Source organism: Salvelinus namaycush, chromosome 14 (genome assembly GCF_016432855.1).
Source record: "Salvelinus namaycush isolate Seneca chromosome 14, SaNama_1.0, whole genome shotgun sequence".
Lineage (NCBI taxonomy): Eukaryota > Metazoa > Chordata > Actinopteri > Salmoniformes > Salmonidae > Salvelinus > Salvelinus namaycush.
The window spans coordinates 12,850,239-12,994,417 of NC_052320.1; the positions used below are offsets into that span (position 1 = coordinate 12,850,239).

The 144,179-nt window shown below is 42.0% G+C and overlaps 4 protein-coding genes across 5 annotated transcripts; 1 reads left to right on the forward strand and 3 right to left on the reverse strand.

Annotated features, from left to right (window-relative positions):
* The first annotated feature begins 4,089 nt into the window (after positions 1–4,089).
* LOC120059160 (tumor necrosis factor receptor superfamily member 5-like) lies at positions 4,090–10,559 on the forward strand. Its single transcript, XM_039008000.1, has 9 exons — positions 4,090–4,231; positions 4,764–4,842; positions 5,007–5,132; positions 5,232–5,378; positions 5,579–5,672; positions 9,006–9,064; positions 9,469–9,567; positions 9,652–9,683; positions 9,792–10,559. Exons 1-9 carry the CDS (start codon positions 4,172–4,174, stop codon positions 10,170–10,172), a joined length of 1,077 nt encoding a protein of 358 aa, XP_038863928.1. The 5' UTR covers positions 4,090–4,171; the 3' UTR covers positions 10,173–10,559.
* A 6,981-nt stretch (positions 10,560–17,540) lies between these two features.
* Positions 17,541–19,012, reverse strand: LOC120059617 (iroquois-class homeodomain protein irx-3-like). The gene is made up of 2 exons (XM_039008744.1): positions 18,923–19,012; positions 17,541–18,579 (listed from the first exon to the last, which is right to left on the reverse strand). Exons 1-2 carry the CDS (start codon positions 19,010–19,012, stop codon positions 17,806–17,808), a joined length of 864 nt encoding a protein of 287 aa, XP_038864672.1. The 3' UTR covers positions 17,541–17,805.
* A 12,902-nt stretch (positions 19,013–31,914) lies between these two features.
* Positions 31,915–57,316, reverse strand: LOC120059161 (ankyrin repeat domain-containing protein SOWAHB-like). Its single transcript, XM_039008001.1, has 11 exons — positions 57,047–57,316; positions 54,663–54,724; positions 54,016–54,294; positions 47,052–47,150; positions 44,379–44,438; positions 43,979–44,080; positions 42,758–42,772; positions 40,012–40,098; positions 38,047–38,119; positions 32,941–33,042; positions 31,915–32,543 (listed from the first exon to the last, which is right to left on the reverse strand). The coding sequence occupies exons 1-11, from the start codon at positions 57,168–57,170 to the stop codon at positions 32,356–32,358; spliced, it is 1,191 nt and encodes a 396-aa protein (XP_038863929.1). The 5' UTR covers positions 57,171–57,316; the 3' UTR covers positions 31,915–32,355.
* A 7,575-nt stretch (positions 57,317–64,891) lies between these two features.
* On the reverse strand, positions 64,892–115,442 carry LOC120059162 (pleckstrin homology domain-containing family G member 5-like). Of its 2 annotated transcripts, XM_039008002.1 has the most exons (17): positions 115,364–115,442; positions 93,006–93,147; positions 92,095–92,194; positions 91,490–91,550; positions 90,990–91,081; positions 90,555–90,691; positions 88,333–88,526; positions 77,474–77,665; positions 76,218–76,388; positions 75,066–75,161; positions 74,595–74,906; positions 73,961–74,248; positions 73,653–73,772; positions 73,238–73,370; positions 70,847–71,114; positions 69,583–70,674; positions 64,892–67,212 (listed from the first exon to the last, which is right to left on the reverse strand). In XM_039008002.1, exons 2-17 carry the CDS (start codon positions 93,046–93,048, stop codon positions 67,203–67,205), a joined length of 3,309 nt encoding a protein of 1,102 aa, XP_038863930.1. In that variant the 5' UTR covers positions 93,049–93,147; positions 115,364–115,442; the 3' UTR covers positions 64,892–67,202. The 2 variants fall into 2 exon arrangements, with proteins under 2 accessions (XP_038863930.1, XP_038863931.1); XM_039008003.1 differs by lacking the exons at positions 88,333–88,526; positions 90,555–90,691; positions 90,990–91,081; ... (2 more) ...; positions 93,006–93,147; positions 115,364–115,442 and adding an exon at positions 79,756–80,265.
* Between the last annotated feature and the right edge of the window lie 28,737 nt (positions 115,443–144,179).

Sequence of the window (144,179 nt, forward strand, 5' to 3'; positions counted from 1 at the left end):
CCATCACTTCATGTTTCAGCATGATAATACACAGCCTCATGTCGCAAGGATCTGTACACAATTCCTGGAAGCTGAACATTTCCCAGTTCTTCTATGGCCTGCATACTCACCATGTCACCCATTGAGCATGTTTGGGATGCTCTGGGTCGATGTGTACAACACTGTGTTCCAGTTCCCACCAATATCCAGTAACTTCGCACAGCCTTTGAAAAGGAGTGGGATAACACTCCACAATCAACAGCCTGATCAATTCTATGCGAAGGAGATGTCACACTGCATGAGGCAAATGGTGGTCACACCACATACTGACTGGTTTTCCGATACACACCCCCACCTTTTTTGTATATATCAGTGACCAACAGATGCATATCTGTATTCCCAGTCGTGAAATTCATAGATTAGAGCTCAAATAATTTCTTTCTATTACGACACAGGGCGAGACTCAAATGCAGACACATGAGGCAGATAGTTTGAGTCTCTGATATGTATTAATAGGGCAAGAGGCAGGTTGAGGACAGGCAGAAGTTCGCAAACCAGGTCAGAGTCAGATGGGTACAGGACGGCAGGCAGGCTCGAGGTCAGGGCAGGAAGAAGGGTGTGGCAGGCGGGCTCAGGGCAGGCAGAAAAGGTCAGAACCGGGAGGACTAGAAAACAGGGACTAGAAAAACACGCTGGTAGGCTTGACGAGACAAGACGAACTGGCAACAGACAAATAGAAACCACTGGTATAAATACACAGGGGATAATGGAACAAATGGGAGACACCTGGTGGGGGGTGGAGACAAGCACAAGACAGGTGAAACAGATCAGGGTGTGACAATTTCAATTGACTGATTTCCTTATATGAACTGTAACTGTATGTAAACTGTAAGTAAAATCTTTGAAGTTGTTGTATGTTGCGTTTATATTTTTGAACAAAAGACTCGGGAAGGAAGTACATTTTCTTAGAATTATAACATTGCTCTGTGCTTCTCCGAGCATGCACTTTGTATAGCCTATATATAGCCTATAGGTTATTGATTTGATTGAGACAACACTAAATAGCCTACAGATGCAGTTGATATTGCACACCAAGCGGAGAATCAGAGATGAGTGGCAGCATCGGGCACACATCGATATATAGCCTAATAAGCAACTTTTTGGGGGGAGAGTGAACAGTTGTTTTTATTGGGTTACAATAGCAATACAATCATCAAAAAACATTATACTTTCCCTCGTTTTTTTAACAAACACACCCTCCCCACCTACCCATCCCAAACATACCCTTGGCGGCCCCACCCTATCCCCAAACTAATATTGAAATGTCAGAAACTACAAATTACATAGCATTCCCCTGGCCTATTTAAAAAAAAATACTAAACCCTCCCCCTGACTGAAATTTAAAAAGCATGACCCTCCCCCATTTTCCTCCAGATCCCCATTCTGTAAATTTTGAACCATCCCTTATCAAAAACTACAGATTTAAAACTTCTTCAGGTTTGGTGGGTCCCCTGTGGGACGGTTGAGCTAAAGTAGGCTAATGCGATTAACATGAGGTTGTAAGTAACAAGAACACTTCCCAGGACGTAGACATATCTGATATTGGCAGAAAGCTTAAATTCTTGTTAATCTAACTGCACTGTCCAATTTACAGTAGCTATTACAGTGAAATAATACCATGCTTGAGGAGAGTGCACAGTTTGAACATGAAAATTTATTAATGAACAAATTTGGCACATTTGGGCAGTCTTGATACAACATTTTGAACAGAAATACAATGGTTCATTGGATCAGACTAAAACATTGCACATACACTGCTGTCATCTAGTGGCCAATATCTAAATTGCACCTGGGCTGGAATAATACATTATGGCCTTTCTCTTGCATTTCTAAGATGGTACAAAAAAATACAAAAAAACGTTGTATTATCCTTTACCAGATCTAATGTGATATATTCTCCTACATTCCTTTCACATTTCCACAAACTTCAAAGTGTTTCCTTTCAAATGGTACCAAGAAAATGCATATCCTTGTTTCAGGGCCTGAGCTACAGGCAGTTAGATTTGGGTATATCATTTTTGGCGAAAATTGGAGAAAAAAAGCGGCCAATCCTTAAGTGATCCCTTCGTGCGCCAATCCCGTTAACGGGATTGATTTGACAACACCCAGTGAAATAGCAGCGCCAAATTCAAAAACAGAAATACTCATAATAATAATTCATAAATCATACAAGTGTTATACACCGGTTTAAAGACGAACTTCTTGTTAATCCAGCCACAGTGTCAGATTTCAAAAAGGCTTTACGGCGAAAGCAAACCATGCTATTCTCTGAGGACAGCACCCCATCAAACATACACATGAAAATCATAATTCAACCCGCCAGGCACAACACAAAAGTCAGAAATAACATAAAATTCATGACTTACCTTTGAAGATCTCCTTCTGTTGGCACCTCAATATGTCCATTAAACATCACAAATGGTCCTTTTGTTCGATTAATTCTGTAGTTATATTCCCAAAATGTCAATTTATTTGGCGAGTTTGATTCTGAAAATAAACCGGTTCCAACTCGCGCAACATGACTACAAAGTATTGAATGAGTTACCTGTAAACTTGATCCAGACATTTCAAACACATGTCAAAAAATACAACTTTAGGTCTTTTTTTACGTAAATAATCAATAAAATTTAAGACGGGATAAACTGCGTTCAATAGCGGATCAAAAACAAAGTGGAGCGAGCTTTCAGATCACGCGCCTCTAACAAACAGTACACTTCACTCGACCCTCGTTCTGAACTGCCATACTTCTTCATTGCTCAAAGGAAAAACATCAACCAATTTCTAAAGACTGTTGACATCCAGTGGAAGCGATAGGAACTGCAAGCAAGTGCCTTAGAAATCTAGATTCCCATTGAAAACCATTGAAAAGAGAGTGACCTCAACAACAAAAAAATTCTGGATGGTTTGTCCTCGGGGGTTTCGCCTGCCAAATAAGTTATGTTATACTCACAGACATCATTCAAACAGTTTTAGAAACTTCAGAGTGTTTTCTATCCATATCTACTAATAATATGCATATCCTAGCTTCTGGGCCTGAGTAGCAGGCTGTTTACTTTGGGCACACTTTTCATCCAGACGTGAAAAAAGGTCCCCCTTAGCCTTAAGAAGTTTTAAGAGGTTTTAAGCAAACAAATAAAGGCAAGCAATTACATAGGACAAACATAGGTACAAGTGAAGAATTTAAGAATTGAAATGTTCACAACTATTGACTGATAGGGAGGCGCAGTACATCCACACTCATCACAACTCTCATCACCATTGAGATGGAGTTAAGTTTAACTCAACTTGATTGAGGCCTGGTTATTTTGAGAGCTGTGTTTCCGTTCTTAGTTATCATCCTGTTTGTTGTTTTGCTTTACAGTTTGTCAACTACTCTCAAGTAAACGCCTCATCCTGATTCCTGGGGATTGTACCGCTACAATATTGTTTGCTACTTACTGAAACCTCCATGGAAAGCGGCTCCCTCACTCCGACTCACTGGCGGGGGATTTCCTGCACAAGGGGGGGAACTTCCCCATCTAGTGGAGTGGACACAACTCAGAGCGCACTAACACTCACGATCTCGCACCTCTGGCAGTCAGCAATGGTAGGCCTACCTCCTGTCCATTATAGAAGAGTTCAATGTTGGAAATCACCAATAATCCAGATTCCACGAAATGTTAAATCAACTCAACTGGGCGGTGGTGTCCTAACTGCACCTACGATGGCCTGGCCTCACGGTCACCTGCATCCCACTGCTGACACCAGTGTAGCAAATGTGGGGAGCGAATGACACTTCCTAATGTGTGTTCTAAATGCAAGCACAAACCACACTCAAATAAAGAAGCTGCTGCTTACTAAACCTACATATAAATTGTCTGTAGACCGGTATGATAAGTAATCCAAGATAACGATGGCATTGTTCACAAAAATCTTCGTAGGCCTACTTGATGGTTTGGGAATAATCGTGCATTCCACATAATCTTGAGTTCCAACATTTTTGTCATTTTTAGGAAACGGTCACACGTGTTTTGGGAATTTCCCTCTCTCAGTTATTTATGCTCAGAGCCCAGCCCACCGCTCAGCTGTTATCGACTGACTTGCTTGTACAGTAGCTGAGGAGTGAATACCTAGAATCTGAGAAGTTGCAAATATGTTGGGTTGTTTCAAGACGAAAAGGATCGAAATGGTTACGCTTTTATTTATGCTGGCGGTAAGTAGGTTTTAGTCTATTATTATGTGTAAATAAAGACATGCCTTCTGCATTCCCGGGAGCAATAGCGCCCAACCGTTTTCTGTACGCATACAATAGGCTACACTTTAAATGTATTTATGTGACCCTATATTGAGGATGAGTGTTAGGCTTCTTTTGTAACACAAAGTGATTGACTAAATGTGTACATTTTTATGCGTTTCTAACCAAGGTTGCTAAATGCACAGAAAGCTCATTCAACACACTTTTACTTTCGATTAAGAACACCATTGTCATAGTTAAAGCTGTAATACCTACATTTCATGTTATTTTACTAGCTCGCATCTCATTTGAAACGTTCATGCTGCTATGCTCAGTACTAGAAAAGTAAAGTGAATGGTGGTCTAGTCTAGTCCAGACTCTAGAGCGTGAATCTAGGTACTTTCCACCGCTCCTGTGGTTGAGACAGTTGAGCGTTTGTGACTTTCGACAGTTGACCTGAGGTTTCTAAGACATCATAATAGGGATTTTTTAATATAGATTTTGTTTACAGGTTTTCCCCGCAGTTTACTCCTGTGATCCAGCAACACAGTATGATAATAATGGGGAGTGTTGTAATAAGTGTGGGCCAGGTAAGGAAGAGAACGTTCATTATAGCCTATATATACTCCCACTACCTCTTACATTTTTTTTTGTCAAACAGAGTCTGGAGTGAACCGTTGTAGAATGTACACTTAATTAGGCTATAAGAGGTATGTACAGTATTTATTATGATAAAAATACATTATTTTAATAGGCACAAGGATGTCATCCGACCATAGTGGTTGTTTTGATCCACACTGCATGCCCTGCCAAGAGGATGAATACCAGGAAGCATTTACAGAGAAGATCATCTGCGAAGTGCAACCATACTGTGACCAAAGTGAGACTTGTTATAACGTTTACATATTCAAGGACATTACTGTTGATCTGACTCATCTGCTTGTAATAACACTAGACTTGTATCTCCTTCCTGCCACAGATACAAACTTTGAGGGCAGTACCAATAGGAGCAAAACAAGCCTCAGCCAATGCATATGTAAGGCAGGACACCACTGTTCGAGTAAAGAGTGCCTGACATGTGTACCACACACTAAATGTGGACCAGGACAAGAGATACTTTCCACCGGTAGAAAACACGTCTTTATCACACTATCAGCAACGATTGAATTCTAGACTAGTGAGCCTGCTATATATTCAAACATGGACTTTATTGTTCTGTTTCTATTTTATTTTATTACATGGTTTGAGCTGCTAGAGTTAGGCTACCTGAATTGTGTCATTTGTGAGCGTGTGGTCACTATAGCCGTATGCTGTATATTTTCTCAGGTGACCACATCCGGGACACGGTGTGTCAGGCCTGTCCTGCAAACACCTTCTCCAGTGACAGCTCAGCAGAGAGCAAGTGCAAGCAATGGACAGTGTAAGTACTGAGTTCAATCCTTTTACTAACAACTGTGATGTGTTAAATAATAACAATAGATCTGTTAGTAATACAGTACTAGTCAAAAGTTTGGACACACCTACTCATTCAAGGGTTTTTCTTTATTTTTTACTATTTTCTACATTGTAGAATAATAGTGAAGACATCAAAACTATGGAATAACACATATGGAATCATGTAATAACCAAAAAAGTGTTAAACAAATCAAAATATTTTATTATGGAGATTCTTCAAAGTAGCCACCCTTTGCCTTGATGACAGCTTTGCACACTCTTTGCATTCTTCATGAGGTAGTCACCTGGAATCCATTTCAATTAACAGGTGTGCCTTGTTAAAAGTTCATTTGTGGAATTTCTTTCCTTCTTAATGCATTTGAGACAATCAGTTGTGTTGTGACAAGGTAGGGTTGGTATACCGAAGATAGCCCTATTTGGTAAAATACCAAGTCCAAATTATGGCAAAAACAGCTCAAATAAGCAAAGAGAAACAACAGTCCATTATTACTTTAAGACATGAAAGTCAGTCAATCCGGAACATTTCAAGAACTTTGAAAGTGTCTTCAAGTGCAGTCACAAAAACCATCAAACGCCATGATGAAACTGGCTCTCATGAGGACCGCCACAAGAAAGGAAGACCCAGAGTTACCTCTGCTGCAGAGGATTAGTTCATTAGAGTTAACTGCACTTCAGATTGCAGCCCAAATAACTGCTTTACAGAGCACAAGTAACAGACATATCAACATCAACTGTTCAGAGGAGACTGCGTGAATCAGGGCTTCATGGTCGAATTGCTGCAAAGAAACAACTACTAAAGGACACCAATAAGAAGAAGAGACTTGCTTGGGCAAAGAAACACGAGCATTGGACATTAGACCGGTGGAAATCTGTCCTTTAGTCTGACGAGTCCAAATTTGAGATTTTTGGTTCCAACCACCATGTCTTTGTGAGACACAGAGTAGGTGAACGGATGATCTCCGCATGTGTGGTTCCCACCGTGAAGCATGGAGGAGGAGGTGTGATGCTGTGGGGGTGCTTTTCTGGTGTGATTTATTTAGAATTCAAGGCACACTTAACCAGCATGGCTACCACAGTTCTGCAGCGATACGCCATCCCATCTGGTTTTCGCTTAGTGGGACTATCATTTGTTTTCAACAGGACAATGACCCAAAACACACCTCCAGGCTGTGTACGGGTTATTTGACCAAGAAGGAGAGTGATGGAGTGCTCCATCAGATGACCTGGCCTCCACAATCACCCAACTTCAACCCAAATGAGATGGTTGGATCGTAGAGTGAAGGAAAAGCAGCCAATAGGTGCTCAGAATATGTGGGAACTCCTTTAAGACTGTTGGAAAAGCATTCTTCATGAAACTGGTTGAGAGAATGCCTAGTGTGCAAAGCTGTCATCAAGGCAAAGGGTGGCTACTTTGAAGAATCACCAATATAAAAAATATTTTGATTTGTTTAACACTTTTTTTGGTTACTACGTGATTCCATATGTGTTCTTTCAAAGTTTTCATGTCTTCACTATTATTCTACAATGTAGAAAATAGTAAAAATAAAGAAAAACCCTTGAATGAGTAGGTATGTCCAAACTTTTGACTGGTACTGTATATAACATGTAAACTCAGCAAAAAAAAGAAACATCCCCTTTTCAGGACCCTGTCTTTCAAAGATAATTCGTAAAAATCCAAATAACTTCACAGATCTTCATTGTAAAAGGGTTTAAACACTGTTTCCCATGCTTGTTCAATGAATCATAAACAATTAATGAACATGCACATGTGGAACGGTCGTTAAGACACTAACAGTTTACAGGTAATTAAGGTCACAGTTATGAAAACTTAGGACATTAAATAGGCCTTCCTAGTACCTCTGAAAAACACCAAAAGAAAGATGCCCAGGGTTCCTGCTCATCTGCATGAACGTGCCTTAGGCATGCTGCAAGGAGTCATGAGGACTGCAGATGTGGCCAGGGCAATAAATTGCCATGTCCGTACTGTGAGACACCTAAGACAGCGCTACAGGGAGACAGGACGGACAGCTGTTTGTCCCCGTAGTGGCAGACCACATGTAACAACACCTACACAGGTTCGGTACATCCGAACATCACACCTGCGGGACAGGTACAGAATGGTAACAACAACTGCTTGAGTTACACCAGGAATGCACAATCCCGCCATCAGTAATCAGGCTGTCCGCAATAGGCTGAGAGAGGATGGACTGAGGGATTGTAGGCCTGTTGTAAGGCAGGTCCTCACCGGCAAGATCACCGGCAAGATCACCGACAAGATCGTCGCCTATGGGCACAAACTCACCGTCGCTGGACCAGACAGAACTGGCAAAAAGTGCCCTTCACTGACGAGTCGCGGTTTTGTCTCACCAGGGGTGATGGTCGGATTCGCGTTTATCGTCGAAGGAATGAGCGCTACACCGAGGCATGTAATGAGCGGGATCGATTTGGAGGTGGAGGGTCTGTCATGGTCTGGGGCGGTGTGTCACAGCATCATCGGACTGAGCTTGTTGTCATTTCAGGCAATCTCAACGCTGTGTGTTACAGGGAAGACATCCTCCTCCCTCATGTGGTATCCTTTCTACAGGCTCATCCTGACATGACCCTCCAGCATAACAATGCTACCAGCCATACTGCTCATACTGTGTGTGATTTCCTGCAAGACAGGAATGTCAGTGTTCTACCATGGCCAGCGAAGAGCCCGGATCTCAATCCCATTGAGCACGTCTGGGACCTGTTGGATCGGAGGGTGAGGGCTAGGGCCATTCCCCCCAAAAATGTCCGGGAACTTGCAGGTGCCTTGGTGGAAGAGTGGGGTAACATCTCACAGCAAGAACTGGCAAATCTGGTGCAATCCATGAGGAGGAGATGCACTGCAGTACTTAATGCAGCTGGTGGCCACACCAGATACTGACTGTTACTTTTGATTTTGACCCCCCTTTGTTCAGGGACACATTATTACATTTCTGTTAGTCACATGTCTGTGAAACTTGTTCAGTTTATGTCTCAGTTGTTGAATCGTGTTATGTTCATACAAATATTTACACATGTTAATTTTGCTGAAAATAAACGCAGTTGACAGTGAGAGGACGTTTCTTTCTTTGCTGAGTTTATGTAGCATGTATTTTATCATACTGCAGTTGTAACTGTTAGTCACAATCAATGTAATTATATTTGATTAGTTGGTTGAACAACTTAACAATTGCTTGATTTATTGCTTGATTATTTTTCCACATATTTGACCAATGTTGTTCATAAACTGCACTGTATACTCAAAAACATTCCCCATAAAAAAATTCAGTTGTGACAAAGGATCCAGAGCTGAAGCCAATGGGACATCCACCTCTGACATTGTCTGTGGTAAGTACAGGGTCCACACGATGAACGCAACACAATTTACACAAACATTACAACATTTTCCTTCAACCATAATAAATTGGTGAACAATAGAATGTATTCCGTTATCGTCAGTTGACCATCACTTTTTCACAGTAACTCATTCTCCTGAACTGTGCAACATGGTTGTAGGGGACTTTTTTTATCTGGGTGTTAAAATCACATCACTGAAACCAAAACTTGTGGAGGGGCTATGTGGAGGAATTTTCTCAGTATTACAGTATTCTATAGTAGGGCAGCTTACTGTAGTAGCCTGTCCTATATACGTCTGTCAAAACTAGTGTAAGTAACACATAAGCCGCAGGCATATTGTTGATTGACAATAGTTGGTTATATTGTTTGTGATGTTCTTTTGATTTATTTTACAGTGTCAGTACCCACATTCTCTGGAAGAATAGCAGGATATTCCCTTGTGGGTGTTGCATTGGTCACGAGTGTTGTGGGCATTATCCTGTGGAAATATAAAGGTATATAACACTCCTTTTATGATGTTATTTGAGTGAAAACTTTACGTAGGATTTTTTAAATAATAATATTTTATTGTGTACTAGGTAAACATGGAGAGGCCTACAAGAAAGGAAAGGTATGTTATTTTTCTGACATTTCAATCAGCCATGACAGTAATACTGTTATACTTTAGTATTTAGACAAACTAATGCACATATGGCAGACATTGTGTCTTTCGCCATAGGAACCCTGTGTGGAGTGTCTAGCGTGTGAGAGGAGACCTACAGAAGACAGAAACAATGAAGGGAGAAACTCAGAAGGACCTGAAGAGGAAAGGGAACAACTCAAACCTATGATCCAAAATGGAAAGCCACTATCACCACCATCACCAATATCACAACCATCACCAGGTACTCAAACACCAGTGGAGAATGATGTTAACGACTCTCAAGCCGAGTCTTCTGCCAAAGCTGAAGAGATGACAGAAAATGGACATGTGGTGGCGCAGGAGCAGGGTAAACAACACGATACTTATTTGTCTGATTCACAAATGGTATCACATAACCACTCGGCTTCACCCAGTGCCGAACACAATATACTACGGTCAGGTTGTGCATTACCATGAAATATTCATGAAATATTGCTGAATATTCTGTACATTGTAAACTGTTGTAAAAAGTATTGGTTGTTACTGTATTATGTTATAGAACGTTTTCATAAGCATACTAGAATATGCCTTTATTATGTTTTTATGTTGTAATTTCTCTCCTTTGCACTAAACTATCGAAAATAAATGCCACTGCCCACTGGGCGCACACTGGTTAAATAAACGTTGTTTCCACATCATTTCAATGAAATTACATTGAACCAACATGGAATAGACGTGGAATTGATATCTGTGCCCAGTGGGTGTGTTGGTGAAATGACCAAATCACCCTCTAGTGGCCTCATGGGTGGAATGTTATTAATATTTTTCATAATTAATCAACATAAAAAATAAAAAATTGCTGACGAAAATCCAGTGTTTCTATGTTAAATGGTTTTGTTATATTTCAGTCTTCTGTGATATATATAAAGTGTAATATTGGGATGCAACTCAAAACGGAATACATTTCAACTCTATATCCAACCTGATCTCATAGTTTCAAGTCGGGATTTGACGTAATGTGGATGAACGTCTAATTTTGACCCATTAATTCCACATGGTTACAGAGTTCAATCCACGTGGTTACAGGGTTTAAACAGAAACAACTCAAAGGGTTAAGCTTAGGTATTAATTACGAGTGGTTAAGGATAGGGCTATGGTTTGGGGAAATCCGCTGTTTACATTTGGTATGTACAGTGGCTTGCGAAAGTATTTACCCTCCTTGGCATTTTTCATATTTTGTTGCCTTACAACCTGGAATTAAAATAGATTTTTTGGGGGTTTGTATAATTTGATTTACACAACATGCCTACAACTTTGAAGATGCAAAATATTTTTTCTTGTGAAACAAACAAGAAATAAGACAATTTTTTTTTTAACTTGAGCGTGCATAACTATCCACCCCCCCCCCCCCCCCCCACCCCACCCCACCCCCCAAAAAAAGACAATACCTTGTAGAGCCACCTTTTGCAGCAATGACAGCTGCTAGTATCTTGGGGTATGTCTCTATAAGCTTGGCACATCTAGCCACTGGGATTTTTGCCCATTCTTCAAGGCAAAACTGCTCCAGCTCCTTCAAGTTGGATGGGTTCCGCTGGTGTACAGCAATCTTTAAAACCTCTACTTCCTCAGAATCCCGGGTCCGGGAGCACCCCCACCAGTAAAAAAGCTGACTAGCATAGGCTAGCATAGCGTCACAAGTAAATAGTAGCATCTAAATATCATTAAATCACAAGTCCAAGACACCAGATGAAAGATAAACATCTTGGTAATCAAGCCATCATTTCTAATTTTTAAAATGTTTTACAGGGAAGACACAATATGTAAATCTATTAGCTAACCACGTTAGCAAAAGACTCCACTTTTATTACTCCATCAGTTTTTGACTCCATCAGTAGCTATCACAAATTCGGCCAAATAAAGATATAAATAGCCACTAACCAAGAAACAACCTCATCAGATGACAGTCTGATAACATATTTATTGTATAGCATATGTTTTGTTAGAAAAATGTGCATATTTCAGGTATAAATCATAGTTTACCATTGCAGCCACCATCACAAATCGACTAGAATAACTACAGAGAGCAACGTGTATTACATAATTACTCATCATAAAACATTTCTTAAAAATACACAGCGTACAGCAATGGAAAGACACAGATCTTGTGAATCCAGACAATATTTCAGATTTTCTAAATGTTTTACAGCGAAAACACAATATAGCGTTATATTAGCTTAGCACAGTAGCAAACCAAACAACAGCATTGATTCCAGCCAAACATAGCGATAACGTATTCACCACCAAAATATATTAATTTTCACTAACCTTCTCAGAATTCTTCAGATGACAGTCCTGTAACATCATATTACACAATGCATATAGAGTTTGTTCGAAAATGTGCATATTTAGCAGCACAAATCGTGCTTATACAATGAGAAAAGTTGCCAAGCTCCCCAGAAAATTGCGGGCGCCATCTTGGAGAGTCACCTAGTCTAATCAATAAATAATCATAAACTTGACTAAAAAATACAGGGTGGACAGCAATTGAAAGACAAATTAGTTCTTAATGCAATCGCTGAATTACATTTTTAAAATTAACCTTACTGCGCAATACTGGGTGCAATACAGGGTGCGATAGCGCAAGGCTACACGGAAAATAATGGCGTCTTATGCATTTTACTTTTTCAACAGAACAACGAATTATCAGCATAAATAGTACTTACTATTAGCTGAACTCCCATCAGAATCTTGGGAAAGGTGTCCGTTGGCCAAAAGAATCGTTGCTGGGTTGGAGAATGTTTCCTTCGACGTTGCAATTAGCAGTACACAATGGCATTCGAGAGAGAGATACCCAACTCAATACAACGTCAGAAAATGAAATGCCCGAAAATCGCAATATACTGACATAAACTGATATAAATCGGTTTAAAATAACAAGATTATGATGTCTTTAAAGCCTATATCGAATAAAAACAGAGCCGGATATATCTAGTTTCTAAAACCAGAGCTTCTAAAAAGACATTCCAAGACCCTTTCTGCGTCAGCGCGAAGGTCCAAAAGGGTGGACACCTCGATTCCAATCAATTTATCAACTTTCTGAACTACGTAGAGACTCCATTTCAACTCTCCCTATTCGCTAACAACCAGGGGAAGGCGTATGCAGTGCATCTCAACCAATAGAAGACAGTCAGGGTTATCTACAGGTCTGGGAACAGCAAGCAGATTTCACCATTTTCAAATCCTCATAGGAGAATTGCTCTAAGTCGAGTTCTGTTTCACTTACAGACATAATTCAAACGGTTTTAGAAACTAGAGAGTGTTTTCTATCCAATAGTAATAATAATATGCATATTGTACGAGCAAGAATTGAGTACGAGGCAGTTTAATTTGGATACGAATTTGTGCTATGTCGAAATGGCACCCCCCTAGTGGCAAGAAGTTAATACAGCAATCTTTCTTCTACCACAGATTCTCAATTGGATTGAGGTCTGGGCATTGACTATGCCAAGACATTTAAATGTTTCCCCTTAAACCACTCAAGTGTTGCTTTAGCAGTATGCTTAGGGTCACCGTCCTGCTGGAAGGTGAACCTCTGTCCCAGTCTCAAATCTCTGGAAGACTGAAACAAGTTTCCCTCAATAATTTCCCTGTATTTTGCACCATCCATCATTCCTTCAATTCTGACCAGTTTCCCAGTCCCTGCCAATGAAAAACATCCCCATAGCATGATGCTGCGACCACCATGCTTCACTGTGGGGATGGTGTTCTCGGGGTGATGAGAGGTGTTGGGTTTGTGCCAGACATAGCGTTTTTCTTGATGGCCAAAAAGCTCAATTTTAGTCTCATCTGACCAGAGTACCTTCTTCCATATGTTTGGGGAGTCTTCAGCATGCCTTTTGGCGAACACCAAATGTGTTTGCTTATTTTTTTCTTTAAGCAATGGCTTTTTTCTGGACACTCTTCCATAAAGCCCAGCTCTGTGGAATGTACGGCTTAAACCTCACTAGGGTAGGGGGCACTATTTTCACCTCCGGATGAAAAGCGTGCCCAAAGTAAACTGCCTGCTACTCAGGCCCAGAAGCTAGGATATGCATATAATTAGATATATAATTAGTAGATCTGGATAGAAAACACTCCAAAGTTTCTAAAACTGTTAAAATAATGTCTGTGAGTATAACAGAACTGAAATGGCAGGCGAAAACCTGAGAAAAATCCATCCAGATAGTGTTTTTTTTATGTTTGTAGTTTTCCATTGACTGCCTATACAGAGTCCATTGACTTAGGACTCAAATTGCACTTCCTATGGCTTACACTAGATGTCAACAGTCTTTAGAAATTGTTTCAGGCTTGTATTCTGAAAAGTGAGGGAGTAAGACCACTCTGAATGAGTGGACACTGCAGTGTCCCAGAGGTTTTTCATGCGTGTGACCGAGAGTGCGCCTTTCATGTTTTCCTATTATATTGACAAATCTTTTGTCCGGTTGAAATATTATTGATTATTATGACAAAAACAACCCGAGGATTGATTATAAACATCGTTTGACAGGTTTCTACGAACTTTACTGATACTTTTCGGATTTTTCGTCTGCCTGTTGTGACTGCCTTTGAGCCTGTGGATTACTGAACAAAACGTGCGAACAAAACTGAGTTTTAAGGATATAAAGATGGACTTTATCGAACAAAAATTATATTTATTGAGTAAATGGGAGTCTTGTGAGTGCAACCATATGAAGATCATCAAAGGTAAGTGATTAATTCTATCGCTATTTCTGACTTGTGTAACTCCTCTCCTTGGCTGGTAACTGTTTGTAATGATTTGTCTGCTGGGCGCTGTTCTCAGATAATCGCATGGTATTCTTTCGCCGTAAAGCCTTTTTGAAATCTGACACCGTGGTTGGATTAACAAGAAATTCATCTTTAAACCGATGTATAACACTTGTATGTTTTATGAATTTTTATAATGAGTATTTCTGTTTTTGAATTTGGCGCTATGCAATTCCACTGGATGTTGGCCAGTTGGGACGCTACTGTTCCACACCCCCTAGAGAGGTTTTAAAGTGGTCCTATGGACAGATACTCCAATCTCCACTGTGGAGCTTTGCAACTCCTTCAGGGTTATCTTTGGTCTCTTTGTTGCCTCTCTGTTGAATGCCCCCCTTGCCTGGACCATGAGTTTTGGTGGGCAGCCCTCTCTTGGCAGGTCTCCTATGGCTCCCATATTCTTTGCATTTTTTAATAATGGGTTTAATGGTGCTCTGTGGGATGTTCAACGTTTCTGATATTTTTGTATAACCCAACCCTGATCTGTACTTCTCCACAACTTTGTCCCTGACCTGTTTGGAGAGCTCCTTTGTCTTCATGGTGCCGCTTGCTTGGTGGTGCCCCTTGCTTAGTGGTGTTGCAGACTCTGGGGCCTTTCAGAACAGGTGTATATATACTGAGATCATGTGACAGATCATGTGACACTTAGATTGCACACAGGTGGACTTTATTTAACTAATTGTGACGTATGAAGGTAATTGGTTGCACCAGATCTTATTTAGGGACTTCATAGCAAAGGGGGTGAATACATATGCATGCACAATTTTTCCATTTTTTATTTTGAATAATCTTTTTAAGCAAGTTATTTTTTTAATTTCACTTCACCAATTTAGAATATTTTGTGTATGTCCATTACATGAAATCCAAATAAAAATCTATTTAAATTGCAGGTTGTAAGGCAACAAAATAGGAAAAACGCCAAGGGGGGTGAATACTTTTGCAAGGCACTGTACATGGGACAATATGTACAAATTCTAATAGCTCCAAATTTCAATGAATTAAAAACCTCAATCCAACTATACATTTTGAAGTTCATATACAAATATTGAAAGCATTTATTGAGATCTAAAAAGTGTGCAACATGAAAATATTGTCTCATTTCCATTGTGTAATTTATTGACAGTCCCTCACTAGCCCCAGAGATAGGCTATCCAAAGTCAAACCAATTTTGTCAAGGTGGCACACCAGTCAGCTGAAGGTAATTGGCGAAATAATTTGGCTAACTCTTCCCATCTGCAAACACAAGAGACACTCACATCAAACCACACCACAAAACCAACTCAGGTTTGAATTCAGTCATGGCCGCTAGCATTTCTTAATGAACCAAATCTAAAGTGAGGCCAAATCAGAAAGTATAGTCACCCTTTAAAGACGATGCAAATTGACATTTATTTTGTTTATTTAACTAGGCAAGTCAGTTAAGAACAAACTCTTATTTACAATGACGGCCTTCCCCAGCCGAAACCTCCGCTAACCCGGACGATGCTGGGCCAATTGTGCGCCGCCCTATGGGACTCCAGATCACAGCCGGTTGTGATACTGCACGCGATTGAACCAGGGTCTGTAGGTATGACTCTTGCACTGAAATGCAGTGCCTTAGACCGCTTGCGCCACTCAGGAGCCAAATGCAAACTGCCTGTTTTGTTTTTGCATTAAACATTTTATCATTCAAAATCAATAAACATTTTTTGGGGGTCAATTTTCAAGTTAAATTTATAAAGTACAGATCTAATATTGTAGGAGCATACAGTACCCAACCTTTTATCTTACAGTTTTATATTTTGGTGTCAGAGGCATATACTCAGATTTTCCACAAGGAGGAGGTAGTACTTCACTAGAACAGAGCCCTATAGATGGCTCTGACTAGAACCTTGAGGTTTCAGCATCAGTCAGGGGGTGGACTTCAGCCTCTGTCATACTTTTGTGAGAATGTCATGATCTTGGGAGGTCATAATGGTAGGCTACTCATAGACATTAGCTTGACCTTTTAGATGCTGTAAAAAGTATATTCATGTCACAATTAAAACTAGAAATTAAAATGTCCCATGATTTTAAAGAGTGTGCTTGGATTAATGTAATGAGATCAAATTAAATATGTCCACTAGTTTGTGGCAGATTGGGTCCTGTTCTGTCTGGGATTACACCTCATTTGGGTCACCTGTGAAAAGGGCACTACTCAACCCTCTGTGTGTGTGTCTCGGGGTGGTGTGAAGGGGCTTCTTTCCTCTTAGGGGTTTTCTCATTATCCCTGGATTAGTGGAGATACAGCCCTTTGAATTGACATGGAAAACTGGGTGATTCTATGTGATTAGCAAGGGACAGGATCTCCAGTCTTTCACCTCCAACTCATCTGAATCTCCTTTACCCATCAGACACTGTAGATACTGTATGCTCTCCTGTTGTTTGTGTATGTTAGTTCCTCTCCTACACATAACCACGCCACACACACAATCTCTCTCTACCTGTGGAGGTTTGGAGATGCAGAACACTTAACCGGTTTCCATTTATACTCCCCATAAAGATAATATAGATTTGTATTACATTATGCATATTTTATACTCATTTAAAGTTCTGCTGTATTATATTGAACAGGCATGCAGTTTCTTTTTTTGGCCAATGTGGTCAGTTGCCTAAGGTAGGCCATTGGTGTAGGCCATTATCATCCTGCATGGACCAACAATGAGTTAACCTAATACATGAATTTTAACAGATCTAGGTTTGATATGAAAATTCTATAATGTTTTATCAATTAAATTATAACCCATTTTTTGTAGATGGTTATTATTCAACAAGAGTCAGCTTGCTTAAACTTCCTAACATTAGATATATTGGCAATATGCATGGATACATGCGTCTGAAACTATAATAAACTACACGAGAATGTAAAATAATGTAACATTTCATAAGTCGAAATCAGACTGTGACTTTACCAGACCTTTCCCAACCCAAATAGCCTGCTGTAAGAACTGATCCTTGAAAATAGTGGAACACACACGAAAATTGTATTTTATATTTTGAGGGATTTTATTTTACCAAAATATTTTTTTGTGATAAGAATTTACAGATTGTTCATCGAAAATATATATACACATATGTACACAAAACATAACATGTTCTGTAAGAGTCGTTGGTCTTACAAGTAGCCTAACAAACATATACCTAGCATTTTCCTAGCAAATTAGTCCACGTTTAAACGTCAAAAAGTAGACCCACGCCATGGAATTTGGTATTTTAAAGTGCATAAGATGTAAAAATGTGTCCTTCACTGTTTTAAATAGTAAATGCTCTGTTATAGAATATCGTGAGCAGGGTATACGGGAATGTACAGTCCGTTCCTTGATGCCCATTCTGCCCAGAATTTGCCAACTTGTGTTCCAGGATGACAAGCAGTGTACTGCGGCTTTTTCCCCGTTTCCGATGTCGCCGTTTCTGCCAAAGACCATATTTTGGGTTTTTGACACTCAACGTTATCTTTACTTTCCAGATTAGCTGGAAATGATTTGCGTTCTGTGTCATTCTTTACCACATTTTCCGCGTGCGCCGCGAGCCTACCAGCTCTATTGTCGTCGTTTGACTGTTTCACAAGGCGCTCATCCACCGGCTCTGTCGTTGAGTTGGATACTCTATGTCCAATATCCTCATTGTCATCTACGGTTGGAGGATCTATCTCATCTTCGTCGTCCAAACGGATTTTCTGCAGAGAGCCCTCGCCCTCCTCCTCGTCGCTCTCGCCCTCCTCGTCAGATTTCCCCTTGGACGCCCAGTTTACCCTATTATCCTTCTTCAGTCGTCGCCTGGCGTTGGCAAACCAAGTGGAAACCTGCGTGAGGCTCATCTTGGTTACAATAGCAAGCATGATCTTCTCACCCTTCGTGGGATACGGGTTCTTAAGATGCTCGTTCAACCAGGCCTTGAGCGCGCTGGTGCTTTCCCGGGTAGCCACCTTGGCGACTCTGATCAGGTCATCGGTTGCTCCTGGTCGGTATTGCGGGTAGAATGGACCTCCTCGGCCGAGGAGCGCTTGATGATATGGAGAGACAGCTTTCAGGTCGAAAGAGTTGTTCTGAAAACACAAGAGAACGTGATTAGTTTATGTTTAAATTCGTGCGTAACTGACCACATTGATTTGTTAAGTGTGTAATTACGCATTACATTTAATTGGTATTAAAAAGGTCTGTAGAATGCTTTCTTTTTCCGATATTGATAAATGATGAATACATTTAGATTATTAGCTGGAAATGTTATTGATTAGGTATACAATAGAGAAAACATATTGTCAAATAATTTACCATGTTCGCAATGTATCTGTGGTGTGGATAGGGGATTAATTTGTATCCTTGTAGTCCGGAATATGCCAAAGGTACCCCAGCCATCGCAGCAAGATAAGGGGCTTGTTGCTGTTGTACCCCAGCTGGACCTCCCAAAAACGGTATCTGATATCCAGGGGGCATGTTGATATTTCTCTCAAAGAAGTTGCCTGTTTGTGACGCAGGCATCCTTACGTCCTGACTATCAGAGCTTGAATGACAGTAATGTGCACCCTCAACAGCTCTAAATATACCCCTATCCAGTCATGGGCGGTTCTTAACCGCGGTGATTGACAGTTACGTTCAAAATTCCTCGCTTTCACTCGCACCAAATCCCATCAAAGGAGAACAACGGTGTTCCTTTTAACGGTTTCTTAAAGGCGCTAAATAGCCTGTCTATAACGTATCTCAAACCAATCATTTCTATGGTGAGAGACGAATAATGAAATTTCATTTGAATTTCACAGTTTTGTTCTGATGCGGAGGATACTAGAAACTAGAATCTCTCATAATTCACTATTTGTTGTCACAATACGATCTATAATGTTAGGTTCTGTATAGATCCTTAACTATTAATTTATTGTAGGCCACCAGTTTTATCAATGCCATCAGCCGTCCTCATACATATTTTTTCAGTTACAAATATGCCAAAAAGTAAATTAATTTATTTTAAAAATCTAACTGAATTAAGTGCATTTCAGGCCAAAAATAAAGTGCATTTCCAAAATAAAAAATTATATAGGAAAGAGAAACTGTTGTAAACGTACCATTCATTGTAAATATAGCATATTACATGTTAATATCGATAGTTTCCCATCGAATTTGACATTATGTTTGTGCAACACTCACTGTAGGATAATAAAATGACTTGAATAGGATTAACACCAGGCAGACCCTATGTCTCTTGTCTGACGATCAGACTTCTGTTTGAAATTGAAGTCTGAACATGTAGCTGTGAATTGAATTAGCCAATTGAATTAGCCTAATGACGTTAACACATTCCCAGGCTTCTTTCCATGACCATTGACTGAAACTGTGATGTCTTCAATATAGTTTTATTTAGATTTGTCCGAGGTTTCATCTAATATTTTCCGATTGAATTAGGCTATTGGTTTCTGTATCCTACATTTCCCTCAACGGAAACAAAAACATGTAGGCGTTATGCTGATATTTATTATTAATTTAACATCGAAAAAAATCTAACATATTTTGTAAGATACCAATTTACTATTCCTATTTAATTAACAACTGTGGGGTGGTTATGTTTTGTGTGTCATTGGGGCAATGGGTTACCTTACTTAGGCTGGCGATACCCCAGAACTATTTTGTTAATTTATTGTGATTGAACAATAACAGACTTCCCTTTACATGTCGGATGGTTTTGTTGTGGCTTCAGCATATCGTTTCAATGGGGCTAATTAAAAGCTGTTAAGTAAAACAGGTGTTACTAATGTATATGATAAATATGAGATAACAAATGGTAATGTAGGGAGCTTGAAGGATTGTTAAAGATACGATAAAAAAATTACAATTCTTATTCCACTGCCCTTTCATCTTCTCCAAAGGGACATTGGTTGAAGTAGTTTTTACTTTACGATGCTCGTATTATGTGGTGGTTTGGTTGCAACCTTTTGAGCGTAGCTACTGCTAAGTAGGTCTCTCCACCTAATTTCTAAAAGGGTGAATTGTTAAAGTATTAAAAAAATAGGAGGAAAAGTGTAGCCATGCATAAAAGTCTCAAATAAATGAACAATCCATAGACTAACTACATATCCTATGATTTCTTTATTTATCGAAATAATTTAATTAACGTAAGATCAATTTGAAACAGAAGACTGTTGACCGGCATCTGCTATTAGCAGAATGCACTTCACTCATCATCTTGATTTACATTTTCACATTATGCTGAACGTTGTGGATATCCAATATTTCACAGATTTTGTTATAAAAATGTTTTTTTATTTGTGTGTGTGGTGGGGGTGGTGAGAAAATATGTATAACTGGTACAAAGGGTTGACTGGAGAGCAAAGAGTCAGAGGCTTAGCTAATGTCATCTGTACATCTCAGGAGACAAACAGCTCAGGGCAGTGGCTTTTGTCTGACTTGTAGACTCTCCTTTCAAATATTTTCCTCTTTTGCAGCTACAATGCAGGTTTTGGTCTCCTTCTGACAGGTTGGATAGGTATTGTTTGCTCTCAGGATGTCCCTCGATTGCGCAGAAAAGTGTCCAAATGGAGGAGGATTGTCCTCAGTTCCCTGTGAGATACAGTATACAAGATAAGAGTAATGATAGTCTACTGTGAGTGTTAAATGGCCAGCACATGCAACTTTTGGCTGGTTACAAGATCAGGTGAATGGAAATGTTTCAACCTCTGTCCTCTGTTTCAACCCCCTTTAAGACAAGACAAGTACCTTAGTCCATCAGAGATGGATTGAGGGTTCCCCTCTAGTCGACTGGAAGCCTCAATGATGCCTTTCATTTCCTATTCTCATACATATATATATAACTATGTCACTACAGTTAACAGTGGGTCTAAACCGTGGGCCTGATTGAAACCAGTAGAAGAGCCATGCAGGACAACAGTACGAGCCCCCTTTCTCTATTGGAACTCTCAATGATGCCTTTAATATCCCATTCTCATACATAAAGTATCCTATATCTGTGTTCAGGGTGGCAGGTATCCTAGCTGTTAAGAGCATTGGGCCAGTAACTGAAAGGTCGCTGGTTCGAATCCCCGAGCCGACAATGTGAAAAATTGGTCGATGTGCCCGTGAGCAAGGCACTTAACCCTAATTGCACCTGACAGTTGCTCTGGATAAGAGCGTCTGCTAAATAACTGAAATGTAAATGTCCTCCTCTAGGGCGGGCCTCTGATTGAGGAGAAGATCCAGGACCATGACAACAGTGCGAGTCCTGATCAGCTGGTAACAACAATGGTCTTAGGTGTGAGTTCAATTTCTGGCTATCACCTCCTGCTGAGTTGACCCAACAAAAGGCCTACAGATATAGGATCTTAATTTGACCAGTTACTCGCAACTGGAAATGTGGATTATAATTAATGGACATTTTTGTAAGGGAAATTTCCTGCAACAACAGGGTGATCAAATTAAGATCCTATATCTCTGTAAGTTTGTCAACACAACAAAAGCTTGAAGGGAATCCACAGAGTATTCAACAACTAGTCCTTGTTACTCTAAAAAAAAAAAAATCCAGATACCTGTACTTCTTATAATGGAGAGGGAAAGTGGTAAGTAGAAGGTAAATCTGGATATTTGTCATTAAGAGGGAATGGAATACAATTATAAAATGCTTGCTATTTGAATATAATTCACCCAAATGGAGAATTAATCACTACTGATATAATCTAATCATAGGAGGCAAGAGACACTTCCACTTCAAATCTGACTCAATGAAGTCAATGTATGAACATGCCCATTCCAGGTCCATTCCATTTCCAGGAAATTAAGTGAATGTCAACCTATGACATGAAAAAAAACTAATATAACAATACATTCTCTTCTAGTTGATAAAGAATCACAACAATTGTTACCAGAAATCTTAAATCAAAATGTTGAAACTAATTGTTATTTTGGTGTGAAAAATCAAAAAGCACCAGTACAAATTGACAACAAACACATAACAACCCCCCCCCCCCCCAATGACATTCTATTCTAAGCCAAGCGTGAAAGTTATCAAGCTCTCCCACCCACTCCCAGCTATCAACCCCCCCTGACCCTCATCCCTCCTAACTCTTTGTCCTTACTCTTATCAGCTCTACTCCATCATTATTTTAATAGAGAAGTGGCGCTGAAACCGCTTGCAACTCTAAGTATGTCTTTGTTAGTATCTTGGTGGTGGACCGGTGTCCCGCCCCTCTGTTCCCTCCTGGGTGTGCACTGATTGACGGCCTTCTGCTGGGTGAGTGACAGGCCACATTTGTTAGGCTGTGACGGACAGGCCGAAGGCTGGGGGACTGAATGACTGCTGGTGGTGCTGGTTGGGCCCTCTGCTGCATTGGACGTTGGGGCCCTCTGGCCTGCTCCACCACCACCACCCCTTGGGGGCCTTAGTTGGCCCCCAGGACCCCCAGCTTGCCCAGCCTGTCTGTCCAGCAAGGGTAGTTCTCCGGCGGGCTTGCTGTACCCGAGCAGCTCGTTAGCTGTAAGCCTCTCCTCCTCAGTGACAGAATCTTGACTAGAACCAAAACATTTGATCATATTACTCCAGTGCTAGAGACTGCTGCCCTACGTACATTTACATTTACATTTAAGTCATTTAGCAGACGCTCTTATCCAGAGCGACTTACAAATTGGTGCATTCACCTTATGATATCCAGTGGAACAACCACTTTACAATAGTGCATCTAACTCTTTTAAGGGGGGGGAGGGGGGGGTTAGAAGGATTACTTTATCCTATCCTAGGTATTCCTTAAAGAGGTGGGGTTTCAGGTGTCTCGTACATACGTACATAGAGTCATTGAACACTGGTCATTTTAATAACGTTTACAGACTGTTTTACCCACTTTCCAGGTGTATATATATACTGTTTTCTAATCATGGCTCACCCTATATCACTACTGCTGTACACACCTTTTCTATTCATATACTGTCCATACTGAATGATGGCACTGCATTGGATAGCAGCCATTTTACAGGCTACTGAACAAATGTGTTTTTTACGATGATAAAACACAAATACATAATGTCTCTGCCATCATTTCCAGTGACAAAAAACGTTTCCATACATTGTCAAGACCGGTCGGCAGCCTCGTGTAACATTTGGGCGGGGGGGGGGGGGGGGTTCTCTTTGTTATCAACAGATGGTTTGTGATCTCTAATGTTAAGGAAGTCTGGAGTTCTCGCCTGAGCTAGAAAACCTCATTATAAACTGCAGACCATACTATTTACCAAGAGAGTTTTCATCTATATTTTTCATAGAATTCTATTTACCACCCCAAACTAATGCTGGCACTAAGACCGCACTTAATGAGCTGTATAGGGCCATAAGCAAACAAGAAAATGCACAGCCAGAGGCGGCGCTTCCGTGGACGGTGATTTTAATGCAAGGAAACTGAAATCCGTTTTACCACATTTTTACCAGAATGTCACCTGAGCAACTAAAGGCGACAAAATTATAGATCACCTTCACTCCATACACAGAAATGCATACAAGGCTCTCCCTCACCCCCCCCTTTGGCAAATCTTACCATAACTCTATCCTCCTGATTCCTGCTGACAAGCAAAAACTAAAACAGGAAGTACTCAATACAGAAGTAAAGTGGATGTTAAGCTACAGGACTATTTTGCTAGCACAGACTGAAATATGTTCCGAGATTCATCCGATAACATTGAGGTGTTTACCACATCAGTCACCAGCTTCATTAATAAGTGCATCAACGACGTCGTCCCCACAGTGACCATACGTACATATTGTAACGGCTTTCGTTGGTGGAAGGAGAGGAGGACCAAGGTGCAGCGTGGTACGTGTTAATTTTAATAAACAAAATAAACTGAACACTGAATTTACAAAAAATAATAAAGAGCGAGAACGAAAACGAAACAGTTCTGCAAGCAATACGCACAAACAGAAAACAATCACCCACAACACACAATGGAAAACAGGCTACCTAAGTATAGCTCCCAATCAGAGGCAGCTGTCTTTCGTTGTCTCTGACAACCACACCAGGCCAAACACAGAAATAGACAACCTAGACATACAACATAGAATGCCCACCCACATCACACCCTGACCAAACAAAACATAGAAGCATACAAAGCAATCTATGGTCAGGGCGTGACACATATCCCAGCCAGAAGCCATGGATTACAGGCAACAGCCACACTGAGCTAAAGGCTAGAGCTTCCACTTCCAAGGAGTGGGTTTCTAATCCGGACGCATATACGACTTCAAACGAGCCATCAAACAGCCAAAGCTTCAATACAGGACTAAGATTGAATCCTGCTACTCCGGCTCTTTCGCTCGTCAGATGTGGCAGGGCTTGCAAACTATCGCGGATTACAAAGGGAAACCCTGCCACGAACTGCCCAGTGACGCAAGCCTATCAGACAAGCTAAAATTCTTCTATGCTCGCTCGAGGCAAGCAACACTGAACCATGCATTAGAGCACCAGCTATTCTGGATGACTGTGTGATCTCGCTCTCCATAGCCGATGTGAGTAAGACCATTAAACAGGTTCACAAGGCCACAGGGCCAGATGGATTACCAGGACGCGTACACAGAGCATGCGCTGACCAGCTGGCAAGTGTCTTCACTGACATTTTCAAGCACTCCCTGACCCAGTCTGTAATACCTACATGTTTCAAGCAAACCACCATAGTCCCTTTGCCTAGGTAACCTGTCTAAATAACTATCGCCCTGTAGCACTCACATCTGTAGCCATGAAATGCTTTGAAAGGCTGGTCATGGCTCATATCAACTCCATCAGTCCAGACACCCTGGACCCACTCCAATTTGCATACCGCCCCAACGCATCAAAAGATGATACAATCTCTATTGCACTCCAAACTGTCCTGTCCCACCTGGACAAGAGGAACACCTATGTGAGAATGCTGTTCATCGACTACAGCTCAGTGTTCACACAGCTAACCAAGTCTGGAACCAACAGGACCCTAAGGACCCTGAATAGGACCCTGAATAGCTTCTACCCCCAAGCCATAAGACTGCTAAATAATTCCACATTTTGTTGTGTTACAGCCTGAATTCAAAATTGATTATTTTATTTGACCCATCTACACACAATACCCCATAATGACAAAGTGAAAACATGTTTTTAGAAATTTTAGCAAATTGAATGAAAATGAAATACAGAAATATCTTATTTACATAGGTATTCACACCCCTTTGCTATGGCACTCCAAATTGAGCTCAGGTTCATCCAATTTCCTTTGATAATCCTTGAGACGTCACTACAACTTGGAGTCATTCTGTGGCCAATTCAATTGTTTGGACATGACTCAGAAAGAAACACACCTGTCTATATAAGGTCCCATAGTTGACAGTGCATGTCAGAGCAGAAACTATACCATGAAGTCCAATAAACTTTTTCCAAGAGCAAAGTGGTCTCCATCGTTGGGAAATTGAAAAAATATGGAACTACCCAGACACTGTCCAACCAAACTGAGCCACCGGGCAAGAAGGACCTTGGATGAGAAGGTGACCAAGAACCTAGTGACCACTCTGACAGAACTACAGAGTTCCTTGGCTGAGTTGGGAGAACATGCCAGAAGGACAAGTCTCTACAGCACTTCACCAATCTGGGCTTTATGGGAGAGTGGTCAGATGGAAGCCACTCTTGAGAAAAAATCTCATGACAGCACGCCTGGAGTTTGCAAAAAGGCACGTGAAAGACTATGAGATTCTGTGGTCTGATGAGACAAAAATGTTACTCTTTGGCCTGAATGCAAAGCGCTATGTCTGGAGAAAACACCATCCCTACGGTGAAGCATGGAGGTGGTAGCATCATGCTATGGGGATGCTTTTCAGCGGCACGGACTAGGAGACTGGTAAGGATAGAGGGTACAGTGAATGGGGCAGCAGGGTAGCCTAGTGGTTAGAGCGTTGGGCTAGTAACCGAAAGGTTGCAAGTTCAAATCTCCGAGCTGACAAGGTACAAATCTGTCGTTCTGCCCCTGAACAAGGCAGGGGTTCCTAGGCCGTCATTGAAAGAATTTGTTCTTAACTGACTTGCCTAGTTAAATAAAGGTCAAATAAAATGGAGTCAAATACAGGCAAATTCTTGATGAGAACCTCCTTTAGAGTGCAAACAACCTTAGACTGGGGGCATAGATTTACATTCCAACAGGACAATGACCCCAAGCATACATCCAAAGCAATGCTGGAATGGCTTCAGAACAATAATGTGAAAGTCCTTGAGTGACCCAGTCAAAGCCCAGACTTGTATCCCATTGACAATCTGTGTAAAGACTTGAAGATTGCTGTTCACAGCTTCCCCATCTAACTTAACAGAACTTGAGAAAATCCCCAAATCCAGATGAGCAAAGCTGATACAGACATACCAAAGATGACTCAAAGTGTTGACTACTTATGTAAATTAGATATTTCTGGATTTCATTTTCCTTTTTTCTCCCCAATTTCGTGGTATTATTATCATTAGCAAATAACCATCCACAATATGAGAAAGAATTAATTGCTAACATACACTAATATTTGTAGCAAATCATTTCACTGCTACTCGATGTGCATGGGCATGAAACGCTACATTTAAACCATAGTGGAATATGTTTCATTCATTGTAATATGTATAATGTTGCTCAAAATAATGTAAGATTGTTTTGTTAAAGCGTTAGGAAATGGAGGAAGCGGAAGAAACAACTCTTCAAAATGTAACAAACGGAAGTTCATGCAGCTACAGATTTTTTTTACTATTCCCTCACAGCCAGCATAATGAGCTTGTAAAGCATTTGTGACGTGACATCTACATTTCGGCCGATTTGTTAAACAAAGGCTACAAGGAAGCCGGGGGCACTGGTTCTGTGTTTCAACCCCTTGATAACAATAGCAAGCAGGCGCTGGTGGGAGGCAGTGCTCTCATGGAAATGAGCAACCAAACCAACAATGTAGCTCCTAATCTCTTCAGAGAGGGGAATCGGTTACACAGCAGTATGCACCCCTGAAAGCTTTTCATTAGAAACAGTGTGCTATTGAAACACTAACCCTAAGCCCCTCCCCACGCTTACGAGCACACGCACACACGCACACACATACCCCTAGTGTGTAGCCACAGGGTCTCCTCATACATGGGCCAGATACAAGGTATCCCCTACAACAGAAGGGTAGATGTAAGTGGAGTAAGGGGTAGTTATAGCCGGGCTAGGTGGTGGTATGGGGGGCTAGGCAGTGGGTGGTATCGGGGGGGTGGGGTATGTGGGCAGGGGGTTGGTATGGGGTGCCTAGGCCTCAATGCATGGGATTAGAGTTAATGTGCCCTCCCTGGGTTATAATCTCTTCAGAGGGGGACTTTGTTTGAGGGCTTGAGGGCAGTAAGATAAGTATCTATTACAGAAACTCCCCTCTTATCCCACCCCTCAACAACCTCCCCCTCTTCAGAATTGAAGCACAAAACACTTGCCTCTGTGCCTCCATGTCTTCTGATACCCCAAACCCCAAAAGCAAGTGCTGCTGCCCTTTTCGACTAATCTGGAATTAAGGGCTAAAGCCTTATGGAGAGTAACCAGGACCGATATTTACTCCATCTGTAGGCTGCAAAGTGAGGAGGTTGATGTAGATCAAAGGAGGCTTAGAAAACAAGTGAGGATATTACCATTAAAAAAAAAGAGTTCTCACAAGTTTAATTTCTTGTGTTTGGGGAGGAGGAGTCATAATGTGAGAGAGGAACTATGGGGTCCAAAGCTGAGGATTTAATTAAGTGTAATCTTGTTATATTACCCCTATGTATAAGGAAAATATTTTATTATGCATTGAGTAATCTTAAGACCATCCCAACAGCTGATATAAGTACCCATTTAAGAACCAAGTTAACTTGGTAAAACTCACCCTACTGTTGCTGTCAAAAAGATAAAAAAGTGAAGATACAACATTTGTAGCACAAAATGGCAGTTTAATATCAAAATATTTACTAAAATATAAATAATGTGCAAAACAAAACAAGCTTGATCAGAGGCATGTTCAGACTGAGAGAATACTGACAACTTGAGAAAAAACACACGATGCAAAGTCATGGCACATCAATTAACTCTTGTTTCAACATCTTATAAAACAGCCACTTCATTGTGAACTGATTATTCTATGCCAATAATCTGTTATTGTTTTGTCCTTCAATAGAAATACAATGTAAATACTGAGGGTAAACTTATACAAAACAACATCCCTTATTAACCAACTGACAACAACGGAATGCAATTAACATATAAACATGGCACTTCAAATCTGGAATGTCAAATCAGCCCTCGCAACGAGAAATAATGTTTGCATTCCACCTGCTTGTTAAATTTGTTCGCTTTCATAATTAAACATGGTGTGAGAAAAAGGCAAGCAAAATTCAAATACAGACTAAATTGAAAGAACAAGACAAAAATGAATGCAGCATGCAAAATAGCTCCATATGTAAAGTTTTTGTAACATTTTGTCTCTCAAGAATAAAATGAGACTTTTTAAATTGAATAAAATGACAATCAAATAATGTTTGGACATTGATTGTATTGTAGCAAAGTGATAAACAACAACAACAAAAAACAGGTCAATAGTTAGAGCTCTCTACACCATAAAAGCATACATACAGTGCAGAAAGTATTCAGACCACTTGACTTTTTCACATTTTGTTACATTACAGCCTTATTCTAAAATTGATTAAATAAATAAAAATCCTCAGCAATCTACACATAATATCCCATAATGACAAAGCGAAAACAGGTTTTTAGAATGTTTGACAAAAGAAAAAAAAAAAAAAGTATTTACAGTTGAAGTCTGAAGTTTACATACACTTAGGTTGGAGTCATTAAAACTCGTTTTTCAACCACTCCACAAATTTCTTGTTAACAAACTATAGTTTTGGCAAGTCGGTTAGGACATCTACTTTGTGCATGACAAGTAATTTTTCCAACAATTGTTTACAGACAGATTATTTCACTTATAATTCACTGTATCACAATTCCAGTGGGTCAGAAGTTTACATACACTAAGTTGACTGTGCCATCAAACAGCTTGGAAAATTCCAGAAAATTATGTCATAGCCTATCAGAAGCTTCTAAAGCTAACTGACATAATTTGAGTCAATTGGAGGTGTACCTGTGGATGTATTTTAAGGCCTACCTTCAAATTCAGTGCCTCTTTGCTTGACATCATGGGAAAATCAAAAGAAATCAGCCAAGACCTCAGAAGAAAATTGTAGACCCACACAAGTCTGGTTCATCCTTGGGAGAAATTTCCAAACGCCTGAAGGTACCATGTTCATCTGTACAAACAATAGTACGCAAGTATAAACACCATGGGACCACACAGCAGTCATACCGCTCAGGAAGGAGATGTGTTCTGTCTCCTAGAGATGAACGTACTTTGGTGCGAAAAGTGCAAATCAATCCCAGAAAAACAGCAAAGGACCTTGTGAAGATGCTGGAGGAAACAGGTACAAAAGTATATTTATCCACAGTAAAACGAGTCCTACATCTACATAATCTGAGAGGCCGCTCAGTAAGGAAGAAAGCACTGCTCCAAAACAGTTTGCAACTGCACATGGAGACAAAGATCTTACTTTTTGAAGTAATTTTCTCTGGTCTGATGATACAAAAATAGAACTGTTTGACCATAATGACCATTGTTATGTTTGGTGGAAAAAGGGGGGCGCTTGCAAGCCGAAGAACACCATCCCAACCATGAAACACGAGGGTGGCAGCATCATGTTGTGGGGGTGCTTTGCTGCAGGAGGGACTGGTGCACTTCACAAAATAGATCGCATCATGAGGCAGGAAAATTATGTGGATATATTGAAGCAAAATCTCAAGACATCAGTCAGGAAGTTAAAGCTTGATCGCAAATGGGTCTTCCAATGGACAATGACCCCAAGCATACTTCCAAAGTTGTGGCAAAATGGCTTAAGGACCTCAAAGTCAAGGTATTGGAGTGGCCATCACAAAGCCCTGACCTCAATACTAAAGAACATTTGTAGGCAGAACTGAAAAAGCGTGTGTGAGCAAGGAGGCCTACAAACCTGACTCCGTTAGACCAGCTCTGTCAGGAGGAATGGGCCAAAATTCACCCAACTTATTATGGGAAGCTTGTGGAAGGCTACCCGAAAGGTTTGACCCAAGTTAAACAATTTAAAGGCAATGCTACCAAATACTAATTGAGTGTATGTAAACTTCTGACCCACTGGGAATTCGATGAAATAAATAAATGCTGAAATAAATCACTCTCTACACTATTATTCTGACATTTCACATTCTTAAAATAAAGTGGTGATCCTAACTGACCTAAGACAAGGAATTTTTACTAGGATTAAATGTCAGGAAATGTGAAAAACTGAGATTAAATGTATTTGGCTAAGGTGTATGTAAACTTCCGACTTCAACTGTACATAAGTATTCAGCCCCTTTGCTATGAGACTCGAAATTTAGTTCAGGTGCATCCTGTTTCCATTGATCATCCTTGAGATGTTTCTACAACTTGATTGTAGTCCACCTTTGGTAAATTCAATTGATTGGACATGATTTGGAAAGGCACACACTTGGTCCCACAGTTGACAGTGCCTGTCAGAGCAAGAACCAAGCCATGAGGTCGAAGGAATTGTCCGTAGAGCTCAGAGACAGGATTGTGTCGAGGCACAGATTTGGGGAAGTGTACCAACAAAAGTCTGCAGCATTGAAGGTCCCCAAGAACACAGTGGCTTCCATCATTCTTAAATGGAAGATGTTTGGAACCACCAAGACTCTTCCTAGAGCTGGTCAGGGAGGTGACCAAGAACCTGATGGTCAATCTGACAGAGCTTCAGAGTTCCTCTGTGAAGAATCTTCCAGAAGGATAACCATCTCTGCAGCACTCCACCAATCAGGCCTTCATGGTAGAGTTGCCGGATGGAAGCCACTCCTCAGTAAAAGGCACATGACAGCCCACTATGAGTTTGCCAAAAGGCACCTAAATACTCTCAGACCATGAGAAACAAGATTCTCTGGTCTGATGAAACCAAGATTGAACTCTTTAGCCTGAATGCCAAACGTCACATCTGGAGGAAACCTGGCAACATCCCTACGGTGAAGCATGGTGGTGGCAGCATCCTGCTGTGGGGATGTTTTTCAGCGGTAGGGACTAGGAGACTAGTCAGGATTAAGGCAAAGATGAACGGAGCAAAGTACAGAGAGATCCTTGATGAAAACCTGTTCCAAAGCGCTCAGTACCTCAGACTGGGGCGAAGGTTCACCTTCCAACAGGACAATGACCGCAAGCACACAGCCAAGTCAACATAGGAGTGGCTTCAGGACAAGTCTCTGAATGTCTTTGAGTGGCCCAGCCAGAGCTCAGACTTGAACCCGATCAAACATCTCTGGAGAGACCTGAAAATTGCTGTGCAGCAACGCTCCCAGTCCAACCTGACAGAGCTTGAGAGAATCTGCAGAGAAGAATGGGAGAAACACCCCAAATACAGGTGTGCCAAACTTGTAGCGTCATCCCCAAGAATAATCGATGCTAGAGGTGCTTCAACAAAGTACTGAGGAAAGGGTCTCAATACTTATGTAAATGTGATATTTCCATTTAAAAATAATAATAAATTAGCAACATTTCTAAAAACCTGTTTTTGCTTTGTCATTATGGTGTATTGTGTGTAGATGATTAGGGGGAAAATCTATTTAATAATTTTTAGAATAAGGCTGTAATGTAACAAAATGTGGAAAAAGTCAAGGGGTCTGAATACTTTCCGAAGGCACGAGACATACAAGCATACATACCATAAAAGCATACATTCAAATTCAAATAAACATACACTGACTGAACATGTACTTATGTCATCATTGCATGTTGGGGCATTTGGTTACCTACTTTCTCAGCGTGAGAATTTCCTGGGTCTGAATGCGGGGACGATGAGTTGATGGGGTGCTAGTGCCACCTTTTCCTCCTCTACAGGGGCTAGCTCCTCCGCTGAGCCCCACTTCTTCTTGGACTGGAACAACGAGGTCAACTTCCTGTTCCTGCTGCGGTCTCTGGCCTGGGCCACATGGAACTCAGGGAATTCTGATGTAACAAAATACGGACCACCATAGCTGTATAATACAAAAAGTGCTATCTATAACCTAAATGGGGTTTTCAGCTGTCCCCATAGGAGAACCCTTTGGAGAATCATTTTTGCTTCCAGGTAGAACTTTTTTCAGTTCCATGTAGAACCCTCAGTGAAAAGGGTTTTACATGGAACCCAAAAGGGTTCTCCTATGGGGACAGCCGAATAACCCTTTTAGGTTATAGACAGCAACTTATTTTCTAAGAGTGATTGTAAGGCTGAAACCTAACTGTAAGAGTGACCTTTTCGTGCTCTGTTCAGATCTTAAGAAAGCCACACACACTGTTCATTTCTGCATTTAGACAACATTTCAGAGACATTGGAGTCAAAAAGAAGAGAGTAAGAAACACTCACGTATCTCCTCTGGAGCTGCTCTGTCATCCTCTGTAGGCTCCCTGATGTTCAGGTACTGGCATGCAAGATGGCCACTGTAGTCCCGGAGGTTCTCCTTCGCATCTGAGAGAAGAGGAAAGACATGTCAAACATTGACTCAGAAATGTCTTTGGGGGGGAAAAAAGGCAATCGATGGCAGATCGATAATAGCTGACCTGTTGCATTGATACCCCATTGTCTCACGTCAGATGGCGTCACTCCTATACAACACTCGTCCCTCAACCAATCTATATTGTAGGACGTGGAACTCATCTCTAAAAATCATGATTATGCTCATCCGCCTAACACTAGTTACTAATTCTGAAAATCACTCCGCTCTCAGTAGCTATGACGCACTGGCTACTATGACAAACCATGCTCGATCAGCTGAGCAAACTTGCTCCAGCTAGCAGTCTAGTGCAAGCTTGTTTGAATGGCCATATGGTAGCTAGTTTGTCAGCTTGTTGATGAAGTTGTACTGCACCAAAGTTATGTAACTGTTCTCAGAAATCACCATGTATCTCACTCTGACAGCTGGCACTATGTCTCGCAACTTTATAACATTTGTCCAACGCGATAAATCGCAGAGAGCAGTCAGCTGTCCTGTAGAACTCAGCGCATTAATCATGGGAAAACAGGTTTATCATGAAAACAAATGTATCCATTAGCTAGTACTTCACTAAACTAGCTAGCTAGCGGAAGTACTCCACGTTTAGTGTGTTAACGGGCGTTGTTAGCATCCCTGCCATCCATTTTATACGGATTGATTGGTATCATGGCGCAGGAGAAGATGGCTGATGTTTAACGTGCTCCTAACCAACTGTGTTTTTTTGTTAGTTTTTTTGCGTTGTTTGTAACAGTTTTTTTTTTTTACATATTCTGTACATAATGTTGCTGCTACCATCTCTTATGACCGAAAATAACTTCTGGTCATCAGAACAGCGATTACTCACCACTAACTGGCAGAAGCTTTTTCTTCCTTTAAAACTTCTTATGGCTGAGATCCCGTTAACGGGATCGACTTGACAACAGCCAGTGAAAGTACAGGGCGCCAAATTCAAACAACAGAAATCTCATAATTAAAATTCCTCAAACATACAAGTATTTTACATCATTTTAAAGATAAACTTGTTGTAAATCCAGCCAGTGTCCGATTTCAAAAAGGCTTTACGACGAAAGCACACCAAACGATTATGTTAGGTCAGTACCTAGTCACAGAAAAACACAGCCATTTTTCCAGCCAAAGAGAGGAGTCACAAAAAGCAGAAATAGAGATAAAATGAATCACTAACCTTTGATGATATTCATCAGATGACACTCATAGGACTTCATGTGACACAATACATGTATGTTTTGTTCGATAAAGTTCATATTTATATCCAAAAATCTTAGTTTACATTGGCGCGTTATGTTCAGTAATGTTTTGCATCCAAAACATCCGGTGATTTTGCAGAGAGCCACATCAATTGACAGAAATACTCATAATAAACATTGATAAAAGATACAAGTATTATACATGGAACTTTAGATAAACCTCTCCTTAATGCAACCGCTGTGTCAGATTTCAAAAGAAATTTACGGAAAAAGCACACCATGCTATAATCTGAGTACAGCGCTCAGAGCCCAAACAAGCCATACAGATATCCGCCATGTTGTGGAGTCAACAGAAGCCAGGAATAGTATTATAAATATTCAGTTACCTTTGATGATCTTCATCAGAATGCACTCCCAGGAATCCCAGTTCCACAATAAATGTTTGTTTTGTTCGATAACGTCCATCATTTATGTCCAAATACCTCCTTTTTGTTCGCACGTTTAGTACAGTAATCCAAATGCGCAGGCACTAGGTCCAGACAAAGTCAAAAAAATTCCATTACAGTTCGTAGAAACATGTCAAACGATGTATAGAATCAACCTTTAGGATGCTTTTAACATAAATCTTCAATAATGTTTCAACCTGAGAATTCCTTTGTCTTCAGAAATGCGATGGAACGCAGGTCGCTCTCACGGGAGAGCGCATGGTCAGCTCATGCCAGGCACCTGACTCAAAGAGCTCTCATTCCCTCACTATTCACAGTAGAAGCCTCAAACAAGGTTCTAAAGACTGTTGACATCTAGTGGAAGCGTTAGGAAGTGCAATATGACCCCAAAGACACTGTATATTCGATAGGCAAACCTACAAACCTCAGATTTCCCACTTCCTGGTTGGATTTTTTCTCAGGTTTTTGCCTGCCATATGAGTTCTATTATACTCACAGACATCATTCAAACAGTTTAAGAAACTTCAGAGTGTTTTCTATCCAAATTGACTAATAATATGCATATCTTATTTACTCTGGGCACCTTATTCATCCAAGCTACTCAATACTGCCCCCAGCCATAAGAAGTTAACGAGTCCGATGAGCCCGACATGAAGGACATATTGCTTTCCCAGGAACAGGCCCAAATACCCGTCATTTTCGTGAAGAGAAGACGAAAAAAAAGAGGACGGAGGTCGGGCTGCCTTCTGAGAATTTGTAGGCGATCGCATAAACCCTCACTGCCTTCCGTTCTACTAGCTAACATGCAATCATTGGAAAATAAATCGATGACCTACGAGGAATATTAAACTTCCCACGGGACATTAAAAACTGTAATATCTTATGCTTCACAGAGTCGTGGCTGAACGACGACATTATCAACATACAGCTGGCTAGTTATACGCTGTACCGGCAGGATAGAACAGCGGCGTCTGGTAAGACAAGGTGGGACAGACTATGTACAGTTGAAGTTGGAAGTTTACATACACCATAGCCAAATACATTTAAACTCAGTTTTTCACAATTCCTGACATTTAATCTTAGTAAAAATTCCCTGTCTCTGGTCAGTTAGGATCACCACTTTATTTTAAGAATCTGAAATGTCAGAATAATAGTAGAGAGAATTATTTATTTCAGCTTTTATTTCTTTCATCACATTCCCAGTGGGTCAGAAGTTTACATACACTCAATTAGTATTTGGTAGCATTGCCTTTAAATTGTTTAACTTGGGTCAAACCTTTCGGGTAGCCTTCCACAAGCTTCCCATAATAAGTTGGGTGAATTTTGGCCCATTCCTCCTGACAGAGCTGGTGTAACTGAGTCAGGTTTGTAGGCCTCCTTGCTCGCACACTCTTTTCAGTTCTGCCCACAAATTTTCTTTAGTATTGAGGTCAGGGCTATGTGATGGCCACTCCAATACCTTGACTTTGTTGTCCTTAAGCCATTTTGCCACAACTTTGGAAGTATGCTTGGGGTCATTGTCCATTTGGAAGACCCATTGGTGACCAAGCTTTAACTTCCTGACTGATGTCTTGAGATGTTGCTTCAATATATCCACATAATTTTCCTGCCTCATAATGCGATCTATTTTGTGAAGTGCACCAGTCCCTCCTGCAGCAAAGCACCCCCACAACATGATGTTGCCACTCCTGTGCTTCACGGTTGGGATGGTGTTCTTCGGCTTGCAAGCCTCCCCCTTTTTCCTCCAAACATAACGATGGTCATTATGGCCAAACAGTTCTATTTTTGTTTCATCAGACCAGAGGACAATTCTCCAAAAAGTATGATCTTTGTCCCCATGTGCAGTTGCAAACCGTAGTCTGGCTTTTTTATGGCGGTTTTGGAGCAGTGGCTTCTTCCTTGCTGAGCGGCCTTGCTGAGCGGACATAACATAAGGTTATGTCGATATAGGACTCGTTTTACTGTGGATATAGATACTTTTGTACCTGTTTCCTCCAGCATCTGAACAAGGTCATTTGTTGTTGTCCTGGGATTGATTTGCACTTTTCGCATCTTCCTGGACTACAGGAAAAGTAGGACCGAGCACGCCCCATTCTCATTGACGGGGCTGTAGTGGGGCAGGTTGAGAGCTTCAAGTTCCTTGGTGTCCACATCAACAACAAACTAACATGGTCCAAGCACAACCTATTCCCCCTCAGGAGACTAAAAAGACTTGGCATGGGTCGTCAGATCCTCAAAAGGTTCTACAGCTGCACCATCGAGAGCATCCTGACTGGTTGCATCACTGCCTTCTATGGGAACTGCTCGGCCTCTTACCGCAGGGCACTACAGAGGGTAGTGCGTACGGCACAATACATCAGTGGGGCAAAGCTTCCTGCCATCCAGGACCTCTATACCAGGCGGTGTCAGGGTAAGGCCCTAAATATTGTCAAAGACTCCAGCCACCCTAGTCATAGACTGTTCTCTCCGCTACTGCACAGCAAACGGTACCGAAGCGCCAAGTCTAGATCCAAGAAGCTTCTAAACAGTTTCTACCCCCAAGCCATAAGACTCCTGAACATCTAATCAAATGGCTACCCAGACAATTTGCATTGCCCCCCCCCCACCCATGCCGCTGCTACTCTCTGTTATTATCTATGTATAGTCACTTTAATAACTCTACGTACATGTATATATCACCTCAATTACCTTGACTAACTGGTACCCCCGCACATTGACTCTGTACTGGTACCCCCTGTATATAGTCTCGCTATTGTTATTTTACTGCTGCTCCTTAATTACGTGTTCCTTTTATTTCTTATTCTTATTCATATTTTTTTAACTACATTGTTGTTTAGGGGCTTATAAGTAAGCATTTCACTGTAAGGTCTACAGCTGTTGTATTTGGTGCATGTGCCTAATACAATTTGATTTGATTTGAGACTTGCGAGCTAACTAATACAATTTTCGTGCACATTTCAAATTTAATAAAAACTGACTCTACAACCACAAAACATCTTAACTAGATGTAGAATTAGGTAGTGAAGACTTGCTCATGAAAAAAAACATCAATATTAGCTACAGGTTTATAATTTTGGGTCAGATTAACTGACTCTTTTGAGGATGAAAGGGGGCTCAGTGGATGAAGTCACCTTGGTACATTTCTTTGAATGTGAGGACAGCATATTGTAGCCAAATTTCTTTTTAGCTATTCCATGAGTGTTTGCGAGTTATCAGACAGATCAGTGCAGACAGCCGTCGCGGTATCTGACGTGAGACAATTATTGATACCCTTCATTCCACACCCCAAAGATAAAAAGCAAGTGAGTTAACTTTCCCTGTCATTTACCATATTTTCCAATGAGCAGCTCCAAAATGTTTCGATGGCCATGCAATGCTGCAATATGCAGGGGTGTATAGCCCTGCAAAACAAAATGGGCAAAATCATGCAAATGTGTCTATACTGTATGTTCCCCACCAAAAACATTGGGGGAAAATGCAAATGGGATAACACAGCTATTTGAACATAACCTCTGATGTCTACTGTGTTCAGGGTTCAACCATGGAAAAATGTACAAGGCGTTTTAATACCTACCCCCTAGAGTTTCCCATGGCCCCAACACAGCCAATGAAAACATGAAAGGAGAGAATATACAAATTACCAGAGGTTATGGCAACAAAACCTGTGTGTGTGTGTGTGTGTGTGTGTGTGTGTGTGTGTGTGTGTGTGTGTGTGTGTGTGTGTGTGTGTGTGTGTGTGTGTGTGTGTGTGTGTGTGGTGTGTGTGTGTGTGTGTGTGTGACTACTGTAATGCATTCGCAAAGCGGTATCTTCACAGGAACCATTATGATGCAGCATTACATCTAACCCGGCTGCAACCCAGAGGCTGCCTGGCCAGCCTCCAAATAGTGTATACAGACAACAACATACAGTACCTATTTAACCAGATCACTTCCTGTGTATGATACACTTAGATGAAAGAGTTACTCACATGCTGAAAGAAAATAAAAGCAGGAGTAATGTTATTACCTGTACAGTAAGACAATATTTTGTAACAGACCATTCCAAATTCTGATACAGAAGAATGGGAGAAACTCCCCAAATGCAGGTGTGCCAAACAGGAGTCAATCCACAAAACAATAACCTGTCCCGGGGCTGCAGTTGAAAATGAGCCGGCTTGCTATTTTACTGAAATTTTGATTAATGTGCACTGTTGTAAAAATACAAATGAACTCAAACTCAAGTCCCTTTTGAGTAGTGCAACAACTTTTTATTTAACTTAGTTTTAAGATTTTGTCATGAAGAGCACATGTTCAACTTAATAAAAAAACATATTTCCCCATGCCTATTAATTACCGAATAAAATAACAGGGATGACAAGTTCATCTTAAATCAGCCATGTCTTGTGACAGGGGGAATGGAAGCTTGTTGTGTGCAACACAACAGGAATTAAATGCATTCTTCACAAAAAATATTGAAATTGTTGATTTCTAGCCTGTCTATATATGGGTAACATGGTTGACATGTTATGCTCGACCCACTCAGTTTTCCACCACAAAACACCAGCAAATTGCCAAAAAGAATAGAATCAGCTCACCTGATTTTACACTATTATTTGACTATTAGATGTTCAATGTTTCTTTTGAAAATAAAATCTCTCTTAAAACGAGAGTTCAGTTCACATAACAGGGTTGACCTTAAAATGAGGGCCATCATTATTATTTATTTATTTTTTATTAATATTAACATGAAATAAATAACAATCTTCAGAAATTACTTTGTCACAGCAACAAAATAACTAGGGCTTTACAATTATATTGAACACTTGCAGAAATGTTGGGATTAAGTGGGTTAAAATCTTCCTATAAGTCACAGAGGGTGCACAGAAGAACATTTCAAAATGCACATTTTGGCACTTTAGCAAGCCTTTATTCATATAGAAAATCTGATTTATTGAATTCTCCATGTGGTCTGTATTTATGGGCACTTAATTTAATATAACAGGCTTTTAAAATTAAATATTGGTGCACAATGTCTACTTAAAATATCAAAGGGACGCAAAAGGAACTCACTTCGTGGAACGACCCATGGTGTACCTCCTATATATATATATATATATTTTTTTTTTTAAACCTTTATTTAACTAGGCAAGTCAGTTAAGAACAAATTCTTATTTTCAATGATGGCCTAGGAACAACGGGTTAACTGCCTTGTTCAGGGGCAGAACGACAGATTTTTACCTTGTCGGCTCGGGATTCGATCCTGTAACCTTACTAGTCCAACGCTCTAACCACTAGGCTACAAGCATACTCACAGATTTAGTGTTGATGTCAGCCCCTGCATTGGCCATCATGGTAGCCATGTCCTCTTTGCCATGTTTGGCTGCCCAGTGTAGAGCTGTCTGTGGCCAAAACAAGGAGGGAGATGTAAGCCATTTACAAAATACAGACGAATTCCCTATACTGTACATAACAAAAGCACTTTACTACAACACTGACAACACTGACACAGGAGTTGCCATTTTATTTTTAAGTATACACAGATACTTGTATTGTATTGGCATATACACAAATACTTGTAGATACATGTACATTCCCAGTGGTGGTTATTTAGTAGATAGTAATTAGCATAGCGTCATTACTCCTCTAACAAGGAGTTTAAACAGAGTGAATCAGATCAGGCTGAGAGCTCTGATAGGCTGGCTGAGGCAGTGGCCCAGCTGTGCACAGGAGGAGTAGAGAGATGGAGGGAGAGTTGGTGGGATGGTTTCCTGCCATCTGACTGAGCCTAATTACAAAACAACACTGCACTGTGCGCACAACAGGGGTGCCCAGCCGCCTGTCATGGGGGGAAGATTGATGATGTTGGTGTGACCCGCAGAGGGGAGAGAGGGAGAGAGGGGAGACCCACCCAAGCATCGCCCCACTGTCAGCACGCAGCCGTCAGAAGAACAGCACTGGGGCCCCTCCGTGCTGTGGGCCTACCACACACGCTCAGAGACAACACGCACACACATACAAACTCAAAGACCCACACACAACTCTCACATACAACATGCACACATAGACATGCACACACACAAAAAACAACACACGCACACACATGAAAACTCCCATGCACACCACATCCACCTGTCTGACAGTGCTGCTGTTGTGATCAACTGTGTTACTCTTGTCAATGGGTCTCTGAGCACTGAGCACTTCAGGCTGTGTAATAACAGGCTATTCAGCAGGTGAAAACATGGGCTGCTACAGATGTCAGCCTGTTAACGACAACCTGTGTGTCTGAGTCTGACTCCAGACATGGAACAGGGAAAACAAAAGTAGGTTTCCTATGTCAATCAAAATATGTCAATCAATCATCTCCTTTAGTTTGTTAGAAAGTATGAGCTTACAATCTGTGATTATTATTCATGCTTGTTTATGGCCATAATGGTTATTCTTTGTCTCCTGCATTGTGCACTATATACCACAACCTCAGTGAACTATACCAAAACCTCAATATCAGTTCTCATAGAAGCATGGGGGAAGATATACCTCTAGATGTCAAAAACAGGTTTGGGAGACAGATTGTGATAGATGAAGTCTGGTTCTGAGTATCTCTATCTCTGTTGTCTGCCCTGTCACACGTTGAAGACGGATTGGTCGGATGGGTCGTTTGAGTGGCTGCTCGGCGGGTCCCCTAGTGGGCAGGAGTGATGGACGAGGTCGGACAGGATGTGGCCTCAACCCCTCCACGTGCCTCTCGTTCCTGTCCTAGCCCGGTGGGGCCACCCCCCGCATGCCTGCCTGCTTGACTGATGACCAACTTTTTTTGTGTGTGTGTGTGAGTGTGTGTGAGTGTGTGTGTGTGTGTGTGTGTGTGTGTGTGTGTGTGTGTGTGTGTGTGTGTGTGTGTGTGTGTGTGTGTGTGTGTGTGTGTGTGTGTGTGTGTGTGTGTGTGTGTGTGTGTGTGTGTGTGTGTGTCATATATCCATTGTGGAGGTAAGTAAGTAGTGGCCAAAGGGCCGAGGGTTGGTCAACTGGAGACACATCTGACAAAATGTGTGACACCTTGCTGTTCATAGTAAGACCACTGAGGAGTGATTGGAGAATAATATACTTACAAACTACAGGACAGGGTAAAAGGAAGTACATCCCAGTCCAACATGGCAGGAGGGGGGAGACCATGTCACATGTCGATGAAGTAAAAGAGAGAGATGGAGATCATGAAGGAATATGATACAGGTGTAGGATCTTAATTTGACATACAGTGAGCCCCAAAATAATTGGGACAGTGACAATTTTTGTTTTGGCTCTACTCCAGCACATTGGTTTGAAATGATACAATGATTATTAGGTTAAAGTGCAGACTGTCAGATTTAATTTGATGGTATTTTCATGATTTGTGGGTTAACCGTTTAGAAATGACTTTTTGTACATAGTCCCCCCATTTTAGGGTACCAAAAGTATTGGACAAAATGTACTTAAAAAGTTAAATATTTGGTCCTATTTTCAATGATTACATCAAGTTGAATGTTGGATGCATTTGCTGTTTGTCTTGGTTGTGTTTCAGATTATTTTGTGCCCAATAGAAATTAATGGTAAATAATGTATTTTGTCATTGTCACTGTCCCAATACTTCGGAGGCTATTAGTTAGCTAAAAGTAGGTAACATGAAAAGTGCAATACTGTCAAATCAAAATCAAATTTTATTGGTCCATATTTGTACACATATTTTTCAGATGTTATCGCAGCTGCAGCAAAACGCTTATGTTTCTGTTAATATTACCATGTGTTAGTGTGGGTTTTCAGTGAATTTATATAAATCACAAATCTCATCTGCACTTCCTGCGGTGCTAGAAAATTCTTACCAACAAAAGAGTGATCAAATGAAGATCATACATCTATATGTTAGATGTGGTTAACATATGTTGGTCTTTGAATAAGCAAGTCTTAGTTAATGACAGTTGAGGGGGAGAGTAAGGCTACACAATGCATCTGCTATTGTGAAAGTCAAAGTTTATGAATGGTCTAATCTTTGTAGGTTACAGAGTCAGTTACAACCTCAGACCAAGGAACAAATGGCACCCAGACCTCCTCAAACTCAGGCCCTAGTTAAGGGTGACTTCACCGCCGAAGGGTGGTGGTTCGGTGGGCATCAAAGCCGTCCGAGGGAGATTTAGCATCTTCCCGAGGACACAACCAAAATTGTTCTTCAATTAATCCCAGCCTGCTCTATAACTTTTAGATTATCTTTAAGTGGTTGAAGTCTTTGTGGAGCATTAAGAGTCTCTCTCTAATCCCTCCCTCCCATCTCCCTGCACTTCAATGGCGACCCTTGTATCTTTTCCGGGTGGGTATGGTGATGGCAGGGGCTTAGGGTTAGGTCTTAGAAGGTGGTCTGAAACAGGACAGTGTGAGAACCCCAACAGAGGGGAGGGACAACAAACATAAACCCAAATCTCTTGAGCGCACAGGGAGACCAATAAAGGGATTTGGGTTGTCGGGCGGGGCGAGGCGGGGGGTTCAGGAGTTAAAAAGCTATCTTTCATAATCCTTTTGATAGTGGCACCGCAGGAAATGCATGATCTGATGTTTTTACATCACAGGGTTTTTAAAATACAATTAAGTAAAACAAAAACTATGGAATGTTGACTATTTGCAATTAGTTCATATGGAATTGGGAGTTAGGAGCAGGTTTTACACTGCTTTTTACCTGTTGATAATGATGAGCAACGAAAATATGAGCAATCATGACCAAATGTTAATACACGTAATATAGGCTATTGTTGTTAGGCACTTTTAAGTGGTCAAGAATTCAGAGACAGAACATATAAAGACTGCCCATTCAGTGGGATATCAATAGTCAGTCTACTTACCCCCTGAGAGAGACAGTCATGGTCACAGGAAGGAACAACATAGCAGATTCCAATCAGAAAAGAAACAATATTAGTCAAACTAACTACAAAGTTCATGCAGGTCATAACATACACTCTTCTATGTAGACCGCTCATGCACATGAAGTATACATATTTATTATATTCAAAAGCTTGGAGAAAGTATACTCACCGAGGTGAAGTCCTTTTAAAGCCAAATGAAGGAAAGAAGGAAAAAACTCAGTATCAGTGTGGTGCTCTGACAGAGTTAAACATCTTAGAATACTTTTACCTGCATCCCATTAAAACATGGCTACTTATTAATCCACAACATTTATATTGCAATGGCATACAGAATGATGAGGGTGACTTATAACACATTTTTAAGGGCAACGTTGGGGTGGGGCATGTGGGGGGGGGTTACCTTCTTGTTGGCCAGGGAGGGCTCCTGTTGTAGCAGCTGGGCGAGGTCAGAGAGACGGCCACACGCAGCAGAGTAGATCCATTCCTTCTCCACAGGGTCCAGCTGTAGGACAGGGAGTGGATGAGCTAAGTAAATGGCCAGCACAGACATCACAGTACTGTATACATTAACGTGTAGTATGAATATATGATTGTATACATTTACATTTTAGTAATTTAGCAGACGCGCATATTCAAAGCGATTTAAAGGAGCAACTAGGGTTAAATGCCTTGCTTAAGGACACATCGGCAGATTTGTCAACTAGTCGGCTTGGGAATTCGAAGCAGTGATGCTCTTAACCGCTAGGCTACCTGCCGCCTCTGTATATTAATGCTACCTGTATATTAATGAGGAAACTCACAGCCACTGGGGTGGAGCCCATACTGCCCGTACACTCCTCTTCCTGCTCTTCGGACTCTGACTGAGAGACATACACGAATCAGAGAATGGTTTATTTCAATTTAATAAAGAAAGTATCAATGGCAGCTAATGCTGACTTTTTTTTGACACAATTCACAATAGTCATAAATACACAATAAAACAATCAATACAATAAAATCCACGACTTTAAAATACATATTTCTGAAAAAACATCAGTGCTGGGTTAAGGTACATACATATAGGTCACATTTAGGCAAAAGTGTCAGTCCATAGATCAATGGTTGAGCAGACTTATTATGAAGGGTACTGCACTATTTTGGTAGCGCTTACTTCAAGTAAATTATCATGGAATATGATGAGTATGAGCCTAATAATTCACACTTGTGCGCACACACACACACACACACACACACACACACACACACACACACACACACACACACACACACACACACACATCATTATTACAATCACACTGTTTGTATTTATCACCTTAAACTTCAGAGATCAAAAGGGATGAAGTGATGCAAAAAGAGACAGACATACAAACAGACAGGATGGCAAATGGAGCCACAGAGCAAACACAGTTTTTCACACCAAGGGTACAATGTAATAATAACTGTGAACACACACCGTTGTACAGAGGGTCAAAAATGCTCAGAAAATAAAGCACAGAATTCTCGGAATGCACAAGTGTCATTCTGGCTGATTAATGTGGGGAGAAAATTGCCGTTTTCTTTATGTTTTGTTTTGTCAAGCTCTTGATTGCTAATTGTTCTCAGATCATACAGAGAGTTGGTGTAAAACACACAACTCTTTCATGTCGCTGTCATACATGCCTTGTGTAACAAGAAAAGTGGAGGCCTATTTATTCAACCAATTCCACACTGGCACATGTCCACTTTTTTCTCTGCTGGAAAGAAAAATTACGGGGGAAGAAAAATACACTATATATACAAAAGTATGTGGACACCTCTTCAAATTAGTGGATTCGGCTATTTCAGCCACACCCGTTGGTGGCAGGTGTATAAAATCGAGCACACAGCCATGCAATCTCCATAGACATACATTGGCAGTAGAATGGCCTTACTGAAGAGCTCAGTGACTTTCAATGTGGCAGAGTCATAGGATGCCACCTTTCCAACTTGCAACTGAAAGGTTGCAAGATCAAATCGCCGAGCTGACAAGGTAAAAATCGGTCGTTCCACCCCTGAACAAGGCAGTTAAGCCACTGCTCCTAGGCCGTCATTGAAAATAAGAATTTGTTCTTAACTGACTTGCCTAGTTAAATAAAGGTCAAATAAAAATGTAAAATAAAAAGCTCACCGCCATTGGACTCATTGGAAACGCGTTTTCTGGAGTGATGAATCACGCCTTACCATCTGTCAGTCCGACGGACTAATGGTTTGGCGGATGCCAGGAGAACGCTACCTGCCCCGATGCATAGTGCCAACTGTAAAGTTTGGTGGAGGAGAAATAATGGTCTGGGGCTGTTTTTCATGGTTCGGATAGGCCCATTAGTTCCACTAAAGGGAAATCTTAACGCTACAGCATACAATGACATTCTAGACGATTCTGTGCTTCCAACTTTGTGGCAACAGTTTGGGGAAGGCCCTTTCCTGTTTCAGCATGACAATACCCCCGTGTACAAAGCGAGGTGCATACAGAAATTGTTAGACGAGATCGGTGTGGAAGAACTTGACTGGCCTGCAAAGAGCCCTGACCTCAACCCCATCAAACACCTTTGGAATGAATTGGAATTCCTACTGCGAGCCAGGCCTAATAGCCCAACATCAGTGCCCAACCTCACTAAAGCGCTTGTGGCTGAATGGAGCAAGTCCCCGCAACAATGTTTCAACATCTATTGGAAAGCCTTCTAGGAAGAGTGGAGACTGTTATAGCAGCAAAGGGGGGACCAACTCCATATTACTGCCCATGATTTTGGAATAAGATGTTCGACGGGCAGGTGTCCACATACTTTTGGTCATGTAGTCTATTTGTTGGACAGAATTTTTTTATCGTTGAGTTCTGAATTATTACAATAATAAGAGCTCTGAGCACTTTTCTTCTCCCTGTCATGGAATTCCATTCCCTTTGTCTAGGTTCAGAACGAGGGATTAGAACACTGTTCAGAACCAGGGATTAGAATAAAGTTAAGAACAAGGGATTAGAACACAGTTTAGAACCAGGGATTGGAACACCGTTTAGAACCAGGGATTAGAACAACTTTCAGAGCCCGAGATTAGAACACCAAGCTCTTCAAGAGCAAATGAGAGTAGTATAAACAGAGTGCAAAGAGGAAGTTCAACCTGCCACAGTTTAACAGTATTTTTACACAGGGGAATATTTGCTGACAACTGGTTCTTTCCACAGACCTGTTAAAATCCAACAGAGTGAAATATGATGAAGTAACATCAGGGGAAAAATCGATCTCAAAAGTATTTTCCTGATTCCTGGAGCTGCTCTCCTCACCTCCCACTGACATTTTGAGAGGGATGTGAGGAGAGCATTGGAAGACATCTTCTCCTCAGAACTTCTCTAACGCTCTCTCCGCTTCTCTCCAATTTTATGAGGAGACGAGGCGAGGAGAGGGGATGCAAGGAATTGAGGAAAGACCTTTTGAGATTTAATCCTGCTGTCACTAGCCTCTCACCTTTGACCCTGAGTCTCTGTCTAGCTCATTCTCCCCGTTGCTGTGCACAAGGGGTTCCTCCGAAACAGACGGTGAGGGTTTTCTCTCAGTGTGCTGATCCTGGAGGCACAGCGACATAACATACAGAATGACGCCATTTCTCCATTCTCCATTTAATACGAACATTCTCAATTTACCCCTGGTTACTGTAGCTCTGCCAAAGTTCTAGCCACATTATACTGCATGTGCAGTGCACAGGGTATAAAATGTGCTCTGTTAACGGCTTGTTGAGGTGATCAGCTACAATTCACACTTTATGCAGAAACTACTTGTGTTGTGCTGTTGACCTTTTCCTGCCTTCAACAACAGTGTGAGTAGATACCGTTTGAGCTTGAACGCTTCATACATACTTCTGTGGACAATGACACTATCGGCTTAACATACAGTACCAGCCAAGTTGGGACACACACACTCATTCAAGGGTTTTTCTTTATTTTTACTATTTTCTATATTGTAGAATAATAGTGAAGACATCAAAACTATGAAATAACACATATGGAATCATGTAGTAACCAAAAAAGTGTTAACTTCTTATGGCTGCAGAGGCAGTATTGAGTAGCTTGGATGAAAGGTGCACAGAGGTGCCCATAGTAAACTGCCTGCTCCTCAGTCCCAGTTGCTAATATATGCATATTATTATTCGTATTGGATAGAAAACACTCTGAAGTTTCTAAAACTGTTTGAATGATGTCTGTGAGTATAACAGAACTCATATGGCAGGCAAAAACCTGAGAAAAAATCCAAACAGGAAGTGGGAATTCTGAGGTTGGTAGATTTTCAACACAGCCCCTATTGAACAAATAGTGGGATATGGATGAGTTTGCACTTCCTACGGCTTCCACTAGATGTCAACAGTCTGTAGAACCTTGTCTGATGCCTCTACTGTGAAGTGGGGCCCGAAGGAGAGAGGAAATAGTCAGGTCTACCATGACCGTACCATGCTCTGACCATGCGCGTTCACATGAGAGGGAGCTCTGTTCCATCGCATATCTGAAGTCAATGTAATTCTCCGGTTGGAACGTTACTGAAGAATTATGTTAAAAACATTCTAAAGATTGATTCAATACATCGTTTGACATGTTTCTACTGACTGTTACGGAACTTTTTGACATTTCGTCAGCTTTTAGTGAACGCGCTTTCTGACTTTGGATTTGTTTACCAAACACGCTAACAAAAATAGCTATTTGGACATAAATGATGGACATTACCGAACAAAACGAACATTTCTTGTGGAAGTGGGAGTCCTGGGAGTGCATTCCGACGAAGATCAGCAAAGGTAAGTGAAGATTTATAATGCTTTTTATGAGTTTTGTTGACTGCACAATTTGGCGGGTAACTGTATGGCTTCCTTTTGTGGCTGAACGCTGTTCTCAGATTATTGAATATTGTGCTTTTGCTGTAAAGATTTTTGAAATCTGACACAGCGGTTGCATTAAGAACAAGTGTATCTTTAATTCTATGTAAAACATGTATCTTTCATCAAAGTTTATGATGAGTATTTATGTTATTTGACGTGGCTCTGCAATTTCTCTGGATATTTTGGAGGCATTTCTGAACATGGCGCCAATGTAAACTGAGGTTTTTGGATATAAATATGAGCTTTATCGAACAAAACATATATGTATTGTGTAACATGAAGTCCTATGATTGTCATCTGATGAAGATCATCAAAGGTTAGTGATTCATTTTATCTCTATTTTTGCTTTTTGTGACTCCTGTCTTTAGCTGGAAAATGACTGTGTTTTTCTGCGATTTTGCAGTGACCTAACATAATCGTTTGTGGTGCTTTCGCTGTAAAGCCTATTTGAAATCGGACACTTTGGTGGGATTAACAACAAGATTACCTTTAAAATGGTATAAAATACATGTATGTTTGAGGAATTTTAATTATGAGATTTCTGTTGTTTAAATTTGGTGCCCAGCACTTTCACTGGCTGTCGTCATATCATCCCGTTAACGGGATTGCAGCCATAAGAAGTTTTAAACAAATGAAAATATATTTTACATTTGAAATTCTTCAAAGTAGCCACCCTTTCGCAGTGGTCTAAGGCACTGCATCGCAGTGCTAACTGCGCCACCAGAGTCTCTGGGTTCGCGCCCAGGCTCTGTCGCAGCCGGCCGCGACCGGGAGGCCCGTGGGGCGACGCACAATTGGCATAGCGTCGTCCGGGTTAGGGAGGGTTTGGCCGGTAGGGATATCCTTGTCTCATCGCGCTCCAGCGACTCCTGTGGCGGGCCGGGCGCAGTGCGCGCTAACCAAGGGGGCCAGGTACACGGTGTTTCCTCCGACACATTGGTGCGGCTGGCTTCCGGGTTGGAGGCGCGCTGTGTTAAGAAGCAGTGCGGCTTGGTTGGGTTGTGCTTCGGAGGACGCATGGCTTTCGACCTTCGTCTCTCCCGAGCCCGTACGGGAGTTGTAGCGATGAGACAAGATAGTAATTACTAGCGATTGGATACCACAAAAATTGGGGAGAAAATGGGATAAAAATGTATTAAAAAAATAATAATAATTAAAAAAAATAAGTAGCCACCCTTTGCCTTGATGACAAATTTGCACACGCTTGGCATTCTCTCATCCAGCTTCACCTGGAATGCTTTTCCAACAGTCTTAAAGGAGTTCCCACATATGCTGAGTACTTGTTGGCCGTTTTTCCTTCTCTACGGTCCAACTCATCCCAAACCATCTCAATTGGGTTGAGGTCAGCTGATTGTAGCCTAAATAGCCCTTACACAGCCTGGAGGTGTGTTGGGTCATTGTCCGGTTGAAAAACAAATGATAGTCTCACTAAGCGCAAACCAGATGGGATGGCGTATCGCTGCAGAATACTGTGGTAGCCATGCTGGTTAAGTGTGCCTTGAATTCTAAATAAATCACAGACAGTGTCACAGACAGCACCCTCACACCATCACACCTCCTCCTCCATGCTTCATGATGGGAAACACACATGTGGAGATCATCCATTCATCTACTCTGTCTCACAGAGACATGGTGGTTGTAATCAAAAATCTACAATTTCGGACTCATCAGGACAGATTTCCACTGGTCTAATGTCCATTGCTCGTGTTTCTTGGCCCAAGCAAGTCTCTTCTTATAATTGGTGTCCTTTAGTAGTGGTTTCTTTTCAGCAATTCCGCAATGAAGGCCTGATTCACGTAGTCTGCTCTGAACAGGGAAAGGGAAAGGGGATACCTAATCAGTAGTACAACTGAATGCATTCAACTGAAATGTGTCTTCCGCATTTAACCCTTCTGAATCAGAGAGGTGCGGAGGGATGCCTTAATCGACATCCACGTCTTATGTGCCCGGGGAACAGTGGGTTAACTGTGTTTTTCCTATTTTGTTGCCTTACAACCTGAAATTTAAATGGATTTCTATTTGGATTTCATGTAATAGACATACAAAAAGAGTCCAAATTGGTGAAGTGAAATGATTAAAAAAAAAAAAAACAGAAAAGAGGTGCGTGCATATGCATTCTCCCCCTTTGCTATGAAGCCCCTAAATAAGACCTGGAGCAACCAATTACCTTCAGAAGTCACATAATTAGTTAAATGGTCAGGGACAAAGTTGTGGAGAAGTACAGATCAGGGTTGGGTTATAAAAAAATATCCAAAACTTTGAACATCCCACAGAGCACCATTAAATCAAATTTTTTTTTAAATAGAAAGAATATGGCACCACAACAAACCTGCCCACCAAAACTCACGGACCAGGCAAGGGGGGCATTAATCAGAGAGGCAACAAAGATAACCCTGAAGAAGTTGCAAAGCTCCACAACGGAGATTGGAGTATCTGTCCATAGGGACACTTTAACCCATACACTCCACAGAGCTGGGCTTCAGGGAAGAGTGGACAGAAAAAAGCCATTGCTTTAAAAAAAAGCAAACATGTTTGGTGTTCGCCAAAAGGCATGTGGGAGACTCCCCAAACATATGGAAGAAGGTACTCTGGTCAGATGAGACTAAAATGGAGGTTTTTGGCCATCAAGGAAAACGCAATGTCTGGCGCAAACCCAACACCTCTCATCACCCTGAGAATATCATCCCCACAGTGAAGCATGGTGGTGGCAGCATCATGCTGTGGGGATGTTTTTCATCGGCAGGGACTGGGAAACTGGTCAGAATTGAAGGATGGTGCAAAATACAGGGAAATTCTTGAGGGAAACCTGTTTCAGTCTTCCATAGATTTGAGACTGGGACGGAGGTTCACCTTCCAGCAGGACAATGACCCTAAGCATACTGCTAAAGCAACACTCAAGTGGTTTAAGGGGAAACATTTAAATGTCTTGGAATGGCCTAGTCAAAGCCCAGAGCTCAATCCAATTGAGAATCTGTGGTATGACTTAAAGATTGCTGTACACCAGCGGAACCCATCCTACTTGAAGGAGCTGGAGCAGTTTTGCCTTGAAGAATGGGCAAATCCCAGGGGCTAGATGTGCCAAGCTTACAGAGACATACCCCAAGAGACTTGCAGCTGTAATTGCTGCAAAAGGTGGCTCTACAAAGTATTGACTTTGGGGGGTGAATAGTTATGCACGCTCAGTTTTCTGTTTTTTTGTGTTATTTCTTGTCTGTTTCACTTTTTATTTTATTTTGCATCTTCATAGTGCTAGGCATGTTGTGTAAATCAAATGATACAAATCCCCCAAAAATCTATTTTAATTCCAGGTTGTAAGGCAACAAAATAGGAAAAATGCCAAGAGGGGTGAATACTTTCGCAAGCCACTGTAACTCTACTGAACTTATCCTCTGCAGCAGAGGTAACTCTGGGTCTTCCTTTCCTGTGGCGGTCCTCATTAGAGCCAATTTCATCATAGCGATTGATGGTTTTCTGCACTTTCATGTCTTAAAGTAATGATGGACTGTCGTTTCTCTTTGCTTATTTGAGCTGTTCTTGCCAAAATATGGACTTGGTCTTTTACCAAATAGGGCTATCTTCTGTATACCAACCCTACCTTGTCACAACACAACTGATTGGCTCAAACGCAGGAAAGAGGAAAGAAATTCCACAAATTAACTTTTAACAAGGCACACCTGTTAATTGAAATGCATTCCAGGTGACTATATCATGAAGCTGGATGAGAGAATGCCATGAGTGTGCAAAGCTGTCATTAAGGCAAATGGTGGCTACTTTGAAGAATTTAAAATATGAAATATATTTTGATATGTTTAACACTTTTTTGGTTACTACATGATTCCATATGTGTTATTTCATAGTTTTGATGACTTCACTATTATTATACAACGTAGAAAATAGTCAAAATAAAGAAAAACCCCGGAATGAGTATGTGTGTCCAAACCTTTTTACTGGTACTGAATAATCTCTTTGAATGCTAGGATTGTAGACACACTACACACTACTACTAAGATTGTTTTCCATGAACAATATGTAAAATCACTTCAGCCAGATTATCGTGTAAATTGAAGAGCTGAATAATGGGTTTTATTGAGGTCAAATATCATTGTGCAAATTACCCTTACATTTATCACAGGGGCGGTCACTGGGCTGGTCCATTTTTAGCCCAGTGGGCCTGTCTAACTTGTGTTTTTAGCATTAAATGATAATTATCTGACAAATAAGAGGGGCCTCAACGGGGGGGCATGAGGGAAAAAAATGTGTGGGGGCCTCAAGGGAAAGAATGGGCTGGTGTGTTAGAAATGCCAGTTCAGTTGCCATTTCTGGTTCCAGTCCACCCCAGATTTATCAGGAAATACAATTACAATTTTGCAGCTCAAACATAATGGGAATGACAAGCTAAATTTGGTTCTGAACAGCTACACCCTTTGAGTAAAAGATACAGCCACTGGAACAAGTTGTTTGACTTTCTCATCATTAAACCCGTCTGTGCTTCAACTCTTATGCCCAGAATGAGGTCTGATGCCAGAATGAGAGAGCAGTCATACTTAACTCAATTCCATAGGAAATGGATGAGACTGATAGTAGTGGCAAGTCTTGTTTTCATACAGACTTATTCCTCTCTAATGCTGTCATGGCATTTATATTTTATCAAATGTGCAGATGTAACAGATGTAAAATGGCTAGCTAGTTAGCGGTGGTGCGCGCTAATAGCCTTTCAATCGGTGACGTCACTTGCTCTGAGACCTTGAAGTAGTGCTTCCCCTTGCTCTGCAAAGGCCGCGGCTTTTGTGGAGCGATGGGTAACGATGCTTCGTAGGTGACTGTTGTTGATGTGTGCAGAGGGTCCCTGGTTCGCGCCCGGGTCGGGGCGCGGGGACGGACTAAAGTTAAAACTGTTACATTGATGATGGACCCGGATCACTGGTTGCTGCGGGAAAAAGGAGGAGGTCGAAAGGGGGGTGAATGTAACCGATGTGAAATGGCTAGCTAGTTAGCGGTGGTGCGCGCTAATAGCCTTTCAAACGGTGACGTCACTTGCTTTGAGACCTTGAAGTAGTGGTTCCCCTTGCTCTGCAAGGGCCGCGGCTTTTGTGGAGCGATGGGTAACGATGCTTCGTGGGTGACTGTTGTCTGTGTGCAGAGGGTCCCTGGTTCGAGCCCGGGGCGAGGGGACGGACGTAAAGTTACACTTTTACATTGATGCTGTTGACCCGGATCACTGGTTGCTGCGGAAAAGGAGGAGGTCGAAAGGGGGGTGAGTGTAACGGATGTGAAATGGCTAGCTAGTTAGCGGTGGTGCGCGCTAATAGCCTTTCAATCGGTGACGTCACTTGCTCTGAGACCTTGAAGTAGTGGTTCCCCTTGCTCCGCAAGGGCCGCGCCCTTTGTGGAGCGATGGGTAACGATGCTTCGGGTGAATGTTGTTGATGTGTGCAGAGGGTCCCTGGTTCGCGCCCGGGTCGGGGCGAGGGGACGGACTAAAGTTACACTGTTACACAGACTTGAGCAGACTACAGGGCACACACAAGTATCAAGGACAGAGTCTAGTGAGCCAACATAGAGACTGACCTCTTGCATGTGCTCCTGCTCGGGTGCCTCTGTGACAGTAATGCTGGGGCCTCTTCCACACCACGTCACCTGGGAAGGCTTCCTCTCCTCTGCCCTGGCCGGTTCAGGCTGGAGGTCTGGTTCCATCTGGGCACTGGAGAGAGACGAGACCCCTGACCCATCCCACTGGGCTGAGGCCGATGGCCTGGCAGGGCTGGCCTGTCTGTCTGTCCCAGGCTCTGTCTCACTGTCCTGCTTCTGCTGCCGGTATCTCTTCTTCAGAACTAGGTACTTCTCACCCTGATGGGGACAGACAGCAGACCGGCAGGAGATGAGGAGGGTAAAGGCCTACTGTATGTGAGAGGTCAACTTTGACCTAAAAGTAAAGTAATTATTGTAAGTTGCCCTTTCTAATTACTATGTAACTGAATGGTAATAACAACACTGTATATAACCAATAACACAACAAACTACATAGTAAACAGACCCAACAAAGAAATGCCATATCCTTTTTTAGTTTCATACAATTTAACTACCATGGCTGACTCAATATTGTGGAAAGGGAACTTGATTTGAGTGTGGGGCATTAAAGAAATATGCACACTGATTTTATCACAGCTTTTCACGGCACACAATCCACAAATGGTCAAAAGCTCTACTTCACTTACATTCTCTGATTTCACAACAGCAATCCTGTCGATGGTCTGTTTGAACTCCTCTCTGTATTTGGCTGGGGAAAAGAAACAATGTTGGCATATCCACTTTCAAAAACATGATATCACTTTTTGTTCTCTCCCAAAACCTCAGACTTTCATTCTCTGAGGGATTTAGAGAAAACATGTCAAAGGATGACGAGGAAAACAAATATAATTTGGTCTAACAATACTTTATAACAAGTGTAGTAATAGATTTCTTATGGAATAATAACCACTAATAGGATCAAGTGTTATCTTATGATTGATTAGATTTATCTGAAACGGAATGTTCTATTTACTCTAAATAAGGCTGTTGCATCACTCTGGCATTCCAAGATGTAGACCTTTTGAACCAGAAGAATGCGTGATGGCTATTTGAGATTATTGTGTGGCCTGTGAAGGCTGGTGGTTGATCTCCCCCTCCCTGTTATTTCACCATATTCCCCCTGCCTGCAGAGACCAGGCCTCTGTCCCAAATGACACCCTATTGCCAATTTAGTGCACTACTTATGACCAGGGCCCATAGAGCTCTGGGCAAAAGTAGTGCCCTATATAAGGAATAGGGTGCAATTTGGGGTGAACTCCAGGGGCTGCAGGAGTGAGGGGCTGTCATTCTTCCTTCCTCTGCAGGCCAAGCACTGCTCCAGTTGCAAAACAATCATCTCAGAACAAAGTCACTGACTGGGAAAAGGGACAGAGGGGAAACCAGACCTCTCGCTGCCAACATGAGAGGCAGGCAAAAAAAAAAAAAAAACTCTACTCACGCATCATCTCCAAAAATCCCAACCCCAACCTATCTGTCTATTTCTGCAGTATTAAAGCTTTCCTATGGGAACCCAAACCAACTGCAGATGGATGGCTATTACAATAGTTAACTATTTAACTCCTTCTCTCACAGATACAACTGAGTTTGTGAAATTATATTCAGACTTGATGCTGACAGACGTTGGTTTATATAGGGTACTGTTTCTGAGAATTGATCCATTACTCCAGCGGCCAGACCACTTAATTAACATAGACCATCCTAGTTCAACATACAAAATACTAATGGCAGAAGCCCTGTGTTTGAAAGAATGCTTAGGTATGAAAGAATATATACAGCTGGACAATTGACCTCTTTCCTTTTTCCTGACAGCAGGGTAAGGAAATAACATTTCAGAATGAGACAGTAGTTCACAACTTCACATCCACAAAAACAGGAAATCCAGAGGAAGTGGCCACTTACATCACATCAACAAAATAATTCCTGACTTAGTAATATAGGGGTGACACAGTTTACATGTGCAGTTATTCATTAGCATGAAGTAGACAGATAACCATAGCAACTGGACAGACACAGCAATGTTAGATATCACGTTCCCACAATGTCCCCATTTTGTTCCATCGTAATAAAAGAGCACTCCATTAGAGATCTAGCTGTGCTGTTATGTGGCATAATTTATTGCATTATGATTAAAACACTATTATGGTGCAATAGTGCCCATTAAAGAAGGGAACACATGTTGTTATAACAGACTTTAAGTACTGTATGTACTGAAAATCATTTCCATAATTGGACACTCCAGCCATGTCAGATGGCACAGTAAAGCAGCTTTCGTTGGAAACCTCTGTCAACCACTGTACCACTGAGATAGCATCTGGACAGTACAAGCCGTACAACTGTAATACAAGGTCACATTAGATAATCATTTATCTAGAGCCGGTCAAACATGTTAAGGCCTAGTTATTTTATCCAGTACCAAGCAGGGAAAATGCTGTGGTGTAGTGCATGGGAAATGATTGGTAAAGCATAAGAACATATTTTTATATCAGTCTCGGGTTTAAGGATAATGCTGTCTTGGGTTCATGATTCAGGGGCTGGTATCAATTACAGAAAGGCAGCATCATAATCACACTGTTTATCAGGGTGAAGCATTGTTGTAAGGTCACAAAACAGAATACCACAGTCCAATGGTGAAAATTATTCGTTGGAGTGGTCTGGATCTGAGGCTTGGGTAGCGGGCACTGGAGAATTCATGCAGCTATAACTGGTCTCAAAGGAAATGACAGAATTCCTGGTGTAATTGTATCTGTTTAAAGGACCTTTAATGTAAAGCAGATGTTACGTTTAAGCTAACCGACTGGGGATTGGAAACAACGAGAAACAAATGGGTTTACGGGAAAACTATATATGAAATTGGAAACCGTTGAATATGATCATATCATGAAAGCTACATGACAGATGTCGCACGAGGCGAGACATGGTACGGTCAGTGACATCGCTAAAAGCCATCCATCACTGAACACATGAAACTGTTGCTGTTGAGGTTAAATCCTTTCTCAATTCTACATTTTAGACACAATGTACAGCTACTTACCACGCAGCTCCATGTCCTTGTGACCAATAAAAGGCTTGTATGTTTTCATTAAATCTGAATTTTTTACTTTCCCTCCGGCTGAGTAGAAATAATCCAACAACGATTCTTCACTTACATCACCCATTATCGATATATCTATGCTCGTGTTCTATGATAAAATCAGGTTTCTTTCTGAATTCCTATGGTCTTGCTGCTATGACATTGTAGCGTATCCTGGCTAATTTGAGAGAAAAAAATGTGTATAGTACATCCAACTTTACTCCACCGAACTCCACCCAAACCCAACCACTCAATGCGCCTCCTCCGGTTAACTCTTTCAGGACTGAAACAAAGCTGAGAGGGAGACAGCAAGGGTTTTTGACAGCATGTTACAACTTTAGTACAGTGGCATAGATATTTGTTCAAACAACTCCTAGGCTTCTCTTACAATGTCAAAGTCTTTGGCATAGCACTGAGCAACCCATCCTTTCTCAATGCATTATTAGCCTAGTCTATAGTATCGTTATTTTATAACCTTTGAGTCAGCATCTTCCACAAAGTCTAGGACCTAGGGGCCTATGTTTGCCTTCAATGCTTGTAATTATACTGCCTTTTAGAGAGATGCTTCATCTATGATATGACTTTAAGGTTTAGAATAAAACATTTTCCTTTGAATTTTTATGATTTTTAAAACTTTTTTTATTAGGTTTAGATTAAAACATTTTCCTTAGAATTTCGTGACAAAAGTCACCATTAGAATAATACAACTCATGCAGTAGGACTAGTTGGGTTCACATAGGTGAAAGCATCTCTCCGGTGTGTAACCATATGCCACAGCAAGATGGACCATGGTGCTCAGACAGAGCCCCATTATAGTTGATGTCTAGTGTCAGTTAAGGTATTATCCTACACCACAATGTCAGATTAATTGTGTCAATGCGTTCTGAATATTAAATGTGTTCGATTTACCTCGGTAATCTCACTTGCTCTCTCTCGTTTTCCACTTGTAGCTAGATACTCTTTAAATGAGTTTCCATTTAATTAAGAAATATGCTTGTGATTTCAATTTCATATGTTTTATCATCCTAAAAATTACAATGTTGAGATGACAATAAGCTTCTTATGAGCTGATACAATTACAGTGTGGAGTAGGCCCTAGTAATCTTGCAGTTCATACAAAAAAATGAGACCTTATGCGTTGCCATTTTTGAAAACATCCTAACTTTTACTATGAGGATAAAGAATGATGATCCGCTGACATATGCCATGTCTGTGTGTTGTAAAATGCCAGACAGAAGCTGAGAATTTGAAAGTAGATCTATCACAGTAATGAAGACACAAATCCTAATATATAAAGCAGGTAGGATTTGTCTGTAGAGGTGTGAAGTTGACATATGTCCATGGGGAAACAATTTGAATACAACTACTTTATAGAAATCACGGTAAATAATAACATTTCCAAAATGTTACTTTTGAAAATAACTGCTCTTCGTCTAACTTCCTTGGTCTAACCTCCTGGATGTGATTGAGATGTGTAACAACAACGATTCCACCACGAACACACAGGGTGACCCATGACCTGATTATTGGGCACCTGTCTGCTTAAACCCTCAGGGGCCCAGAGTCTGCCTTGGGGCCTTGAGGGGCCAGATGTTCTGAGAGCTGTGGCCCTCTCAGTCTCCAACAATATGAAGGTCAATTAGTCTTTAACTAATGGCAACGCGTGACATGGACTGGTGGTGTCCTGGCTCTGATATAGGGCAGATGTTCACTATGACTAGCATGGTGATCTACTCTATATGGTTGCCACTTGTCCGTGGGCCTCTTCACAGCACAGACCTTGTGAACACGCTTTAGTTATCTGTTCTTTTTTACCCCTCTGTAAAAACACATCCTAAATCCAATCACCTAGCTCTTCTAAAGGGGATGATGTTGATTAATGGGAATCTGTGGTGGCAGTAGCAAGCGGACGACCCATAACATAAGCCCCTGCTGTCAGTACATCCAGCCAGCCAGCCGGCCGGCCAGCCATGGGCCCATTTAGGCTCCAAGCTACAGAGGAAACAAGTTGAGGAGAGCGGGAAGGAGGGAGAGCTTAGATTAGAGAGGGAATTGTTTAGACAAACAATGGTGTCTACCTGATTTTAATCCCAGCTCCAAAAGAGCACAGGGATTGGCAGACTTTAATAAATGAAAGTGCTCTCCATAATCGGGATTTGCACAAAGTGCCCCTTTGTGTTAATCTGACATTTTTTACAGCATGCTTTTTGACATCTGTCACAGGGAGGAGTGTTAACCCTCACATTCCCCAGCTGCTTGGAACAAAACAGAACAACCAGGATGATACTACTATATATTTAAAATGGATCTCATCATAGACAATACATCCACAATCCCATATACAGCACGTAATTACTGCCACCATAAGAGTTCGAGGGAGTATCCCAATGTTGAAAAAACAAAGCAAAAGTGGGAGAGCATAACAATGCCTCATGTCATACTTTTTTTACATACACTAATTTCTGGACAAACCAATTTTTCTGCAACAGTAACATCAAATAATCTGACCTGATAACCTGGTTTAAAAACTGTTTCTTTAAACACTTTCTAAGCAATGTCTTTCACCTTTCCGACTATAATTGTGAGGACGTGCACACCGCACTGCAGTGTCCAGTGAGAGTACATTCTGTGTACCACACACGTTCCATATTAGGAAAGGCTAATATAGCGGAGGTTGTGTAATTACTTTGTGGTTCAAAACGAAAGCTGCATTTCAATAATTAAAGTCCAGGGTATCAGCGCTAAAGCACAATAAAATTGTTTTAAAATCAAGGATTACAACATTAAATCCTACAGGGCCAGATGTGAGCAAGGGAGGAGACACCGCCCACCGAACGACCGGATTCTGGATCAGATTAAGACTAGAGACTATCCCAGAGGGGCCATGCTGTCTTTTCCATGTGGATTAGGGGCTTGTGTGGAATAAACATGCTGTAATGCACCGATTAGCTGATATAATCAACTGTAAATACACCTTGTCCAGCGCACACTACAGCCAGGGCAAGGTAGGACAGCACAGGACCAGCAATCCCTGTAAGTGGATATGTATGTGTGTGTGTGTGTGCTTGAGTGTGTGCACGCTTACGTGCATGCATGTTCCTGCCATGCCTCTGGAAGATCTGCCACACACTTGTGGACCGTGAACATCCCACTATTCAAAGATTCCGCATGAAAACAACGTGTCTTGTTATGGGAATATGTGGATGCAGCAGTGAAAGGAAATGTTTAATTTGCTGAGGAGTAGTACTGAGGAAAAGGAAGGATAGGTTAGTCAGCCAGAAATATATGGTATGATCCCATCATGCATCATGAGTTCATACAGATGTAGGATCTTAATTTGATCATCCTGTTGCAGGAGAACTTTCCTGCAATGTATTAGATGTTTGTAATTTCCACTTTGAAATTTCTGACTTGATTTTCCCTTATGAAAAATCCCCATAATAATTCACATTGACTGTTGCTGCAGGTTAATTTTCCTGCTGTAGCAAACTGGCTCAAATTAAAACCCTACATCTGTACTGATTCAGCAGGAACTGTCTCTGTAAAGGAATATAAAATATGATCTTGATTAATAAATAACCCAACACTAGCTTTGTCCCCGATCTGTTTGTGCTTTTCCCTACACCATTGTCATTGTCAAGCATGACAATTCCACATACAGTAAGTTGTTGGCAAGACAGCAGAAACAGACAGGCACCCAGGCTAAAACCACAAATCCCAAACTTTCTTCAACCCGTCACACTGTCCACTTGTAAAAAAAAAACCCAGCAACATCAGCCAAACTCTGAAAATACATTAGGAAGCTTTCTGATTGTCATATTGCACATAATAATACTTATTTTTTTATTTAACTAGGCAAATCAGTTAAGAACATATTATAATTTACAATGACGGCCTACCCCGGCCAAACCCCCGACGACGCTGGGCCAATTGTGCGCCGCTTAATAAGAGGATCCAGAGTTTGTAGTAAATGGTACACCTACCTCAACAGAAGAGGTATTGTGCTATACACAATCAACTCAATTGAAACATGTATGTAGAGATGTAAACATAAGGATCCATCAATTTTAGTCGTTGCTAAAGAGTATAAATATCTTGCTTCTCCCTGGAACTGATATTGGTGAAATACAATGATGAAACACCAAAGATTTGTAACGCCATCTGCTGGCAGTTTATAAGAACACTAATGTGATGTTAATCGCTAGTCCAGTAACGTTACTAGGCTGATTGGACTCCATTTCAGACACAGACCACTCAGTACTGTTAAATAAGAACATAAAAAATCCCTTCTCAAAGCCAGTCAGTGAATCCTCAAACCATGCAACTTTGCTGTTAAAGAGATTCATCCAAATTACCAAATTACATTGGTTCCCTTACAAATTCCATTCAAGTCATGGGACCGATATTAGCATTTTAGCGCATTATGTTCAAAACATCTGTGACTTTGTTGAGCTTCACAATTTTTTTTAGATACTTTCGGATGATTTGGACATGCACGAAAAATGCTAATATCGGTCCCATGCTAAAACGTTAGCATTTGGAAACTGTGCCAGGGAAACTAAACCAAACCATGGATTGCTGTCATACCTTGTCCATAGACTGCTTACAGTGTGAGGAAATCAATGTAATTTTGTAAATTGGGTACCCAACAGTCAGGTCACTACTCTTTAAAAATGTAAATGTAGAATGTGATATCCATTGTGTACTCCACTGCACACACTATTTAGTCCAATACAAAATGTTCAATGGCCTGTTCAACCAGCTACCATCTATATTGAACAAAAATATAAATGCAAAATATAAAGTGTTGGTCTCATGTTTCATGAGCTGAAATAAAAGATCACAGATTTTTGTTCCATATGAACAAAAACCTTATTTCTCTCAAAATGTGTGCACAAATGTGTTTACATCACTGTTAGTATGCATTTCTCCTTTGCAAAAATAAGTTTCCTCCAACGTTACTTTAGAGAATTTAGCAGTACGTCAAACCGACCTCACATCCGCAGACCATGTGTAACCACGCCAGCCCAGGACCCCCACATCCGGCTTCTTCACCTGTGGAACTGTGGCTTTGCACAACCGAAGAATTTCTGCACAACTGTCAGAAACCATCTCAAGGAAGCTCATCTGCGTCCTCGTTGCCCTCACCAGGGTCTTGACCGGACTGTATTTCAGCATCGTAACCAACTTCAGTGGGCAAATGCTCACCTTCGATGGCCACTAGCACGCTGGAGAAGTGTGCTCTTCACGGATTAATCCAGGTTTCAACTGTGCCGGGCTGATGGCAGACAGCGTGTAGGACATCATGTGGGCGAGCGGTTTGCTGATGTCAACGTGTGAACAGAGTGCTCTATAGTGGTGGTGTGGTTATGCTATGGGCAGGCATGAGCCACGGACAACCAACACAATCACATTTTATCAATGGCAATTTGAATGCAGAGAGATACCGTGACGAGATCCTGAGGCCAAATGTTGTGCCATTAATCCACTGCCATCCCCTCATGTTTCAGCATGATAATTTAATTAAAATGTTTTAATTTTACCTTTATTAAACTAGGAAAGTCAGTTAAGAACAAGTTCTTATTTTCAATGAAGGCCTAGGAACAGTGGGTTAACTGCCTTGTTCAGGGGCAGAACGACAGATTTTTACCTTGTCAGCTCGGGGATTCGATCTTGCAACCTTTCGGTTACTAGTCCAACGCTCTAACCACTAGGCTATCTGCTGCCCCTAATAATGCACTGCCCCATGTCACAGGGATCTGTACACAATTCCTGGAAGCTGAAAATGTCCCAGTTCTTCAATGGCCTGCATAGTCACCAGACATGTCACCCATTGAGCATGTATGGGATGCTCTGGATTGACGTGTAAGACAGCGTGTTCCAGTTCTTCCCAACATCCAGCAACTTTGCACAGCCATTGAAGGGGAGTGGGACAACATTCCACAGGCCACAATCAACAGTCTGATCAACTCTATGCGAATGAGAGGAGTCGCGCTGCATGAGGCAAATACCAGATAATGACTGGTTTTCTGATCAACGCCCCTACCTTTTTTTAAGGTACAATATCTGTGACCAACAGAGGCATCTCTGTATTCACAGCCATGTGAAATCCATAGATTAAGGCCTAATGAATGTATTTCAATTGACTGATTTCCTTATATGAACTGTAACTATGTAAAATCTTTAAAATTGTTGCATGTTGCGTTTGTATTTTTGTTCACGGTAGAAGGCGGAGACAGTACAAGTGCATCAAAGCTGGGACCGTGAGACAGCTTCTATCTCCAGGTCATCAGACTGATAAATAGTAACCACAAGCAAGCCTGCACCAGGATCCTGCCCTGAACAGTGAAGGTTACTAGCCGGCTACCACCCGGTACTTTACCCTGCACCTTAGAGACTGCTGCCCTATTGTACCTTCAGAAAGTATTCATACGCTTTACTTTTTGTGTTTCAGTCTAGATTCAAAATGGATGTTCTCCCACCCATCTTCACACAATACCCCATAATGTCAACGTGAAAACATGGTTTTTGAAATCTTTGGAAAATGAAACAAAGAAATATCTAATATACATGTATTCACACCCGAGTCAATACTTTGTAGAAGAAACCGCCCCACAGCATGATGCTGCCACCACCATGCGTCACTGTATGGATGGCACCAGGTTTCCTCCAGATGTGATGCTTGGCATTCAGGCCAATGAGTTCAATCTTGTTTTAATCAAACCAGAGAATCTTGTTTCTGATGGTCTGAGAGTCTTTAGGTCCCTTTTGGCAAACTCCAAGCAGGCTGTCATGTGCTTTTTACTGAGGAGTGGCTTCCATCTGGCCACTATCATAAAGGCCTGATTGGTGGAGTGCTGCAGAGATGGTTGTCCTTCTGGAAGTTTCTCCCATCTCCACAGAGGAATTATGGAGCTCTGTCAGAGTGACTATCGGGTTATGGTAGAGTGGCCAGACAGAAGCCACTACTCAGTAAGTCACGACAACCCGCTTGGAGTTCGCCAAAAGGCACCTAAAGCACTCTCCGACCATAAGAAACAAGATTCTATGGTCTGATAAAACCAAGATTGAACTCTGACCTGAATGCCAAGCGTCACGTCTGGAGGAAACCTGGGCGCATCCCTACGGTGAAGCAGGGTGGTGGAAGCATCATACTGTGGGGATGTTATTCAGCAGCAGGGACATGGGAGATTAGTCAGGCTCAAGGGAAAGATGAACGCAGCAAAGTACAGAGAGATCCTTGATGAAGTCCCGAGCTCTCTGGAGCAGGTTCTTAGACTAGGTGACGGTTCACCTTTCAACAGGACACCGACCCTAAGCACACAGCCAAGACATCGCAGGAGTGGCTTCGGGACAAGTCTCAATGTCCTTGAGTTGCCCAGCCAGAGCCCGGACTTGAACTCGATCAAACATTTCTGGAGAGACCTGGAAATAGCTGTGCAGCAACACTTCCCATCCAACCTGACAGAGCTTGAGAGGTTCTGCAGAGAAGAACTCGAGAAACTCCCCAAATACAGCTGTGCCAAGCTTGTAGCGTAATACCCAAGAAGACTTGTGGCTGTAATCGCTGTCAAAGGTGCTTCAACAAAGTACTGAGTAAAGGTTCTGAACACTTTTTTATTTTTAATAAATTAGCAATAATTTCTATAAACCTGTTTTTGCTTGTCATCATGGGGTACTGTGTGTAGATTGATGAGGGAATTTTAAAAAACATTTTTAGAATAAGGCTGTAACCTAACAAAATGTGGATAAAGTCAAGGGGTCTGAATACTTTCAGAATGCACAATGTATATATTTATTCTGGACTCTGACATTGCTCGTTCTGATATTTCTTAATTCCTGTATTTTTGGGATGTGTGTGTATTGTTTTGTATTACTGCACCGTTGGAGCCAGAAAGATAAGCATTTGCCTGCACCTGCAACAACATCTGCAAAATATGTGTACTTGACCAATAAAATTTGAAAATATTTTTTTATTTGGTAAGACACTTTAGAGACATTCCTGAAAGGGAAAACAAATGGTTTTGGTTCATAGCAGATTCATCATTCCTGATAAGAAAAACAAGAAACGAAATATTAAGACTACAGACAAAATGTACAAGTCATAAAATATATATATATATATATATATATATATATATATATATATATATAAACATAGCAAGCTTAATAAATAATTACAAATAAACAAAAACTAGAAGTAAACAAATGTTAAACTATTTAGTTTGGGAAACATTTGACAAGGAGGGTTTTTCGACAACTCATTAAATCCTCAATAAGAACAAGCTGAATGTCAGTTAGACTATGTTAGTCTACTATGGTGGTCAACGCTCCTGTCAAATCACTTCTCCTATTAGTGTGGACAGAAAACCATTCAAAGAAAACAACTCATTCACAAATAATATGCAACCCCAAACCATTGTTTTCAGTTTCTAAGTTACTGTACATTAAATAAACACAAAATATACAATGTCTCAAAAAGTGCTCCAAGCTCATCATGACATGGAATACTTTTTAGCGTAGACTGCTCTTTTACAATCCCCACATTCTACCTGCTGCATTTGTGTTTGTTCTAATGTAGGCTGCAGGTTGTGCGTGCATGCTCACATCGTTCTACATTGGTGCAGTAATGTTTCCTCAAAACAACTCCATTCCACCCAATCACCAAGGGTTCATCTGAGAATGGAAAACCAGATCATCATCATCATCTCATAGTTAAATCATACAACAACTAATCATTGAAAAAATGGCTGCAGCAGCCCAGTAGAAAATACAAAGCCCAGAGAATACTCCATGTCTTAAACGCAGCCACTTTGAAAATGTAATAGTTGTCTGTGTACATTTGAAAACACACAGCAGTTGATAACATACAGTAATACATTGTGTTCTGTTTGTTATGGTTTTGAACACTTGTAAGTTAACCTTTACTTTGAAATCTACTGGCTAGTCAGGTCTTTACATCTTTGGGTATGTTGGCATTACTCAGAGGATGGAAATCATGAAGGAAATATTTTTGGTTCAGTCAGGAGTTTAGGACAATGTATCATTCAGACACACCCATAACACACCCAAACACACACACACACACACACACACACACACACACACACACACACACACACACACACACACACACACACACACAAACACACACAAACAGCAAATTCAAAGTGTGCACTGTGAATGTAAAGTAATTCCCTTTGTGATTCTTCTATTTAACACAAAGATACCATTGTGCAACATGTATTGTTTAGTCAAAGCGAACCAGGAGTAGTACAAATACCATGACATCCTAAATGCTGCAATTCATCAACCACATTCTAGAGAACCGGTATTTTCAACCACATTCTAGAGAGCCGGTATTTTCAACCACATTCTAGAGAGCCGGTATTTTCAACCACATTCTAGAGAGCCGGTATTTTCAACCACATTCTAGAGAGCCGGTATTTTCAACCACATTCTAGAGAGTCGGTATTTTCAACCACACTCTAGAGCCGGTATTTTCAACCACATTCTAGAGAGCCGGTATTTTCAACCACACTCTAGAGCCGGTATTTTCAACCACATTCTAGAGAGTCGGTATTTTCAACCACATTCTAGAGAGCAGGTATATTTCGGGAACTGTGCACTTTTTTTTCATAACTTAAGAGTTAAGAGTTTTTGGGCCACCCAAGCCTTTCCTACATCTTCTCTGATCCAGTCCAGTCCATAGCAGAGAGAAGCAGGTAGATCTATGCCTGGACGACCCCTCTTACAGTCTCCTTCTTTTGGGTAGGTCGGTAGAATGTTACCCCACACCAGTAACTGTCCAGTCCACCCAAAGGTCCCAGCCTCAGCTCCCCTCAACGCTATGTCCGTTCGGTTCAAAGTGCAAGCATTTAAATGTCTCTCTGCCTTTCCCCTCGCAATAAACTGAAACCAAATGCAACAGCGAATAATATTCTTATTGTCAGATAGCAAAACCTTGCAGCAGACACTGTCCAACAGGCAATGTAAAGGGAAAGGCATCAGAGAGTGCATTTGTGTCAAGGAATTCAGTCCCCTCCATGCAGACACCACCAAGTGTGGTTCCTCTTCATGCTCAGGTGTCACTAGTTGGTTGGTTGTCTGCTAGTGGTTACACCTCCCTAGAAACACAAAAACCCACGACAGAGGTTGATTACCACAAGGCCTTCGATATTGAACACAGTAAAACAGATCAAAATAAAGTTTATTAGCTGCGTAAATAGTTCAGCAAGTGTTATAGCGGGTGCAGCAAAATGCTTATGTTACTAGCTCCTAGCAATACAGATAGTATCCTAAAACACAACTTTTTATTTTAACTTTGGCTCAAAGAGTTCCTCTGGTGCTTGTAATTTGGTAGTGATTTTAGCGCAAATAATCATAGCTTGAATTGTGTTAACTTGGCAGAGACTTCAAATAATCAAATACACTGCTCAAAAAAATAAAGGGAACACTAAAATAACACATCCTAGATCTGAATGAATGAAATATTCTTATTAAATACTTTTTTCTTTACATAGTTGAATGTGCTGACAACAAAATCACACAAAAATTATCAATGGAAATCAAATTTATCAACCCATGGAGGTCTGGATTTGGAGTCACACTCAAAATTAAAGTGGAAAACCACACTACAGGCTGATCCAACTTTGATGTAATGTCCTTAAAACAAGTCAAAATGAGGCTCAGTAGTGTGTGTGGCCTCCACGTGCCTGTATGACCTCCCTACAACGCCTGGGCATGCTCCTGATGAGGACTAAAGCATCCACCAACTCCTGGACAGTCTGTGGTGCAACGTGGCGTTGGTGGATGGAGCGAGACATGATGTCCCAGATGTGCTCAATTGGATTCAGGTCTGGGGAACGGGCATCAATGCCTTCCTCTTGCAGGAACTGCTGACACACTCCAGCCACATGAGGTCTAGCATTGTCTTGCATTAGGAGGAACCCAGGGCCAACCGCACCAGCATATGGTCTCACAAGGGGTCTGAGGATCTCATCTCGGTACCTAATGGCAGTCAGGCTACCTCTGGCGAGCACATGGAGGGCTGTGCGGCCCCCCAAAGAAATGCCACCCCACACCATGACTGACCCACCGCCAAACAGGTCATGCTGGAGGATGTTGCAGGCAGCAGAACGTTCTCCACGGCGTCTCCAGACTCTGTCACGTCTGTCACATGTGCTCATGTGCTCAGTGTGAACCTGCTTTCATCTGTGAAGAGCACAGGGCGCCAGTGGCGAATTTGCCAATCTTGGTGTTCTCTGGCAAATGCCAAACGTCCTGCACGGTGTTGGGCTGTAAGCACAACCCCCACCTGTGGACGTCGGGCCCTCATACCACCCTCATGGAGTCTGCTTCTGACCGTTTGAGCAGAAACATGCACATTTGTGGCCTGCTGGAGGTCATTTTGCAGGGCTCTGGCAGTGCACCTCCTTGCACAAAGGCGGAGGTAGCGGTCCTGCTGCTGGGTTGTTGCCCTCCTACGGCCTCCTCCACGTCTCCTGATGTACTGGCCTGTCTCCTGGTAGAGCCTCCATGCTCTGGACACTACGCTGACAGACACAGCAAACCTTCTTGCCACAGCTCGCATTGATGTGCCATCCTGGATGAGCTGCACTACCTGAGCCACTTGTGTGGGTTGTAGACTCCGTCTCATGCTACCACTAGAGTGAAAGCACCGCCAGCATTCAAAAGTGACCAAAACATCAGCCATGAAGCATAGGAACTGAGAAGTGGTCTGTGGTCACCACCTGCAGAACCACTTCTTTATTGGGGGTGTCTTGCTAATTGCCTATAATTTCCACCTGTTGTTTACAACAGCATGTGAAATTTATTGTCAATCAGTGTTGCTTCCTAAGTGGACAGTTTGATTTCACAGAAGTGTGATTGACTTGGAGTTACATTGTGTTGTTTAAGTGTTCCCTTTATTTTTTTGAGCAGTGTACTATAGGCCTACATTTAGAATGACACATGGAAGCCCAAAGACTGGAGTTTATCACAGAGCACTACACTTTACAACGGGCGGGTTCAGTACACATCACTGCATTCTGTATCAGAAAGTAGGATGGCCCTCTTTGAAGTCTTGTAGATTGATGCGTTGCTCTCATTGTTTATAAAGCTATTTTACAAAAACTCCCTCTCTACCTAACATAACTAACCTTTAGACGTACAAGCTACTAACTCTGAAAATTCCTTCGGTTTCTATAGAGTCAGGTAAATCAGCTTTAAAATGTGATGATTTGGTGCCACTAAGTCATTTCAGATGACTGATTGAGGACCTTTTTAATGACGAATGTGATTGTTGTCTATCGTTGTGTTTTGGATCTCTTGAGTTTCATATTGTATTGATCTGTATATTATTTTGCATTACAGGGCTCATCTGTGAAAGAGACTTTGGTCTCAGCATGACTCCCTGTTAATAAAAAGGTTAAATAGAAAAGAGCACATCCAGGTATATAGAGATGATACCCAGTATAAAGTGAGCTGTGACTTACGATGCGGTGAGCGTAGAGTTGAGCACTAAGGTGGTGCGTATCCTATAGAGCTGGGCTAGGGTCAGCTTCTTGTGCTGCTGGTCCGGGGACTTTCTGCTTTTGGCCAATGACTGCTCCTCTGGGCCACCGGTTGTCAACGACTTACTGCACTTCCCTTCCTGTCCTCCAGATGGCGCCACCGCCGAGCCACTACTGTTGGCCAGGCTCCTGCTGCCTTCGCAGGCCTCAGCTGCACCCAGAGCCCTCTTGCGGGCCTCTGCCCTCCTCAAGGTGTCACATAGCTTACTAGAGGGCATGCTCAGGGTGAGGAAGTCATCTTCAGTCTGTTCTGAGTCTAGGTCAATCTGAAACAGCCCTGTGAGGTCACGGGCTCGACCAAGTTCTGATAGGCTCTTACTATGGGCCAGGCATTCCGCCTGTTCTCTCCTGCGTTCTGATTGGTCCTGGGCTGTAGGGCTGCGGGTGTGTATCTGGGAGACAGAGACATTGTCGTGGAAAAGCTGTAGGAGGTTGTCCTCTGAGCGGGACTTGATGTTTAGGCTCTGGAAGCAGTGGAGGCGTGCCGTCACCGGGGGGCGTCGCCGAGGCTTCAGAGACTGAACCACTGACAGCTGGGAACAAACAGAGGTTGAATCGTCCTCCTCTCCTCCTTCCTCTACCAGTTCCATTTCCACCTTCTTGTCCAACTTCACACCCACCTCGTGGCTCTCTACCTCTCCCTCCTCTTCGGTCTCCTCTCCATCGCTCTGGCCTGGCCGTGTCTGCAGGTCCAGCTCTCTCAGGAGGGACTCTGGGGAGAGGGTACCGTAGGCACTGTCCATGGACAGAGAGCGACACTGAGGTTCCAGCTGACCCTCCCCTCCCTCCAGACCCCCCTCCTGCTCTTGCTCAGGGTTCCGGTCTGGGTCCAGGGGGCTAGCAGGGTGGCAGTGCAGGGGCTCAGGCCCAGTAGGTGGGGTAACTATGCATGAGTCTGGGCTTTTCTCTAAAGGTCCGCCTGTGTCTGTGTGTGGGGCGGAGGGGTCTGGGTGCCCTCCTAAGTCTTCTCCTATGTCCATGACTGACAGGGTCTCTGTGGAGCCGTCCGAATGACTGGAAGAGAAAAAGAACTAAAAGGTTAGAATGATGAGAATAATTATAACATTAACAATAATGTATAACGTTGACATTAAATAATCTCTGCACAGAACTGATGACCATCTACACAGTGTCCTTCTAGTAGTGCTTCACTCTTCTGTAGCTAAGTAGTGGTTTGGGTTTGTACCTTGGTCCCTGCTCGTCTTTGTGCCTTGTGCCGGGAGAGCTGGCGGTGGAGTTGCTACTCTCGTCTACCTCCTCCTCCTCTCCATGTAGCCGGTGCTGTAAGGTGGTCTGCTGCCTGAGAACCTCCTCAGTCCGCAGTCTCTCGAGCTGGTTCTGGACGTTGCAGATGGCATCTACCCAGCTTCGCCCCTGGGTGGCGCTGTTAGCCTGGAATGTGTAGGCTGCCACGGCACTCTTGAACTCATTGAGGTAGATGATAATTAAGGACCCTACAGGAAGAGAGAACAGAGAATCCACCTTATATTTATTGAGTAAATAGAGCTATTTTGGGTTGAATTGCAGGTGTTCAAATCAGAAGGTAGGGATGGACATGAGTGATCCAGTACTTGAACGGACGTCAAAGCTCAATTTTTAACAAGAGAAAACTACTTGGTGGACAGTGATGTGGCTGCCCGAACAGGCAAATTAAATGCTGTCTTGAAGACAACGTTAATTTGCTTTGACTGTAGTGTTCCATTTGTACATGGGTTTATAAAAAAAAATTGTGTCCCGCAAATGTACAAGCATCACACAGTCCTTCCCACAAATACCCTTTCCCCTCCTTGTCTCATTCACTCAATTGCGAAGACAACGTTAATTTGCTTTGACTGTAGTGTTCCATTTGTACATGGGTTTATAAAAAAAAATTGTGTCCCGCAAATGTACAAGCATCACACAGTCCTTCCCACAAATACCCTTTCCCCTCCTTGTCTCATTCACTCAATTGCCTTTCGACCACTCCCTTCACACACACGTGCTGAGTGCTTCCGTTAGGCATACAGAAATAAATGCCTATAAAAACATATCTAACTAATGGGATACACAAGCTACAATTTGTGGCCTGTTTTGCATGTTAGTTTGGCATTAATACGTGTCACATAACCGTTTTCAAACAATGTAATCAAAAACAAATCTAGTTAATAAAGCTGCATACAAGCATGGTTTCTTTTTTGCTTTCTTGAGTAAGGCAGCTCCAAAATGCAGGTGTTCAGCCTAGCTCAGTGCTTTCTGTGGTGGTGGGGCAGCCAGGGGAAAATACAGAGAGTAGGGGTTAGTAATGTTCTCTAGTTGTGCCGTGATTGGCTCAGTGTTCTGTCACTCATGGGGCCACTACGTCACTGCAAAATCTAAAGTGAGAGGCACCGTTTGTCACGGTTATAGTGCAAAACATGTCTTGTTGTGGCTTTGCTGGCATGCCTAAAAAAAAAAATGGAGTTTTCCCCACCTAGATTTACATGCTAAAATTGGCACTGTACATTCCTTGCCAAATGACGACAGTTTTATCACAAATTCTAAATGGACTGGTTGATTTAAGTAGGAAAATATGTGTCCAACAACGAGCTGCCGTTCTGGAATAATTGCGTCCAGTCTGTTTTCCGCCTAGGCTAATTTGCAAATTGCTAGAGCAATTTAGATTTGGTTAGCCTAGGCTATAACCACCCAAAAACATAGATGGGTTCCACACTGAAAATATGTAAAAACATTTGTTTGATAATGACAAAGAACATATTTTCAGCAGAATCATTAAGCATATGCCTACTCACCAACAGATGTCATGGCTGTAATTCCTCCCTATGTTCAATGTGGAATTGTTAATACATTTGAAAATTCCAAATTCCAACTAAATCGAACGTCTTTATATCTAAAAAGACAACAGGTTTTGGTTTGTAACCCTGAAATGTTTTCCTTTCAACTCGCCAATTAGATCCCGTTTCAAATGATCACTCTGAGAAGAACTGTTCCAGACTCGAGATGATCATCACTTCAGACTGGAAACGTTATTCATTTAATTCTGTTATATCACATCCTCTTTTTTTTACTATAAAATAGGCTGGGGAAATAAGAGTGTCTTATCTGCTAAATTAACATAACAAGGCTATGACATTGCAGTCATAGGCTTCTACAAGCACCACTGCTGAGGTTACTGGCTTTTTGAAGAATTTGTTCCATAATATAACCAGTTGATATTATGCTTTCAATACATTTATCTTAAATGGCACTTGCTTATTTTTATTGAATGAATATACAGTATATGGGGAAACTTAGCAATTAGGATTTGTTATCTGTAACGGTTATGATAAATTAGGCATTGTTGCACACTAATGGCATAGGCCTATAGATAAATGCGCACATATGTTTTTCCAGTGCAGGCATTGTGGAGTTCTCTAAAAACAATCATGAGCATACTTGAACGGCCCAAAATATTTAAATTGGTAGGGATCTGTGCTTGAACGTTTATGACTTTTCCATTGGTTCCATTGCCCCAGACATCAAGCACAGCTAAAGAATTTGAAAGAAAGCAAATACTTTGAATACAGGTCTGGTTCAAATGTAGTTGATTGCCGGCACTCACCAGGGTCCTTGAGTTCCTTGCAGACAACATTGTGGATGAGGAGTGGCTGTCTGATCACCTTGACCTTCTCAACCCTCTTCACTGGCTTGGTGATGAGCAGCAGGTCCGTGAAGAGGAAGCAGTAGACGTCCATCTGAGGAGGGACGGATGGGGAAATACTTCCAGCTCAATTTCAGGTCAATCATCCTCCTTCATTCACCAATCATACAATAACTAGGCTAAATCAAATAATTTGCTCCCCAATCACCCTGGTCATTGAAATATTCTACCACAACTTAAAATACAGTGTTGGGTAGTTCTCAGCCTGCAACAGTTATGAGTTAAAAGCAGTTAAGCAGTTATAACCAGTTAGGATGAGTTAAAAGCAGTTCTAATGTGTTAAAAGCAATTATAAGCAGCCCAGCCAGTCTCTTACCCTGCTATCTTTGCCCTCTTTCATGCGCAGTGCCCCCTCTAGATGGAGCTGTCTGGTCTCCTCTGGTGATGTGCCTCTCATAGGAGCCATCAGGTCAAAGCAGTTAAACTCACGCAGGATCTGAGGAGAGAGAGAAGGGTTATACACCAAGCAGAAATACAAGCCTCTTGTAGCAAAATGCAGCACAACTTCAACCTGGACTAAAATTCACATTCAATAGAGATTCTCAATTGAACGTGCTTTTAGTCTAGCAGTAGACTTGCAGCATTATACTCAGGAAACCAGCCCTGAGTACAGTGTGTGCTCACCTTCTCCACCTCCTCGCTGCTCCCCTCCACTGCTTCGTAGGAGTCAATGCGTCCAGAGATGGTGGCTAGCTTTTGCCGCTCCTCCCGCTGACGCATCTGAGAGTCCACACTGTTGATGAAGCCCTCCACACACGCCACCATGCTGCTGACGGCGTCGCGGGATGATGAGTCGTCAGTCTTCTTGAGGACAGCCTTCAGCAGTAGGGGGTACTTGGTGAGTCTCTGGTGGGGCTTGGCCAGCATGTCAGCCAGCTTCAGCCGGTTACACTGCTTATGAGTCTCAGCCCACTGTGTGTGTGTGTGTGTGTGTGTGTGTGTGTGTGTGTGTGTGTGTGTGTGTGTGTGTGTGTGTGTGTGTGTGTGTGTGTGTGAAATAGAAAGAGAGCGAGAGAGAGAGACACACACCAGGCATTAGATCAAGAGTTGAAGCTTAAAGAAATTGTGGCTAGGAACTTACTGAACAGTACTGAAAAGTGGCAGGTAGAATGTACTACTGGTGTTTGAAATTGGTTGACTGTGCTGTGTTAGTGAGATACATGTTGAGAGGAGCAAATAGTCTTTGGTAGGCAGTTGTTTAACTTTACACTGTCACTATAAACAGAGAGATAGGGAAGACCGACAGACTGCAACTCACCGTGACATAGATCCTGAAAAGCTCGTTGTCCCTGTGTAGTGATCTCATGTACTCCAGGCTGGCCTCTTCCTCCATGCAGTAACGGATATAGGGCTTGAAACGGGAGCCAAAGGTCCTGAAGCCATGGTGGAGGTCAACAGGGTTGAGAAGGGTCCTGGCCTGCCGAGCAATCTCCAGGGCGGGCAGCATCACCTGGCTCCAAAGGGCAGTGTGTAGACGCACGATGTCCTGGATGTTACTGAAGAGACGCATTGGCTCCACCTCTGTCAGCAGACCACTCTCCTGCAGGTTCAACAGCCCACACAGGAACAACTACAGGAAGAGAGGAGGAAAGTTGTCAGTATGGGACATCTAGATAAAGCACTCATATGCCTAACAAATAGGACATCTAATTGAGATGAACTCAAGTGATTACTTAGGACCTGATATAGAGTGTGGGAATATAGACAATCTTGTCTAAAGTGTACTTACATCAGTGATGACTCGTAGTTTCTTGATGTAGGTGGCCTCAGTGTGCAGAAGCTCCCAGATAGCCTCTTGCTGATGGAACTGGCGTCTGGTCAAAGTCTAGAAACACACACACATTAGATAATGGCCTCATATGTTTGTGAACCAGGTCAATTCAATTTAAATTCCATTTAATTCAGAAAATAAACCCAATTCCACATTTTCCTAATTGAAAAGCATTGGAATTTGTGTACTTCACAAATTGACTGGCATTGAAATGGAAGTGACCCTAACTCTGATGTGAACACAACACATTCACTTTGCTTAATGAAAACTACAACTCCCTTCAGCCCAGTTTCACACAAAGTTCTTGACTTGATTTCTCTCGTGAATTATTTGATTTCTCTGAAGAAACGGTGCGTTGGGCTCACAAAAAAAACGAACTAAATGGAATTCAAGTAATTGAAACGACATCCGTCAATTAGTTGTTTAACAACCAGGAAAAAAGCTCCATTCTGATGAATCGCTCAGCACTGTTGTCCTGTGTTGTGGCTGTCTATTGGTATGTCTGTATGTATACGGTCAGTTTATTATTATTGACAAACAATAAAAAGTGTGACATTTGAAATGAAATAGGTTTGTTAGTATGGGTTATTGTTAATGGGACAATTGATGGCTACACCAATCAAAGTAGTAGTAATTTAAAAGATAGGTAAAAAAAAAAGAACTGTAGTGCACATCAATGTTATAAACTTATCATTCAATTAATCGTGAGGGAAATAATTCAGTTAATTCAGCACGATATGTATTTTTTTCTATATCATCCAGCTCATGACATAACAGCTTTACTGTTACAAGTTTGCCCACAAACAAGAGTATGTAAAAATTATACCATTCTAGAAAGCGCTAAAACACTGATTAAATTGGTGTGACTGACTAATAATCCATAAATTTTATTTTTGATGTCTTCACTCTTATTCTACAATGTATAAAATATTTTACTATTTTCTACATTGTATAATAAGAGTGAAGACATCAAAAATAAAATAAAGAAAACCCCTTGAATGAGTAGGTGTCTCCAAACTTTTGACTGGTACAAGCATGTGTAGTTGTGTCAGTGGAGTGTGTTTTGGTCAGTGCCTGTATTCATGTGTGTGCGTGTTCTTGTTACCATACCTCAGGGTTGTCCAGTAGCTGCGTCCAGCTCTCCTCCAGGGCAAAGCTTGTCTCCTCTTCTTCCTCTTCCCAGGAGTCCTGGTGGAAGGACAGCTGAGGAGGAACCTTGGGAAGGCCAAAAAGAGTGTACGACTGCAGCTTATTCTGGAGCTGCTCCATGCGGTCCACCTCCTGATAGAATGGATGCAAACAGATGTAAACAAACAGAGCCTGGACAATATTATTCTTCCTGCTTCACTAGAAAGTCATTCACATGTAGAGCACATTTAGATTAAATCAGTATTACTATAGGAAGGGGAGAGGCAGGAACAGTGCATTTTCCTGTCCTTTACAATATTAAAATAGAGCTTATTACACTCCTAAAGCAAAATGTAAACAGGCTTGAAATCCTGCATTAGCATAACCCTCCCGAGTCCACTGAATTCTTAAATCTGTTAACAGCTATTCAGCCGATTGTCCTGCCAGGACACAGACCAGCCTCATGTACTTATGAAAATGAGCTCTGTGCATTGAGATCAGTTGGACAATAGAGGAGGTGGGTGGAGGGGGAAGGAGGCTAGTGGAGTGGGAAGGAGGGGGTGTGCCAACTGTGCTTAAGGGACCTGTCCCCTGAAGGGGGTACAGGATGCCCTGATTCACCCCTGCTTTGTGGAGGAGAGGGGCCAGGTCTCTGATCCGCCCCTACCCTACACTGCCCTGACAAGATGAATAGAGATGATCTGGTAGCTGACAGGTGAGTGACAGACACCGTCTCCCTCTGACATCTGCTACAGTGCAGGATATGACCTCAGGGGAGTGGAGACAATGTACGTGTGTGTGGGGGGGGGGGGGGGAGGGGGGTGTCTGTGTGCGTCAGCGTGTGTGTGACTGTGTGCTTTGTTAGGCAATAAAGGCTAATGATTATTGCCATTTCAGATCCTTGTGTCTTATTGTATTATTATCATCCTCATCATCATGGTAGGGACCTGAATAGAATTTTGTCTAACATGGAACACCTTTGTTAAACCTTCGTTCTTCCAGGCCACTTCCACCACAGCTACTAAGCATATTTATAAGGAAAGTTGCTGTGCGAGCCAACTCGGAGGCTTTGGAGAGAAGGGAAGTGATCTCACTGGGAGCTGAGTGGAAATGGCCTTCGACCCCTGCACCACACACACACACGATTGCGCACACACTAACCCCCCCACCACCAAGCCCCTCCCTCTACTAGTGGCTGGGTTCCCCCCTGATGGCCCAAACCAGGCCTTTCCCATCACCTTTCCAAAAGCTCCTGCTACAGCGTTGGAGCTGAAGAAGCCAGAGAAGCGGCTGGCTGCACGGTTCTTCCAGCTGTCCGGTCCAGGTCCTACGCCTGGCAGAGAGCCGCTCAGCCCGGCCAAGGAGTCCGGAGACGGGATGCTGGCGTCCCCAAGGAACTCTGTCATGTTTTTCCTGCGACGCGCCTGACCCTGCAAGAACCAGGAGAGAGAGGAGAGACCAGTGTTCATATGGAGTCACCACCAAAGGGAGACAGAAACAGACAGAGGTAATAAAAGGTAAATAAGATTGAAAGCGTTTAGGTGAGGACATCACTTGGAACTAACAGTGAGTCGTCAGGCAGAGATATGGAAAGAGACGCGACAGAAGTTGAAAAAGATCAGAAATACACAGAGGAGAATAAACAGGCAATCAAAGGGGATTTTTGAAGTGAGGGATGACATCGTCATCAGGAGAGCTGTTAAAGCCATCCTAACTGCCGTTCAGACAACATACAGGATGAGAGGAAAGGAATGCCACTTCCTGAGACGGAACACTCCTTAAATCACAGAGGGAACATGGCAGGACGGACAGACAGACAGGTCGGCTAGAGTCACTCCACTCCATCGTTTCATTACTATCGTTACCCTGTCATCAAGCAAGCCCTGCTGCCGCCCTGTGAGTCTTAAAGACAAGCAATCTCAATCCACTCTACGAGCACCGGCCGCCGTGCAAACCAAACAAACATGGGCCTTCTCAGGCCTCAGTATCTGAGGAAGCAGTTGTTTTTGCCATCAGAGAGAGACAGTGTGACAGTGCAGAGTAATGTGCTAGTGGGGACTAGGGAGTCGCTGGGCCATTGACCCCTGTTTAGGTCATTACACAGAAGAGCAGCGTTTCCCAAACTCTGTCCTCGGGACCCCAAGGGGGTGCAATTTTGTTTTTTCCCCCTAGCACTATAGTAGTGCTATGGTAAAACCCAAAATGTGCAGCCTTTGGGCCCCCCCACCCTTGACCTTGCGTGCAAACCATTTTAGTAGCCCCCCTTGTGACAGCAAAGAGAAAAAAATATGTTTTAGAGTTAATTTCCTGCAATTCTACACATTTTGCCATGGGGCGGTGAGAAACATGATCAGTTTTACAACTGATGGGCCCCACCCCATTGATCATCAGTAAGCATGGTCGGTAATTCGACCATGCTTACTACAAGTTTAAATAGCCGGCTGCTAGACTAACTTACCAATCTAAAATAATTTAGCTGACATGGGCTAATTAAGTGACTGCTGATGCACAACCCAACTACTATTCTAACTCTCATTAGTAAGTTGAGACCCCGGCTGAGTTCCCTCACGGGCCTACAGGATAAGACCCACAGTGAGAATGTACACACAAGAGGTCGGTAAGCATTGAGCAATGGTCTCTAAACAAACTGTCAGACAGAGAGAAGCAATAGTAAACCACTCCCTCTCTCTCTCCGCAGACACAAACATGCCCATCTATAAACAATACTGTTCCAAATGTATTACCTTTCGGGATTCTTTAAAAGCTTTCATGCAGAAGGAAACATTTAGACCAATCGTTGTACTAGAGTACAATCTTTTCCTTCTGTCCAAAGAAATATTACTTCACTCCATATGGTGGATAGTTTTCCTCCTTTGTTTTAGTATTCAAGTGGGATGAAAATCAAAGGGGAAAGGACCAAATATCCCAAGCTAAATTTCCCATCCACTATATTTAGATATAATCGCTTCAGTGGGGCAAACAGCGAGGCCCCTCATCCAGCTCTGACCAGGGGGATCTCGGGCCAAGAGGACAAGGACACAGGTGCAGGAAGTGGAGAGAGAGAGACAGAGAGAGAGACAGAGAAAGAGAGAGAGAGAGAGAAGACACACACGACTCTCTGCCATTGACAGCAGCTCATTGGGCTGGACTAGAGGGGCTGAATTCCGATTACCTTGGCTCAGGAATGCTCTGGCAACAGATACACAGAGCATGGTAGGGGCGAAAAATGTGACTCTGATTTAGTGACATGGGTTTTAGAGTAGTATGACAACGAACATTTAACCAAAACTAAAACCTAACATAGTATCAGTCATTTGCAGAACATTACAAAACAAATCAAAGTCCTGGCACTATCCCAACCAACCCAAATACAAGTAGCCTAATGCCTCTACTGCCTTCAAGACTTACTGTCTAAACTGGGATGTAAAACTCTCTCTTACACTGCAGATTGATCACCCAGATATAGTAGGGGAAAGGCTCCCCAAAGCTTCACACACAATGGAAGCAGTAGAGTACTCACCATTAAAGCCAGCGGCATGTCAAAGATCTGAAAAACCATCCTAATCCTTCTGTTAGTTAGATTTTGCAGCCCATACTGGACCCAGCTGCTGTGTTCTCTCAAGTTCAACCTCTCCTTCTCTTACGCATACATTCACAATACACTCGTGCCAGAGCCCTCAGACTAAGAGAGGAAAGCCCCGAAGAGCGACAGCTGGAACAATGAAAGGTTGTTCCTCAAAAAAAGTGCTTCTGAAGTCCAGTTATGACCTGAGATAAGAGGTCTTGCTCAAGTTGAAAGAGTCCAGCTTTGTATGTCTGATAGAGAAGTTATTGTATCCTTCTTATCTCCATGAATACACCATGAGCACCACCCCAGGTCTCGTCTTTGAACTCTGTCTCTGTGTACTCCGTGGTAGTCCTGCCTGTCCCGCTGTCCTAACTCAGAGGTGAAGCCTGCTGTGCTGATTGAGTCTGCTGCCTGCCTAGAATTTCACACAGCCACTGTCCTGGAGTCATAGCAACCTGGAGGATCCTGTCTGCCCCATTGTGTTGAGGAGGAAAGGAAGACGAGGCGGGGCTACAGGAAAAGTGAGTGAGTGTCTGTGTGTGATCTGCATAGAAAGGGGTGTGGCCAGAGCAACAGCTTGCAGGGCTCCAACAGAAAAGAGCAGGCATCCTGGTGCTGCAGAGGACATGCCAACTGTTCATAGTAACTCACCCTTTGTTTAGTCGCTGCCTCTGACGTCCACTTTCCTTGTTCTGACTGTTCTGAATCCCCCACAGACACACACCCCCTCTCCCTTCACTGCTTTTCCCTTTTCTTTTAAACCACTGAATCTCTTTCCAAACTGACTGACAGCTTTATGTCATTTAAAATCTGGCATGCCTCCAATTCCGCTCCCTGATTGTAAATGAAACTGATACTCTTAACACAGAACATACATGTATTCAGGCTGTCACTAATGTGACGCCTATACCAGGCATATAGAAACATACTTACAAGGACAGTTGTGCCTCTTGGGAGCAAAGCTAATTGTCACGTATAGACAAATTGATTTTGGAATGTCTCCAGGAGGAGAAAAATAGGCATTGAGTGAGCTAACAAAAGCAAATATTACTGGTGAGAACGTCAGTTAGGCCTTTACCGCAGTGACACAACCACAAAGTGTTGCTCTATTGTGGTTTGAACCCAAGTTGCCCAACCCATTAGGCCTATGTTTTCTCAATCAATTCTGTTTTTTGTTTGCTTGTGGACACAAAACTTTCCACAAAGCTTTCCTGGTTGACTGTAACAAGGTAAGAAATGACCAGTACTGACCTGTTTTAACACATTTCTTTAGTATGCTTAGATATTCCTCACAGATATGACTAAGCAAACACCCCTTTCCACAAGACGTGGCAGCACAACTACACACCATCAAATTCAGGTCATATCTAATCAACTGGGGTTAATGTACTTATTTTAGCATTGATCTCATATATTTCTCAATGGGCTATTTTAATGACATATTTGTAATGATACTCTACTTATAAAAACAGCAGATATTACAGAAGTCTGTTCAAAAGAGCAGCATTCAACACCTAACTAACCAGCCCACTCTAACCTATGATGTTTAGTTAAAACCATTTGACCTACTTTTCTGTGCAGCCCTGTATATCTGACCAGCCCTCTCTAAACTTTATTGAGTTTCACCTGGCCTCTGTGCAGACCTATCTGTCACCTTCCATTAATAACAGAAAGGACCCTGACCTACAACACCATTGACAGGTCTGGGAACTAGGGAAATTGGTGGCCCTGAGTAGTTGTCAGTCACGGTCAGCTCCAAGCAGGTTAATGACATAAAGTCTCATGTCCAGTTGGCTCCTTCCTCATCTTATCACAGCCCTTTGTGGTTTTAACCTTGGTTTGAAAAAAAAAACCCAGAGAGGCCTGAATGGAGGAAAGTATTGAAAGTAGCTAAGCGGTAATTCCGTAGCAGCAACCCCCCCCGCACCACACTACTGGCCTATCAGTTCTGTTGTTATTCACCGATAAGAGGACCCTTGATCGGGCTGTCTGATCAACGATGCAAAAAGTGTGACGTTAACCTTCCTGGCCACCCACTGTGACACACGCACTCAAAGACAGGAAAAAAGGCAATCACACACACGCAAACACACGTATGTGCACCGACACACAAGACCATGTCACGTTCCATTGGCTGGGAATACAGTGCAAACCCCCATCATGGTCAACATATCACAGGGCCAGTGGCCTTGCTCAAAAACCTGCTCCTAATTCTACAGCCAGTTAGCGCCATGGTGAAACAAAGAACCACTGAGATAGAGGGAAGAAGATGAATCGTCCATTAACACAATAGGATAGTCCTTATCCCCTGCTAACCCAGATATCACTGGTTAATGGTCAGCATGGGATTCATTTACATTTTAGTAATTTAGCAGACGCTCTTATCCAGAGCAACTTACAGGTGCAATTAGGGTTAAGTGCCTTGTTCAAGGGCACAGAGAGAGTTTTCACCTAGTTGGCTCAGGGATTCGAGCCAGAGACCTTTCGGTTACTGGCCCAACGCTCTTAACTGCTAGGCTACCTGGCACTGGATCCCAAACGTGCCATCACAAGAGGCCCACCAGCATGACTGGCTTCTCCACTGTTTCCACTACACACACACTACCTGGCTGGGGTTTTCCACCATGCACAGGACCAAGAGATAAATAAATCAGATAATCTCCACCATGGCTAAGGTTACAGATTGAGAATCCTGCAATCATTGCCTAGGCATTACATTCAAGATGGCATACATTACAATGGCATTTCCTTATCTAATATCAACTTAAATACTGCAGCCACAGAGGAACAGAGACCCAGTGGTTCTGTCTGTTTCACCTGACATTGTGTTGTTGTTGGGCTCTGGAGGGGGGCTGATTCAGGAATACACTCCACATGCAGTAGGTCCCAGCTACGCCAGGACGAGAGGCGATTAAACCGCACCATTCTCAATCCTCACTTAAGAATAGATGCAAAACCAGTCATACAAAAGTAAAAATGACGAATTTAAATTAGGAAGATCCTAAATCCAAAAGTCTATGAGATCCGAAAAACATAACAGCTAGAAAAAAGAGGAAGAACCCAACCAAAGTCCACAGAGACAGGGAGTGCAAAGCACAGTGAAGTACTGAGGTGGAGGAGAGTTGTAGCTGCTTCTTCTGTCTGTCACCAGAGCAGTAATGCCTGACAATCACACTGGGATCATAAAAATGCTGTGTGTCCTCCCTTCTCTCCTCAAGCCTCCACACCTAAACACACTTTACTGTCTCAGTCTAACACATTGAAACACACAACTACCTCTCCTGCAGCAGTTCAACTGGCTCCCAGCCACGCCTAGTCACACCTGAGCTCCGAACCCTGATAGGCCGTAAACAGCAGACATTTGTGCCCACCTGGGCCTGCATACTCAACCACACAACAGTAGGCCTATTTTAAACATAAACACCACCAAGTACACACAAAAATCCCCTTTCATGCTGGATAAACAAACCGTTTTCGAGAAACACACTTGATTAAAATAAAGGTTAAATAATAAATAAATATGTCAGGTAGGGATAGATGGATAAACAGCATGCGGTTCAACAGAATATGGTTCAGCATTGCAATATTTAAATGACACTGCTGTATAGTAATTGGTTGAATCACCAATGTACACCAAATCTACACTACAGCCTGTATATTTAATTATTTAACTAGGCAAGTCAGTTAAGAACAAATTCTTATTTACAAATGACGGCCTACACCGGCCAAACTCGAACGACGCTGGGCCAATTGTGCGCCTTCCTATGGGACTCCCAATCACGGCCGGTTGTGATACAGTCTGAATTCTAACCAGGTTGTCTGTAGTGACGCCTCTAGCACTGAGATGCAGTGTCTTAGACCACTGCGCCACTTGGGATCCAAGACCAATGAAATATAAATCTAACAAAATGTAGCATTTTCATAGTGGAGTTGTCTAGCAAAGTATAACAATTTCAATTTGTACTTCTATTGTTGCGAGGCAGTCTGTATTTCATCTTAACTAACCTGAGATGTGTGAATGGCTAGTCGTTTCAATAAATAGGCACGTGAGTGCAGGTCAAACGTAATCAAGCAAGTAAAATGCATGTGACTACTCCCCATTCTCCATTGTCATTCAAATGACTATTGCACAAATTGCTGATTGTCCTCATTGTGTATTTCACTCAGAGATTTGATGGCCTTAAATGAATGATCTGTTAGTTTTGTTAACCCCGGCTAAGCAGAACAATTACAACTGTAGTCTAGGGGAAAGACATGCATGTGAACACTGTGCTTAGCGGGGGGAAAGACAGCATTTAAACAAGGAAAAATAAATGACGAAAAACTGTTTTTCACATAACCTACTTCCTGCTACCATTACCAAAGAATTAATAAACAGGACACTAACGTAAGCTACCAGTTTATATAACCAAACGCACATTATAACTACATAGGCTTAATGCATGTATAACTACATTTGAGTCATTTAGCAGACGCTCTTATCCAGAGCGACTTGGAAGCAATTAGGAATAAGTGCCTTGCTCTTGGGCACATCAACAGATTTTTCACCTAGTCGGCTTGGGGAGCGTCTGCTAAACGAGCATCTGCTAAACAACTCAAATGTAAAATGAGTCTGCTAAACGACTCAAATGTAAAATGTAAATGGAGTGCTCATGTGTCACATCTATGTCACATCCTCTAAAAGAAGAGGGTATAGTTCCTTGAACCATCCAGGCTATTCAATAGCTCTAATAATCTCGCCATCAGTCTTCCTGTTTACCTACCTGTCCTTACACAACGGTCTTCCCCCTCCCTCCCAACACTCAAGTTCCACAGATGCCAGCAGATAACTCTAGGCTAGACCATCATAAGACCATCTACTATAAACCTGGGTGAAACACAAGCCCTGGTTGACTTGGTGCGTGTATAGAGTTTCTACTGGTTATATCATGGTGAGCCCATGTTAGCACGTAGTCTACAGAGTGACCGACTGACGGGAATGGGGGTAATCTGAGACTGTTAGATAAGTGAGTCCTCTCACGGAATAAGACAGACAAGAACGGACATGTGGGAGGATGTGGAGGATTTCCTTGAGTCTTCTTCTTAAGTCTTCTTCTTCCCTAAATTACATTTCCATCTGTGCTCTACTGTACTGCTCTTCTCTTTTAAAAAATGTGTGCACCATTGCATTTCACAACAGTCATTGGTAGAGGGGTTTGTTATATCACATTTTTATTCACCTAATAAAATACTTATGGGATACAGATATTATTTTGGGGAGAATTTTTGAATAATAATCTTTCTAACCCGAGGTCCGATCAGTTCACAGGGACAAGGCGTTGAAATTATTCTGTCTAGCTGTCAAATGCTGTTTCATTCTGACCAGGTGAATCTTTGGCTATCCTGGTAATGTGCTTGGACAATGTTGTGTTGTTTTCCATGGCAACCAAACGGTGCATATTACACAAAGGCCTTCTAAAAGGTTCAAAGATCACTTTTATAGATGTGATCTAGCTATTGTAAATCACATGATCCCCATCTGTCTACAGCATTCTGTTTGAAGTACTCATTGTAAACCATGTGACTCGAGGCCAACTGTTTCGATTCTCGACAAATGGGATTATTCAAAAGTTACACACTGTAGGCCTACACAGTGACTAGCCAATCCCAAAGCCAGTACATGAAAGCCCAACTATTGGACACGCTTAATTACGCATGTAGTAATTTAGCCTTTGGTCAAACTCTTACCAACATTTTTATCTGAGCGTAACCCCTTAAACTTGACCTGTTGGAATGTAGCAGAAACATCCCTGAAGTTATTAATTACACTTTGGATAGTGTATCAATACACCCAGTCACTACAAAGATACAGGTGTCCTTCCAAACTCAGTTGCCGAAGAGGAAGGAAACCGCTCAGGGATTTCACCATGAGGCCAATGATGACTTTAAAACAGTTACAGAGTTTAATGGCTGTGATAGGATAAATAACATTGAAGCTACTCCACAATACTATATTTCAAAGTCCTATTCTTGAAGACCAAGGGGTATTAAATTAATTGGAATGACTAGACATCTGACAGACTCAGTTTTGGTTTTATGTCAAGATAACCTAATTATATTATATGAAGTATACGCTTCCATAACCAACCCATGAAGTAAAATGCAACATTCATGGCCAGCTATGTAAACTAACATTGATTTATCCTGCTATAGATGTCTTCAATTGGTAATATTCATTTTTGTCTTCTAATGCCTCTTGAGAAGGTTGCGTTTATTTGGATGAGTCTTGTTCTTGAGGCAGAACTGAGAAATTTCTGCTAGATGGGCCAGCTGCAAAGTCAAAATTGGCACCATTGTAAAAATGTATATTTGCATTAATTCAAGGTTAGGTTTAGGCATTAAGGTTGACTGTGGCTGTGCCAGCTAGTGACCACTCAGCAGAGCTGCCTCCAGAACAAGTAATCAGACTACATTACTAAGTGTGTGTGTTTGCAGGTGTGAAGAGTTAGCCAAATTACTTAGCTTCAGCTGTCTGGTGTGCAACTGTGGGAAAGTTGGTTTGACTTTGGATAACCTAGGGACCGTCAATAAATTACATAATGTAAATGAGACAATATTTTCATGTTGCACACCTTTTAGTTCTCATTAAATGCTTTCAATATTTTTTAAAGGAATTTATAAAATGTATAGTTGGTTTGAGGTTAAGTCCTTGAAATTTAGAGCTATTGGAATTTTAACATTGTCCCATGTACATTGTGTAATTTATTGGGGCAGTTCTTTAAAGTGTGTACCTTTACTTTGCTCTTTATCGCCTCCTTGAGGGCATAATGAGAATGGCTGCTCTCTGTGTATGAATATAAACAGTGTCCAAGTTTGAGTGAGCTGATACAGGCTTTTTTTCTTTCTTTTTTCTGAAGGGGTTTTGTATATCATGCATTTACTGCATTTACTGCTTGTCTTTGACTGAATGAGACTCCTCAAACTAAACAAAGACAGGATTGGAGAGGAACAGTACGACCAAACTCCTGACTAAATCAGACAGACATGTTTAATGTCCAAGGCTGATGACTTACCGACCCGCAAACAGACAGACACTGAAATCCCTAAATTACAGCAACCTCAGGTATCCTCCCAGGCTCTACCCCGTTGCCTAGCACAGCAGCACGGCCGCAATGACGTCACACGTTTTCAGTGCATGCAATGCTACCCTGTCTCACCTGAGTGTGTGAGTACTGAGTGGGTCTAGACTTGCCTGCAGGGATCTCCACAGTTCACACCCATTGACTTGTTTTTCAATCTGTAAGCGGAGAGGGCTAGTCCACACAAGACAGTTACCAATCTTTCAAAGCAATGTGCACAGGCAGCGAAAGAGTATGGCACAAAAAAAGCATGCTGTTTTCATACTGAAAGTAGTCGCTCATGACAGACTTAACACAAATTGACTTGCTGGCACGCCAAACTTTTTTCTAGGTTCCGAGATTATACTGAGAAGGCAAATGGACAATCTCACAATCTTTTTTTCTTCCAGCAAAGTTGACTAAATTACATCTCAGAATGTAGGTTTTAGTCAGTCGGAGAATAACTGCAGTCCAGAATGAGACAGACACTAAACCTTATGATTCTAGCCTCTCTCACGGTCTATTAACACAGGGTGAAGCAGGGTGCCAGTTCCCCCTGGTCCAGCAGACTCCTTCTCTCAGCACCTCTCCTCCAGGCCAAAGTGAACCCTACCTGGTTCTCCCTGTCAGCCAGAATAAGCAGCTAATGGCAGTGCCTCTTCTTGTAGGTCACCAGCCTACCCAGCAGGGCTTGAAGGCCATAGAGGTGGCTGGCACAGCACAAGGGATATGAGGAAAGCAGAGTTTTTGTGTTCCGATGGGATGAAAGATAGCAAGGTAATGAAAAATGAGGTTATGATAATGACTGGATTATCATCCACTTCATAAAATGATCCACTTCATAAAGGCATCATGTGATAAAGGGTTAGATTATGGAAAGAGGTAGAAAGTGGCATCTAAAGTTAAGATATTTAAGAGATGAGGGGGTAGTTAGGAGAATTAATGTAACAGGTTAGGATAATTAGGTTAAGGCTCTGAAAAGGGTTAGCAAAAATGCACTCCTAACCTGCTACAAAAAGACACAACCGGTAGTAACTGTACTCCATCTAGTCACAACCAGTAGTAGGTGTGTATAAGTCAGATAGGATGTAAAGTTTAAGTGTGCTTATACTGAGCTCCTGTAGTGGTAACATCTGTCACCTGTTCACATCCTGGACAACGAACTAAAGTGACCTAAAATAAATCACTCAGCTTTTTTTTTTTTTTTGAGTGCTCCAACTCCTTGAATTAGTCATTTTGGAAGTTTTTCTTGGTAAGCCCTTCTCATGATTTTTGTCATTGTTGTTGAGCACCCCTCCTTTCCTTCATTTGTTCAAGGCCCACCTGAACTCTGTGTGTATACTGTATGTGTGATACTGTATATGGACCCATGTTGTGTGTGAGAGAGAGAGATTTGATGTACATCGGTTGTAGTGTGTGAGTGAATACATACTTTAGTAGAGGCTGCACTGACCAGTAGGTCAACGTTGCTCTCCTTGCGTCCCAGAGAGCCGTGCTCCACCCTCTCGCTGCTCACAGTGAGGATGTAGGGGCTCTGACCCCCAGAGGAGGGTTTCATGTTGGGCAGACTGAGTGAGCGCAGGTCCTTCACTCCCTGCTCCACCTTCAGCTCATCACCTGGCCGCGCTGAGGAGGAACCAACATGGAGGGTTAGCTTAGTGTGTTATAATTCTCTTATTGAAGATAGGTAGGTGTAATAGAGAAGTGCATCAACATTTATTTATTTCAGGACTAGCTTCCTGTTTAAGTTCTCTCTCCTCAGGCACCAAAACAGGATCTCTAGTGGACAGTCTTAAATCCCTTTTAAACATTAGATTGTGAAAATATTATACTACAAGGCTAGCTTTTAAGATTGGGTTAATAGCTGCAGATTGCATTGGATAAGTTGCTAACCTGGAGGGAAGGAACATTGGGCCAGTAACCGAAAGGTTGCTGGATAGAATCCCCGAGCTGACAACGTAAAAATCTGTTGTTTTGCCCGAGCAAGGCAGTTAACCCACTGTTCCCCAGGTACCAATGACGTGGATGTCGATTAAGACAGCCCCCCGCACCTCTCTGATTCAGAAGGGTTGGGTTAAATGTGGAATTACACAATTCAGTTGAATACATTCGGTTGTACAACTGACTAGACCTTCCAGTCTAGACTATCAGGGAGACCGGTGAGGTGACGAGGGTGGAGATTTGAAAGAATAGCAGAACACCTAACGTTATGATGCAAACCTTATTTATCCTAGCACAGGACATCTAAATGAATGGGCTGCCATCTATAGAAAGGGTTGGTTGTTTAGCAACAAAACCGATGCGTGCGCAACTATGGGGCGAACAGACTCGGTGGCTTAGATTGTTAACATGTAAAATATATTTTATCTCCAAAGTTTATTGAAAACATAAATAAAGTTGCAAAATGAGCACTTGTTGTCTTTCAAATACATTGTAACAGCTGGTTAGCTAGCTAGTGAATTTAGCCATATTAGCATAGATGTGACATCAGTTAAAACACACCGAAACAAGACATTAAGAACAAGATAGAACTAACTGAAACAAGCCACTTACGATTCTCCACATAGCAGCTTCATGTCATTGTTGCTAGCTATCTGGCCATCCAGAATCACAACACACGGCCATCTGGCCCATTGAAGCGTGCGTGTTGTTTTTCGCGACGTTCTCAGCGAACCCGTGTATGGGTCTTTGATCCAAAGGCTGCTGCTACAGATATAGGCCTTTTCTCAATTGGATTTGCTCAACTCCTGTGTCCTCTCTCACCTCCTTTTGAAAAAGGGCAAAGGTAAATCAAGGAGAGGCGTCGTGGAGAGGGAAAGTGAACGAAAAGGTGATTGTATGAAATCAGACTCCTTTTCTACTCGTGCCTTACCAGGCAAATAACGTTTACAGGGGTTGATCCCAAAACAAATGTGTAAAGTGATGAAAACAAATGAAGTTAGTTGTGCAAGACATTTTATATATGAAACGATAAGTAGTATATTGTTTTTAAATGTGTGCATGCTTTTCTCCTCTGACAAAGCAAAAGCTGATTCAAAGGGGGTGTGGCAGATTTCAATACTCTTCCGCGAGGGACTCAGATAAGACACACATGACTATCCTCAATGAAAGTAGGCTGTCGAGAAGGGGAGAACACTCTTCCGTTCGCCTTTTAACGAATTGACTTCTCCTCGACCACTAAACCCCTTATGGGTTTGAGGGTCAGGGAGGAGAGAGGACAGAGGAGAGAGGCTGGAGGTCAGACTTTTTCCTAAATGAGAAAAGGCCATAGTCTCCTGCAGGGATCCAAGATGGAGGACTCTGTCCAGTTTCCTCTGAATCAAGGGAGAGACAGGAAACTGAGGCTCTGCCATCTGTCTCACCCAGGCATTGTTTATGCTAGGAGGTACAAAGAGAAGCCAAATACTCTCTAATAAAGGCAAATTCATTAGATTGGTTTTTGTTTCATATTTTGTCAACCCTTAAAATGTAGTTTTCAGTGCAGGGTAGTAATCAAAAGTTGAAACACATTGTACACCTTGGTTTGCTTAGAATCAAACACCCATACTTCCACAGAGTTATTTTATTATATTAATTGTGAAGCTTAAGGAAAACAAAATAAGATGTGATGTTCTGGTGGATGCTGACTGGTCCTCTGATGCAGTTGACTCTTACCTTTGACCTTGAGATAGTGGCCCCCGAAGCGGTAGGCCTCAAAGTTGAGGGACAGTGGAGTGTTGGACTGGTCTAGGAACAGATCTACCCGGGATAACTCAATACCTTTACGCTCAAACACTGGGCCCACCACCTCCCTGGTATAGAGGAACACACAGGACAGAGAACAGAATTAACACAGACCATTCACGCAATACAGTTATGTAAGCACAGGACTGAGAGTCAACAGAGACCATTCACACCATATGTTTATGCAACGCTAATGCAGTGGGTCCTATCCAAATAATCAAATGGAACATTATTATATACTATGACTTTGTCCCATGCCTTGGACAAAATCAGACCAGACCTTAAATAGAAAAGACACAAATCGGTCACAATCATCCCTATTTATTCAGCCCACTACCAATTCTCCTAACTCATCTCCTAACTCACCTCAGGGTCTTCTTTTTCACAGCGGGGACGATCTCTGTGTCAATGTCCAGGTTCAGATCAAACTTGAGGCTGAAGCACTCCTTGCTGGGGTCCTGCAGGGGGCGACAGACAATAGAAGATAATGGCAGTAAAAATGACAAGGCCAGAGCTCCTGTAGTGATTTCTCTCTCATTAGATCCACAGGGAGGCCCTTTACCAGGCAGGCTGACTGGCCAGGAACACTCAGGGACGGACCATTGGAGACCATTATATATCACTCCCTACCTGGGTCCCTGCTGATAATGGCTGCCATTTTCAGTGGTATAACTTAACAGCTTGAAGACTGTAGTCATGTTGGCACTGTGATCATCATACAATCTAATTTTCCACCACATACAATAAGACAGGTATGTTCTAACCAACATAGTTCCTAATAGTATTGGGTCAAGTCTAAGGTGGAAAGATGTGGTTTCTTAAGGGGCGTGTGTGTCACACCCCTACCTGGCTGTATCAATACTCACATCTGTGTGCCGTCGCCGTGGTTTCTTCTTCACCAACTTCAGACCCCCAGTTTTACACTTCCTGAAAGAAAAATAATATCATATGCACATAGTGTAATTGAACATCTATGGCAGGGTTCACCAACTGGTGGCACGTGGGCCAAATATGTCCCACTAGTTCTCTCAGCAAATCAGCTCCAAGGGATTTTAATTTTGGAAATCAAGTTCTAAAGTATTCCCAGGTATAAAATATAGATATATGTGAACGTATACAAATGTAAGCAAGGTTTGAAATGATTATGCTTTAGTCAAACATTATATCTGTTTGGGCTTCATGAAGTAAATTCTAGTCTACAATTTTTTTGTAAATATGTTCCGGCCCCCTGACCATCCGCTCAAGACAATATAATCCCGTGGCTGAATATAGTTGATGATCCCTGATCTATGGAACAACAGGTCAACACTAACTGAAGCATAACTACAACTATTGTATATAAATAGAGCAGTGCAGTCAAAGAGGACACTCCTCGCTGATCTAGTTTACATTTTGTATTTTAAACCGAAGTGACAAGCGCCATGCAGACAGACAGATGTAATACATTTTCGCATAACGAGGATTGACATACCCTTGGTTGTTGGCCCCTTCGTCCTCCTCCTCCAGGTCAGAGGGGGGGCTGGTGGGGGGGGGACATGAGCGCGTCGACACGTTCCGGGCCAGGATGGAACCTTACACGGGGGTTACACAGAATATTAGATAATTAATAATATTCTTTAATAAAACTTTCCTTAATAACACAGGTACTTCCAGATTAATCTAGCATGACAAAATGTTAACAGGAAATTCAAAAAGTTTATCAACTCTTCTAAATGTGGAAGACAGTCACGATGGATGACGCAGAAAGAATGAGTCAGTCTAGCTGTCACTACTAACAACAGTTCAATGAGCCTAGAAGGCGTAATTGCATGACAGACAGTCTCATATCTTAAGGTTATGAACCCCAGTTTAAGATAAAAATCACGGCTGGAGGGAAGTCAGTGGTGGAACAGGAAGATGTGCTAGTGTTAATTTTCATGCATATAATAATAATAATTTGGTGGGTGCTTATACATTATTTGTTCCATTTCACACATGTACAAGTGTGTATTAATACACGTGTGAATTGAAAATGTGTTTTTTGCATATCTCAACTCACCGAGACACCCTGCTATTATTACCAGCAACAATGGAGCAATTAGGGTGAGGTGGCTTGCTCAAGGGGATAGAGAGATTTTTCACCTTGTCAGCATGGAGATTCAAACAAGAAACCTTTCTGTTACTGACCCAAAGCTCGATAGGCTACCTGCCGCCCGTATTGTCGAAGGGAATCCATTTTTGACTAAAAAGATTTGACGCAAGCGTTGCTCTGGGAGTTAAAACCTGACCTGTCATATGACCTGACCTGAGTGTAGGATTGGGCACTAAATGTATACAAACTAGTGGGGAGGAAGTCTGGGTGTGAAGCTGTTGTTGTGGTTGGTACTGGGTAGTGTTGTGTACCTTGGGGTTGCAGGTCAAAGCGGGGGTGTCGGTCAAAGTGCATGTTGTCTGTGTCTTCCAGGTGGCAGCGGGAGTCACATGACTCACACAGATGAAGTGGGCTCTTGTTGTTCAGGTCCTGGCAGTCCGAGTGGTGGCACACCTGGGGAGAGATGGGTGTGAGGGTCAGTACAGCGGATGTACAAATCTACCTGGTCAGTAGTCGGGCTCAGGTATAGAGTAGTCCCGCGAACCAGACACAACCCACTGCAACTTGCAATCCACCCCAACAGATCCACAGATGACGCAATCGCCATCACACTGCCCTGTCCCATCTGGACAAGAGGAATTCCTATGTAAGAATGCTGTTCATTGACTACAGCTCAGCCTTCAACACCCTAGTTCCCTCCAAACTCATCATTAAGCTCGGGCCCTGGGTCTGAACACTGCCCTGTGCAATTGGGTCCTACACTTCCTGACATGTCGCCCCCAGGTGGTGAAGGTAGGCAACACCTTGCTGATCCTCAACACAGGGGCCCCACAACGGTATGTGCTCAGCCCTCTCCTGTGCTCCCTGTTCACCCATGACTGCATTGCCACACACGCCTCCAACTCAATAATCAAGTTTGCAGACAACAACAGTTGTAAGCCTGATTACCAAAAATGATGAGACTACAGGTTACAGATAAGGGCCCTGGCGGAGTTGTGCCAGGAAAACAACCTCTCCCGTGTCAACAAAACAAAGGAGCTGATTGTGAACATTAGGATACAGCAGAGGGAGCACGTCCCCATCCACAGGGACGCAGTGGAGAAGGTGAAAAGCTTCAAGTTCCTCTGCGTACACATCATTGACAATCTGAAATGGGGAAGAGGTTAGGTAGGGCTTACCCAGGTTAGCCTGGAGCCCTGGGGAGGTTAGGTAGGCCTACAGAAAGACAGGTCATAGTATAAAGCTCCACACATCCATTAACACACAGCCAGGGCAGTGGTCTGGCTGAGATAAGAGACAGGTCACAGTATAACGCAACACCCATCTACCTGATGGCAGGACAGACAGCCACGTAGTCCCCAAGCCATTGTTTACACCATTACAGGGGATAGAAGCAGCAGACAAAGTTCAATGTCAAAGTACACAGAGGTCTTGTGACTAGAGCTTGAGAGACAGCCAGTCAGTAAGCCAGCCAGCCAGTCAGTAAACCAGCCAGCCAGTCAACCAGGCAGCCAACCATACAAGCAGCCAGACATGCACCAGAAATGAGCTGGATTAGGCCCCCTCTGCCTGGGGCCAGACATAGACAGATCTCCCCCTCCTATAGCACCTCCAAGGGGTGGCCTCCCTGGCCCAGGGAGAAGAGGAGAGCCGCAGGAGTTTCCCCTCTCCAGCACCACCACTACCCGCTATGACTCCTATACAGGAAATGAGGACGTATGGGGAGATACAATGGAAGTCCTGCTAATGTATTTCCTGTCATTGTCTCCGTGTGCTCTGCTTGGGACTGGAGGTGTGCGCACGCACGTGTAAGAAAAGGGGGGGGCTGCAAATAAGCAGGCACAAATACAGTACACACAAGAACAACAGCACAAGTGTTTTCCCACAAGTTCCCAGTCACTCAGGTTGAACCATGTTCTTACTATGTTGACAAGCCAATAAATACACCTGTAGGCTGTGTTCCATACACAGATATCAAATACATAACACAAACATGCAGGATGTCTACTCAAGCTATCCACAAAACGTAGATGTACTGTATGTTCTGCCCGTGGCATTAAGCTGGGGGGAGGAAGGAATCCCAGTAGAGAGATGACCCATAAGAAGAAGGAAGAGAAAAATGAACAGCTTTCAGTAGTCCAAAGCCCCCTTAATCTGGAGCTCTAATTGTTGCCTGGGCTCAGTGAGCTGGGCTGGACTCTCCCTGTCAGAGCCATCTGACGCTCCCTCGGCAGGCAGACAGACAGGGTGGAGATTAAACCAGGGGCCTCTTTCAGCTCTCAGTCTGCCAGTCAGACAGGGTCCTCGCCTCTCCGATGCTTCTCCCTTCCCTTCCCTTCCTTTCCTTGGGACCTCTAGTCTACACCCAGAGAATGGCCCTTGTTAACTGTAATATGCACAATTAAGTTAAGTGTGCTTTCATATTTTTAGACGGAGCATGTCTCTGGCTGTTGGATGGGAGTTTCAAATGCAACTTAAAAGGCCTTGTTCCATTCATCATAAACATTGTTATGATGGTATATTGATAATTATATGAATCAAGTTTGGTCAGAATATTTCTTCTCTCTTTCTCTCTGTAAATAAAACATACTGAACAAAAATATAAACGCAACATGCAACAATTGAGTTACAGTTCATAGAAATTCATATAAGGAAATCAGTCAATTGAAATAAATTCATTAGGCCCTAATCTATGGCCCCCACTCCCCAGATGGTTCACCCCCTTCCCAGATGATCCCACATGTGAAGAAGCCAGATGTGGAGGTCCTGGGCTGGCTGAGTACACGTGGTCTGCGGTTTTGAGGCCGGTTGGACGTACTGCCAAATTCTCTAAAACGACATTGGATGCAGCTTATGGTAGAGAAATGAACATTCCATTCTCTGGCAACAACTCTGGTAGACATTCCGGCAGTCAGCATGACAATTGCATGCTCCCTCAAAACTTGAGACATCTGTGGCATTGTGTTGTGGGACAAATCTGCACATTTTAAAGTGGCCTTTTATTGTCCCCAGCACAAGGTGCAGCTGTGTAATGACCATGCTGTTTAATCAGCTATGCCACACCTGTCAGGTGGGTGGATTATCTTGGCAAAGGAGAAATGCTCACTAGCAGGGATGTAAATAAATTGCACATCAGAGAGAAATAAGCTTTTTGTGCATATGGAACATTTCAGGGATTTTTTTATTTCAGCTCATGAAACATGGGACCAACACTTTACATGATGGGTTTATATTTTTGTTCAGTGTACATAGATAGCATTGTGCTAAGTAACAACACGAGCATGTCAGAAATCAAGAGTACTGCTTTCAATTTGTCTCCTCGAAATAACAATGAACCTCCCCTCAGAAGATACTGTATGTCTGTGTTTGTGTGTGTTTAGAAAGGTAAAATAAGATGCCATATTTAGACAACTACAGGCTCAGCAAGGTAGCCAGAAAGACAACCACGGGCTGGGTGTCCAGGCAGCTGGCTGCATTCCTTTCAGGACTAAAGCTGCTCAAAATATCTGTTGCTTGGCCGAGCCAACAAAAATGAGCCTGTTGGATCTGGGATGAGGAGAACTGTGATACTATCCCCAAAACCTGTCAGAGTTTCCTTTTAAAGACAAAACTGACTAAATATGAACATACGCAGAGGCTTTGTCAAAGAAATCATGAATGTTCTATTACCATTGTATTTACTACACTACAGCCATCCGGCATTGACATCAGCCATTGATGGGATGCTCTCTTTGAAATAAATGAAAGCTACAATACTGCTCGCGTTGCGTTGTGTCCCATGGCAGTGTACAAACTCAATCGCCAACGCTCAATTATCGATGACTGATGTGCACCGTGGTGTAGAGGGTGGAATATACCGTATACCCACGTATTTTTCCCTGGGCATTGCGTATACTCAATTCTTAATACCTACTGTACGATGCACACTAAAGTAGCATAGTGGAGGTATATGGCGTTTCAATTAATACGGCTGATGGAACAGATCAGAATGTTTAACCTATCATTTTTATCAACTATTATTCTTCACAGGCGCAGCAATGTACCGACGGCGGTCGGCCTTCGCGTGAATGTTCCAAAATGAAACTTGCAGGAAAACGCCATTCTAAAATGTGCACCTCACATGTGAGCGGTTTGCAAATGGACAGAGATGGAAACAGTGATTGCCAATTTATCAATTTTGTTGCTAGTTTTTTGCAACTTTTCAGACTACCCTGGCAACTTCTTTTTTTCAAACAGCACCTAGCAACAAATTTAGCTACTTTTAAAAATGTATTTGGAACTTTTAGCAACTTTTGAAAAGTGACTCAAACGCTAAAATGCACGCATTTCCCCCTCTAAATGACACAAAAACGATTTTCTCTGTCACACTCAGTCACAACACACGTGCCTGGCTGCAAAATTGCATTGGGAGTGATGTCAGCAGCAGGCGCTCAGCTCGTGCACAGGCAGCAACAGGCCAGCAACAATTTCAGCAAATTGCAAATCATTGTTGGCTGACTGCAGCAGCAGAAGTATGCGTCAACGAGACAAACCCAATGAATATAGTTGGTCACGACTGTTTGATCTTGAACAGAACTTACATCAATCAACATGTCTCAATCAAAATTGTACAGCCAGAAGTACAGAAAAGAGTGGGAGTCTGTACCTGAATTTAAAGGGTGGCTGAAGCCAGTAATAGGGGATGATTGTTGGGCATACTGTGCATACTGCAAATTAGATACGCTTGCAAAAATGTATGACATCAAAAAACATTGTGCTACAGCAAAGCATATAAATAAATCAAAACCGTACAACCCCACAACGCAGTCTACATTACCACAGTTGGTTAAGAAAGTGGATAACTGCAAAAGCTACTATGGCAATGGCCATTGTGGAGCATTGTTCGCTGCTAGCATGCGACCATTTAGGTATGGCTTGCAAAGCTGCCTTTTCAGATTCTGTGGCAGCAACAAACTTCCAAATGCACCGCACCAAGTGCACAGAAATGATTATGGGAGTACTAGCTCCTTATTTTCTCAAAAAGGGTAACATCAGATGTGGGGGATGTGAAGTTCAGTCTCCTTTTGGATGAGTTCACTGATGTCAGTGTCTCGAAATACCTGGGTGTGGTGATTCGGTATTTCAGTGCAAAAAAAAGAAGAAGCGGTGTCCACATTTCTCAGGCTGGTTGAATTGGAGGGGGGTGATGCCAGTTCAATAGCAAAGGCGGTAGTTGAGTTTCTTGAGAAGTGTAACCTTTAAAAAAGATAATCTTCAGGGTATTGGCACTGATAATGCATCCGTGATGGCTGGGGGGATTTTAAAGGAAGATTTTAAAGGAAGAATGTGCATTGCCCAATTTGGTACTCATCCGCTGTGTGTGCCAGTCTTTACAATTGGCTGTCAGTGCAGCATCCAAAGAAACCATCCCTAGGAGTGTTGAGTACTTAATCAGAGAAACCTGCAACTAGTTTTCAATTTCCCCAAAACGGCACAAGGCATACAAAGCAGTTTATGCCATAATTAATTGTGGCCAGAAACCCCTGCAGATCACCACAGTGTGTGCCACACGTTGACTATCGATGAGCCCGCGGTAACTCGTATATTGAGCCAGTGGGAAGAACTGAAACTCCACTTTGAGGTGACCAAGGCCAGTGAGCATTGCAACATGGTAGATGTGCTCCACGTCATGTACATGGACAAGACCAACTATGTCTACCTGACATTCTGGAAATCAATCCTGTCAAACATACAAGTTGCAGTGAAGTCATTTGAAGGAGAGCAAACAGATCCTGTCAAGCTTTTGGACAATATGGTACACCTCTTAACATCAATTTGTAGCAGAGTAGTCAATCCTATTGCAAAAATTGATGTCCTGAAGGATGCCATTGATGGACATGTCAGTGCATCACCTTACCTTGAGTGCCTTTCGAGAGCATGGTGTACCAACTCAGTCTTGCGCCAGTGCATCATCAACTACATTGTTACTTTAAGCAAGGAGCTGCAAGCAAGGCTCCCAGACAACCTAGAAGCCTTGTGAAACACAGCCTTGTTCAGTGTTAAGGAAACGCTAAAGCACAATAAAGGCACCACTGAAATGATTAAAGTAGCTGAGCTACTGGGGTACCAGCCCCAAACAAATGATCAAATTGTTTCCCAATGGAGAAACATCCATCTGTTTAGGTGGGACTCAACTGAAAATACAGTCGAGTTTTGGAGTGAATTGACTAACTACACAGACTCTTCCGGGTCAAATCCACTTGAAGAACTGTGCAAAGCTGCACTTCGCTGCCCTCTCCTTGCCACACTCAAATGCGGAGGTTGAACTGCTGTTCAGCCAAATAAGTGTGGTCAAGTCAAAGTTAAGAAATACAATGTCACTGCACACTCAACTCCATACTCCTGGTGCGGTATGGACTGAAGCTGGCTGGTGATACCTGTTACCAGCATAAACTACCAAGTGAAGTTCGGCAGCAGTTTGGCACCACAGCAGCATACAGCTTTAACGCCACTCCATCCTCTACTGCTGGTTCCAGCTCCGTGACAATGCAGTTGGACAGTGAAAATGAAGAGTATTTCCTTGCCAATCTATGATTCATCATATTTACAGTACGTATGCAAGGAGTGGACTTTCTGGAACTGGCGGAGACACAGCTGATGGTGGCAGTGTGCACTGCAGTGTGAGCGAGAACAGTGGCAATATCTGGAGGAAACCATTGATCAGCTAGCCAGCCAAGCAGCACAACAACCTGGAGAGAGCTGCCTAACGCACACATTATTATTTGAGTTAAGTAACTTATTCAATAAGATAGCATATATATCTTGTTATTAGCTTGTACTTATAATTGTTGATCAGTTAGGTAGCATGTTAACTACCAATACACTGCTTAAAACTATAATTGATCAGAATGTGTAGGTTTACTAGTTAAAAAGAAAATAAATAAAACGTAATTGTTCAATAATTCAATGTGTTGTTTAAAAAAATATCTGATCATAAAAAATGTTTAAATTACTTTTACAAATAAAAATGTGATAATAAACAAACAAATCTAAACCAACAAATGACAAATCATATTTTTCGCTGAGATGGCCAGTCAATTTAAGCAACGTTATTGTGTATTCTATGTAATGACGCAGTTTTACATTATTACGTAATGACGTCATCACGCAATGACATCACGTCATTTCTCAACAAATTGACCTGCCTTTAGCAACTTCCACTGAAAATTAGTTGGCAACACTGGACGGAAATATCCGTTAGAAATAGCCGAGGATTTAAATATGCGACAACTATCATGGGTTGCTATTATGCCTACGATAATGCCTTTGACTGCTACACCTGCATTGCTTGCTGTTTGGGGTTTTAGGCTTGGTTTCTGTACAGCACTTTGATATATCAGCTGATGTAAGAAGTGCTATATAAATAAATTTGATTTGATAGGAAATCAATAGAACAGGAGAAAGCATATGAGTAAGTCTTTATACAAATAATTGCCTCCACGTTTCTATGGTGGGATTTTGGCTTTATGCTACTTTCAAGTAAGGCCTAAGACATGTCTCACAATATGAAGTCCAGGTTTCAAACAATTAAGGAATAGGGAAAAAAAATATTGATGCTAATGATAGGCCTAACCATCTTCTGGTAGATTACTTTGACTTGGAAGAGTTCCAGTGTTGTGTTGGATAGTCATAGCATCCCTCTGAGTAGGCTAAACTAGCTAGCTGCATCTGCTAACTAAGTATGTGAAACTTTTTTTATTGAGAAATCTTTTGCTTCTCCTTAACTTTTGAAGAAATTAATTTGTTCAAAACTGTTCAACTATTGCCTTTCTCTCTCTTTGAGACAACTACTCACCACATTTTATGTACTGTAGTGCTAGCTAGCTGTAGCTTATGTTTTCAGTACTAGATTCATTATCTGATCCTTTGACTGGGTGGAAAAAATGTCAGTACATGATGCAAGAGCTCTGATAGGTTGTAGGATGTCTTCCAAAAGTTGTCATAATTACATAACATGTGTCTCCTAGGTTTTGTATTGAAATCAAATGTACCCAGAGGACGGAAGCTAGCTGTCCTCCGGCTACACCATGGTGCTACCCTACTGAGTGCTGTTGAGGCTACTGTAGACCTTCATTGCAAAACAGTGTGTTTTAATCAATTATTTGGTGACGTGAGTATATTTAGTACAGTTTTATGTAAAAGGATAATGTTTGAAATGTTTTTCTAAATTTACATTTTTCTGAAATTCACTGAGGATTGTCTTCCCCTTCCTCCTCTGAGAAGCCTCCACTGGTTTGTGTATGTAGTGTTTGAGTATGTGTGTTGTGTGCGTGTGTCCAGACGTGCGCTCTCAAGTCAAGAGAATTAGTGGTGGGTTTAGAGAAAGAACAGCTACCGTGGCCGGAGCGACACAAACACACCACTCACATCCGGAGCCCCCCGGGCAGCTGTGAACACACACGGCCCCTCTGTGCCCCTCACTCAAGCTTAGTACATTCACTACCACGTGGCACCTGCTTACACACACTTGTTTCAACGCATACCACACACACACACACACACGACCAAGGCACCATCACACACACGACCAAGGCGCCATCACACACACGACCAAGGCGCCATCACACACTACCACACCCGCAGTAGCCTAGACACTCAATCACGTGAACACAAACGTGCCACGTTCCAACTTGTGACCCTTCAGCGGGAGAGCTAGACCTATATTGAATGAAAGGGGTTAGATTTCCTCTCACTTACTACAGGTGTCTCACTTCGAGATGACTGGAGCCTCTTGAGGTGATTCAGCCCTGTTACCTCAGTCAGGGTTAACCCTACACAAACACACTCCCTACATGATGACACGCAACAGTTTATTAGGCAGTATGATCAGCATAATAAAGGTTTGATGCTCCTCCATCTCCCCTCCCCATTAAGAAAATACTGATAAAAATGCAAGACCAAGCTGCCAACAGCACTGGATCAGAGACATAAACTCCCTCCCCCGACTGACTGGCTTTAATCTGAACAGCCTGTCCTGCTAGAGCACACCTAACTTTTATATAACCCCCATCTCAACCTCTGTGTGTGTATGTGTGTGTGTATGTGTGTGTGTTAAGATTACTGTATGGTTCCCAGTATTCAGTCCCCTCGACTTTCTCCACATTTTGTTACGTTACAGCCTTACTCTAAAATGGATTAAATTGTTGTTTTTCCTCAGTCAACACACAATACCCCATAATGGCAAAGCAAAAAAAGGTTATACATTTCAGCAAATTTACATTTACATAAGTATTCAGACCCTTTACTCATTACTTTGTTGAAGCACCTATGACACTACAAGCTTGGAACACCTGTATTTGGGGAGTTTCTCCCATTCTTCTCTGCAGAGCCTCAAGATCTGTCAGGTTGGATGGGGAGCGTCACTGCACTATTTTCAGGTCTCTCCAGAGATGCTCGATCAGGTTCAAGTCCAAGCTCTGGCTGGGCCACTCAAGGACATTCAGAGACTTGTCCCAAAGCCACTCTTCAGTGGTGGAAAAAGTACCCAATTGTCATAGAGTAAAAGTAAAGGACTAAAGTGAAAATCTAAAAGTATTTGGTTTTAAATATACTTCTGTATCAAAATTACACGTAATTGCTAAAATATACTTAAGCATCAACAGTAAAACTATTTTTTTTTACAGAGAGACAGGGGCACACTCCAACACTCAGATGTCATTTACAAACTAAACCAGATCAGAGGCAGTAGGGATGTTCACTTGATAAGTGCGTGAATTGGACCATTTTCCTGTCAAATTAACAAGTATTATTGGGTGTCAGGGAAAACGTATAGAGTAAAAATTACATTATTTTCTTTAGGAATGAAGTGAAGCTTGACATTCAGGCCAAAGAGTTCAATCTTTGTTTCATTAGACTAGAGAATCTTAGACTAAAGGGTCTTTTAGGTGCCTTTTGGCAAACTTCAAGGAGGCTGTCATGTGCTTTTCGCTAAGGAGTAGCTTCCGTCTGGCCACTCTACCAGAAAGGCATGATTGGTAGAATGCAGCAGAGATTGTTGTCCTTCTGGAAAGTTTACCCATCTCCACAGAGGAACTCGGGAGCTCTGTCAGAGTGACCATCGGGTTCTTGGTCACCGATTGCTCAGTTTGGCCAGGCAGCCAGCTCTAGGAAGAGTCTTGGTGGTTCCAAACATCTTCCATTTAAGAACGATGGAGGCCACTGTGTTCTTGAGGCCCTTCAATGCTGCATACATTTTTGGTACTCTTCCCAGATCTGTGTACCGACACAATCCTGTCGTCTCGGAGCTCTATGGACAATTCCATCGACCTCATGGCTTGGTTTTTGCTCTGACATGCACTGTCAACTGTGCGACCGTATATATTGACAGGTGTGTGCCTTTCCAAATCCTGTCCAATCAATTGAATTTACCACAGGTGGACTCCAATCAAGTTGTAGAAACATCTCATGGATGATCAATGGAAACAGGATGCACCCGAGATCAATATTTCGAGTCTCATAGAAAATAAAGGTATGTTTTTTTATTTGTATTACATTTGTAAAAATGTCTAAAAACCTGTTTTCGCTTTGTCATTATGGGGTATTGTGTGTAGATTGAAGATTTAACACATTTTAGAATAAGGCTGTACCGTAACAAAATGTGGAAAAAGTCAAGGAGTCTGAATACTTTCCGAATGCATTGTATAGTATAACAAAATGTTTACGTTTTTGTTCATTTTGGTGTTTGGCCATTGTTTTCCCCAGCAGTTCGAGCACACAACATTTTCTCTTGAGGCAAGCCGAAGTCTACGCCCCCTTCGTCAGTGGTTGGTCAACAGTAGGGATCCTTCAATTAAGTGTTTGTATTACAACGACAGACAACTGGTTGTTTTCATGCACATTGTGAGAAATACTGCACCAAACATCTTTATTAGATGTACAATTAGGTGACTAGGACCTCTGCAAAAACGTCAACATTTATTACAGATGTGTGTACATCTGTCTCAAGAGGGACAAAACCTAATATTGCAGATTTTTTCTAATTTTGCAAGCAAATGTATTTTAAGGGGTATGCGAGCACAGATGTTCACGTCGCCTAGCCGAGTTCTGCTAGGAGCAAACCAAATCTATGTATGCGGAAGCCTTTAGTGTGTGTATACATATATATATATATATACAGTGGGGAGAACAAGTATTTGATACACTGCCGATTTTGCAGGTTTTCCTACTTACAAAGCATGTAGAAGTCTGTAATTTTTATCAAAGGTACACTTCAACTGTGAGAGACGGAATCTAAAAACAAAAATCCAGAAAATCACATTGTATGATTTTTAAGTAATTAATTAGCATTTTATTGCATGACATAAGTATTTGAAACATCAGAAAAGCAGAACTTAATATTTGGTACAGAAACCTTTGTTTGCAATTACAGAGATCATACGTTTCCTGTAGTTCTTGACCAGGTTTGCACACACTGCAGTAGGGATTTTGGCCCACTCCTCCATACAGACCTTCTCCAGATGCTTCAGGTTTCGGGGCTGTCGCTGGGCAATACGGACTTTCAGCTCCCTCCAAAGATTTTCTATTGGGTTCAGGTCTGGAGACTGGCTAGGCCACTCCAGGACCTTGAGATGCTTCTTACGGAGCCACTCCTTAGTTGCCCTGGCTGTGTGTTTCGGGTTGTTGTCATGCTGGAAGACCCAGCCACGACCCATCTTCAATGCTCTTACTGAGGGAAGGAGGTTGTTGGCTAAGATCTCGCTATACATGGCCCCATCCATCCTCCCCTCAATACGGTGCAGTCGTCCTGTCCCCTTTGCAGAAAAGCATCCCCAAAGAATGATGTTTCTACCTCCATGCTTCACGGTTGGGATGGTGTTCTTGGGGTTGTACTCATCCTTCTTCTTCCTCCAAACACGGCGAGTGGAGTTTAGACCAAAAAGCTCTATTTTTGTCTCATCAGACCACATGACCTTCTCCCATTCCTCCTCTGGATCATCCAGATGGTCATTGGCAAACTTCAGACAGGCCTGGACATGCGCCTGCTTGAGCAGGGGGACCTTGCGTGCGCTGCAGGATTTTAATCCATGACGGCGTAGTGTATTACTAATGGTTTTCTTTGAGACTGTGGTCCCAGCTCTCTTCAGGTCATTGACCAGGTCCTGCCGTGTAGTTCTGGGCTGATCCCTCACCTTCCTCATGGTCATTGATGCCCCACGAGGTGAGATCTTGCATGGAGCCCCAGACTGAGGGTGATTGACTGTCATCTTGAACTTCTTCCATTTTCTAATAATTGCACAAACAGTTGTTGCCTTCTCACCAAGCTGCTTGCCTATTGTCCTGTAGCCCATCCCAGCCTTGTGCAGGTCTACAATTTCATCCCTGATGTCCTTACACAGCTCTCTGGTCTTGGCCATTGTGGAGAGGTTGGAGTCTGTTTGATTGAGTGTGTGGACAGGTGTCTTTTATACAGGTAACGAGTTCAAACAGGTGCAGTTAATACAGGTAATGAGTGGAGAACAGGAGCGCTTCTTAAAGAAAAACTAACAGGTCTGTGAGAGCCGGAATTCTTACTGGTTGGTAGGTGATCAAATACTTATGCCATGCAATAAAATGCAAATTAATTACTTAAAAATCATACAATGTGATTTTCTGGATTTTTGTTCCGTCTCTCACAGTTGAAGTGTACCTATGATAAAAATTACAGACCTCTACATGCTTTGTAAGTAGGAAAACCTGCAAAATCGGCAGTGTATCAAATACTTGTTCTCCCCACTGTATATACACACACACACAGAGTCGTGGCCAAAAGTTGAGAATGACACAAATATTAAGTTCCACAAAGTTAGCTGTTTCAGTGTCTTTAGATATTTTTGTAAGATGTTACTATGGAATACTGAAGTATAATTGCAAGCATTTCATAACTGTCAAAAGCTTTTATTGACAATTACATGAAGTTGATGCAAAGAGTCAATATTTGCAGTGTTGACCCTTCTTTTTCAAGACCTCTGCAATCTGCCCTGGCATGCTGTCAATTAACTTCTGGGCCACATCCTGACTGATGGCAGCCCATTCTTGCATAATCAATGCTTGGAGTTCGTCAGAATGTGGGTTGTTGGTTGTCCAACCGCCTCTTGAGGATTGACCACAAGTTCTCAATGGGATTAAGGTCTGGGGAGTTTCCTGGCCATGGACCTAAAATATCAATGTTTTGTTCCCCGAGCCATTTAGTTATCACTTTTGCCTAATCGCAAGATGCTCCATCATGCTGGAAAGGGCATTGTTCGTCACCAAACTGTTCCTGGATGGTTGGGAGAAGTTGCTCTCGGAGGATGTGTTGGTACCATTCTTTATTCAAAGAAGTGGCTTCTTTGCTGCCCTTCTTGACACCAGGCCATACTCCAAAAGTCTTCGCCTCACTGTACGTGCAGATGCACTCACACCTGCCTGCTGCCATTCCCGAGCAAGCTCTGTACTGGTGGTGCCCCGATCCCGCAGCTGAATCAACTAGAGTAGACGGTCCTGGCGCTTGCTGGACGTTCTTGGGTGCCCTGAAGCCTTCTTCACAACAATTGAACCGCTCTCCTTGAAGTTCTTGATGATCCGATAAATGGAAGATTTAGGTGCAATCTTACTGGCAGCAATATCCTTGCCTGTGAAGCCCTTTTTGTGTAAAGCAATGATGACGGCACGTGTTTCCTTGCAGGTAACCATGATTGACAGAGGAAGAACAATGATTCCATGCACCACCCTCCTTTTGAAGCTCCCAGTCTGTTATCCGAAGTCAATCAGCATGACAGAGTGATCTCCAGCCTTGTCCTCGTCAACACTCAGACCTGTGTTAACGAGAGAATCACTGACATGATGTCAGCTGGTCCTTTTGTGGCAAGGCTGAAAAGCAGTGGAAATGTTTTTTGGGGATTCCGTTCATTTGCATGGCGAAGAGGGACTTTGCAATGAATTGCAATTCATCTGATCACTCTTCATAACATTCTGGAGTATATACAAATTACCATCATACAAACTGAGGCAGCAGACTTTGTGAAAATTAATATTTGTGTCATTCTCAACTTTTGGCAACAACTGTACACACATATATACACACACATTATATATATATATATATATATATATATATATATATATATATATATATATATATATATATATATATATATATATATATATAAATAAAACGAGTTTTAACCTCCGACTTCAACTGTATGTCCTTACACACACACACACACATACACACACACAACCGTTCAAATGTTGTTGCAAAAAAAAGCCATATCTCAGACTGGCCAACAAAAATAAAAGATTAAGGTGAGCAAAACAACAGACACTGGACAGAGAAACTCTGCCGAGAAGGCCAGCATCCCGGAGTCACCTCGTCACTGTTGACATTGAGACTGGTGTTTTGCAGGTACTATATAATGAAGCTGCCAGTTGAGAACTTGAGGCGTCTGTTTCTCAAACTAGACACTAATGTACTTGTCTTCTTGCTCAGTTGTGCACCGGGGCCTCCCACTCCTCTTTCTATTCTGGTTAGAGCCCGTTTGCGCTGTTCTATGAAGGGAGTAGTACACAGTGTTGTACAAGATCTTTAGTTCCTTGGCAATTTCTCACATGGAATAGCCTTCATTTCTCAGAACAAGAATAGACCGACGAGTTTCAAAAGAAAGGTCTTTGTTTCTGGCCATTTTGAGCCTGTAAATCAAACCCACAACTGCTGATGCCCCCAGATACTCAACTAGTCTAAAAGAGGCCAGTTGTATTGCTTCTTTAAGCAGTACAACAGTTTTCAGCTGTGCTAACATAATTTCAAAAGGGTCTTCCAATGATCAATTAGCCTTTTAAAATAATAAACTTGGATTAGCTAACACAACGTGCCATTGGAAGACAGGATTGATGGTTGCTGATAATGGGAACTCTGGACGCCTATGTAGATAGTCCATGAAAAATTAAAAAAATCTGCCGTTTCCAGCTACAATAGTTATTTACAACATTAACAATGTCTACACTGTATTTCTGATCAATTTGATGTTATTTAAGTGTGCAAAAAAAAAAACTTTTCTTTCAAAAACAAGGACATTTCTAAGTGACCCCAAACTTTTGAACGGTAGTGCATGTCTGAGCACACATGAGCAAAGTCACATGTGTGTGTTTGTGCGCACAACAATGTTGTTAATCGTTTCAGTGAATGGACATGTTTGCAGCACACATGTTGCAATGAGCCCCTGTGCAATGCCATAGTGTGTGAGTGAAATATGGAGTGGTGCTCATTGGAAAAGAGTTGGCAGACAGTGATATTAGTAGGAGACTTGTTATTGGGAGAGACATTGTGAAAGAGAAAAGGCACCGCCCCAGGTTTTTAATAGGACCCGTTGTGTTTGGTCTACTGCTCTACACACACACACATACACACACACACACGTTGTTGGTGCCCACACCCAGAGCTAATTCAATTCCTTGCTTCCCATTGTCATCCACATACAGTCTGTCTCCAGCAGCCAGCTCCCACGCTCTCACAACACACACGATCACAGGCAGCATGAATCAACACATCAGTGAACAGCTATGACATTCAGAGTCAAGACAATAGACGATTATGTTTAGCTACATCGAGCACAGACCAAACAGTCATGATGACATTTGGATATGGCTACTTGTGCTCTAATAAAGCCTTCATTTCAGTTATTTACTGTGTGCTTTGTTAACGCTGCAGTCAGATGATAGTGTGGTTGGTGCACAGTGTTTCAGTGAAAGATTCCAAACCCTAACATCACTGTAACATCACCCCACATACGGGTTCCTTCAGGACCAGGCCCTAACATGTTAGTCATCTTTGATTTGGCAACTTTAAGCAGAGATTCCCGAGCCTGGTTGACACGATTAACGTGGTACACAGTGAGGGAGAGCTGTGACACACTGGTCTGGACAGGAGTCGGTTTGTTGGTGCAATGTTCACACAAAAATTGTCTTGAGCTTTGATTATTTCTCTAACTGTTTATTTATTTCTCTCTCTTGGGGGGTTGAGATCTCTCATTGTTTGGATTTGAAAATCCAACAGCTGTATTGGAGGGGGGCGGCTCTCAGGGGCTGTGTGTTGTCCATGTGGGTGTTTGAGTGAGAAAGACAAAAGGAGAACCAAAATCAGTTTTTTTTAAAGTACAGCCCCCTTTATTATTGAAGCATCGTGCCTACACCATCAAGGAGCCTATCCAGACTCTAAAGTCAGGAAGACTGAGTTGTGTGAGAGACTAAAGACCATCTTAGCAGCTAGTCCTTCTTATCATCAGTCATTTGAACATGTAAGACTGTGTGGCTAAAAGTAGACGTACTGAATTACACCCCTGGCTTGGACCATATATGATGTTTGTCTGGTGTCTACCAACTGTGGCCGACACAATCACAAACACGATTGGTTTGACTCAATTGTGTAGTCTTGTACAAATAATAAGACAATTGTGCACTCACACACCCTCAACTGACAGACAGTCATTGGTCCAGACTCCAGACAGACACACACAAGTTCAGACTCACTCCCATCTAACTAATCAAACAGATCCCAAACACAGACAAAAGTACACAACATTAATGGCTCATACTCCTTCACTGAAAAGCACCAATTTCAACTCATTCATGAGCTACTCTCTTTCTCTCAAACACACAAAGCGGTCCTCTTTGGGGCAACTCCTCTCTCCGCCTCGCTTTTTCTCTCTTCCTTTGGAGCAAGTATACACAGACCGATACAAATATACACAAACTGAGATATCCAGACAGACAGTCAAATAAGTGACAAACACACACATTACTAGGCCCAGCACTCATAACAATGTATTCATTATGATCTAAGAAATGTATTGTTTCCACAGCTGATGTTCTAGACATGGAAGTCTTCTCTGCTCTCTAATCCTTCCCAGCCCCTCATATCCTGGTCTGTTATGGTCTGGTGTTCAGACTTCACTCAAACAGCCTTTGCCTCCGTCGGCATGCCTTCCACTCAATAAGCTGCCTGGGTGACTTCTCTCCACACAACTAAACAAATAATATAGCTACAGCCTGGGAGACCAGCACTTACCGTACTGCTACGGCTAACTACTACTGAGACTACTACTAAGTAGAGCTAAAAAAATACTTTATCGTATCAATCATGATTTCTCTGAATTAAGAATGATGGATTGGCACGCAAATACTAAGCAATAAATACCCAGGGAGTATGCTTTACATCAAAAAGACATGACTTCAAGTACTACTTATTGGGTCTGCCATCTAGGATATCTCATATATATATATATCTCATATATATATATATATATATATATATATATATATATATATTAGAGGTCGACCGATTAATCGGAATGGCCGATTAATTAGGGCCGATTTCAGGTTTTCGTAACAATCGGAAAACGGTATTTTTGGACACCAATTTTTTTTTTTACACCTTTATTTAACTAGGCAAGTCAGTTAAGAACACATTCTAATTTTCAATGAAGGCCTAGGAACGGTGGGTTAACTGCCTTGTTCAGGGGCAAAACGACAGATTTTTACCTTGTCAGCTTGGGGATTCGTTTTTGCAACCTTCTGGTTACTAGTCCAACACTCTAACCACCTGCCTTACATTGCACTCCACGAGGAGGCTGCGTGGCAGGCTGACTACCTGTTACGCGAGGGCAGCAAGAAGCCAAGGTAAGTTGCTAGCTAGCATTAAACTTATCTTATAAAAAACTCTTAACATAATCACTAGTTAACTACACACGGTTGATATTACTAGTTTATCTAGTGTGTCCTGCGTTGCATATAATCGATACGGTGCCTGTTAATTTCTCATTGAATCACAGTCTACTTCGCCAAACGGGTGATGATTTAGCACTGTCGTTGCACCAAACCTAACCATAAACATCAATGCCTTTCTTTAAAATCAATACACAAGTATATATTTTTAAACCTGAATATTTAGTTAATATTGCCTGCTAACATGAATTTCTTATAATTAGGGAAATTGTGTCACTTCGGAAGCAGTTTGGGCCGCCTGGCTCGTTGCGAACTGTGTGAAGTCCATTTATTCCTAACAAAGACCGTAATTAATTTGCAAGAATTGTACATAATTATGACATAACATTGAAGGTTGTACAATGTAACAGCAATATTTAGACTTAGGGATGCCACCCGTTAGATAAAATACGGAACGGTTCCGTATTTCACTGAAAGAATAAACGTTTTGTTTTCGAAATGATAGTTTCCGGATTCGACCATATCAATGACCAAAAGCTCGTATTTCTGTGTGTTATGTTATAATTAAGTCTATGATTTGATATTTGATAGAGCAGTCTGACTGAGCGATGGTAGGCAGCAGCAGGCTCGTAAGCATTCATTCAAACAGCACTTTCGTGCGTTTGCCAGCAGCTCTTCGCAATGCTTCAAGCATTGAGCTGTTTATGACTTCAAGCCTATCAACTCCCGAGATTAGGCTGGTATAACCGATGTGAAATGGCTAGCTAGTTAGCGGGGTGCGCGCTAATAGCGTTTCAAATGGTGACGTCACTCGCTCTGAGACTTGGAGTAGTTGTTCCCCTTGCTCTGCAAGGGCCGCGGCTTTTGTGGAGCGATGGGTAACGATGCTTCGAGGGTGGCTGTTGTCGATGTGTTCCTGGTTCGAGCCCAGGTAGAGGCGAGGAGAGGGACGGAAGCTATACTGTTACACTGGCAATACTCAAGTGCCTATAAGAACATCCAATAGTCAAAGGTATATCAAATACAAATGGTATAGAGAGAAATAGTCCTATAATAATTCCTATAATAACTACAACCTAAAACTTCTTACCTGGGAATATTGAAGACTCATGTTAAAAGGAACCACCAGCTTTCATATGTTCTCATGTTCTGAGCAAGGAACTTAAACGTTAGCGTTTTTACATGGCACATATTGCACTTTTACTTTCTTCTCCAACACTTTGTTTTTGCATTTTTTAAACCAAATTGAACATGTTTCATTATTTATTTGAGGCTAAATTGATTTTATTGATGTATTATATTAAGGTACAAGAAAAGTGTTCATTCAGTATTGTTGTAATTGTCATTATTACAATTTTTAAATAAAAAAATATATATAAATAAAAATCGGCCGATTAATCGGTATCGTCTTTTTTTGGGTCCTCCAATAATCGGTATCGGCATTGAAAAATCAATCGTCCGACCTCTAATAAATATATATATCTAGCAATTTTTTTTTTTTTACAGTTTTCTGGTAACTAATTTTGATGTCCCTCTTGGGAGTTGAGCACACGACTGGGGGATAGCCTAGGTTTCCTAAAGATTACATAGTGTAGGTCTCACCATTTGGTTGTGGTTGGTAGATACTGTAGGTGGAAACATGGGTGGGGGGGACAGATGAGATCAAAGGGATAAATCAGATCCCCAGATCATGACTGGACCTGGTCGAATCATGTATTATTCTATGTATAAACTTTGACGCGTCTGTGAGAAGAGGCAGGATAAAACCGTACCGCCGCTCTCTTTCTTCTCCCACCATCCGACGATTCCTCTAGCTGGCCTCAGAGTGCCAGAAGCCGGCCAGAGCTTTTCTAATGCAGGAGGCCAACGCCACCCTATCATGTCTGTCTCCTATTAACCTCCATCCCTTTACTTGGGATTGGTTTGGTCCTCTTCAAACACATATGGATGTCTACAGAAAAACATGCACTCACTCTGCCTTAGCCTTGTAACCTCTGACACAACACATGTCCCTCTGACACAACACGTGTCAGAGATTAAGGCTAAGGCAGAGAATGCATGTTTTTCTGTGACACATGGGATAATACATCCATAAAACTTGAACAGGCTTATTTTCTAATTTGGAATGAGGCGATTGACCGTCCAAGCCCACACCTGAGGCTGAGCGACTGCTCAGTGTCTGGTTTATGTTAATAAGACCTATGCCACAGGTATTAGAATGTGTCCAGTGTTGTACTGAGATGCCTGCTGCGTTATGCTTTTAGTTCCAATCCAGTCAAATAATGTTGACGTACAACCGGACGCATTTTGCCCAGGCTGGGTTGAACACTCCTAACCAAAACGGCCACAGCCACAGGCCTAAAAGCTCAGTACATCTCGTACCAAACCAGTGGGAAAGTCCTTGGTCAAACTAAACTCTGACTTGTCATCTGTGTATATGTATATTTGAGGAGTTGTCAGGCAGATTGGGGGAAAACCACATGGAGTTTCATAATGATGACAAACCTCCAAGGATCTGTGACAAGCCTGCTAATATAAGTCTTCGGAGAGTACACTAGAGAATCAGGTCAAGACCCTAAAGGGAGTGGGGACTTGACCACTGGCATACTACCACCCCCCAGATAAAATATGAACATGTTATAAGCAATGGCACATTTTTTTTACAAGAAATTAGCTGTAAACATTTTCTCTCAGACTCAAATATATATAGAAAAAAAAACTAAACAAATATGCGGGGAGGGCTTGCACGGACCTTGTTGGGGGGGGGGGGGGGGGGGGGGCACGCTAAACTGTGGCACACCACTGGACCTGACCAAATTGTAAATTATAGCATTGCTAGAAAGCCGAGAAAATGATTTTGAAAAATAGATAAAAACGATAGAACATTTGAAATGTACTGTATATAAACTCAGAACATCCAAGACAGTTTCTTCACTCTGTCATGGCCTGATTGCCTCTAGAAAGATTCAACCTTCTATATTTAAAGCAAAATGGTAGAAGGAATTGAAGACTGATATATCAACAGTTATATACAGAGCCACCACATAAAAGAACTCCTCACCAACCCAAGCGAAAAGAAAATTCACATTCAAGAAAGCATTATAAGTACATCTAATGAGATTGACTATGAGTGCACAGATCCTGTCTACTTGTTAATGCTTTTTAAATGTATGTCAATTGTAAAAGTATTTTATTTGTCGGACCCCAGGAAGACTAGCTTGTCTTCATTGCGTCAGCTAATGGGGATCCTAATAAAATCTAAAATCTAAATTCAGAGGTTCAGAGTTTGTAGAAGTATTTTGAATATATTGTTCGAAACTGAAAAACATGGTGGGAATTTTGTTGGAAAAATATGACTCTGTTTTGAATCACACCTAGAATCAAAAGCCAATAGCTAGGTACACAAGCATGCTGGCAGCTGTGTGGCCATGTAGGCTAGATCCCAACCACACTCATGTTTTCGTGGAATGTCTGAAGATAACACTGTTCTGTGACAATACTGTATGTTCTGTAATAAAATATGTTCTGGGATAGGAAGTCCCTAGAACCTGCCCTGTTATGTACCTTGGTAATGTTCTGGAGGTTGTAATTGACAGTGACATATCGTTGATTAAAGTTTGATTTTCTGCTTGTAGAAACATTTATTAACAGGAATTGATATAAAGTGTAAGCTCCAAAGTCTGAAGAATTGTAAAGTATAATTGAAGAAATAATTGTTATGGAAAGATTGACTTATGCCTTAAAAAGGTCCAATGCAGCCTTTTTGATCTCAATATCAAATCATTTCTGGGTAACAATGAAGTACCTTGCTGTGACTGTTTACAATTAAAATGGTCAAAAAGAAACAAAAATAGATTCTTAGCAAAGAGCAATTTCTCAAGCAAGAATTTTTCTAGGACTGTCTGGGAGTGGTCTAATTTGGAAGGGGAAACTGAAAATGTGCTTTTATTGGCAGAGGGGTTTAGAACTCTTTCTTATTGATCTATTTACCAATTTACCGCATGGTGATGTCACCATGGAAGGCCAAAACTCCATCCCACCAAAACAGGCTGACATTTCTGGTGGTCTTTTCAAACCACTCTTACACTAAAAGGGCATTATCATCATGTTCACAATTCACAGTATTATTTCAACCACAGTGTGGAAATATAAATAAAACAAAGGAAAAAAACTAATTTTTGACTGCACTGGGCCTTTAAGACTTTGAAAGAAGTTTACTTTGGTAAAAATAAATATAATTGCTTTAATATATTGTACTGTACCTACCTTATGGCAACAGTTTTTTCCCCTGCTTTTCAGTTTTGATGCTGTGTAATTTGGAAAAAGTTTTTAAAAAATCTGTTTAATAAAAAGAGGTCCAGAAACTGCTTTTCCAACCTATATCCCAAATCACACAAGTAAGCAGTGTCAAAAACTCTGAACTGACCATCTCCCCAAAAAAACATGTTATTTTTCCAATGGGCAACGGTCCATTTGATTAGTTGTGTTTGGTCCGTTATTGTACAGTAGAGTTTGTGAGTTGTCTGTTCTATGACAGAGATAACCTCAAGGCCATCCACCTAAAAGAACCTCACAGGAAATAGCTATTTTTACAAAGTAAACATTCCACCAAAAGTGTTTCAACATGCAACATGAAGAGCCTTGCCTGTACACTGCACATGCATGCACAGATTGCACACCCACACCTTGAGAAATAGGCTAGTACTTAATATCAAAAGACGCAGATCACCCTGAAGTCAAGTCTTTTATCCCTAAAAGGTATAGTCAAGCCTTTTGCCCTATAAGCATGATGTACTGTATCTACTCAGAGGCATTTTTAAATACACAATCCTAAAACTGCATATTTTCTGTTGGCTTCACCTCAGACTGAACTATCAAAAAATGAGGTGTTTATTTTACATACAAACAAAGTGTTATCGAAGTGACCACATGAGAAAACAAAATAACCACTCACCAGCAGCTGATCTGTCTCCACTCTAATGCAGTCAAGGGCACTGAGACGGGAGTTAGTGTTGTCTCAGGCTACACCGCTGGACTATGATGCAACCAGGCTTCCTATCCATAGTTTTAGGGAAGGAAAGGAGACAGATAGGCAGGAAGGCGGTGTGCATGACCAAAAAAGGAGGAAGTGAGAAAGAAAAAACAAAACGATTTTGGGAGCTGCTGGAAACTCCTAGAGACAAATTAGGTCTTTCTCTAGGATAACTGATGATTTGGAGACAGGCTGTTCCACTTTCAACTTGGAAATTGATCGTTTGGAAGCCACTTTGGATTTGATATAATGAAAACGGAGAGGGGAGACACTGGCTGGTGCTGCTGAAGATCTTGGCTTGTTGATATAAGAACCAGATGTGGAATATGCCGACGTCTAAGGAAAACCAGACTTAAAGGCCACTAAACTTTGGATTTGGATTTGTGTGCGTGCGTGCCATCATCCCTAGCAGGCAGCTAACATTGTCAGAGGCACACAACACGTAAACAAACCGGCAAAACACTGACAAAAACTATAGAACAGCTGGAGGAAGTTTGTCAACCTATGCTACCTGAGGAGCAAGAGTTTACAAGTCAAGACAGAACTAGCAGGTGCATTGCACTAGCACTCTCATTGAAGAACAAAATACCCCTCTCACCTTCACTCTGACTATACTCAGCCAGGTATGATATCCCATCTGTCCCTATACATTACACCTAGATGTGAACCAAATGTAAGATCAACCCTAAACTACACAATCCTAGATAGATGATAACGACACATGCTGGGATCCTTGCACTCAGGACTGTTCAATGTCGGTCCTGGAGAGCCATAATAATTCTGGTTTTCATCCTCTCCGTCTAATAAGGGACTAATTCAGATCTGGGACACCAGGTGAATGCAATTTACCAGGTAGAAACAAAAAAAAACAGAAGCTTATCAGCCCTCCAGGACCAGAATTGAACAGCCCTGCTTTCACTGAACCTCAGTACTAATGCAGACAGTGGGAGAAGTTGTGAGAGAGGGAGGATGTTTTCTCAATCACACACCCCCAGTATGAAAAAAAAAAAATTGATGAGAAAAAGTGTGATGGGAAATGTTTATTCAAGTTTCAATGGGAAAGTGGCAAATAGTTCCAGCTGTTTAAAAGTTGGTGGCAGGCAGACCAGAATTAAAAGTCCCACCCTGGATAGATGCTCCTCTAATCTATACTGAACAAAAATATAAACACAACATATGTGTTGGTCCCACATTTCATGAGCTGAAATAAATGATCCGAGAAATTTTCCATAACGCAAGAAAAGCTTATTTCTCTCAAATTGTGCACAAATTTGTTGACATCCCTGTTAGCGAAATTTCTCCTTTGCCAAGATAACCCATCCACCTTACAGGTGTGGCATATCAAGAAGCTGAAAATCTTAATCCTTTGAAGAATTTTCCCCCTTTTTTTAAATTTTCACCTAAAATGACATACCCAAATCTAACTGCCTGTAGCTCAGGTCCTGAAGCAAGGATATGCATATTCTTAGTACCATTTGAAAGGAAACACTTAAGTTTGTGGAAATGTGAATGGAATGTAGTAGAATAACACACAATACATCTGGTATAAGATACAAAGAAAAAAAAAAAACGTTCTTTTGTATTTGTACCATCATCTTTGAAATGCAAAGATTGTGCACTCCTCAAACAATACCATGGTATTATTTCACTGTAATAGCTACAGTAAATTGGACAGTGCAGTTAACTTAAAATCTTGTTAATCTTTCTGCCAATATCAGATATGTCTATGTCCTGGGAAATTTTCTTGTTCCTTACAACCTCATGCTAATCGCATTAGTCTATCATTACACAGCTGCACCTTGCGCTGGGGACAACAAAAGGCCACTCTAAAATGTGCAGTTTTTTTCACAACACAATGCCAGAGTTGTCTCAAGTTGAGGGAGCGTGCAATTGGTATGCTGACTGCAGGAATGTCCATAACCGCAGTCCACGTGTAACCATGCCAGCCCAGGACCTCCACATCCGGCTTCTTCTGAAACCAGCCACCCAGACAGCTAATGAAATTTATGAGTTTTTCTGTCTGTAATAACGCCCTTTTGTGAGAAAAAACTCATTCTGATTGGCTGGGCTTCCCTGTGGGTGGGCCTGGCTCCCCAGGCCCACCCATGCCCTGGGCCCCTGCCCATAGATTAGGGTCTAATGAATTAATTTCAATTGACTGATTTCCTTATATGAACTGTAACTCAGTAAAATCACTGAAATTTAAGCATGTTGCATTTATATTTTTGTTCAGTAAAGTTTGTCCATCAGTGAGTGAGTGTGAGAGAAAGTATTTGATAATCTGGATAATCTGACAGACAAGAGAGTAGGAGGGGAATTCCTCATAAAAGTAGAACAAAAACAGGACCATCGTTTTTGGGAATTTCACGAAATGTAATCCATAGGAGGGTGCTTTGGAGGAAGGATTGTTAAAATACAGTTGCGGCCAAATATATTGGCACCCTTTAACTTTTCTTAAATAATTCCCTATTTATTCAAAATTAAGTTGTCTCCACACCTTATTGGATTTCAACATTGCAGAACCTGTTTCATTTTTGTAAACCTAAGTTTACAATTTTAAAGTAGAAAATAAAGACAAAAGGGCCTGGACAAAATGATTGGCACCCAAGCGCTAGTACTTTGTTGTATAACCCAACTGCAGACAAATGCTTATTGTAGCCATCAATGAGCTTGCTGCACCTATTTAGTGGCCCACTTTCCTGGAGCAAACTTCTCTAATTCTTCAAAGTTTGAGGGTGCTCTCCAGCAGCTGCTGTTTTCAGATCTCGCCATGTGATTCAGATCTGGACTGTTCGCTGGCCACTCCAGAATAGGCCAACGTTTCCTCTTGAACCACTCCTTTTTTTATGTGTGTTTGGGGTTGTTGTCCTGCTGGAAGACCCACAACCTTCAATTGAGACCCAGTTTTTGGATGCTGGGTTGAACATTGGACTCCAGAAGAGCTGAAAATCTGCTGATGTCATGATACCTTGAGCATGTTCAAGGCCCTTAGCACTAGAGGCAGAAAAGCAACCCCACAGAATTATCAAACCTCCCCCATGTTTGATTGTAGGGAGGGTGTTCTTTTCTTTGAAAGCTTCATTTGGTTGTCCCTACGATGCAGTGGTGTAATGTACTTCAGTAAAAATACTTGAAAGTACTACTTCAGTAGATTTTTTGGTTATTTGACAAGTTTTACACATGCCTAAAGAAAATAAATGTACTTTTTACACCATACATCTTCCCTGACACCCAAAAGTACTCGTTACATTTTGAATGCTTAGCAGAACAGGAAAATGGTCCAATTCACTGACTTATCAAGAGAACATACCTGGTCATCCGTACTGCCTCTTATCTGACTAAACTCACTAAACACACGCATTTGTAAATTAGGTCTGGTGTTGCAGTGTGCCTCTGGCTATCCGTAAATAAGATGGTGCTATCTGGTTTGTTTAATATAAGGAATTTTAAATGATTTATACTTTTACTTTTGATACTTAAGTATATTTAAAATCAAATATTTTTAGACTTTTAATCAAGTAGTATTTTACTGGGTGACTCACTTTTTATTAAGATATCATTTTCTATTAAGACACCTTTACTTCTACTCAAGTACGGCAATTGGTTACTTTTTCCACTATATTTTCAGTATTCATATGCAGTATTAATGTCAGAACATTGTTATTGAAATCAAAATACTACTCGTATTACAAAGCAAGCAGTAAAGCTACTATACATACAGCATGACACCAATTTTTCCTTTGTTGCACATACAGATGAAACATTATGGAGTCTTGAAAGGAGGACTGGGTCAGGCCAAAATGTCACAAATGTTCAAACTTCAATTATTTTTCAAAAGGGGCACAACTTTCACCGGGGCTGTTTTACATTGCAATGTGATAGAAGCAGCAGCGGTCTGCTACAGAACCATGTGGATGCCTCTGAGCGGTCGGTAGGCTGTTGGAGAGGCTTGTACTTTCTATTGAGCTATTTTTATACACTAGCTTTTAGGAGTGGGATGTTTTTCAGACGAAGAAATATGGGTGATCAATATTTAGCCCTATTTCTAGGCAATGTAGTAAACTATAGTCTAATCATAGGCCTATTTAGGAAGTACATTTCCTTGGAAAGATAACTGCCCCATGCTTCATCGCCCATGCTTAGGCTATAGGCTACTCTATTTAATTGAGACCAAACGCGCACCTGATCTGGCAGGTATAGATACTGAACTTTAAGGAACAAGAATGATGATAGCAACACTTGCAACGTTTTGCATAGGCCTATTGGATATAGCCTACCTTTTAGCAGGACGATTTGCAGGCAGAGACAAATAAATGGGTAATCAATACCTATTGAAAATGAAAAGGGTGCAGCGCTCGCTCACCTTAGCAGCCTAACCTATGTGCGCTTTTCCTTTTCAATGATGATTGCATTTTTTGATTGGAGAGGTAGGCTACTGAAGTGCTGAGAAATGCAGACCACGCCACAATGATCTCTGTCTGGACCTGCATGTCCCGGAGGCATCCCCCGGGTATGCAACCCTCTAGCGCAGTCAGTACACAACCCTATGCTCATCATGTCTTAGCAGCATCAGTTGGTGACAGGGGTACCAGCAGGGTCAGACAGCCAGGGAAGACCAGTCTACGGAGCTCAGGTGAATTTTGCTGTATATTAACAATATCAGTGAATGATACAAAGTTCCATCTTGAATTGTTGGGTATACCTACAGTAGCTTCAGGGCAGCAGCTTAAGCAAAGCTACAGTCTGGGATCTGGGAATAATGGGAATTTCAATTATTGAACCATTGATTCTATTCTTGAATAATATAATGTATAAATATACACCCAGGTAATTATTTGTCATGCCTTATTTTAGGAGGATCAGATGGTGACATGTCTCAGCAGGGTCAGGCAGCCAGGGAAGACCAGTCTGTTACGGAGGTGAGGTGAATTTTTGCAGATACAACACTACGCTCTCTGTGCGGCAAACACTGGACAAGCCAGGTGCTATTTACGGCAGTCTGACAAACCTCCAAAGTTCATTTCCTGGACAAGAGAAATACCTATGTAAGAATGCTGTTCATTGACTACAGCTCAGCATTCAACACCATAGTACCCTCCAAACACATCATTAAACTTGAGGCCCTGGGTCTCAACCCCGCCTTGTGCAATTGGGTCCTGGACTTTGACGGGCCGCCCCCAGGTGGTGAAGGTAGGAACCAACATCTCCACTTCACTGATCCTCAACACTGGGGCCCCACAAGGGTGCGCGCTCAGCCCCCTCCTGTACTCCCTGTTCACCCATGACTGCCTGGCCATGCACGCCTCTAACTCAATCAAGTTTGCAGACGACAACAGTAGTAGGCTTGATTACCAACGACGAGAGCCTACAGGGAGGTGGTGAGGGCTCTCGGAATGTGGTGTCAGGAAAACAACCTCTCACTCGTCAACAAAACAAAGGAGATGATCGTGGACTTCAGGAAACAGCAGAGCACCCCCTTATCCACATATACGGGACAACAGTGGAGAAGGTGGAAAGTTTCAAGTTCCTCGGCGAACGCATCATGGACAAACTTAAATGGTCCACTCACACAGACTGTGTGGTGAAGGCGCAATAGCACCTCTTCAACCTCAGGAGGCTGAAGAAATTTGGCTTGTCACCTAAAACCCCTCACAAACTTTTAGATGCACAATTGAGAGCATCCTGTCGGGCTGTATCACCGCCTGGTACGTCAACTTCACCGGCCACAACTGCAAGGCTCTCCAGAGGGCGGTGCGGTCTGCACAACGCACCAGAACACCTATAGCACCTGATGTCACAGGAAGGCCAAAAAGATCATCAAGGACAACAACCACCCAAGCCACTGCCTGTTCAACCCGCTACCATCCAGAAGGCGAGGTCAGTACAGGTGCATCAACCTGGGACTGGGAGACCGAAGCGTTTTTTTCAATCTCAAGGCTATCAGACTGTTAAATAGCCATCACTAGCACAGAGGCTGCTGCCCTATATACATAGACTTTAAATCACTGGCCACTTCAATAAACGGATCACTAGTCACTTTAAACAATGCCACTTTACTAATGTTTACATATCTTGCATTACTCATATCTATAAACATTATTCCATCTACTGCATCTTGCCTATGCCGCTCTGTCATTGCTCATCCATAGATTGATACATTCTTATTGCATCCCTTTACTTAGATGTGTGTATTACGTAGTTGTGGAATTGTTAGATTACTTGTTAGATATTGTTGCACTGTCGGAACCAGAAGCACAAGCATTCCGCTACACTCGCAATAACATCTGCTAACCATGTGTATGTGACCAATAACATTTGATTTTAATTTGGAGGTGTAAAACACAAAAAGGGGTCATATTTGCATATGTTTTGGTTCTTGTGAAGGCTGGCTGAATTCTGGCAAAGAGTTGTTCTTTTATCTCAGCATGTCTACAGATTCTCCCTTCTCCGTTTTTGTTTGCTTGGAAATGTTGATACTGGAGACTTATCTGAAGAAACTGTGTAACCAAGCATTTATAGCGGCTAAGAAGTGCATTGTCATTAATTGGAAGGTTGGTTATCCTCCCACAATGTCAAGTTATGTATCACTAGATTTGATTTACTACAAGACTAAGGGTATACTGGGCAACTTTCATTAGGTCTGGATGACTTATATGGAATAGAGTACGACGACAGTCTATTGAAAACATGCCCATGTCAGGGGAGATACCTATTTAGGTCTGCCGTCCTGTAGGTCACTCTGGCCTTGGCCTAACACACCCGAAACCAATAAGAAATGTTTCACTAAGATCCTCAAGCTGAGTGGGGTGTGTTGGGGCGCTGCAGGGTGGTGGACCGCTAAGGACAGTACGGGGGGATCCAGCTACTGTATATTGTCTGCAAGTAAAAAGAGCTCTACAATTAGTCCTATGAGATTAATTTATATGGAGGATTTGCTGTTTCTGTGTCAACGTACAGTACCAGTCAAAGGTTTGGACACCTACTCATTCAAGGGTTTTTCTTTATTTTTACTATTTTCTACATTGTCGAATAAGAGAGTGTGCAAAGCTGTCATCAAGGCAAAGGGTGGCTACTTTGAAGAATCTCAAATATAAGACATACACTTTTTTGGTTACTACATGATTCCATATGTGTTATTTCATAGTTTTGATAGAAAAATAAATGAGTAGGTGTGTCCAAACCTTTGCCTGGTACTGTACGTATTCAGACCATTTACTCAGTACTTGGTTAAAGCACATTTGGCAGTGATTACAGCCGCAAGTCTTCTTGGGTATGATGCTACAAGCTTGGCACATCTGTATTTGGGGAGTTTCTCCCATTCTTCTCTGCATATCCTCTCAAGCTCTGTCAGGTTGGCTGGGGAGCGTTGCTGCACAGCTATTTTCAGGTGTCTCCAGAGATATTCGATCGGGTTCAAGTCCGGGCCCCTCAAGGACATTCAGAGACTTGTCCCGAAGCGACTGCTGCGTTGTTTTGGGTGTGTGCTTAGGGTTGTTGGAAGATGACCCTTCACTCCAGTCTGAGGTCCTGAGTGCGTGCGTGCCATCATCCCTAGCAGGCAGCTAACATTGTCAGAGGCACACAACACGTAAACAAACCGGCAAAACACTGACAAAAACTATAGAACAGCTGGAGGAAGTTTGTCAACCTATGCTACCTGAGGAGCAAGAGTTTACAAGTCAAGACAGAACTAGCAGGTGCATTGCACTAGCACTCTCATTGAAGAACAAAATACCCCTCTCACCTTCACTCTGACTATACTCAGCCAGGTATGATATCCCATCTGTCCCTATACATTACACCTAGATGTGAACCAAATGTAAGATCAACCCTAAACTACACAATCCTAGATAGATGATAACGACACATGCTGGGATCCTTGCACTCAGGACTGTTCAATGTCGGTCCTGGAGAGCCATAATAATTCTGGTTTTCATCCTCTCCGTCTAATAAGGGACTAATTCAGATCTGGGACACCAGGTGAATGCAATTTACCAGGTAGAAACAAAAAAAAACAGAAGCTTATCAGCCCTCCAGGACCAGAATTGAACAGCCCTGCTTTCACTGAACCTCAGTACTAATGCAGACAGTGGGAGAAGTTGTGAGAGAGGGAGGATGTTTTCTCAATCACACACCCCCAGTATGAAAAAAAAAAAATTGATGAGAAAAAGTGTGATGGGAAATGTTTATTCAAGTTTCAATGGGAAAGTGGCAAATAGTTCCAGCTGTTTAAAAGTTGGTGGCAGGCAGACCAGAATTAAAAGTCCCACCCTGGATAGATGCTCCTCTAATCTATACTGAACAAAAATATAAACACAACATATGTGTTGGTCCCACATTTCATGAGCTGAAATAAATGATCCGAGAAATTTTCCATAACGCAAGAAAAGCTTATTTCTCTCAAATTGTGCACAAATTTGTTGACATCCCTGTTAGCGAAATTTCTCCTTTGCCAAGATAACCCATCCACCTTACAGGTGTGGCATATCAAGAAGCTGAAAATCTTAATCCTTTGAAGAATTTTCCCCCTTTTTTTAAATTTTCACCTAAAATGACATACCCAAATCTAACTGCCTGTAGCTCAGGTCCTGAAGCAAGGATATGCATATTCTTAGTACCATTTGAAAGGAAACACTTAAGTTTGTGGAAATGTGAATGGAATGTAGTAGAATAACACACAATACATCTGGTATAAGATACAAAGAAAAAAAAAAAACGTTCTTTTGTATTTGTACCATCATCTTTGAAATGCAAAGATTGTGCACTCCTCAAACAATACCATGGTATTATTTCACTGTAATAGCTACAGTAAATTGGACAGTGCAGTTAACTTAAAATCTTGTTAATCTTTCTGCCAATATCAGATATGTCTATGTCCTGGGAAATTTTCTTGTTCCTTACAACCTCATGCTAATCGCATTAGTCTATCATTACACAGCTGCACCTTGCGCTGGGGACAACAAAAGGCCACTCTAAAATGTGCAGTTTTTTTCACAACACAATGCCAGAGTTGTCTCAAGTTGAGGGAGCGTGCAATTGGTATGCTGACTGCAGGAATGTCCATAACCGCAGTCCACGTGTAACCATGCCAGCCCAGGACCTCCACATCCGGCTTCTTCTGAAACCAGCCACCCAGACAGCTAATGAAATTTATGAGTTTTTCTGTCTGTAATAACGCCCTTTTGTGAGAAAAAACTCATTCTGATTGGCTGGGCTTCCCTGTGGGTGGGCCTGGCTCCCCAGGCCCACCCATGCCCTGGGCCCCTGCCCATAGATTAGGGTCTAATGAATTAATTTCAATTGACTGATTTCCTTATATGAACTGTAACTCAGTAAAATCACTGAAATTTAAGCATGTTGCATTTATATTTTTGTTCAGTAAAGTTTGTCCATCAGTGAGTGAGTGTGAGAGAAAGTATTTGATAATCTGGATAATCTGACAGACAAGAGAGTAGGAGGGGAATTCCTCATAAAAGTAGAACAAAAACAGGACCATCGTTTTTGGGAATTTCACGAAATGTAATCCATAGGAGGGTGCTTTGGAGGAAGGATTGTTAAAATACAGTTGCGGCCAAATATATTGGCACCCTTTAACTTTTCTTAAATAATTCCCTATTTATTCAAAATTAAGTTGTCTCCACACCTTATTGGATTTCAACATTGCAGAACCTGTTTCATTTTTGTAAACCTAAGTTTACAATTTTAAAGTAGAAAATAAAGACAAAAGGGCCTGGACAAAATGATTGGCACCCAAGCGCTAGTACTTTGTTGTATAACCCAACTGCAGACAAATGCTTATTGTAGCCATCAATGAGCTTGCTGCACCTATTTAGTGGCCCACTTTCCTGGAGCAAACTTCTCTAATTCTTCAAAGTTTGAGGGTGCTCTCCAGCAGCTGCTGTTTTCAGATCTCGCCATGTGATTCAGATCTGGACTGTTCGCTGGCCACTCCAGAATAGGCCAACGTTTCCTCTTGAACCACTCCTTTTTTTATGTGTGTTTGGGGTTGTTGTCCTGCTGGAAGACCCACAACCTTCAATTGAGACCCAGTTTTTGGATGCTGGGTTGAACATTGGACTCCAGAAGAGCTGAAAATCTGCTGATGTCATGATACCTTGAGCATGTTCAAGGCCCTTAGCACTAGAGGCAGAAAAGCAACCCCACAGAATTATCAAACCTCCCCCATGTTTGATTGTAGGGAGGGTGTTCTTTTCTTTGAAAGCTTCATTTGGTTGTCCCTACGATGCAGTGGTGTAATGTACTTCAGTAAAAATACTTGAAAGTACTACTTCAGTAGATTTTTTGGTTATTTGACAAGTTTTACACATGCCTAAAGAAAATAAATGTACTTTTTACACCATACATCTTCCCTGACACCCAAAAGTACTCGTTACATTTTGAATGCTTAGCAGAACAGGAAAATGGTCCAATTCACTGACTTATCAAGAGAACATACCTGGTCATCCGTACTGCCTCTTATCTGACTAAACTCACTAAACACACGCATTTGTAAATTAGGTCTGGTGTTGCAGTGTGCCTCTGGCTATCCGTAAATAAGATGGTGCTATCTGGTTTGTTTAATATAAGGAATTTTAAATGATTTATACTTTTACTTTTGATACTTAAGTATATTTAAAATCAAATATTTTTAGACTTTTAATCAAGTAGTATTTTACTGGGTGACTCACTTTTTATTAAGATATCATTTTCTATTAAGACACCTTTACTTCTACTCAAGTACGGCAATTGGTTACTTTTTCCACTATATTTTCAGTATTCATATGCAGTATTAATGTCAGAACATTGTTATTGAAATCAAAATACTACTCGTATTACAAAGCAAGCAGTAAAGCTACTATACATACAGCATGACACCAATTTTTCCTTTGTTGCACATACAGATGAAACATTATGGAGTCTTGAAAGGAGGACTGGGTCAGGCCAAAATGTCACAAATGTTCAAACTTCAATTATTTTTCAAAAGGGGCACAACTTTCACCGGGGCTGTTTTACATTGCAATGTGATAGAAGCAGCAGCGGTCTGCTACAGAACCATGTGGATGCCTCTGAGCGGTCGGTAGGCTGTTGGAGAGGCTTGTACTTTCTATTGAGCTATTTTTATACACTAGCTTTTAGGAGTGGGATGTTTTTCAGACGAAGAAATATGGGTGATCAATATTTAGCCCTATTTCTAGGCAATGTAGTAAACTATAGTCTAATCATAGGCCTATTTAGGAAGTACATTTCCTTGGAAAGATAACTGCCCCATGCTTCATCGCCCATGCTTAGGCTATAGGCTACTCTATTTAATTGAGACCAAACGCGCACCTGATCTGGCAGGTATAGATACTGAACTTTAAGGAACAAGAATGATGATAGCAACACTTGCAACGTTTTGCATAGGCCTATTGGATATAGCCTACCTTTTAGCAGGACGATTTGCAGGCAGAGACAAATAAATGGGTAATCAATACCTATTGAAAATGAAAAGGGTGCAGCGCTCGCTCACCTTAGCAGCCTAACCTATGTGCGCTTTTCCTTTTCAATGATGATTGCATTTTTTGATTGGAGAGGTAGGCTACTGAAGTGCTGAGAAATGCAGACCACGCCACAATGATCTCTGTCTGGACCTGCATGTCCCGGAGGCATCCCCCGGGTATGCAACCCTCTAGCGCAGTCAGTACACAACCCTATGCTCATCATGTCTTAGCAGCATCAGTTGGTGACAGGGGTACCAGCAGGGTCAGACAGCCAGGGAAGACCAGTCTACGGAGCTCAGGTGAATTTTGCTGTATATTAACAATATCAGTGAATGATACAAAGTTCCATCTTGAATTGTTGGGTATACCTACAGTAGCTTCAGGGCAGCAGCTTAAGCAAAGCTACAGTCTGGGATCTGGGAATAATGGGAATTTCAATTATTGAACCATTGATTCTATTCTTGAATAATATAATGTATAAATATACACCCAGGTAATTATTTGTCATGCCTTATTTTAGGAGGATCAGATGGTGACATGTCTCAGCAGGGTCAGGCAGCCAGGGAAGACCAGTCTGTTACGGAGGTGAGGTGAATTTTTGCAGATACAACACTACGCTCTCTGTGCGGCAAACACTGGACAAGCCAGGTGCTATTTACGGCAGTCTGACAAACCTCCAAAGTTCATTTCCTGGACAAGAGAAATACCTATGTAAGAATGCTGTTCATTGACTACAGCTCAGCATTCAACACCATAGTACCCTCCAAACACATCATTAAACTTGAGGCCCTGGGTCTCAACCCCGCCTTGTGCAATTGGGTCCTGGACTTTGACGGGCCGCCCCCAGGTGGTGAAGGTAGGAACCAACATCTCCACTTCACTGATCCTCAACACTGGGGCCCCACAAGGGTGCGCGCTCAGCCCCCTCCTGTACTCCCTGTTCACCCATGACTGCCTGGCCATGCACGCCTCTAACTCAATCAAGTTTGCAGACGACAACAGTAGTAGGCTTGATTACCAACGACGAGAGCCTACAGGGAGGTGGTGAGGGCTCTCGGAATGTGGTGTCAGGAAAACAACCTCTCACTCGTCAACAAAACAAAGGAGATGATCGTGGACTTCAGGAAACAGCAGAGCACCCCCTTATCCACATATACGGGACAACAGTGGAGAAGGTGGAAAGTTTCAAGTTCCTCGGCGAACGCATCATGGACAAACTTAAATGGTCCACTCACACAGACTGTGTGGTGAAGGCGCAATAGCACCTCTTCAACCTCAGGAGGCTGAAGAAATTTGGCTTGTCACCTAAAACCCCTCACAAACTTTTAGATGCACAATTGAGAGCATCCTGTCGGGCTGTATCACCGCCTGGTACGTCAACTTCACCGGCCACAACTGCAAGGCTCTCCAGAGGGCGGTGCGGTCTGCACAACGCACCAGAACACCTATAGCACCTGATGTCACAGGAAGGCCAAAAAGATCATCAAGGACAACAACCACCCAAGCCACTGCCTGTTCAACCCGCTACCATCCAGAAGGCGAGGTCAGTACAGGTGCATCAACCTGGGACTGGGAGACCGAAGCGTTTTTTCAATCTCAAGGCTATCAGACTGTTAAATAGCCATCACTAGCACAGAGGCTGCTGCCCTATATACATAGACTTTAAATCACTGGCCACTTCAATAAACGGATCACTAGTCACTTTAAACAATGCCACTTTACTAATGTTTACATATCTTGCATTACTCATATCTATAAACATTATTCCATCTACTGCATCTTGCCTATGCCGCTCTGTCATTGCTCATCCATAGATTGATACATTCTTATTGCATCCCTTTACTTAGATGTGTGTATTACGTAGTTGTGGAATTGTTAGATTACTTGTTAGATATTGTTGCACTGTCGGAACCAGAAGCACAAGCATTCCGCTACACTCGCAATAACATCTGCTAACCATGTGTATGTGACCAATAACATTTGATTTTAATTTGGAGGTGTAAAACACAAAAAGGGGTCATATTTGCATATGTTTTGGTTCTTGTGAAGGCTGGCTGAATTCTGGCAAAGAGTTGTTCTTTTATCTCAGCATGTCTACAGATTCTCCCTTCTCCGTTTTTGTTTGCTTGGAAATGTTGATACTGGAGACTTATCTGAAGAAACTGTGTAACCAAGCATTTATAGCGGCTAAGAAGTGCATTGTCATTAATTGGAAGGTTGGTTATCCTCCCACAATGTCAAGTTATGTATCACTAGATTTGATTTACTACAAGACTAAGGGTATACTGGGCAACTTTCATTAGGTCTGGATGACTTATATGGAATAGAGTACGACGACAGTCTATTGAAAACATGCCCATGTCAGGGGAGATACCTATTTAGGTCTGCCGTCCTGTAGGTCACTCTGGCCTTGGCCTAACACACCCGAAACCAATAAGAAATGTTTCACTAAGATCCTCAAGCTGAGTGGGGTGTGTTGGGGCGCTGCAGGGTGGTGGACCGCTAAGGACAGTACGGGGGGATCCAGCTACTGTATATTGTCTGCAAGTAAAAAGAGCTCTACAATTAGTCCTATGAGATTAATTTATATGGAGGATTTGCTGTTTCTGTGTCAACGTACAGTACCAGTCAAAGGTTTGGACACCTACTCATTCAAGGGTTTTTCTTTATTTTTACTATTTTCTACATTGTCGAATAAGAGAGTGTGCAAAGCTGTCATCAAGGCAAAGGGTGGCTACTTTGAAGAATCTCAAATATAAGACATACACTTTTTTGGTTACTACATGATTCCATATGTGTTATTTCATAGTTTTGATAGAAAAATAAATGAGTAGGTGTGTCCAAACCTTTGCCTGGTACTGTACGTATTCAGACCATTTACTCAGTACTTGGTTAAAGCACATTTGGCAGTGATTACAGCCGCAAGTCTTCTTGGGTATGATGCTACAAGCTTGGCACATCTGTATTTGGGGAGTTTCTCCCATTCTTCTCTGCATATCCTCTCAAGCTCTGTCAGGTTGGCTGGGGAGCGTTGCTGCACAGCTATTTTCAGGTGTCTCCAGAGATATTCGATCGGGTTCAAGTCCGGGCCCCTCAAGGACATTCAGAGACTTGTCCCGAAGCGACTGCTGCGTTGTTTTGGGTGTGTGCTTAGGGTTGTTGGAAGATGACCCTTCACTCCAGTCTGAGGTCCTGAGTGCGTGCGTGCCATCATCCCTAGCAGGCAGCTAACATTGTCAGAGGCACACAACACGTAAACAAACCGGCAAAACACTGACAAAAACTATAGAACAGCTGGAGGAAGTTTGTCAACCTATGCTACCTGAGGAGCAAGAGTTTACAAGTCAAGACAGAACTAGCAGGTGCATTGCACTAGCACTCTCATTGAAGAACAAAATACCCCTCTCACCTTCACTCTGACTATACTCAGCCAGGTATGATATCCCATCTGTCCCTATACATTACACCTAGATGTGAACCAAATGTAAGATCAACCCTAAACTACACAATCCTAGATAGATGATAACGACACATGCTGGGATCCTTGCACTCAGGACTGTTCAATGTCGGTCCTGGAGAGCCATAATAATTCTGGTTTTCATCCTCTCCGTCTAATAAGGGACTAATTCAGATCTGGGACACCAGGTGAATGCAATTTACCAGGTAGAAACAAAAAAAAACAGAAGCTTATCAGCCCTCCAGGACCAGAATTGAACAGCCCTGCTTTCACTGAACCTCAGTACTAATGCAGACAGTGGGAGAAGTTGTGAGAGAGGGAGGATGTTTTCTCAATCACACACCCCCAGTATGAAAAAAAAAAAAATTGATGAGAAAAAGTGTGATGGGAAATGTTTATTCAAGTTTCAATGGGAAAGTGGCAAATAGTTCCAGCTGTTTAAAAGTTGGTGGCAGGCAGACCAGAATTAAAAGTCCCACCCTGGATAGATGCTCCTCTAATCTATACTGAACAAAAATATAAACACAACATATGTGTTGGTCCCACATTTCATGAGCTGAAATAAATGATCCGAGAAATTTTCCATAACGCAAGAAAAGCTTATTTCTCTCAAATTGTGCACAAATTTGTTGACATCCCTGTTAGCGAAATTTCTCCTTTGCCAAGATAACCCATCCACCTTACAGGTGTGGCATATCAAGAAGCTGAAAATCTTAATCCTTTGAAGAATTTTCCCCCTTTTTTTAAATTTTCACCTAAAATGACATACCCAAATCTAACTGCCTGTAGCTCAGGTCCTGAAGCAAGGATATGCATATTCTTAGTACCATTTGAAAGGAAACACTTAAGTTTGTGGAAATGTGAATGGAATGTAGTAGAATAACACACAATACATCTGGTATAAGATACAAAGAAAAAAAAAAAACGTTCTTTTGTATTTGTACCATCATCTTTGAAATGCAAAGATTGTGCACTCCTCAAACAATACCATGGTATTATTTCACTGTAATAGCTACAGTAAATTGGACAGTGCAGTTAACTTAAAATCTTGTTAATCTTTCTGCCAATATCAGATATGTCTATGTCCTGGGAAATTTTCTTGTTCCTTACAACCTCATGCTAATCGCATTAGTCTATCATTACACAGCTGCACCTTGCGCTGGGGACAACAAAAGGCCACTCTAAAATGTGCAGTTTTTTTCACAACACAATGCCAGAGTTGTCTCAAGTTGAGGGAGCGTGCAATTGGTATGCTGACTGCAGGAATGTCCATAACCGCAGTCCACGTGTAACCATGCCAGCCCAGGACCTCCACATCCGGCTTCTTCTGAAACCAGCCACCCAGACAGCTAATGAAATTTATGAGTTTTTCTGTCTGTAATAACGCCCTTTTGTGAGAAAAAACTCATTCTGATTGGCTGGGCTTCCCTGTGGGTGGGCCTGGCTCCCCAGGCCCACCCATGCCCTGGGCCCCTGCCCATAGATTAGGGTCTAATGAATTAATTTCAATTGACTGATTTCCTTATATGAACTGTAACTCAGTAAAATCACTGAAATTTAAGCATGTTGCATTTATATTTTTGTTCAGTAAAGTTTGTCCATCAGTGAGTGAGTGTGAGAGAAAGTATTTGATAATCTGGATAATCTGACAGACAAGAGAGTAGGAGGGGAATTCCTCATAAAAGTAGAACAAAAACAGGACCATCGTTTTTGGGAATTTCACGAAATGTAATCCATAGGAGGGTGCTTTGGAGGAAGGATTGTTAAAATACAGTTGCGGCCAAATATATTGGCACCCTTTAACTTTTCTTAAATAATTCCCTATTTATTCAAAATTAAGTTGTCTCCACACCTTATTGGATTTCAACATTGCAGAACCTGTTTCATTTTTGTAAACCTAAGTTTACAATTTTAAAGTAGAAAATAAAGACAAAAGGGCCTGGACAAAATGATTGGCACCCAAGCGCTAGTACTTTGTTGTATAACCCAACTGCAGACAAATGCTTATTGTAGCCATCAATGAGCTTGCTGCACCTATTTAGTGGCCCACTTTCCTGGAGCAAACTTCTCTAATTCTTCAAAGTTTGAGGGTGCTCTCCAGCAGCTGCTGTTTTCAGATCTCGCCATGTGATTCAGATCTGGACTGTTCGCTGGCCACTCCAGAATAGGCCAACGTTTCCTCTTGAACCACTCCTTTTTTTATGTGTGTTTGGGGTTGTTGTCCTGCTGGAAGACCCACAACCTTCAATTGAGACCCAGTTTTTGGATGCTGGGTTGAACATTGGACTCCAGAAGAGCTGAAAATCTGCTGATGTCATGATACCTTGAGCATGTTCAAGGCCCTTAGCACTAGAGGCAGAAAAGCAACCCCACAGAATTATCAAACCTCCCCCATGTTTGATTGTAGGGAGGGTGTTCTTTTCTTTGAAAGCTTCATTTGGTTGTCCCTACGATGCAGTGGTGTAATGTACTTCAGTAAAAATACTTGAAAGTACTACTTCAGTAGATTTTTTGGTTATTTGACAAGTTTTACACATGCCTAAAGAAAATAAATGTACTTTTTACACCATACATCTTCCCTGACACCCAAAAGTACTCGTTACATTTTGAATGCTTAGCAGAACAGGAAAATGGTCCAATTCACTGACTTATCAAGAGAACATACCTGGTCATCCGTACTGCCTCTTATCTGACTAAACTCACTAAACACACGCATTTGTAAATTAGGTCTGGTGTTGCAGTGTGCCTCTGGCTATCCGTAAATAAGATGGTGCTATCTGGTTTGTTTAATATAAGGAATTTTAAATGATTTATACTTTTACTTTTGATACTTAAGTATATTTAAAATCAAATATTTTTAGACTTTTAATCAAGTAGTATTTTACTGGGTGACTCACTTTTTATTAAGATATCATTTTCTATTAAGACACCTTTACTTCTACTCAAGTACGGCAATTGGTTACTTTTTCCACTATATTTTCAGTATTCATATGCAGTATTAATGTCAGAACATTGTTATTGAAATCAAAATACTACTCGTATTACAAAGCAAGCAGTAAAGCTACTATACATACAGCATGACACCAATTTTTCCTTTGTTGCACATACAGATGAAACATTATGGAGTCTTGAAAGGAGGACTGGGTCAGGCCAAAATGTCACAAATGTTCAAACTTCAATTATTTTTCAAAAGGGGCACAACTTTCACCGGGGCTGTTTTACATTGCAATGTGATAGAAGCAGCAGCGGTCTGCTACAGAACCATGTGGATGCCTCTGAGCGGTCGGTAGGCTGTTGGAGAGGCTTGTACTTTCTATTGAGCTATTTTTATACACTAGCTTTTAGGAGTGGGATGTTTTTCAGACGAAGAAATATGGGTGATCAATATTTAGCCCTATTTCTAGGCAATGTAGTAAACTATAGTCTAATCATAGGCCTATTTAGGAAGTACATTTCCTTGGAAAGATAACTGCCCCATGCTTCATCGCCCATGCTTAGGCTATAGGCTACTCTATTTAATTGAGACCAAACGCGCACCTGATCTGGCAGGTATAGATACTGAACTTTAAGGAACAAGAATGATGATAGCAACACTTGCAACGTTTTGCATAGGCCTATTGGATATAGCCTACCTTTTAGCAGGACGATTTGCAGGCAGAGACAAATAAATGGGTAATCAATACCTATTGAAAATGAAAAGGGTGCAGCGCTCGCTCACCTTAGCAGCCTAACCTATGTGCGCTTTTCCTTTTCAATGATGATTGCATTTTTTGATTGGAGAGGTAGGCTACTGAAGTGCTGAGAAATGCAGACCACGCCACAATGATCTCTGTCTGGACCTGCATGTCCCGGAGGCATCCCCCGGGTATGCAACCCTCTAGCGCAGTCAGTACACAACCCTATGCTCATCATGTCTTAGCAGCATCAGTTGGTGACAGGGGTACCAGCAGGGTCAGACAGCCAGGGAAGACCAGTCTACGGAGCTCAGGTGAATTTTGCTGTATATTAACAATATCAGTGAATGATACAAAGTTCCATCTTGAATTGTTGGGTATACCTACAGTAGCTTCAGGGCAGCAGCTTAAGCAAAGCTACAGTCTGGGATCTGGGAATAATGGGAATTTCAATTATTGAACCATTGATTCTATTCTTGAATAATATAATGTATAAATATACACCCAGGTAATTATTTGTCATGCCTTATTTTAGGAGGATCAGATGGTGACATGTCTCAGCAGGGTCAGGCAGCCAGGGAAGACCAGTCTGTTACGGAGGTGAGGTGAATTTTTGCAGATACAACACTACGCTCTCTGTGCGGCAAACACTGGACAAGCCAGGTGCTATTTACGGCAGTCTGACAAACCTCCAAAGTTCATTTCCTGGACAAGAGAAATACCTATGTAAGAATGCTGTTCATTGACTACAGCTCAGCATTCAACACCATAGTACCCTCCAAACACATCATTAAACTTGAGGCCCTGGGTCTCAACCCCGCCTTGTGCAATTGGGTCCTGGACTTTGACGGGCCGCCCCCAGGTGGTGAAGGTAGGAACCAACATCTCCACTTCACTGATCCTCAACACTGGGGCCCCACAAGGGTGCGCGCTCAGCCCCCTCCTGTACTCCCTGTTCACCCATGACTGCCTGGCCATGCACGCCTCTAACTCAATCAAGTTTGCAGACGACAACAGTAGTAGGCTTGATTACCAACGACGAGAGCCTACAGGGAGGTGGTGAGGGCTCTCGGAATGTGGTGTCAGGAAAACAACCTCTCACTCGTCAACAAAACAAAGGAGATGATCGTGGACTTCAGGAAACAGCAGAGCACCCCCTTATCCACATATACGGGACAACAGTGGAGAAGGTGGAAAGTTTCAAGTTCCTCGGCGAACGCATCATGGACAAACTTAAATGGTCCACTCACACAGACTGTGTGGTGAAGGCGCAATAGCACCTCTTCAACCTCAGGAGGCTGAAGAAATTTGGCTTGTCACCTAAAACCCCTCACAAACTTTTAGATGCACAATTGAGAGCATCCTGTCGGGCTGTATCACCGCCTGGTACGTCAACTTCACCGGCCACAACTGCAAGGCTCTCCAGAGGGCGGTGCGGTCTGCACAACGCACCAGAACACCTATAGCACCTGATGTCACAGGAAGGCCAAAAAGATCATCAAGGACAACAACCACCCAAGCCACTGCCTGTTCAACCCGCTACCATCCAGAAGGCGAGGTCAGTACAGGTGCATCAACCTGGGACTGGGAGACCGAAGCGTTTTTTTCAATCTCAAGGCTATCAGACTGTTAAATAGCCATCACTAGCACAGAGGCTGCTGCCCTATATACATAGACTTTAAATCACTGGCCACTTCAATAAACGGATCACTAGTCACTTTAAACAATGCCACTTTACTAATGTTTACATATCTTGCATTACTCATATCTATAAACATTATTCCATCTACTGCATCTTGCCTATGCCGCTCTGTCATTGCTCATCCATAGATTGATACATTCTTATTGCATCCCTTTACTTAGATGTGTGTATTACGTAGTTGTGGAATTGTTAGATTACTTGTTAGATATTGTTGCACTGTCGGAACCAGAAGCACAAGCATTCCGCTACACTCGCAATAACATCTGCTAACCATGTGTATGTGACCAATAACATTTGATTTTAATTTGGAGGTGTAAAACACAAAAAGGGGTCATATTTGCATATGTTTTGGTTCTTGTGAAGGCTGGCTGAATTCTGGCAAAGAGTTGTTCTTTTATCTCAGCATGTCTACAGATTCTCCCTTCTCCGTTTTTGTTTGCTTGGAAATGTTGATACTGGAGACTTATCTGAAGAAACTGTGTAACCAAGCATTTATAGCGGCTAAGAAGTGCATTGTCATTAATTGGAAGGTTGGTTATCCTCCCACAATGTCAAGTTATGTATCACTAGATTTGATTTACTACAAGACTAAGGGTATACTGGGCAACTTTCATTAGGTCTGGATGACTTATATGGAATAGAGTACGACGACAGTCTATTGAAAACATGCCCATGTCAGGGGAGATACCTATTTAGGTCTGCCGTCCTGTAGGTCACTCTGGCCTTGGCCTAACACACCCGAAACCAATAAGAAATGTTTCACTAAGATCCTCAAGCTGAGTGGGGTGTGTTGGGGCGCTGCAGGGTGGTGGACCGCTAAGGACAGTACGGGGGGATCCAGCTACTGTATATTGTCTGCAAGTAAAAAGAGCTCTACAATTAGTCCTATGAGATTAATTTATATGGAGGATTTGCTGTTTCTGTGTCAACGTACAGTACCAGTCAAAGGTTTGGACACCTACTCATTCAAGGGTTTTTCTTTATTTTTACTATTTTCTACATTGTCGAATAAGAGAGTGTGCAAAGCTGTCATCAAGGCAAAGGGTGGCTACTTTGAAGAATCTCAAATATAAGACATACACTTTTTTGGTTACTACATGATTCCATATGTGTTATTTCATAGTTTTGATAGAAAAATAAATGAGTAGGTGTGTCCAAACCTTTGCCTGGTACTGTACGTATTCAGACCATTTACTCAGTACTTGGTTAAAGCACATTTGGCAGTGATTACAGCCGCAAGTCTTCTTGGGTATGATGCTACAAGCTTGGCACATCTGTATTTGGGGAGTTTCTCCCATTCTTCTCTGCATATCCTCTCAAGCTCTGTCAGGTTGGCTGGGGAGCGTTGCTGCACAGCTATTTTCAGGTGTCTCCAGAGATATTCGATCGGGTTCAAGTCCGGGCCCCTCAAGGACATTCAGAGACTTGTCCCGAAGCGACTGCTGCGTTGTTTTGGGTGTGTGCTTAGGGTTGTTGGAAGATGACCCTTCACTCCAGTCTGAGGTCCTGAGTGCGTGCGTGCCATCATCCCTAGCAGGCAGCTAACATTGTCAGAGGCACACAACACGTAAACAAACCGGCAAAACACTGACAAAAACTATAGAACAGCTGGAGGAAGTTTGTCAACCTATGCTACCTGAGGAGCAAGAGTTTACAAGTCAAGACAGAACTAGCAGGTGCATTGCACTAGCACTCTCATTGAAGAACAAAATACCCCTCTCACCTTCACTCTGACTATACTCAGCCAGGTATGATATCCCATCTGTCCCTATACATTACACCTAGATGTGAACCAAATGTAAGATCAACCCTAAACTACACAATCCTAGATAGATGATAACGACACATGCTGGGATCCTTGCACTCAGGACTGTTCAATGTCGGTCCTGGAGAGCCATAATAATTCTGGTTTTCATCCTCTCCGTCTAATAAGGGACTAATTCAGATCTGGGACACCAGGTGAATGCAATTTACCAGGTAGAAACAAAAAAAAACAGAAGCTTATCAGCCCTCCAGGACCAGAATTGAACAGCCCTGCTTTCACTGAACCTCAGTACTAATGCAGACAGTGGGAGAAGTTGTGAGAGAGGGAGGATGTTTTCTCAATCACACACCCCCAGTATGAAAAAAAAAAAATTGATGAGAAAAAGTGTGATGGGAAATGTTTATTCAAGTTTCAATGGGAAAGTGGCAAATAGTTCCAGCTGTTTAAAAGTTGGTGGCAGGCAGACCAGAATTAAAAGTCCCACCCTGGATAGATGCTCCTCTAATCTATACTGAACAAAAATATAAACACAACATATGTGTTGGTCCCACATTTCATGAGCTGAAATAAATGATCCGAGAAATTTTCCATAACGCAAGAAAAGCTTATTTCTCTCAAATTGTGCACAAATTTGTTGACATCCCTGTTAGCGAAATTTCTCCTTTGCCAAGATAACCCATCCACCTTACAGGTGTGGCATATCAAGAAGCTGAAAATCTTAATCCTTTGAAGAATTTTCCCCCTTTTTTTAAATTTTCACCTAAAATGACATACCCAAATCTAACTGCCTGTAGCTCAGGTCCTGAAGCAAGGATATGCATATTCTTAGTACCATTTGAAAGGAAACACTTAAGTTTGTGGAAATGTGAATGGAATGTAGTAGAATAACACACAATACATCTGGTATAAGATACAAAGAAAAAAAAAAAACGTTCTTTTGTATTTGTACCATCATCTTTGAAATGCAAAGATTGTGCACTCCTCAAACAATACCATGGTATTATTTCACTGTAATAGCTACAGTAAATTGGACAGTGCAGTTAACTTAAAATCTTGTTAATCTTTCTGCCAATATCAGATATGTCTATGTCCTGGGAAATTTTCTTGTTCCTTACAACCTCATGCTAATCGCATTAGTCTATCATTACACAGCTGCACCTTGCGCTGGGGACAACAAAAGGCCACTCTAAAATGTGCAGTTTTTTTCACAACACAATGCCAGAGTTGTCTCAAGTTGAGGGAGCGTGCAATTGGTATGCTGACTGCAGGAATGTCCATAACCGCAGTCCACGTGTAACCATGCCAGCCCAGGACCTCCACATCCGGCTTCTTCTGAAACCAGCCACCCAGACAGCTAATGAAATTTATGAGTTTTTCTGTCTGTAATAACGCCCTTTTGTGAGAAAAAACTCATTCTGATTGGCTGGGCTTCCCTGTGGGTGGGCCTGGCTCCCCAGGCCCACCCATGCCCTGGGCCCCTGCCCATAGATTAGGGTCTAATGAATTAATTTCAATTGACTGATTTCCTTATATGAACTGTAACTCAGTAAAATCACTGAAATTTAAGCATGTTGCATTTATATTTTTGTTCAGTAAAGTTTGTCCATCAGTGAGTGAGTGTGAGAGAAAGTATTTGATAATCTGGATAATCTGACAGACAAGAGAGTAGGAGGGGAATTCCTCATAAAAGTAGAACAAAAACAGGACCATCGTTTTTGGGAATTTCACGAAATGTAATCCATAGGAGGGTGCTTTGGAGGAAGGATTGTTAAAATACAGTTGCGGCCAAATATATTGGCACCCTTTAACTTTTCTTAAATAATTCCCTATTTATTCAAAATTAAGTTGTCTCCACACCTTATTGGATTTCAACATTGCAGAACCTGTTTCATTTTTGTAAACCTAAGTTTACAATTTTAAAGTAGAAAATAAAGACAAAAGGGCCTGGACAAAATGATTGGCACCCAAGCGCTAGTACTTTGTTGTATAACCCAACTGCAGACAAATGCTTATTGTAGCCATCAATGAGCTTGCTGCACCTATTTAGTGGCCCACTTTCCTGGAGCAAACTTCTCTAATTCTTCAAAGTTTGAGGGTGCTCTCCAGCAGCTGCTGTTTTCAGATCTCGCCATGTGATTCAGATCTGGACTGTTCGCTGGCCACTCCAGAATAGGCCAACGTTTCCTCTTGAACCACTCCTTTTTTTATGTGTGTTTGGGGTTGTTGTCCTGCTGGAAGACCCACAACCTTCAATTGAGACCCAGTTTTTGGATGCTGGGTTGAACATTGGACTCCAGAAGAGCTGAAAATCTGCTGATGTCATGATACCTTGAGCATGTTCAAGGCCCTTAGCACTAGAGGCAGAAAAGCAACCCCACAGAATTATCAAACCTCCCCCATGTTTGATTGTAGGGAGGGTGTTCTTTTCTTTGAAAGCTTCATTTGGTTGTCCCTACGATGCAGTGGTGTAATGTACTTCAGTAAAAATACTTGAAAGTACTACTTCAGTAGATTTTTTGGTTATTTGACAAGTTTTACACATGCCTAAAGAAAATAAATGTACTTTTTACACCATACATCTTCCCTGACACCCAAAAGTACTCGTTACATTTTGAATGCTTAGCAGAACAGGAAAATGGTCCAATTCACTGACTTATCAAGAGAACATACCTGGTCATCCGTACTGCCTCTTATCTGACTAAACTCACTAAACACACGCATTTGTAAATTAGGTCTGGTGTTGCAGTGTGCCTCTGGCTATCCGTAAATAAGATGGTGCTATCTGGTTTGTTTAATATAAGGAATTTTAAATGATTTATACTTTTACTTTTGATACTTAAGTATATTTAAAATCAAATATTTTTAGACTTTTAATCAAGTAGTATTTTACTGGGTGACTCACTTTTTATTAAGATATCATTTTCTATTAAGACACCTTTACTTCTACTCAAGTACGGCAATTGGTTACTTTTTCCACTATATTTTCAGTATTCATATGCAGTATTAATGTCAGAACATTGTTATTGAAATCAAAATACTACTCGTATTACAAAGCAAGCAGTAAAGCTACTATACATACAGCATGACACCAATTTTTCCTTTGTTGCACATACAGATGAAACATTATGGAGTCTTGAAAGGAGGACTGGGTCAGGCCAAAATGTCACAAATGTTCAAACTTCAATTATTTTTCAAAAGGGGCACAACTTTCACCGGGGCTGTTTTACATTGCAATGTGATAGAAGCAGCAGCGGTCTGCTACAGAACCATGTGGATGCCTCTGAGCGGTCGGTAGGCTGTTGGAGAGGCTTGTACTTTCTATTGAGCTATTTTTATACACTAGCTTTTAGGAGTGGGATGTTTTTCAGACGAAGAAATATGGGTGATCAATATTTAGCCCTATTTCTAGGCAATGTAGTAAACTATAGTCTAATCATAGGCCTATTTAGGAAGTACATTTCCTTGGAAAGATAACTGCCCCATGCTTCATCGCCCATGCTTAGGCTATAGGCTACTCTATTTAATTGAGACCAAACGCGCACCTGATCTGGCAGGTATAGATACTGAACTTTAAGGAACAAGAATGATGATAGCAACACTTGCAACGTTTTGCATAGGCCTATTGGATATAGCCTACCTTTTAGCAGGACGATTTGCAGGCAGAGACAAATAAATGGGTAATCAATACCTATTGAAAATGAAAAGGGTGCAGCGCTCGCTCACCTTAGCAGCCTAACCTATGTGCGCTTTTCCTTTTCAATGATGATTGCATTTTTTGATTGGAGAGGTAGGCTACTGAAGTGCTGAGAAATGCAGACCACGCCACAATGATCTCTGTCTGGACCTGCATGTCCCGGAGGCATCCCCCGGGTATGCAACCCTCTAGCGCAGTCAGTACACAACCCTATGCTCATCATGTCTTAGCAGCATCAGTTGGTGACAGGGGTACCAGCAGGGTCAGACAGCCAGGGAAGACCAGTCTACGGAGCTCAGGTGAATTTTGCTGTATATTAACAATATCAGTGAATGATACAAAGTTCCATCTTGAATTGTTGGGTATACCTACAGTAGCTTCAGGGCAGCAGCTTAAGCAAAGCTACAGTCTGGGATCTGGGAATAATGGGAATTTCAATTATTGAACCATTGATTCTATTCTTGAATAATATAATGTATAAATATACACCCAGGTAATTATTTGTCATGCCTTATTTTAGGAGGATCAGATGGTGACATGTCTCAGCAGGGTCAGGCAGCCAGGGAAGACCAGTCTGTTACGGAGGTGAGGTGAATTTTTGCAGATACAACACTACGCTCTCTGTGCGGCAAACACTGGACAAGCCAGGTGCTATTTACGGCAGTCTGACAAACCTCCAAAGTTCATTTCCTGGACAAGAGAAATACCTATGTAAGAATGCTGTTCATTGACTACAGCTCAGCATTCAACACCATAGTACCCTCCAAACACATCATTAAACTTGAGGCCCTGGGTCTCAACCCCGCCTTGTGCAATTGGGTCCTGGACTTTGACGGGCCGCCCCCAGGTGGTGAAGGTAGGAACCAACATCTCCACTTCACTGATCCTCAACACTGGGGCCCCACAAGGGTGCGCGCTCAGCCCCCTCCTGTACTCCCTGTTCACCCATGACTGCCTGGCCATGCACGCCTCTAACTCAATCAAGTTTGCAGACGACAACAGTAGTAGGCTTGATTACCAACGACGAGAGCCTACAGGGAGGTGGTGAGGGCTCTCGGAATGTGGTGTCAGGAAAACAACCTCTCACTCGTCAACAAAACAAAGGAGATGATCGTGGACTTCAGGAAACAGCAGAGCACCCCCTTATCCACATATACGGGACAACAGTGGAGAAGGTGGAAAGTTTCAAGTTCCTCGGCGAACGCATCATGGACAAACTTAAATGGTCCACTCACACAGACTGTGTGGTGAAGGCGCAATAGCACCTCTTCAACCTCAGGAGGCTGAAGAAATTTGGCTTGTCACCTAAAACCCCTCACAAACTTTTAGATGCACAATTGAGAGCATCCTGTCGGGCTGTATCACCGCCTGGTACGTCAACTTCACCGGCCACAACTGCAAGGCTCTCCAGAGGGCGGTGCGGTCTGCACAACGCACCAGAACACCTATAGCACCTGATGTCACAGGAAGGCCAAAAAGATCATCAAGGACAACAACCACCCAAGCCACTGCCTGTTCAACCCGCTACCATCCAGAAGGCGAGGTCAGTACAGGTGCATCAACCTGGGACTGGGAGACCGAAGCGTTTTTTCAATCTCAAGGCTATCAGACTGTTAAATAGCCATCACTAGCACAGAGGCTGCTGCCCTATATACATAGACTTTAAATCACTGGCCACTTCAATAAACGGATCACTAGTCACTTTAAACAATGCCACTTTACTAATGTTTACATATCTTGCATTACTCATATCTATAAACATTATTCCATCTACTGCATCTTGCCTATGCCGCTCTGTCATTGCTCATCCATAGATTGATACATTCTTATTGCATCCCTTTACTTAGATGTGTGTATTACGTAGTTGTGGAATTGTTAGATTACTTGTTAGATATTGTTGCACTGTCGGAACCAGAAGCACAAGCATTCCGCTACACTCGCAATAACATCTGCTAACCATGTGTATGTGACCAATAACATTTGATTTTAATTTGGAGGTGTAAAACACAAAAAGGGGTCATATTTGCATATGTTTTGGTTCTTGTGAAGGCTGGCTGAATTCTGGCAAAGAGTTGTTCTTTTATCTCAGCATGTCTACAGATTCTCCCTTCTCCGTTTTTGTTTGCTTGGAAATGTTGATACTGGAGACTTATCTGAAGAAACTGTGTAACCAAGCATTTATAGCGGCTAAGAAGTGCATTGTCATTAATTGGAAGGTTGGTTATCCTCCCACAATGTCAAGTTATGTATCACTAGATTTGATTTACTACAAGACTAAGGGTATACTGGGCAACTTTCATTAGGTCTGGATGACTTATATGGAATAGAGTACGACGACAGTCTATTGAAAACATGCCCATGTCAGGGGAGATACCTATTTAGGTCTGCCGTCCTGTAGGTCACTCTGGCCTTGGCCTAACACACCCGAAACCAATAAGAAATGTTTCACTAAGATCCTCAAGCTGAGTGGGGTGTGTTGGGGCGCTGCAGGGTGGTGGACCGCTAAGGACAGTACGGGGGGATCCAGCTACTGTATATTGTCTGCAAGTAAAAAGAGCTCTACAATTAGTCCTATGAGATTAATTTATATGGAGGATTTGCTGTTTCTGTGTCAACGTACAGTACCAGTCAAAGGTTTGGACACCTACTCATTCAAGGGTTTTTCTTTATTTTTACTATTTTCTACATTGTCGAATAAGAGAGTGTGCAAAGCTGTCATCAAGGCAAAGGGTGGCTACTTTGAAGAATCTCAAATATAAGACATACACTTTTTTGGTTACTACATGATTCCATATGTGTTATTTCATAGTTTTGATAGAAAAATAAATGAGTAGGTGTGTCCAAACCTTTGCCTGGTACTGTACGTATTCAGACCATTTACTCAGTACTTGGTTAAAGCACATTTGGCAGTGATTACAGCCGCAAGTCTTCTTGGGTATGATGCTACAAGCTTGGCACATCTGTAT

Coding starts and splice junctions, on each gene's coding strand:
- LOC120059160 (XM_039008000.1), top strand. CDS start 4,172: ATGTTGGGTTGTTTCAAGACGAAAAGGATCGAAATGGTTACGCTTTTA. Junction 5,379..5,578: donor ACAAGAGATACTTTCCACCG/GTAGAAAACACG, acceptor ATATTTTCTCAG/GTGACCACATCCGGGACACG. Junction 9,568..9,651: donor TATCCTGTGGAAATATAAAG/GTATATAACACT, acceptor ATTGTGTACTAG/GTAAACATGGAGAGGCCTAC.
- LOC120059617 (XM_039008744.1), bottom strand. CDS start 19,012: ATGCCTGCGTCACAAACAGGCAACTTCTTTGAGAGAAATATCAACATG. Junction 18,580..18,922: donor TTTTGGGAGGTCCAGCTGGG/GTACAACAGCAA, acceptor TTGTGTTTTCAG/AACAACTCTTTCGACCTGAA.
- LOC120059161 (XM_039008001.1), bottom strand. CDS start 57,170: ATGGGTGATGTAAGTGAAGAATCGTTGTTGGATTATTTCTACTCAGCC. Junction 54,295..54,662: donor CTGTTGTGAAATCAGAGAAT/GTAAGTGAAGTA, acceptor TGTCCCCATCAG/GGTGAGAAGTACCTAGTTCT. Junction 44,081..44,378: donor TGGGCTCCACCCCAGTGGCT/GTGAGTTTCCTC, acceptor CCTGTCCTACAG/CTGGACCCTGTGGAGAAGGA.
- LOC120059162 (XM_039008002.1), bottom strand. CDS start 93,048: ATGCACTTTGACCGACACCCCCGCTTTGACCTGCAACCCCAAG. Junction 71,115..73,237: donor CAAGGAACTCAAGGACCCTG/GTGAGTGCCGGC, acceptor CTCTTCCTGTAG/GGTCCTTAATTATCATCTAC. Junction 70,675..70,846: donor AAAGACGAGCAGGGACCAAG/GTACAAACCCAA, acceptor TTTCTCTTCCAG/TCATTCGGACGGCTCCACAG.